The sequence below is a fragment of the Schistocerca serialis genome, chromosome 2 (assembly GCF_023864345.2).
Source record: "Schistocerca serialis cubense isolate TAMUIC-IGC-003099 chromosome 2, iqSchSeri2.2, whole genome shotgun sequence".
NCBI classification, from domain to species: Eukaryota; Metazoa; Arthropoda; class Insecta; order Orthoptera; family Acrididae; genus Schistocerca; species Schistocerca serialis.
In genome coordinates, this window is record NC_064639.1 from 590,099,022 (window position 1) to 590,243,200 (window position 144,179).

The 144,179-nt window shown below is 41.7% G+C and overlaps 1 protein-coding gene across 1 annotated transcript; it reads right to left on the bottom strand.

The window, feature by feature from the left end:
- Nucleotides 1-14,064: 14,064 nt before the first annotated feature.
- Nucleotides 14,065-95,979, bottom strand: LOC126456264 (ankyrin-1-like). The gene is made up of 2 exons (XM_050092016.1): nucleotides 95,033-95,979; nucleotides 14,065-15,295 (listed from the first exon to the last, which is right to left on the bottom strand). The coding sequence occupies exons 1-2, from the start codon at nucleotides 95,977-95,979 to the stop codon at nucleotides 14,065-14,067; spliced, it is 2,178 nt and encodes a 725-aa protein (XP_049947973.1).
- Nucleotides 95,980-144,179: the final 48,200 nt, after the last annotated feature.

Genomic DNA, 144,179 nt, shown 5'->3' on the forward strand with positions numbered 1-144,179 from the left:
ATGCTTTCCTCGGTATAAGTAATATGTGTATGCGCCAAGAATAATTCTTGGAAGATGACAGCCTCCTTGATTTTGTGTCAACAGGCAGTATGCAGATTGTGATGGTGGATAGCATGTCGCAAATTTTCAGTGGACCCACGATTATGTAGTGGCTGCTGACAGTTTTACATTCTTCGCCAGTATACACTTAATGAGATATATACTGTGGCATCAAGCTGCAAACGAAGTCACCATTGAAAACATTCATACTGGTAGGCCATGAAAGAAACCTATAACAATTTCTCTCTTCGATAAGCTTTCATATATTATATATCAATAAGATAGTTCTGTGTATTGTCTTGTTCGACAACAAAATCGGTCCCTGCATCAAAATTTCTTTCAAAACCGACACGTGTGCCTCAGTAAATGAATCTGAGGAAAATAATGTATTTAAGTGAATACCTTCAGCAGATCATCTCTCTTTCTCCTTTGTCAGGGTGTAACAAAGTTCTCCCTGGTGTCCGCCTCCTTAGCTGGGTAGTAACGTGCTTGCCTTCCATGAAAGCGGGAACGGGTTCGATTCCCGGCCGGGTTGGAGATTTTCTCCGTTCGTGAACTGGTTGTTGTGTTGTCTTCATCATCATTTCACCCTCATCACCGGCGCGCAAGTCGCCCAATGTGGCGTCGAATCAAATAAGACTTGCACCTGGCGTCCGAACTTCCCCGGATGGGGCCTCCCGGCCGACGATGCCATATGCTCATTTCCATTTCTTCCTGGCGTACATTTTATTGAGAATGGCCAGTTTCCTACTTCTAGTTCTGTCAACGAAACGTTTATTGCAAGCACCTTAAAACACGTTGCTCTCTATTGTAGAGAAAAGTTGTTACGAAATTCCTTGTGACGCGCCTAGCTGCAGTACAACATTTAAGGGTGACTTTTTCCCGTTCTGAAGCAATAGCTCGCTACACCATTCTTGTTATTTTGTGGAGAACACTAGATCCTATAGAAATTAAGTTTTATCAGTTTTTCTGAAGTGAGAAAGGACTCTAAGTAAGCACTGTAGCCTGCAAATGAGACGGAATAATTTGTTTTGTGGATCAGTTCCCCTTAACAGTTTGTAGCTCGCTTCTCCAGTCCTGGGCAGCCTTTCACTCAGGCATAGGCCGAATAGAAACTCACTTAGCAATATAACCGTCTTTATCTCTCTTTGGGGGCATCCCAGTCCACCGTGCTTACCAATTGCAACCGATGACCAGTGTCACAGGGAATAACAATACAACATATGCCTATAGTCGTATACAGCACTAGTCCATTCACTGACTCTTTTGTTATTCACTGTGTATGTCGTTATCCGTTGACAGTATTGGAGGAACACTACAAAATACTCAGCCCAACGAGCCTTTAATAAATTTTCACAACCGGAGTCACAATTTGTGCCATAGGTGCCTATCTAATTGGCGTCAGCAGGCGTTGTAAACCTCACTCCATTCTTCCTATTGAGGAAACTTGTAATAAGATGTATTGACTGCTGATACAATGATATGGGGCACATTTCTTACAAGTGCAGTAAGAAGCAGCAGTGGGATGATTCGGAATGTATTTCTCAAGGAGTATTCAAATATCACCAATAGGATTAAATACTATTTGGAACCACATAATGTTTTGAAGGAGAATTAATGCTCGATGTATTGAAAAGACTGCATGCCAAATATAATAATTGTGTACGTAATACAGTATTAATGCACGAAGAGTAACAGTAAGACAGCTGCAAGATAGATGTTGCCCTTGAGTTTTATTCTCCCTTTTTCTCTGCCTCTCTCTCTCTCTTCTTTTCTTTCAATAAGTGATGTTGAAATTTATCTTTCCTCATTTTGCGGACTCATTTTACTTAGGAAAGTGAATAAAATGTCTGCATAAAAGACTCTTGAAATTAAATGTTGCTGTTATGCTGCGGAAACTCTAACGCACAATAAAGAAGAGTGGTATTGTGTGTAGCAACAGCTTTATTGACCCAAGTGGTAACCATCAAGTTATTAAAAATCGGTAGAAGCGTTCTTTTCCTTTTTAATGTCAAGTGTCTTTGCTGTAGAGGGTTACGGCGTACCCTGCGAAGAAGCTGAGTCGCTGAAAGACTTGTTATTAGACGCCACAGGTAAGGGTACTGGCAATATTGTAATCTCCCTCGTCCAAAATCATGATCAGTGATAGAAGAGGGGTGTGAGAGTGAAACTGCTGGCATCTGCAATATATAAGGCCATAACAGAAAACTGAAATGACTGATGTAAATTTCTGCGTTACTACGACTACGTCTTACAGGCTGTGGCAACTGCTGGGAATAGCGCCAAATTTCAGCCTGAATGACAAATATGTACGATGTCTCAAGACAGGTTTTGCCAAGTATCTGACTATTTCGTCAGCGTGGCTGATCCTCACCGTAGCGATAAGCATTTTGGATTTTTACATTGTACTTCAGAACGTTTACCCTAACATTCCGAAAATTACAGTGTTTACAGACGTACTGATTAAACAAATGGTCAGTCTCAGACTTATTACTGGCCTCTTTACATGTTCGCTCAATAAGTTAAAATACTACACAGCTTTCTTGGACTCCCTGGACTATATTGACGTCATGATCACTCCAAACAGCAGTCGCGACTCCAGGAAATTTGCTATCATGATGTTGATAACAGATACATTAATTGTGATGACCCTTATCTTCAACTCAGTTCTCACCTTCAGAAACAGATTCGGTCTATTGGCCATGGCTCAAGTGCTCGTAGGCACATATTCGCTGTTCTGTGACTTCGTCCTGAAACAACAGTTCCTACTCTCTGTGCTGGAACTGTGGTCTCGATTCGGGACGCTGAATGGTGCGCTAGTGGAGTCGCTGTCTTCTCTAGGAGACCCCAGACTGTCTCAGCTGTTGCTGGGCTGGCGGCAGAAACCTCCGCACGTGGAGCTCAGTAGTAGACTACGCAGGCTGCAGCACGCCCACCTGGTGCTGCAACGCGCGGCTGAGCTGCTGCAGTTGCACGTGTCTCCCACCCTCACCTTCTACGTGATGTACAGCATGCTGGGCTGCATCTACAGCAGCTACGAGCTGCTCGTCATGCTGGTGGCGCCTAACGAAGCCGATAACCTACTGGTCGTAACATCTGTAAGTTACTCCGCATGCTGGCTCTTGAAACATGTGTTTGACCTGACGGCTCTGACGATGGCGTGCTCTGCGCTGCTACGGGAGGTTGAAGAGACGCCGGAGCTGTTGAACAGGGCTGCTGGACTCGCAGACACCCCACCTGAGGTTGAAGTCTTCCTGAGGCAATCGGAGCGTGCGCACCGACAACGTTTCACAGCATCTGGACTGCTTCCCATCGACAGGAGATTGCTGGTGTCTGCCGCATCCGCGACAGCAACGTACCTCGTCGTACTGGGCCAGATTGGTCTCCAGTCATCGATTCTTAGGTACGGTATTTAGGTCTCATTGAACGACTTTTTCACTCACTGGTGCATAAATGTTTATTCCAATTTTCTCTACTTTATATGATGAAATTACTTAGCTTTAGGTATCCAGGTATTTTTTGGCAATTTATTGATTCTTAGCACTGTTAGCCAAATAGTTAACTTCCGTATTCCATCTTCCACCAGTTCCTATTGTTATTAATGTCCAATCCATTTCCATATTAGGATCCTAAGAATCACTGTAACTTCTCATTCCCACCCATTCCCTTCGTGTTTGTTATTTCGTCTCGCCATTCCTACCTAATTAGCTCTTTTTGTCTGTTCCATTAAGCAACTAAATATTTCCTTGGATTCTTCATTTAAAGCTAGCCTTCACTCTCCCACGTCAGAGCTGGCAGGTAAGTCTTACTTGTTATATTATGCAAAAATGTATTTTTCGTGAAATGTGAGAAGTTGTGTGGAGGCTCGATGATCAGTGCAACGCCTGAACGTAAATAAGTATGACGTATTACGCTCAAGTAGCTGATGAAATCGATTACTAGTTGATTAGGCTGTTAGCGATAAAGCACTGCAAACAATAACAACCACTAAATGCCTCTGAGTAACTGTCCAGATATACCTAAAGTGGAACAGCCACATACAACAAACTGTAGTGAGAGCAGACGCAGGGTTGTCATTCATTCGAAGAATCTTAAGTAAGTGCAAGCCTGCCTCGAAAGAAGTCGCTTACAGAACTGTTGTAGAACCGATTTTTGAGCACTGATCATCAGCATGTTGGATGAATAGATAAAAAAGATCCAATGAAGAGCTGCAAGTTTAGTAAGGGCGTGAGCGTTACAGAAATGATAAGCGAGCTCTAACGGCGGAACGCTGAACGATAGGCGTTGTGTTTCAAGGAATAGAAGCATACAACGCTTCTTGAAATACCAGAAACTTCGGGTATATTTGTTACTGCTCTGCGACTAAAATGGATCTGAAGATGTTTAGAATATGAACGATACCGGAAATCATTGCAAACACAAATGCAAAAATAGACTGTAATAAAAAAATAGTAAAATTAATAATTCAGTTTTCGAGGAGTTATATCCAGTTAACATTCTGCCAACCTAGCGTATTTCCAATAGCCTGTTATATTTCATTCATTTAATACCATATTTGTTTTATGTCTACGTAATTGTTTAAGCTAATAGGTAAATAGAACAGAGATGCAGACGAATCTGTTGTGCAGCTTTCTGGTTTAAATAAATCGATGCAAGATCTCATTCTTATGAACTTTCCGTACCACCTTAAGCCATGTTATGATGCTTCCCGTAATTGAAGAGAGTTTCTCGTAAGAGCTTGGTCCTCGTGAACCACTGTGCATGATTAAGTGCCCACATATACATTGCACATTATAATGACAATCTGTAGCTTGAATACACACGTGCATCGTGTACGTGACTACTCGATATGTGGTTTAGTTGTAGTAGCAGTAGTAGTAAATAAGAAAGAAAAAATTAACAGGCAGTTTTCCATCACAGGGCTTGTGTCGAAGTGTTAGTGTTTGTACTGTAGTGCTTATCACGATAAACGATAAGTCTTAGTTCTTGAATATGTGTTAGTCTAGTGTATCTTGGTGCTGTGTCTTGTGACAGCATTTTCTGCACAGGACCACAAATGCGGTGTCCCCACGGACGCCTGAAATGCAGCAGAGGACAACGTCCCCCAGTGTTCAGAATCTGGCCCCGCGTGAGTTACCTTGGAAAGGAAGCTAAGGGTACAGAGAGAGAGAGAGACAGTGAGAGAGAGAGAAATGTTTGGAAGATCTTTATTTGATAGCAGTTTACATCAAATAAAAGCGCACAAAGAACTCATACACGCATTCTAGGTCTAACAGAATGTTTCCAGAGATATTCAAAGGAAAGTCAGTACGAATATGTCACTAATTAGAGATGTTTGTAAAGCGAAATAAATGAAGCTGAAACATTTGAAGCCCATGAGAAAATCATATTCATGAATACAAAAGTAAACTGCTTTTGACATGGCACATACAGTTATCGGCATATACGTCTCTAAACTCTGATAGCGTTGCCATTCTTTCTCCGCTGACTTTCATCTCTATAAATGAGCAGGGAGACGTTCCCTACTTCTAATATTCACATAATCGCTGCAATAACTTTACACCGATGCCTTGTAAACATTGCATTTCGCAGAGCAACTTCAGCTACTTAAATCATGATATAGTTTCTTTTTTGCACTCGTAGAATACAACATTTCTAGCACTGCCATTCTTTTAGAAATGGGAACCACACGTGAAACAGCAAGCTAGGAATTATGTCAAGGAGTAGCTTATTCACTTTCTGGACGGTCATTTAGCAAAGTGTGCCCAGAGCATGAACGCTGAAACCTGCGAAACATGATATTCTCCTGCTTATCACGAAATTTATAATACCTGGATGTTAGTAACTTTATTACCCCTTACTATCAACAGATATGTATTTCCTCAAACTATTTTTAGGGTATCCAAAACAGTAGATAAGTAGTTATAGAAACAGACTTTATCCAAATAGAATCATTGTTTTCTTTTGTGCTGATATGCCATGTTGTACTGATAAAATAAAATTCATCTTCAGGTAGATCATCTCCTGTTACAGATAAATGAACAACAATGCCATACATATTTCTGAAACTATTTAAAATCACTGCAGTGGTAAATAAGTCCACATCATTCCATAATCGTAACGAAAAATAATAGATATTGTGTGGTTCCTTGAAGCGAAAGTCTCCGACAAACTAAAATTCGCTTACCTGTTCAGATTCACAACTCTAGACTCTGATGTATCAACCAATGACATTGTGATCACCTGATGAAAGAGACATACGCCAAGTGATGTATGTTGTCAAAAGTCCTGTTCAACGTATGACAGAATTCTCAACTGTTCATGATACTTGGGTGAAAGTTTTCCAGTAAAGGAATGAGTGTGAAATCTGGGGACAAGGATTGATTTTTATTGACAAAAAAATAATTAAGCATTAAGTAAAAAGACTCCATTTGTATTTCAGTTTGTTTCAGCAACATATTAAGACATGAAGTTTTGCACAAAACAAAGGCTTCACTAACATGACCAGAAGCCTAAATGGAACCAAGCGTAAATTGTTAAATATCTTAAAATTCAGTTTTTTATGAAACCATTAATCAAACATACACCCTAGAAAAGAATGCAACACTTAAACGGCGTTCAAAGGCTCTGCACACTAATTACAACTTTTCCTAATAATAAATTTTTATCATGTACAATAAACAGTACATTTCTATTGGACTAGATCAGCAGGCCACCCACAAGGTCACTTCAGTGAGAATGCCCCATATACATGTTAATTCAATGGATAAATTCAGATCTATAATTAAATGTGTCACTGTTACTTATATATTAAAATCATATAACCCGACATAAAACTACTGATGATATTTTAGCTAATTTTGCATTTCTAGGTAGGAATCACTGTCTAGTGTTAAAGAATTTCAATTACTGGTATACAACACGAGAAACATATATGTAGGGAACTGTGCAGTACCACAATCAATTTACAACACAAGAAACACCAAATACTACGAAAATATATTTCTTATAGATTCGTTATTAATGCAGACCTGTAAGATTTCAATTGCAACACTCAATCCCAAGTTAAAATTAATATTTTTGTATATTTTTTAAAAAAATAATTTATTTATTTTATTAATCAGATATTCTGATTAGTAAGATGTTTGATCAAAATTGTGAATCAGACATGCCACACTAGTTTGTAAGTTTTATTCTAAATGTTAACAGAACACGTACTAATGATGGTGATACTGTTACAGTAACATTAAAATTATTGAAATGTTTTGCACTTATGAACAAACCATTCAGAATATTGAAGAATAAAAATGTTTCACATGGTTTCAAAGCTTTCTTGTATATTCACTAACTACAGCTATATTTAAATTCAACATTTACCCTATCTATATTACACACTCATGTCAAATTACATTATATTTGCTCATAATCAAAAAATTTGTGCATATAAATAAGACAATCATTCAAATTGTTGAACATAATTAGGCAACCTAGATAACATGAACTTGGACATCCAACTCATGGAAAAAAGTACATTTAGAACTTATTATTTCCTAACATTTTCTTTCAGAATTATTTTTATTTACAGAGGTTGCCTCACTGATAATTCTGTAAGGTATCTTGAAAGTGCTGATGGAATTTTTAATTGACTGTCATAAACTGTCTCTTTCTCTTGTTGTTGTAAATGTTGTATTTCTAATAATCTGTCTAACCAAATTTGCGTTTGAAGACTGGCATGAGGATATTTGGTGATTTCAGATGGAATTAGTTGCATGAAACTAAATTGTTGAACACAGTGTTCCATTACCAATCCCTGTGACTAATAAAATGCTGTTTCAGCAGAAAGCTGGAATGAAATTGCAATCCTGTAATCATTAAACATCTCAGATTTTAGTTTTTATATATGAGATATAATGGAAGTTATTTGAAAAAGTATTGAGCAGTACAGAAGTCTTAGAGATTCATAATCAAATTAAATCAAAAGGAACTTTTTCTTGCAGTTTGAACAAAATTCTACAAACTTTGGAATCTTCAACAGATTGAATTTTCCTGCACATATAGTCACACACTGTAATGCCTTTATTTCTGTTGTTTTAAGTTTGGTTTCAGCGTCCAGCAGAGCATTAATAAATAGCATATTGGTTCGCTTAATCCCTTGAATTATATTACACCACAATTATTCCTGTTTACAATATTTCAGTCAACAACACTGGGCTTTTATTTTCCAAAGTATTTGAAACGATTTACTCTTTTTGAAGACAGTGACATAATGAGCAGTATGTTGTATGAAGATACCTTAACAGCTAAATGACTCCCCAACCTATTAAGTCATTTTTACATTGTTACATAATATTACACTCTGACAGAGGTAGAACATGTTCTCATCTTTTTTAAATTGGTGTATATATATGTATATGTATATATATAAAGTACTAAGAACTGTGAAACAGAGATCACTTATAAGGCAATTATATTCATATGGCAATCACCTAACCATTCTAATAACAATAATACAAGCCTGAGTTGTTTATTTCAGGTAAATATATTTAATTAATGTATGTCAGTATCACTTTAATGTTGATATTTCAAGATAATACTCACTGATATACAACATTGTTAAAGAATTTTATGTTTGTTCAATCCTTGATTTGCAATGACAAGTGAAATGTTACTAGATAATCAAGTAAGAAGTATTTATTATTGAATTAACATACAGCAACATGGTTCCACTTATATTTAGAAGCCCACTTGCTTTCACATTTGTAAATGATGTCTAGATGTACATTGTACAGCATATCCTTTATATCTCTTCAGGCTCCTAAAATACTTATTTAAGGATGTAACAGAATTACAGTATCATAATATCACTTTAAGAGTAAACTATGTGTGTATGTCAGAAGTTGACAAGCATCACTGAATTCGTTGCAGAGTAACATATTGTTTGATAGAACCATTTTGATACTGTAAAGTTGTCTTAACATACAAATTCTCAAAGCTGAGGAGACAGTTTAATGAAGAGTTTAAGAGCACTATGGCATCAAATTTAATTTTTCATATTTTTCCACTTCAGTTTTTGTATCAAAATAAATTTTCAAGTTCGATCTTAAAATTCCAGGTAAAAAGTATATCTTAAAAGATAATTCCTGTGTACACATTTCATTGAAGCACATTCATTACACTAGTCGCAAAACAAAAAATGTTTTTCCAATATAGTAATCAGAGTGATGAATTGTATCTGTGTCCAATTACAATTGACTCAGACATTACCTGTTAATGAATATGTTTGGTAAAATGACGTCTGATGGTGAGAATGAAACTAGTGTAAAAAAAAAAAGGTAGTGCAGATATTCCTCTCGTCAAGATTATTACATCTACAGCAACAAAGTTGAAAGAACATTTTGACATGTATGTTTTATTATTATTAACTTTATATCAACTGAATGAATGCTGGCAAACACATTAACATTTTAGGTTAAATGAGCATTTAGAATTTTTGGAGTTTCCGCATTCTTTATTGTCAGCCAGAAAGAATATTTAAAGACACCTTCCTTAGTGATGTAAGTACTTTCATGTTCAAAATGTTCAAAATCATGTGAGATGCATTAGGCACTGTTTTACTTATTATGAGTGAGTGAATGAAATCTCTGCTTGTATTAGATTTATATAAAAGTGATGAAGAAATGATTATTGGCAAGATGAAGCTACTTAAAGACCATAAAATATCTAGCAATTACAAATTTATTGATCTGTACACAACACATCTGTGTATGAATCTGACACATCTGCCTTAGAATATAAAGTTTTTCTGATGCAAAACTGCTTCTCAAAAGCTGTTTGGTAGAAAAAACTTGAAATTATTTTTGTGATACTAATGGAACACTCGAATAATGGGCATGAAACTAATACCAGGTTATTTATGGGATATGTTCAAAGGCTACTTTCAAATCATGTGTGCAGCTGCTGAATAAACGGGGAAACAAATGAATAAATATTGCTACAAAGCTGAAGAACTAGTCCCATCCACCTCAAAATAAAATCTAAAACCAATGATTTGATTAGATCTTATTTCTTTCTTTCAAGTACCAGATGCCTATCACAATATAAAAATAGTTTACTTTTGAATACATTATGGGAGTGACAGTGATCAATGTGTTACAAATATTTACTATTAAAAACAGTCTTGATCACGATGTATTTATTAAGGTGGCCGTTTTCGACCACTACTGTGGTCATCTTCAGACCATTGAGGAGATACCTCTTTCTGCTGGAGAATCTCTAGCAGGAAGAGGTTCCCTCGCAATGGTCTGAAGATGACTAGAGTCACCTTAATAAATAAATCGTCATCAAGACTGTTTTTAATAGTAAGTAAATATTGTTGCTTTTTCAATTAAAAGAGAAATGGATAAGGAACTCATATCTCTTTGAAGAGGACTGTACTAATGCTGGTGTTTTAAATAACCAACAGTAGCATTACTTACACAGTAAGAACTACAGATGCTAGTAATACATATGATGTAAAAAAGTGTCTTGTACAAGTCGCTACAAAGTCATCTGCAAGTACGAAGCACAGTAGCTTATTGAAAATACTTCCTTTTGTGAATCATGAAAATCACCAATTTCATTTTCAGGTTTTGCCAGTGTTTAGCTGTATGTGCAATGGTGACATCTTTTAAGACTGCTGGGTTCATATGGTCAGAGGTAAGGACATCAGTTTATAGACAGTAAAAGAATAAAGCAGGTACCAGAGTCAAAGTGAAAATTGGTTTAACAATTTGAACACTAATTGCGGAATGTTCTCAACTGTGTATTTTGAGATGAGGAATCAACCATCGGAAATGTATATTTCACACACTTTTTACATGTATATAAAGTAAACAGGAAGAGAAAGAGATCCTTGTGCATCTTGTGTCACCAGGAATATCAGTAAGAAGGTGTAAAAGGACATTCTTGAGTCACTAGGCATGGAATCAATGTTAAGAATTGTTTTCTTCAACTGTTGCTTCTGCAGAACAAGTGATTCAGCTGCTCTCTGATTCCACATTCATAAAACTGTAGCTAAAAACCATATACGCGAAGTAGATGCTGCCTGAAACATATATGAAAAACTCAACTATGTTATAGTTAGATCACCAAAATGTCTTTTTATTTTGTAGTCAACTTCGGTGTCATTTTGCGCCAGTTTCTTTGTCGTTTTTAACTAATTTTGATGCAATTTTCTGTCACATGTTGTATTACTTTTTGCCAGTTTTACAACTATGTTTTGCTAGTTTTGGTAGTCGAATCTGATGGTTTATTTTTGAAGCACTATATGTTCCTATTTTTGTTTTACTTGTTTCTCAGTGTTATGCTCAAAATGAAAAATGTATCTATCAATTATGTTACATTTACTAGCATAAAAGGTCATATAAATTTACATTATTAAAAGAAACATTTATATTCAACTCACTAAATCAAATGAATTAAAGCAATAAAGAAAAAATAATTTTGCAACCATACACTGTTGAAGGTTTTTCAAGAGAAAGCATGTCATAGCTTCAACGTTCTCTTCTGAGAGTTCATATTACGAATCCATAAATACTTCATTGTTGTGTGGAAACACATGCTGTGAGTTTAAATTTTAACATGGAAGACAAACTTCCTTCAGCACAACACCAGACAACTGAGATTGGCCATATACTCCACTGGCATGAAAAGTTACGTTTCTACTAAATTTTGAAAGGATTTTTGTTCCTTCAAAAGATCTTACATGGCTGAGATCTGCAATTCTAGGTACACATAACATATTCTTTGTCATGTCAGCATTATTAGATTCAATTATCATCCCACGGTTGAAACAAGAACCTAGAACTGTGAACACAGACTTAATACATTGATCTTTAGCCATAAGGGTTGTAAGGGTAATTAGAATGGGCAGCCCAGAGCTTTTCAGATTTTCCTTTAACTCACACTGAAGTATTCGTACTTACATATTACTCAAAAGATTACTGGTTGAATCACCAAAAATGCATTTTCCCGAAGCAGTAATAAGGCACTCTTAATTTTTAACTATGAATACAGACAGGCAGCGTTAAATTTATCGATATTTTTACATAACAAATTGTATCAAAAACGACGCGGCTTTGAGATATTTTTATCATGGTGCATACACCAAACTGCATGTTTTTGTAGTATGAAATTGCACATACGAAAATCATCAAACACGGCACTTCAACTTCACACACACACACATATACACACACACACACACACACACACACACACACACACACACACATATATATATATATATATATATATATATATATATATAAAACACTGACTGTATTTATTCTAGGTAAGTTTTATTACTTTATGACTGAAATTTGTGATGGCAGCATGACCTGTCTCATAAGCCAGGGACTAGAGTAGATTGAAAGCAATCAGGCGTCAATTGGTTTACGCGTTTTCAAAACACAAAGTGCCGTATCTAGTGTTTTTGCTATTTATACTTGCGTGTTAAAGCTAGTTTAATTAATGGACTGCATTAAAGATCTCTTGAAGAGATACAGACTTTCTCTCATAACTACTGAGTACCACAAGCTGCTTACTACTACTGCATAACGTTGGCCGCTTCCGTTCTTTGTTCCATTCATTTCTCAATAGTCATTTATATCTTTGCAGGAAATCGTCTGCAAGTAACAGTACTTTAAGATGTTTTTCTTCGCTATCGTACCTTGGCTACTTCGCCATGCTGTCTTTGTTTCGTTTTATTCCAGTACGTTTTGCACCAGTACATCTTTACCCGGCATTTATTGTTCTGATTTTATTTCAGTGTGCCAATTATCCTACACACTTAGGGACATTTATTTTCCTGGCGAGTGTTGATTTGGAATCTGACAGAATGATGTTATTGTTGTTTACGGTATATACAATACAGAAAAGAACTTCCAGGATTGCTTGTTATCTTTTACGAGTTTAATTTTTTTACTATCTTTCCGTGTATCATCCCAATATACACCTCAGCCCCATCCTCATTCTTGAGCTCTGTCTGTATATATAAATGTAAGAAAGCAGGGAGAACATGCCGAGAAATATTGGTCAAAATAGAAGTAGGTTGTAAATTTTAGTTTGCCAAATTGTATTCGATAATTACATCTGTCTCATGTAGAATCTAGGCGGCGTATATCTTTTTATTACTTACATCGTATTTTTAACTACATTGTGTGTAGCTCAGAACACGTTTTTTCTGTATCTCTTTCCTTCTTTAAATCATTTAACTCACCTAACGTGTGACCGCATAATGTCTGATTCTGAGCTTTCTCTCTAACTCATACCACTCCGTGCTGTTAACCAAACGATGTCATATCAGACCCTCTTAAATCAATTAATAAATCTGCTAAGGATTTTTATGAGTTAAACAGGCCACTGAAGATAAAAAATTGTGTGTAGATCGCTATACGATAAAATCTTAAAGGCCACTAAAGAAAAAAAAATGCATCTTGGTATTCTTCTTAACAGTTTTAGGGAGAACAATAAAAGGCGGAGGGTACTGTACGATGAGAATACACTGAGTCATACTGTAGTAAGAATAGTAATCCTTAATCCACGGTACCGTTTAATGTGAGATAATTTGTCTGCAAGCACTTAGAGCCGGCTAGTGTCAAATAATGTAAAATTGATGGCAACAAACAAAGAAACTGCAGCAATTGTAGAAAGGCAAACGTTGGAATGTGTTGCAAGAGAGGCAAATTAAATGACTGTGGATGATTAGGAAGAAATGTTCTGAGCTGTCAGTTAGTTGTTTGAACAGTATGTGATTGACTCAATGGTAGGTGTAAGCAATTATAAAAGAAAGCGAAATTCCATAGACATCATTTCATATTGTACAAGACTGCCTAAAATTGACTTCTCATTCCTCTGGAAAACAGCCGTCGGACGTATTCACGATATCCCAGTCCTCCTGTCTAAGTGTCAGACATCACCTACGATTTTCCTTCCTGCTAACTGAAAATTCTCTATTACCATCAATGACAATGGCTTATCATCTTTTTAATCACGGGGTGGCCTACAGTATCTGCAACAAGCTGGGGTGCCCAAGCAGCTGTGGGGCGCCACCCGGGGTTTCTTCACGAGTGCCTGTTCCCTACCTGAGGGCGTAAGACGAAGCAGTCTCAGCAAGTCAGTGTAGCCGTACCTCCGCGCGAGATCGTAGGGCGTCTCTCCCTGAGCGTCTTTGGCATCCGTTCTGGCTCCAGCCTCCAGCAGCGCGCTTACAGTTTCCAGCGAGCCTCTGGAGACCGCGCGGTGCAGTGGGCTGTCTCCGTCGTTGTCCCTCAGGTCGTGCCGAGCCCCGGACTCCAGCAGCAGACGGACAGTGGGGATGTTCCCCGTGCGCACCGCGTAATGCAGCGCCGTGGAGCCGGTGGAGTCAGCGGCGTCGATGTCGGCGCCGGCGGCGATGAGGGCGGCGCTGAAGGCTGGCGGACGCCTGGCGGCTGCGATGTGCAGCGGAGTGTTCCCATGCCTGTCACTCACGTTCGGGTCCATCCCCGCAGCCAAGAAAGCGTTCAATAGAGTTGTGGTGCCCCTTATAGTCCCCCAGTGGAGATGCGTCCACTCCCCGGGGCCTGCCTGAGTGCTCAATGGCAAAAGCTCCCGCACCGTCTTCACATCTCCTGCCTGACCTGCCCTAATCAAGTCACGCATAATCTTGTTCACATTTCCTCCGTGGATTTCCATCGACTTAGCAATGTGCAAATGACCATTTTCCGTTGCTAGCTGCATGGCAGTCTTCCCATCTCGATCTGTCTCCCTCAAGTGGGCTCCATATTTTAACAAGATGAGCACAGTGTCTGCAGCACCCACCGATGCTGCGGCGTGCAGTGGTGTCCGACCGTTGCCGGTTTTGCAGTCGATATCTGCGCCTGCATCGACGAGTACACGCACCACTGCGACTCGTCTGTGGGCGGCGGCCACGTGCAGCGGCGTCGTACCTTCTGCGTCCAGTCTTACCTTTGCTAAAGAGGGATCAACTGAGAGGGCGTACTGCAGAAGATGTAACAGACCTGCGACACACGCTGTCCTCACTACATCTGTTGCCGAGTCCACATTCTGGAGCTTCCTCCTTGTTGCTTCCAAATATCTCAGAGGGACGCCTCTCTGGAGAAACTTCTCGACCCACGTCCAAGCGCATGTTTCCTCAGCAAAGCGTAGGGGCGTCCATTGTCTCACTTCTTCTATAGACAGCTGATCCTCTGATATCTCCATCTCCCTTGTGAATCTGAAAAATAGAATGCAAAATAATGACATCTTTTAGCATTTGCTGTTCCCTATTCACATTATTATATCATCTTTATGACTATGTTGAAGTCAATAGGTAATTTCTTTCATGCAGTACGTTTGTGTAAGCTGAGAAGTTATGGAATTAGCGAAAAGTCTTCACTTTGAAAACAGGAAAAGAAATTGTTTTCCTCCAGTGTCAATAAACAGAGTACAGACCATTCAAAGTGAAGATTGTGGAAGGGATTTGTTACAGGATCGATGGTTTTCTTGATGTACATCACTGACCTCCACCAAACGTGTCATTTTCTCTTTGGAGATGACAAAAGTGTTAAGTGTAATATAATGCAAATGATGAAACTAATGAGGTAGCAGATAACGTCAGCACGTCGCATACCGTGGCCAGATTAGTGCTTATCGACAACAAAAGACAGTGAATAGCCTTTCTAACATGGAAGTGCGAAAGCTGGTCAATAAGAGAAGGCGGCCACTCTAAATTCTTAACAGTGAGAGTAGACGAAAAGCTTTTTGTGCAGAAATTTAAAGCTGATATCCTCACTACAGGGATCATCTCCATTGTCTCTGATACCGAAATGTGGAGTCTAGTTATCTTCGCTTACCATTGCCCTATTACGTCCTTAACATAATATTTTGGGGTAACTCCATACTCTCGAAAAAATTTCTCAGTCTTGTAGGAAATGACCCAGGTATGTCGCAATTCTAACTCTTATGTCCCTGTACCTATACAACATTGACTGATCTAATTAAACTGCAAAATTCGTTTAGTGAACACCAGGATGAAAAACGATTTCCACTTCCGTCCGCCATGTATACAGAGAGGTCTGCACTATTTCGTCGGTTTCATTACCAACAAAAAATGGTTCAAATGGCTCTGAGCACTATGGGACTTAACTCCTGAGGTCATCAGTCCCATAGAACTTAGAACTACTTAAACCTAACTAACCCAAGAACATCAGACACATCCATGCCCGAGGCAGGATTCGAACCTGCGACCGTAGCGGTCGCGCGGCTCCGGACTGTAGCGCCTAGAACAGCTCGGCCACTCCGGCCGACCATTACTAACAGGCTTCTAGAAAAGCTGAAAAAAATTCAGTGTTGAACATCTAGTTCTCAAATCGAAGTTGGAACTTTTCTTTGTACTACACACCTACTCTGCAAAAGACACACTCTAAGAGGAAAAAAGACGTGCCACGAAGAACTGTCTGAAGGGGACGGAAATCCCTAGGTGTGAGGTACACGCAGAGACAAACACATGGATACAATTTCAGAAAAATTGTATGATTTGTTCAAGAGAAAGAGCTTCATAAATTGAGCAACTCAGCAACACGCTGGTGCGCCTCGGGTCTTTATCCAGGCAATCATTCATCTTGGAATCGATTGATGTGGGATGTCCTCCTGAGGAATACCGCACCACACTCTGTCCAATTGGCGCGTTACATCGTCAAGATCCCGAGATCGTTGGAGGGAACCGCTTGTAATGCCTCAAACATTCACAACTGGAGAGAGATCTGCTGGTCATCAGGATTCTGTTCGAAGCAGTACTCATTAATGAAGAAAGTTCTACTTCAATCAGTGGGATTCCAGGCCAAAGACGTATCAGGAGACGCCCTGGACAGCAGTGGGACAGCAATCTGACTGTCGATCGCCATACGGTCTGACAACCAGGAATGATGGTCTGGGGTGCCAATTCTTTTCATAGCAGAAACCTTTTGGTTGTCATTTGTGGCACCATTACAAGCACAGTTTGGTTGCCCTTCATGGCAAACTATCCTAGGTTTACATTTCAGCAATACAACGCCCGCCGACAAAGTTCGCTTTTACCGCTTGTCCTCGTGCATGACAAATCCTATTCTTGCCACCAAGGTAGCCGGATCTCATCTCAACTGCGAATTTTTGGAGCATTAAGGGCTAGGCACGTCAGGTATCTTGGGAATTTGATGTTCTAACACTGCAGTTGGACAGAATGGGGCACGCTAACCCTCACCAGGACATTCAAGTTTCTGTCAATCAATGCCAATTTAATATTTCTAAAATTTAAAGAACTTCCCTCACACCGGCCTGATTTAGCTTCACTGATCAGGATAGTAAAAAACATGCGTATATTAAGGGAATTTTCATTGACAAAGCAGGCTTATCACATTCACACAGTTCAATACTGTTCTATCCTGATTAAATTGAGCTTAACTTAAATTCCATAAGGCAGTGAAGCAATTTCGAAGTCTCGGTGCGACGAAAATTGTCAGTCGATCTCCTGGAAACATTTGTAATAATTATTAACTTTCGGTGATCACATGGGGAAGACCGGAGTTCTGCTGGTAAGACCGTGTTAGCCTATTTATTTGAAGTAACTGGATATCTTGAGCATACAAAACGGCAGGTTCGTCCAATGTAAATCAGACGTTCCCCACTGATCCCGTGCAACACAGCGTAGTAAGCAGACACTGTCAATAATAATAATCCGTTAAATAATACGCGAACACACTTACTTTAGTTTAGTTCATGTATTAAATTCCTTCTCATACAGAATCTCATCAAGATGGCGACTAGCTCAACAATACATTCATATACATCCTTCTTTCACGACCAATCGGCAAGAAGTCCCCTATTCTTTTTCCTAAAAGAAAACATAGATAGCAGAGAAGCTATTCCATGGAGTAAATGGACGCTCCAAGGAATAATTGGGCTTGAAACTACTTTGCATTGATAATCGGTAAGATAAGAAGAAATATTTCGAGATACGTACTTAGTTATATAATTTATAAAATTTCTGAAAATATCGTGGAGAGACCGCTGCAAGAGACATTACACCAAGTCGAATTATTGCTTTCATAAGGGCAAGAAGCGGATTAACGGTTTATTAACTTGCTCAATTTATGAAACTCTTTCTCTTGAATAAATGACGCAATTTTTCTGAAATTTTAATCATCTCTGCATATGTACACCACAATCTACAGATTTCCGTTCCATTCGGATAATTCCTCCGTGGTGCGTCACCTTTTTTCCCCTTGGAGTGTATATCGCTACCTGCCTCTATTACAAGTTGAAAGGTGCTACATTAATTCCTTCCCTTTCACAGCTACTGAACATGACTCCACTCATCATTCATTATTGTGACGTCAGTAGGATTTGCTTTCGTTGAATTTAAAGTCAGTTTTACAAGTGATGAACCCCTGAATTCACTCACGATACAGAGTGTAACAACTTAGCACGTAATTATATATTTTGCACCATACAACATGGCTCTCCATTCCACACTGAACCCTATCACTTTCTCTGACAGACTCGCACTGTATTGTACCGCAAGACGCTACTACTCTCTGGATAGCCGCTCACAACGTTGTCGACCCCCACTCCATTACTGTTAAACCGACAACACATGGGAGGTATGGCACAGCACTCACCAGCGATGCAAATAAATAAAAACGTAAAATAAATTATATCAAAACTACCCTAACTCAACGTTTGAGGATACTGAAACCTCACAAAGAGTTCCACGCACTAGTTGAGAACTTTCTACATCTACAGACGCATACATACTCGGCAAGCCACCGTACGGTGCGTGGTGGAGAGTACCCTGTACCACTACCTCTCATTTCCTATTCTGTTTCACTCGCAGATAGAGCGAGCGGAAACGACTGTCCTTATGCCTGCGCATGAGCCCTAATTTCTTGTATTCTGTTCTCGTATCTTATCTTTGTGGTCATTGCTCGAAATGTAGAATCGTTCTGCAGTCAGCTTCAAATATCCGTTCACTAAATTTTCTCAATAGTGTTTCTCGAAACGAATGTCGCATTCCCCCCTGGGATTCCCATTTGAGTTCCCAAAACATATCCTTGACACTTGTGTATTATTCGAATCTAACGGTAACAAATATAGCAGCCGCCTCTGGATTGCTTCGATGTCTTCTTTCATCCGACCTGGTACAGACAAGAAACATTAGTGCACAACTCAAGAATAGGTCGGACTAGCGTCTTAAGCGCTGTCTCCCTTTCGGATGAACAACTCTTTCCCAAAATTATCCCAATGAACTGAAGTCGACCAATCCCCTTCTCTACCACAGTCCTCACATGTTCTTTCCGTTTCACATCGCTTTTCAACGTTACACTCAGATATTTGAACGACGTGACGTGTCTAGCAGAACACTGCTAATGCTGTATTTGAGCATTACGGGTTTGTTTTTCCCACTCATCCACAATAACGCACATTTTTCTACATTTAGAACTAGCTGCGATTCATTGCACCAACTAGACACATTGTCTAAGTCATCTTGTTTCCTGCCGGCCAGTGTGGCCGAGCGGTTCAACACCCTTCGGTCTGGAACCGCGCGACCGCTACGGTCGCAGGTTCGAATCCTACCTCGGGCATGGATGTGTGTGATGTTCTTAGGTTAGTTAGGTTAAAGTAGTTCTACGTTCTAGGGAATTGATGACCTCAGATGTTAAGTTCCATAGTGCTCAGAGCCATTCGAACTACACTCCTGAAAATTGAAATAAGAACACCGTGAATTCATTGTCCCAGGAAGGGGAAACTTTATTGACACATTCCTGGGGTCACATGATCACACTGACAGAACCACAGGCACATAGACACAGGCAACAGAGCATGCACAATGTCGGCACTAGTACAGTGTATATCCACCTTTCGCAGCAATGCAGGCTGCTATTCTCCCATGGAGACTATCGTAGAGATGCTAGATGTAGTCCTGTGGAACGGCTTGCCATGCCATTTCCACCTGGCGCCTCAGTTGGACCAGCGTTCGTGCTGGACGTGCAGACCGCGTGAGACGACGCTTCATCCAGTCCCAAACATGCTGGCCAGGGTAGTTGACTTACACCTTCTAGAGCATTTTGGGTGGCACGGGATACATGCGGACGTGCATTGTCCTGTTGGAACAGCAAGTTCCCTTGCCGGTCTAGGAATGGTAGAACGATGGGTTCGATGACGGTTTGGATGTACCGTGCACTATTCAGTGTCCCCTCGACGATCACCAGTGGTGTACGGCCAGTGTAGGAGATCGCTCCCCACACCATGATGCCGGGTGTTGGCCCTGTGTGCCTCGGTCGTATGCAGTCCTGATTGTGGCGCTCACCTGCACGGCGCCAAACACGCATACGACCATCATTGGCACCAAGGCAGAAGCGACTCTCATCGCTGAAGACGACACGTCTCCATTCGTCTCTCCATTCACGCCTGTCGCGACACCACTGGAGGCGGGCTGCACGATGTTGGGGTGTGAGCGGAAGACGGCCTAACGGTGTGCGGGACCGAAGCCCAGCTTCGTGGAGACGGTTGCGAATGGTCCTCGCCGATACCCCAGGAGCAACAGTGTCCCTAATTTGCTGGGAAGTGGCGGTGCGGTCCCCTACGGCACTGCGTAGGATCCTACGGTCTTGGCGTGCATCCGTGCGTCGCTGCGGTCCGGTCCCAGGTCGACGGGCACGTGCACCTTCCGCCGACCACTGGCGACAACATCGATGTACTGTGGAGACCTCACGCCCCACGTGTTGAGCAATTCGGCGGTACGTCCACACGGCCTCCCGCATGCCCACTATACGCCCTCGCTCAAAGTCCGTCAACTGCACATACGGTTCACGTCCACGCTGTCGCGGCATGCTACCAGTGTTAAAGACTGCGATGGAGCTCCGTATGCCACGGCAAACTGGCTGACACTGACGGCGGCGGTGCACAAATGCTGCGCAGCTAGCGCCATTCGACGGCCAACACCGTGGTTCCTGGTGTGTCCGCTGTGCCGCGCGTGTGATCATTGCTTGTACAGCCCTCTCGCAGTGTCCGGAGCAAGTATGGTGGATCTGACACACCGGTGTCAATGTGTTCTATTTTCCATTTCCAGGAGTGTATTTTGAACCATCTTGTTCTCTCCTACAGCAATTCAGCTTCCACACATTACCGTACACTACAACATCATCAGCAAATAACCGCAGACTACTGCTCACCCTGTCCGCCAGATTATTTATATATATAGAAAACAGTAGCGTCCTACACACTTACCTGGCACACTCCTGATGGTATCCTTGTCTCTGATGAACACTCGCCATCGGGAACAACATACTGATTCTATTACTTAATTGGTCTTCGAGACACTAACATATCTGATAACCTATTCCGTATGCTCGTACCTCGGTTAAACGTCTCCACTGGGGAACAGTATCAAATTACTTCCAGAAATCTAGAAATATTGAATCTGCCAGTCTTCTTTTATCCAGAGTTTGCAGTATATCATGTGAGAAAAGAGCAAGCTGACTTTCGGACGAGCGGTGCTTTCTAAAGCCGTTCTGCTTCACGCCCGTAAGTTTCTCGGTCTCAATAAAACTTACTGAATTCGAACTGAGAATGTGTCCAAGGATTCTGCAGCTAATCGATGTAAGGGATATTGGTACGTAATATTGTGGGACCGTTATTTTCTGTTCTTAAATAAGGGAGTAACCTGCGATTTTAACCAGTCACTTGTGACTTTTCGTTGGGTGAGAGATCCGGGATAAATGCAAGCTAGGTAAGGAGCCAATTCCTTAGAGTACTCATTGTAAAACCGAATCGGAATTCCATCCGGACTTGACGACGTATTTGTTTACAACATTCTCTGTTATTTCTCTGTGCCAGGGATGCTTATTACTATGTCATCCGTGTAGGAGTCTGTCTGATAGACAAATAGCGGTAAGTTTGTACGATTGTTTGTACGATTCTTCTGTGTGAACGATTTCTTAAACCCGAAATTTAAAACTACAGATTTCACCTTGTTATCTTCAACTGCCAAACCAAACTGGTTAACGACCCACTGGACCGAAGCCTTAGACACTCTTAGCCATTTTACATAGAACCAAAAACCTTCTCAGTGGCAGTTGTATGTATCGCGCGTAGACTGTTCCATAGATGCACTTATCTCTAGTAAACTTTGGCAGTCGTTATATGAGCATTTTACGAATTTCGTTGTTAAACCATTTCGGGTCTTTTCAGTCCATAATTCACATACTAGGCACATTGTTCTCCAGACCACTATTTACAATCTTTTTAAACTTCGCCCATAATTGCTCTACGTCCATAGTACTGGCACTAAACGACGTCAGTTCACTAAGTGAAATGCTCTTTCTAGAACTTTGTTAACCGTAGTTGCTACAATGACTTCATGATCACTAATCCCCGTCTCTATACTGACGCTGTCGATAATGTGTAGCATGCTTGTAGTTATTTTCACTGAGCATGGGCTGTCGAACTAGCTTCTCAAGACAGTTCTCAGAAAACGTGTTCACAAGTAATTCGCAAGACTGTCAGTCTGTAACCCACGCAATGCATCCATTGACGCCCCAGTCTATACTCCTTAGGTTAAAGTCGCCTCCTACCAGCATTACATGATCTGGATATTTAGGCGCTACTGACAGTAGACTTTCTTTGAATAACTCTAGAACTGTTACAGCGTAATCCAGTAACCAGTGAAAACGTCTAACAATTAACTTGGTTTCGCCTAGTCCCGTTATAAGCGACCAGATAACTTCACTGTCACACTTAATTTCGACCAAAATGGAGACAATATTTTTGTCAACTGCGAGGAGCAGTCCACCTTCTATGGCCTCCAATCTGTCCTTCCCATATACGTTCAATGACTAGTAAAATACCTGAGAGCTTTCTACCTTGGGTTTCAGCTACCTCTCGATCCCAAGAATAATGTGAGCCCGAGCACTTTCCTGGAGGGCATTAAATTCAGGAACTTTGTTACGAATATTTCGACAAATAACTGACAAAATTTTGACAGTCGCAGTGTCTTTATTTTGTACAAGGTATGACTTTTCTTCCTGCACATCGACTGGCAAGTGTTCAGAACCTCAAAACTACCGCCTACCTAAACAACATCCATATGCACTCCACAACCACTCTTCTACTGGAGTAGTTGTGTAGTGCACCCATAATCTATGAAGGAAAGTACTACAAATGCCCACTCGATAACGCATGAGTATAAATCTGCAGCCAGACTGTCAGAGAGTCGACGATGCCTTTGGCTGACACCCTCTGCTCGACTCCAAACCAAAGGAGCCTGATCTACTTTGGAAACAATGCTGCAAATTGCGAGCCCTTCTCGCGCGAGGCCATCAGACTTCACGACTTACGCCAGCCGCCTGTATGAACTAAGGGAAAGCCCACTTCAAAGGCGTCGTTAATACCGACATGAGCCACAACTCGTAGACGACTACACCCCGCACGCTCGATTGCTGCAAGCGCTTAACGTTGGAGCTCCCGAAAACTCGCAAAACTCCGCCCACGTGTGCCTGCTCGGACCATGCTGAAGGAACGGCCGCCTGTTCACTCGGAGGGCGGATATGCGAGGCCAGACGGCCAGCCTTCACACTGTACCTCCGCCTCGAGCGACGCAAATGCGTTACCACGCACCACTCACCCTGCTGCGAGGATGGATTCACCGCGTAGAGTACATTTAAGTGGTGGCTCGGCAGCAGAGCCCGCGGGCGAAGCGAGCGGCACTTGGGACACAGAATAGAGAGGATACGGAATAGAATCTCGACTGCAATTCATGTACCAAACTTCATTGCACATGCGCTAAGTCTACCATACTGAAAAGGCCGAAGTGGCCGAGCAGTTCTAGGCGCTACAGTTTGGAACCGCGCGGCCGCTACGGTCATAGGTTCGAATCCTGCCTCGGGCATGGATGTGTGTGATGTTCTTAGGTTAGTTAGGTTCAAGTAGCTCTAAGTTCTAGGGGACTGATGACCTTAGAAGTTAAGTCCGATAGTGCTCAGAGCCATTTGAACCATTTTTTTAAGAAAGACTAAACAGCTTTGTTAGAAGCCAAAGGTGGACGTCAAATACGTTTCGTTTATTTTAGCTCCTGGGCTTACCTACGAATTAACGATTGTGTGAGGTACTGTTAGAGTCAGAAATATATAATGAGCAGTAGTAAGAGGAAAGACGACGCAGGTAAGTAATTAGCGGATCCACAAAGCGGCTGAAAGCAGTGCACGAAAAAAGTGAGTTTTCCGATATTCTTGCTGTAAACAACAAAAGCTAATTAAACTGTAAATAATATTGTACGTAAATCAAACAAAAAGACATCAACTGCAGTAGTTAGTTTTTCGGTAGAGGTTCTCCCTTTCCTTTAAACAATTAGAAACTACTGATTTCGCATCTACTCAGTGTCTTCACTTTTCTGTGTAATGCTTCTCATTCTATTCTGAGGAAACTAATTGTGGCACAAAACTGATCTCTTCCCTATCTTAGTTTCATATCATAGCTCGATGATGAAGTTTCTATTTTTTCGATACTGGTCACAGTTAATGATTAACTTAATTACCTATTACTCTGCAGCATAAAATTTCAAGTGTTTTCATTGAAAAATGTAGCTGCTGGCTACTTTACACTTGATTAATTTTAGGTGGTACTTTGCATGAAACTATCAAAGTTGTTTTTGAAGTTGGAAGGAAAGCCACATCTCGTCTCAGCGCAAGTAGACCGCAGCTCGGTAGTGAACAATCGTAGATACACGTTTATTCCAATTAGGGATCGCGACTTATTGTTGTACTTATTACTGGTAGAATATGATGATCAAGAAGAAGACATTCTACACCAAGAGTTACATGATGACAGATCTGAAACTCGCCTGCCATTTAGCAGAAAGCCTTACCAAAGATTTTTGCCACACTTATCAATCGTCAGTTATTAAAAAAAAATTATGCATATTACATAATACGTTACAGTAAACTTACAGGGTCGGGCCAGTTCGAGACATTTGTGTACGTTAAACTTAACGCAGCCTATTGTCTTCATGTAAAGTACACTGACGTGACATAAGTCATCGTATAGCAATATGCACATATACAGACAATGCACACAAAGCACGAAAAGGCTAGCAAATTGGTGGAGCTGTCATTTGTACTCAGGTGATTCATCTTAAAATGTTTCTGACGTGATTATGGCCGGAAGCCTGGAATTACCGGACTTCTAATGTGGAATAGTAGCTGGAGCTACACACATGGGATATTCCATTGCGGAAATCGTTACGGAATCTAATCTTCCGAAATCCACAGTGTCAAGATTGTGCCGAGAATACAACATTTCAGATGTTACCTCTCATCACGGACAATTAAGTGGCTGATGGTCTTTACTTATCAACAGAGAGCAGCGCCATTTGCACAGAGTTGTCAGTGCGGACAGACCAGCAACACTGCCTAAAATAATCGCAGAAATCAATGGGAGACGTGTGACGAATGTATCCATTGGGACACTGCGGCGAAATTTGGGTTAATGAACTATGACAGCACTGTCTTTGTTAACACCGCAACATCCACTGCAGCGCCTCTCCTGGGCTCGTGACATTTCGATTGGATCCTAGATGGATGAAAAATCAGTGGCCTTGTCAGATGAGTCCCGATTTCGTTGGGTAAGGGCTGATGATAGGGTTCGAGTGTGGCGCAGGTGCCACGAAATCATGGAACCAAGTTGTCAGTAAGGCACTGTGCAAGCTGATGGTGGATTCATAACTGTGTGGGCTATATTTACATGGAATGGTCCGTGTTCTGGGCCAACTGAACCGATCATTGACTGGAAATGGTTACATTCGGCTACTTGGAGGCCATCTGCAGACATTCGTGAACTTCATGTTCCCAAAAAACTATGGAATTTTTGGGGATGACAATGCGCCATGTCACGGGGCCACAATTGTTCGCGATTGGTTTGAAGAACATTCTGGACAATTAGAGCGAACGATTTGTCCACCCACATCGCGCGAAATGAATCCCATCGAACATTAATGGGGCATAATCGAGGGGTCTGTTCGTGCACAAAATCCTACACTGGCAGTACTTTAGCAATTATGGACCGCTACAGAGGCAGCATGACTCAATATTTCCGCAACGGACTTCCAACGACTTGTTGGGTCCGTGCCCCATCGAAATTCTACATTACTCAAGGCAGGAGGACGTCCGACACGATATTAGGTGACATTGGTCACCTCATTGTAATACTTTCGTCAATTCTAAATAAATTCACTAATTGGGAATATCTCGGCATCAGCTATGTTACGCATAGACGTGCTACCTATTACTGACATTTGGAAATTTGTGCTGGATTGGGACCCGAACCAGAATTTTCCGCTTCGCGAGAAGTCGCCTTAATCACTTCGGCTATCCATGCATGTCAACTTATTTCGAATTAATTCCGGATGGCTGTCAATCGTTGTCAATGACTGTTCATCCAGACATGCAAGTAAATAATACCTCAGGCTGAAGTCGTGAAAGAAAATTGCAGCACAAAAACTCCTACAGAGTGCCACATAACAGCTGTTTCTGTTGGAAGTGAAGGGTTTAACAGCTCAAAATCTCAGAACATAGAAATTAAGAAGAGAAATAAAATTGCTGAAAGGAAAAACCGATGTATACAAAACAAAGTAGCTTCATTGTCATCTAAAGCTAACAGCAGTGGCAGTTCACAGCTAAACGGTAATGAATTTAAAAGAATATGTGATAAATTTTTAATTAAAGACTTTCACAACTTGTTTCATTGGCATGTACTTTAGTAAAAGTTTTCATTTAGCCGGTTGGATTAGTTCCGTTTCGAAAGAATGACCATTTCGAGCCGTAGTAGTAAGCAACTTTTGTTTCGCATTGGCGGTCTCGATATGGCGTCGAGTGCAACGCTTCACTTCTGTAGCGGCCACATTCTGGTATCACACAACACTTCATAGAAAGCAAAGGAGCCGCCCTCTGCTTGCCGTTCTGTACACTCTCCATTTTGTTCCTGGGGTGTTCCATTCGACGCGGCAGATTCTCCCCACCGCTATATCCCGAAGCAGCAGCCTGAAAGCGGATGACCTCGTCCAATAGCTCGTTCAGATGTTTGCGAACTGTGGCCGGCTCCCACCGCGTCCGCTCAGAGCATGCACACATCTTACCGGTACTAGCAGACCAGCTGAAGAACTAAACCTAAAGTATAGAAGGCCGGGGTGGCCGAGCGGTTCTAGGCCCTACAGTCTGGAACCGAGCAACCGCTACGGTTGCAGGTTCGAATCCTGCCTCAGGCATGGACGTGTGTGACGTCCTTAGATTAGTTAGGTTTAAGTAGTTCTAAGTTCTAGGGGACTGATGATCTCAGAAGTCCCATAGTGCTCAGAGCCATCTGAAGTTTTAACTAAAGTACAAAAGCACACAGAGGTCTAGGTAAACCCAGGTACGCAACTTGCTACCCTCCTGATATGCCACAAATGGACGCTGATGCCTTAATGAGCTGGGTAGCTGGCTGTTCAGAAGAAATGAAAACTAAGCTACAGACTACCTGAATCTACACTTACAAAGCGCGAGAATAAACCTCTTAAACAGAAAAACACGCATGAATTTTAAGAAATATACTATTAGTAAAACACAGGAAAAACTAAGCACTTAACTTGATGCTCTGGAGATATGAACAGCAGGGGGGCTGACTGACTGGCTTACTACACGAACGGGTGCTTGTATTAAAAAACAAGAGAGCAACTACTGTGCTACGTGAAAGGCAAAGGTCCCGAGTTCGAGTCTCGGTCTGGCACACAGTTTTAATCTGCCAGGAATTTTCATATCAGCGCACACTCCGCTGCAGAGTGAAAATCTCATTCTGGAAACATCCCCCAGGCTGTGGCTAAGCCATGTTTCCACAATATCCTTTCTTTCAGGAGTTCTAGTTCTGCAAGGTTCGCAGGAGAGATTCTGTTAAGTTTGGAAGGTAGGAGACGAGGTACTGGCAGAAGTAAAGTTGTGAGGACGGGGCATGAGTCGTGCTTGGGTAGCTCAGTTCGTAGAGCACTTGCCCGCGAAAGGCAAAGGTCCCGAGCTCGAGTCTCGGTCCGGCACACAGTTTTAATCTGCCAGGCAGTTTCACTGTACGACTGGCTTGATGAATACACACGAACAAAATGCAAGATTAAATCTCTAATACAGAAAAAAGAAACTTATGAAATACGAGGTGCATTCAAGTTCTAGGGCCTCCGATTTTTTTTCTCCGGACTGGAAAGAGATAGAAACATGCGCATTGTTTTAAAATGACGCCGTGTTCATTGTCAATACGTCCCAGAGATGGCAGCACCGTACGGCAGATGGAATTTTACCGCCAGCGGCGAGAATGAGAACTGTTTTAAATACTTAAAATGGCGACGTTTTCTTTACTTGAACAGCGTGCAATCATTCGTTTTCTGAATGTGTGTGGTGTGAAACCAATTGAAATTCATCGACAGTTGAAGGAGACATGTGGTTAAGGATGTGTTGAAAGTGCGTTCGTCGGTGTGACAGTGTAATGAAGGCAGAACATTGTGTGACAACAAACCGAAACAACCTCGGGCTCGCACAAGCCGGTCTGACGACATGATCGAGAAAGTGGAGATAATTGTTTTGAGGGATCGCCGAATGACTGTTGAACAGATCGCCTCCAGAGTTGGCATTTCTGTGGGTTCCGTGCACACAATCCTGCATGACGACCTGAAAATTCGAAAAGTGTCATCCAGGTGGGTGCCACGAATGCTGACGGATGATCACATGGCTGCCCGTGTGGCATGTTGCCAAGCAATGTTGACGCGCAACGACAGCATGAATGGGACTTTCTTTTCGTCGGTTGTGACAATGGATGAGACGTGGATGCCATTTTTCAATCCAGAAACAAAGCGCCAGTCAGCTCAATGGAAGCACACAGATTCACCGCCACCAAAAAAATTTCGGGTAACCGCCAGTGCTGAAAAAATGATGGTGTCCATGTTCTGGGACAGCGAGGGCGTAATCCTTACCCATTGCGTTCCAAAGGGCACTACGGTAACAGGTGCATCCTACGAAAATGTTTTGAAGAACAAATTCCCTCCTGCACTGCAACAAAAACGTCCGGGAAGGGCTGCGCGTGTGCTGTTTCACCAAGACAACGCACCCGCACATCGAGCTAACGTTACGCAACAGTTTCTTCGTGATAACAACTTTGAAGTGATTCGTCATGCTCCCTACTCACCTGACCTGGCTCCTAGTGACTTTTGGCTTTTTCCAACAATGAAAGACACTCTCCGTGGCTGCACATTCACCAGCCGTGCTGCTATTGCCTCAGCAATTTTCCAGAGGTCAAAACAGACTCCTAAAGAAGCCTTCGCCGCTGCCATGGAATCATGGCGTCAGCGTTGTGAAAAATGTGTGCGTCTGCAGGGCGATTACGTCGAGAAGTAACGCCAGTTTCATCGATTTCGGGTGAGTAGTTAGTTGGAAAAAAAATCGGAGGCCTTAGAACTTGAATGCACCTCGTATGCTACTAATAAATCACAAGAAATGTGAAAGTACATGTCTTGTCATTCTGTAGTACTCGTATGTTATTCATTCATTCACTCCGTCACAATTATTTTGTTTTACTAATTTTTTAGTTTTCTCTGTTCACAGATTGTTAATCATCCTTCTGTAAACTAAGTACTATATTGTCCTCTGAAAAAGTACTTATGGTTCATATGGACGTACGCAACGTGGTAAGGACATAAATAAAAATAAATCAATTACTCTTTGTGAAAATGTGTAACATTTAACAGAGTTCTCTGAGCAAGGTTTTAACCGTTATTTCATATATATGGATAAACGTAGTTAGACACGGTGTCATGCAACATCCTATTTATGTTCTTGCGCACAATTAATGAAAATAAAAAGAAATTGCAAAGGGTTAATGCAGCTTCTTCAAACATACAGTGTACTTTCCTGGAGTGACGCTAAAGTAAGCATCCGTAACATCTTTATCAGCTGAACACATTATTATGAACTGCCGTATCATGCAGCCGACAATACTGGCGGGCATCCTTATGAACGGGATACCACTGCTACACACTTCTTTTTACTGACAGCGAATTTTTGTTTACAAATGCTACTTCCATTCGTACACTACTGGCCATTAAAATTGCTACACCACGAAGCTGACGTGCTACAGACGCGAAATTTATCCGACAGGAAGAAGATGCTGTGATACGCAAATGATTAGCTTTTCACACCACTCACACAAGGTTGGCACCGGTGGCGACACCTACAACGTCTTGACATGAGGAAAGTTCCAACGGATTTCTCATACACAAACAGCAGCTGACCGGCGTTGCATGGCGAAACGTTGTTGTGATGCCTCGTGTAAGGAGGAGAAACGCGTACCATCACGTTTCCGCCTTTGATAAAGGTCGGATTGTAGCCTATCGCGACTGCGGTTTATCGTATCGCGACATTGCTGTTCGCGTTGGTCGAGATCCAATGACTGTTAGCAGAATATGGAATCGGTGGGTTCAGGAGGGTAATACGGAACGCCGTACTGGATCCCAACGGCCTCGTATCACTAGCAGTCGAGATGACAGGTATCTTATTCGCATGGCTGTAATGGATCGTGCAGCTACGTCTCGATCACTGAGTGAACAGATGGGGACGTTTGCAAGACAACAACCATATGCACGAACAGTTCGATGACATTTGCAGCAGCTCGGAGACCATGGCTGCTGTTACGCTTGACGCTGCATCACAGACAGGAGCGCTTGCGATGGTTTACTCGACGACGAACCTGGGTGCACGAATGGCAAAACGTCATTTTTTCGGATGAATCCAGGTTCAGTTTACAGCATCATGATGGTCGCATCCGTGTTTGGCGACATCGCGGTGAACGCACATTGGAAACGTGTATTCGTCATCGCCGTACTGGCGTATCACCCGGCGTGATGGAATGGGGTGCCAATGGTTACACGTCTCGGTCACCTCTTGTTCGCATTGTCAACACTTTGAACAGTGGACGTTACATTTCACATGTGTTACGACCCGTGGCTCTACCCTTCATTTGATCCCTGCGAAACCCTACATTTCAGCGGTATAATGCACGACCGCATGTTGCATGTCCTGTACGGGCCTTTCTGGATACAGAAAATGTTCGACTGCTGCCCTGGTCATCACATTCTCCAGATCTCCCACCAATTGAAAACGTCTGGTCAATGGTGGCCGATAAACTGGCTCGTCACATTACGCCAGTCACTACTCTTGATGAACTGTGGTGTCGTGTTGAAGCGTCCTGTGCACGCCATCCAAGCTCTGTTTGACTCAATGCCCAGGCGTATCAAGGCCTTTATTACGGCCAGAGGTGGTTGTTCTGGGTACTAATTTCTCAGGATCTATTGGCGTAGCAATTTTAATGTCCAGTAGTGTAGTATTCTAATGAACTACGTCATGGACGAGTGAACCCAACATTACATAGAATGTGTAATAAAAGTATCTAGAAACCATTAAATAATGCGGAATTAACCGTTAGATATCACAAGAGGTGCATCCGACAGCATGAATGGAGGAGGGAGCATTGTGTTGTCGCTGAAGAAGCAGTAGCAGCAGAATGAGTTGGGAAGGAGCGATCATTGGCTTCGAATTTTGGCTAGCCGTTGGGTGTCACCTGGCTAACAGATCCGTTAGCGACATTTCAACATTTCTAAAATCGCCCATTTCGACTACTGGTGATGTGACTGTGAAGAAGAAACTCGAAAGAAAATCACATTTAAACCAAGAACTATGGACCGTCGGGCAATGCAGTGGATGGTTGTATATAACAAACGGAACCAGTTGAAGGCATCACTCGTTAGTTGCGAACAGTTCAGCTAGCACAATGCTTGTGCGAAGGTAGTTCAGAAGAATGGAGTACAACTGTCGAGCATCTCCTCGTAATCCACACATTTGTGTAGTGAATGCGCTGCAACGCTTCAGGTTGTGTAAAGAGCAGCGCCACTGGACATTGGATGACTAGAAGCGAGTGATATGATGTGATGAACCACGCTATAACCTGCAGCAGTCCGATGGGAGTGTTTAGGTTTGGCGAATGCCTAGGCTACGTCACTTGTCCTCATGCGTAATACCAGCAGTGAAGTAAGGAGCAGATAATTAGATCATGCTACACTATGGTGGTTTTTCTCGTGGTTATGATGTCGTCTCCTGACTGAGCTTTAGGAAACGTTGAATGCGGAAGTATATGGACATATACGCATATTACAGCTTTGTGTACTGGGGGGGGGGGGGGGAGGGAGAGGGGGAGAAGAAAAACTCAGAGACGATAACTGTCTGTAAGACCACGATACAGCAAGAAGCAGCATCTGTGAGGGAATGGTTTGTGGCCAATAACATTCCTGAAATGGACTGGCTTGTCCAGCATCCCAACCTGAAACCAACGCACCTCCTTTGGTATGAGAACTTTTCTCCAGAGCCCAGCGTCCGACGCCACTACCTTACTTTGGCTCTTGTGGAAGAATGGTCTGCCATTCCTCCACAGACATTCAGACACCTCATTGAAAGTGCCTTCAGCCGAGTTCAAGGCGTCATAATGCCGAAAGGTGGGCAAACTCCATGGTAATGTACGATAATTGATGTCCAGATAGTTTTGATCAGATAGTATGTATTAGTGACCTGGGATACGCTGGCAGTGATCCAGAGGGTAACCAATCACCTGAGAAGTCGATATCGCTAACGCATACAGGTGCAGTGCCACTCAACTCGGAGGTAGCTCGCTCGTGTCCCAATGGTACCTGCTTTATTTTGCTCGCAAGGGGAGGAAATGCGATTGCGTGAAGTTGCTGAAACCAGACTTGGCGCTCATGTCGTAATTCCAAACCTCTCCGCAGTGGAGTGAGGGCATATGACACTGTCAGATGGAACTCGGGGAGCATTTTGGTGCTAATCTAGAATATTGGTACACGTGGTGGCATCGCGTTTCACGATCTCCATTCTCTCATCGTCTTGCAACACAAATGTCACGGTACACTATGCACCTCAGAGCACAGTATCCTGGTTCTAGCTCCTATACAGAATGATCCAGGAGGGCAGAAAATAGTCATGATGAATGAAAAAAATTTCAACTGTGTTTGAAAGACAAAAGATATATTAAAAATATTTTAAGTAACAATTCAGTTGCAGATTTCTCCCGCGAGGAATACGTCGGCTAAGATTCATACACACTGTCAGGTCACATTAGTGTGACCGCCTGTTATAAGCAAGCAACGCGGACAACTGTGAGACGTGCGGTAAGAGAGTCAGTGAGGTTCTGAAAGGTACCTGCAGGGATGTGGAGCCATGCCGACTCCAGTGCCGCGACCAACTGGGCTAGATTTCTCAGTTGAGGACCCATGGCGCAATCAGCCCAGTCGAGGTGGTCCCACAGATTTAGGGAAATCACAGGAAACCTAAATCAGGTTAGCTTGATGCATGTTTGAAATACTATCTTCCTGAATGCGAGTCCAGTGCCCCACCTACTGCACCATCCCACTCGGTACACGTTCAATTGTCTTGCTGAAAAATACCTTCATGTTGAGGATCAACAAGCCGCATATAGGGTTGGACATGGTCCCGAATGACAGAGGCATACTTGCGTTCATCCGTTGTACCTACCAGAATGATGTCATCACCCGGCAAATGCCATAGGAACATTCTCTAAACCAGCAGTAAAGCAGCAGCAACCGGCCAAGACAGAAGCAGCCGCAGGGAAGTAACCGATTTTGTGACTTTTACGAATTTCTACCCAGGAAGGAATTGTATAATTTCATCTGTGGGCTTTGATAGTTTACTTTCTTGTGTTTCTGTGTGTTAACTTAATATTTAATAGACACAGTCCTCGTGTTTTCATTTGCGTCGGGATGTAAACCGATTTTGTGACATATTATAAGTTCCTAATCGTCACAGTTCTTGCATATTCGTCACGGTTTACAGCAGAGTTCCGCAGCACATATCTGAGTAGGGTAGTTTTCCACGGTCATTAGTATAGATAGGGACTGTGATTGTAGTGTGCGGATGCGAGCAAGGTTGGTGACATTCCGCTATTAGCTCCAGGCTGTGATGGCTTTGGTTACACAGCTTGAAGCTACAATGTACGGGCATCACTGTTCTGGGCCAGCTCTGAGGCTCCAACAGACGTCCAGCACGTCCGAGTCCTCCGATATGTCCTCACTGATAGCCATCCCAGTTGTAGCTCGCACTGAGGTTGACCACTCACCCATGATCGAATGGGGGATTTTTTTAGGTTAGAGGGTCTTGGGATAACATAAAAAGGGCTTCAGTTCCAAATGGTGCAGGACAAACACAGGAAGAACATAGATACACGAACCGTAGGTATGGTATAGCAGTCATAAATTGCCGTAGCTACGTTGGAGAAATATCAGAGCTCCAAACGCTAATAGAAAGCACTGACGCTGAAATCGGCATATGCATTAAAACTGGCTAAAGAAAGAGATGAGTTCAGGTGAAATTTTTGTAGAGACCTAGCAGTATTCCGAAAGGATAGGCTAAACACAGATGGCGGTGGCGCGTTTGTTGCTGTTATAAGTAGTTTATCTTGTAGTGAAATTGAAGTGGATAGTTATTGTGAATTATTTGGGCAATGGTTTATCTTGGGAACCGGAATAAAAAATAATTAGATCCTTTTACCGACCTTCTAATCCAGATGATACAATTGCTGAAAGGTTCAAAGGAAACCTGAGTTTAATTTCAAACACATACTCGACTCATACAAATATAGTTGGCAGTGACTTTAGTTTACCCTCGAGATGTTGATAAAAATACTTGTTTAAATCCGGAGACAGGCATAAAACATCATCCGAAATTGTGCTAAACGCATTCTCTGAAAATTATTTCGAGCAGTTAGCTCATGAGCCCACGCATATAGTAAATGGTCGTGAAAACACACTTGACCTCTTATCATCAAATAATGCTGAGTTAATAACGAGCATCAAAACGGATACAGGAATTGGTGAACACAGGTATTTGGTAGCGAGACTGAATATTACAACTCCCTAATCCTCCAAAAATAAAGTAAAAATGTACCTATTCAAAAAACCAGATAAAAATTCACTTCACACCTTCCTGAGAGACAATCTCTGCTCCTTCCAAATTAACAATGTAAATGTAGATCAAATTTGGCCTGAATTCAAAGAAATAGTATCGACAGCAATTGAGGTTTCTATCAAATAAATTAACAAATGACAGTGCTGATCTTCATTGGTGCCCAAAACGGGTCAGAACACTGTCGCAGAAACAACTAGAATATCGTGCCAAACTTAAACTGACGCAATATCTCAAAGATTGGCAATCTTTTACAGGAGCTCGAAATTTAGCGTTGATTTCAATGCGAGATGCTTATGATAGTTTCCACAAAGAAACTTTGTCTCGAAAGCCGGCAGAAAATCCAAAGACATTCTTGTCGAATTTGAAGTATGCTAGCGGCAAGACACGTTCAATGCCTTTTTCTGCACGATAGCAGTGGAAGTACTATCGACGACAGTGCTGCCAAAGCAACAGTGCTGCCAAACCTCCCCCACGAAAGCTGGCTGATTCCCCCTATTCCGCCTCAGCTACACTAAGTTCTCCACCTACGCGTACACCACCATTCCTCTACGACGCAAACATAGGGGTTACACTCGCCTGGTGTGAGACGTTCCCTGGGGGAGGGGGGTGGGGGTCCACCGGGAGCCGAACCTCTCAATAACCCTGAAAGATTGGTTCGGTGTGGGGCGGTGGAGTGGTGAAGTGGGCTGCGGTAGTCGTCGTGGGGCTGTGGACCACTGCGGCTGCGGCGGGGATGGAGCCTCTCCGTCGTTTTCAGGCATTCGACTAACATACAATACAATACAGTACCATTTCGGTTCCTTCCAGAGTATACTGATATAATAGCTCCATTGCATTGTATTGTATGTTAACTGGGGACCTAGAAACGATGGAGAGGCTACGTCCTCGCCGCAGCCGCAGTGGTCCACAACCCCACGACGACTACCGCAGTCCACTTCACCCCTCCGCCGCCCCACACCGAACCCAGGGTTATTGTGCGGTTCGGCCCCCGGTGGACCCCCCAGGAACGTCTCAGACCAGACGACTGTAACCCCTATGTTTGCGTGGTAGAGTAACGGTGGTGTACGCATACGTGGAGAACTTGTTTGCGCAGCAATCGCCGACATAGTGTAGCTGAGGCGGAATTAGGAGAACCATCCCGCATTCGCCGAGGCAGATGAAAAACCGCCTAAAAACCATCCACAGACTGGCCGGTTCACCGGACCTCGACACAAATCCGCCTGGCGGATTCGTGCCGGGGACAAGGCGCTCCTTCCTACCCAGAAAGCCGTGCTTTAGATCGCACGGGCAACCTAATAGCACCATAATTAACAATCATATACAACCGTTCGTTCAACGAAAGATCCAAACCCAAAGATTGGAAAATTCCACACGCCAGACCAATATTCTAGAAAGGTAGTAGCAGCAACCCACTAAATTATAGGCCAATATCATTAACGACGATATTCAGCGAGATTCTGGAACATATATTGTGTTCGAACATTGTGAATTACCTCGAAGAAAACGGTCTATTGAAACACAGTCAACACGGATTTAGATACATCGTTCTTGTGAAACACAGCTAGCTCATTACTCACACAGTGTTGAGTGCTATTGACAAGAGATTTCAAATTGATTCGGTATATCTAGATTTCCAGAAGTCATTTGACACTGTACCACACAAGCGGTTTGTGGTGAAATTGCGTGCTTGTGGAATATCGCCTCAGTTATGTGAGTGGATTCATAATTTCCTCCTGTCAGGGAGGTCACAGTTGGCAGTAACTGACAGAAAGTCTTCGAGTAAAACAGAAGTCATTTCTGGCGTTCACCAAGGTAGCGTTACAGACCCTTTGCTGTTCCTTATCTACACTCATGCTCCTAAATTATGGATAATGGTGATACATGGTGAAACAACGCTCTGATGGGCGGTTTACGGGTTTAAATCACCTTGGAGTATGACCATGCGGTGCATTTGACCTGCGGTCGTTGCACAGTGGCGCTGGGAGCAGTAAACATACGCAGAGGTGTGTTGGTGCATGTCAGAGTACGGTGCAGGGAGTAAGTGTGCAGACGTCTTCAGACGTGCTAATGGTGACTGTGTGTTGAAAATGGCTCAAAAAACACATATTGATGACGTTATGAGTGTTAGAATACTAGGGTGACTAGAGGCCGGTCAAACACAGCAGGTCGTAGCACGGGCCTTCCGTGTGCCACAAAGTGTGATCTCAAGATTATGGCAACGACGCCAGTAGACAGGAAACGTGTCCAGGCGCTGCAGTACGGGACGTCAACAGTGTAGAACACCACAAGAAGACCGATATCTCACCATCAGTTATCGCAGACGGCCATGGAGTACTGCAGGTAGCCTTGCTCGGGACCTTACTGCAGCCACTGGGACAGTTGTCTCCAGAGACACAGTCTACAGACGACTGAACAGACATGGTTTATTCGCCCGGAGACCTGCAAGGCGCATTCCACTGACCCCTGGTCACATGAGAGCCTGTAAAGCCTGGTGTCAAGAAAACAGTACATGGCCATTGGAACAGTGGTCCCAGGTTATGTTCGCAGACGAGTCCAGGTGTAGTCTGAACAGTGATTCTCGCCAGGTTTTCATCTGGCGTGAACCAAGAACCAGATACCAACCACTTAATGTCTTTGAAAGGGACCCGTATGGAGGTCGTGGTTTGATGGTTTGGGGTGGGATAGTGATTGGTGCACGTACAGCCTGCATGTCTTTGACAGAGGAACTGTAACAGGTCAGGTATATCGGGACGTCATTTTGCACCAGTATTCCGCCTTTTCAGGGGTGAAGTGGGTCCCATCTTCATCCTGATGGATGGTAACGCACGGCCCCACCGAGCTGCCATCGTGGAGGAGTACTTTGAAACAGAAGATAACAGGCGAATGCAGTGGCCTGCCTTTTCTCCAGACCTAAACCCCATTGAGGACGTCTGGGATGCTCTCAGTCGACGTATCGCTGCACTTCTTCAAACCCCTACGACACTTCAGGAGCTCCGATAGGCACTGGTGCAAGAATGGGAGGCTATACCCCAGCAGCTGCTCGACCACCAGATTCAGAGTATGCCAACCCATTGTGCAGACTATGTACGTGTGCATGGTGATCATATCCCATTAAGATGTGGGGTACATGCACAGGGAACAGTGGAGTTTTCTAGCACATGTGTTCCGGGACGGTTTTCTCAGCTTATCGCCAATATCGCGGACTTACAGATCTGTGTCGTGTGTGTTCTCTATGTGCCCATGCTATTAGCGCCGGTTTTGTGTAGTGCTACGTTGTGTGGCACCACATTCTGCAGTTATTCTTAATTTACAAGCATGAGTATATAAACGATTTGGGAGACAATCTGGGCAACCGTCTAAGGTTGTTTGCAGATGATGCTATCGTTTATCTACTGGTATAGTCATCAGAAGATCGAAACAAATTGCAAAACGATTTAGAAAAGATATTTGTATGGTGCAAAAATTGGCAATCGACCTTAAATAACGAAAAGTGTGAGGTTATCCACACGAGTTCTTAAAGAAATCGGTTAAACTTCTGTTACACGATAAATCAGTCGAATCTAAAAGCTGTAAATTCAACTAAATACCCAGGAATTACAATTACGAACAACTTAAATTGGAAGCAGGACATAGAAAACGTTCTGGTGAGGGCTAACCAAACGCTGCTTTTTATTGGCAGAAGACTTATAACACGTAACAGATCTACTAAAGAGACTGCCTAAACGACGATTGTCAGTCCTCCTTTAGAATACTGGTGCGCGGTGTGGGATCCTTAGCGGATAGAATTGTCGGAGTACATCGATAAAGTTTAAAGAAATGCAGCACGTTTTGTATTACCGCAAAATAGTGGAGAATTTGTCACTGAAATGATACAGAATGAGGGGTGGACATCATTGAAACAAAGGCGTTTCTCGTAGCGGAGGAATCTTCTCACGAAATTTCAATCACCAACTTTCCCCCCGAATCCGAAAATATTTTGTGGACGTCGACCTGCATAGGGAGAAACGGCCACATATTAAAATAAGGGAAATCAGAGATCGCACGGAAATATATAGGTGTTCGTTTTTTCCGCTGCCCACTTGAATGTGATTAGCGGAGTATCCATGTAGATACAGATAACACAACCTCCTCCGACCTGAACCCTTACGACGATTGTTGCGGGATGTTTACTTTCAGTCTGATGGAGGATAAAACGTGATTCATCTGGAATGACCACCTGTCGCCACTCTGTGGACGTCCAGTTTTGGTACTAGCGTGCAAACTCCAGCCTTCGTAGTCGAAGAACAGCAGTCACCATGGTTGCATGAACCATACGCCTGCTGCGCTAGCCCACACGCAGCAACTTCCGCTGAACGGCAGTTGAGGAGACATTGTGGCAGCCTCTTGGTTAATCTGGGCGGTCAATTGCTCAACAGTTGCACGTCAATTCGCCCGTACACATTTCTGAAGCTGTTGGTCACCCCTGTCATCTACTGCCCGTGGTGCACCATGGTTGCCTTCTCGCAGATTTTCGATAGCGTCATTCTGCCACGCATGGCATACTTTAACCATGGTAGCACACAAACAGTTTATCGACTTAGCCCAAAAGCCAGTGATCATGTCCTTTTGGACGTCAGATAAATCGCTCCGATTCCCCAAGATTACAACGACTGCACTGTTTTCCGCGTCCCCCGAATCGTTTTCACACCCTCCATTGCTAGTGCTGCCACCTGCCGTCTATAAATTATTGTTGCACGCTGGCGCCGAACATAGGCGGTGGCCGTTTCTATGTGACCAGCCGTGTTTGAAATATTTCACTGAATGTATGTATGGGGTATTTCTATACAAAACAACCGACATACTACAGTCGACTCATAGGTCTTATTTTATATTTCTCTCTTTGGAAAATTAATATGCATTAGCCTTAATAGAGAGACCAATATCAGCAGCTGCTCCCTATACAGCTCCAATGTAATCTACTGAAGGACCATCTACAGTTCTTTATGAGAAACTGCAATGTTTTCAGATTTTTCACTACATTTACGAAGCACGAAAGCGTGTAGGGCTCTGTCATAGCTGAAGGTCAGCGGCCATGTTTCTTGCCTGGGACTCCAATGATGACATCAAACTTCACTGACACCTCCCCCCTTCTGTTACGACTGTCCATCTGACAAAGGCACGATGCCTGCCACGGCGGCGGGCAGGATATTACTCAGAATAGTCACTGTTGCCTGCGATATTTCGATAACTGCTGCTTTATTGGGACACGAATGACTAAGCATTTCAGAAAAGTGCCTTCCAGGAACGAATGTCTCCTGTCGCTTTGGTTCCGAGGCCTAAGTTCATTATTTGTAGCATCGTACCCACTGTCGACCCTGATCCTCTGGTTTGGAGCAGAGTGGAAGGACTAAACCAGAGGTTAAGACGATTCTTCGTTGATATCAGATACAAATTTCTCGACCTCCGGTACAGGATGGAGAATTATAGGGCTCTCTTTAAAGTGGATACTTGGTTAGCGGGTTACGTGTAGTGTGCGGGTCAGAGGAAACCCCCTTGGGATCAGAGACGAACTGCCTGCCAATATCGATGATACATCAACCACAATGTCCCCAGAGAATGCTCGTCCTCGCAGATGGACTGTAGAAAAGATTGATATTAGTAAATTGCAGGAGCGTCCAAGGAAAGGTCCCAGAATTAGTATCCCTTATTGAAGGTTGTAGCAGCCACGTAGTATTAGGAGCAGAAATTTGGTTGAAACCGGAAGTGAACAGCAACGAAATTCTAAATTCGGATTAGAATATTTGTCATAAGGGTAAGTTAGTCGCCAATGGTGACGATGTATTTATTTCAGAAAATAATTCGATAATATTTAACGATGTTATCACGGATTCCGAGTATGAATTAATCTGGGTGAAGTTAAGCATCAAAGGTCGCTCCAAAATGGTAATCGAAGCTTTTATAGACCGCGTGCTTCAAGAGCTGCAGTTTTAGAGCTCTTCAGAGAAAACCTGCAGAATACCGTTAGCAACTTTCCTCCTCATGCCGTTGTAATAGGGGCAGACTTCAACGTGCTTAGGCGTAGACTGAGGGAATCATGCTATCAAAACTGGTACCAGAGACAGGGATTCGCGTGACATTGTTCTGAATGTCGTGTCCGAAAATTACTTCGAGAAGATAATTAGAGGACCAGCCTGAGAAGGTAACGTCTTAGATCTCCTAGCAAAAAACAGACCCGAACTTATCGAAAAAGTTATCATAGAAGAGGATATCAGTGATCATAAGGCTGCAACAGCAACAGTGACTACGGTGACTACGGGTATTACAAAGAATGTTAAGAAACGTAGCAAAATATTTTTGCTCAGCAAGAGTGACAGGACACAAATTATAGCGTATCTGAGTACTCAACGTCAAATAATCAGTGCTGAGGACAAAGATGTGAAGCTCAAATGGAAAAAAAACTTCAAAAGTATTTTTCAATATGACTTAGACTAGTACGTTCCGAGAAAGGTCTTAAGGAATATGGAAGACCCACCGTGGTTTAACAGCCATCTTAGAAAAGTACTAAGTAAACAAAGAGAGTGTAGTCATAGATTCAAGAGAAGTTAAAAACTAGCAAACAAACAAAAAACTGAACGAAGCGAAAATGAGTGAATGGAGAACAATGAGAGAAGCGTTCAATGACTTTGAAAGTAAAGTCTTGTCAACTGAACTAAAAACCCTAAGTAGTTTTGGTCTTCTGTAAAATTAGAAGTTGTTCGAAATCATCTGTTTAGTCAATCATCAATCATACAGGCACCGAAAAGAAAGATAATAGAGGGAAGACCGAAATACTGAATTCGGTCTTCGAAAACGTTTCACTGATGAAGGTAGTAATACGGTCCCTCCTTTCAATCATATTCCGATCGTCGAAGTGGCAGATATTGAGAAACCGATCGCCGAATAGAAAAGCAGCTACAATCGTTTAATAGCGGAAAAGCATCAGGATCAGATGAGACACCCGTAGGAATCTACAGAGATTATGCGAAAGAACTAGTCCACTTTCTAGCAGCAGGTTATCGTAGTTCCCTGGAGCAACGATAGGTACCTAATGACTGCAAAAAAGCGCAGGTAATTCCCTTTTCAAGAACGGGCATAGGACAGATACACATAATTATAGGCCTCTATGGCTGGCGTCAATCTGTTATAGAATTATGGGACATGTTTTACGCTCGAGAATTATGAAAATTTTTGGAGAACGAAAATCTCATCCATAAAAATCAACATAGATTCCGCGAAGAGAGATCTTACAAAACTCAGCTCGCTCTGTCCCTCCATGAGATCCATAGCGCAAACTCAGCTCGCTCTGTTCCTCACAGATGATGCGATTATCTATAAGAAAGTAGCAACGCCAGGATACACTATCGATTTGCAAAATAACTACTGGCGATTGATCAATGGTGCAGGCTCTGGCAGTTGACTCTGAACGTAAGTAACTGTAGCACACTGCACATACATATGAAGAGAAATTCACTAGTGCAAAGCTGCACTTGACAGAAAATTACTGGAAATAGTATCTACAGTAAAAATCTACGAGTAACAATGCAGAACGACCTTACGTGGAATGACCACATTAAACAAATAGTAGGAATAACAAATGCCACACAGATTCACAGGAAGCATCTTAAGGGAATGTGACTCACCCACGGAAAAAGTGGCTTAAAGAAGCTTGTTCGACCGATTCTTTAGTATTGTTCATCAATCTGTGACTCTTACGAGGTTGGACTACTATAAGAGACAGAGAAGATCGAGCGAAGAACGCGTGTTTGGAAACAGAATCGTTAGGGCGGCATAGGAGCGTTACAGAGATTCTCAACTGACTTCAGTGGCACACCATACAAGAGAGTCATTGTACATCACGGAACTAATGAAATGTCGATAGAGGACTTTCCGGGAAGAGTCGGAGAACATATTACTTCCTTCTCTCCGCACCCTCCACCCACCATGTACATCTCGCGAAATAACCACGTGGAGAAAGTTCGATAAATTAGAGCTAATACAGAGGCTTACCGACAATGTTCCATCCCATGCACCATTCTCGAGTCACACAGGGAAGAGGGAAACAGTTAGTGGCACCAGAAGTGCCCTCCGCCACACATCATCAGGTGGCTTGCAGAGTATTTACGTAGATGTTGATGTAAATGTAGCTGTTGGGGTACAACCCAAAACGTTATTCGAAAATTTTTATACGAACTGATCGAGACCGTTGCACTCTAACAATAGCACGAAAACACGACGCACCACGAAGGAATTATCTGAATGGGACGGAAATCGGTTGATGTGATGTACGTGTACAGACAAACAAATGATTACAATTTCACACAAATTTCATTATTTATTCAAGAGGAAGACCCGAGCTGGTTGATGGCCCTGTCCACAACGCTCCACACATTCACAGTCGGGAAGACATCCGGTCACCATGCTGACCAACGTAGGATTTGACAAGGACGAGGACAAGCTGGATGAATTCTCGGCGTGTGAGAGCGAGCATTATATTTCTGAAAAAAAAAAAAAAAAAAACAGGATAGCTGTCACGAGGGGCAACAAAATTGAGCGCAGAATATCGTCGACGTGCGGCTGCGCTGAAATGGTGCCGCGGATGACTGCCATGAAACAAAAAATTGGCTGTTGATTATTCCTGGATGTTGGGCCAAATGGTAGGCGACAGGCAGGATGGTTACCCGCCACTGTCTGGGGTTTCTCCAGACACGTATTTGTTGGTCACAGGGACACAATTCGAAGTGGGGCTTATCTCTGCAGACAATTTCATTCCAGTCAATGAGATTCCAGGCCGAAGACGTATCTGGAGATGTTCCACACAGCGATGGGATACCAACCTGAATGGCGCCCACCATACGGCCCGACAACCAAGAATGATGGTCTAGGGTGCCATTTCTTTCCATAGCATTGGTTGTCATCCGCAGCACCGTCATAGCACAGCGGTACGTCGACGGTATTCTACGCTCCGTTTCCTTGCCCTCTATGGGGTGCCATCTTGTACTTACATTTCAACAAGGTAATGCGATCCCACACAAAGCGAGAGTTACTACTGCTTGAGTTCGTGTTTGCCAAACCCTACCTTGGCCACCAACGTCACTCGATCTCTCCCCAACTGAGAATGTTTGGGGCATTAAGAGTAGGGCCCTCGAACCATTTCGGGATTTTGACGATCTAACATGTGAATTAGACAGAGTTTTGCTAGATATCCCTCAAGAGGACATCCAACAAATCTGTCAATCATTTCCGAGCCGAATAAGGATAAGGGCAAGAGGTGGACCAACACATTATTGACTTGATGAATTTGTGAAGCTCTTTCTCTTCAATAAATCATCAGATTTTTCTTAGATTGTAATCATTTGTTTATGTGTACCCGTTCATCTCATTTTCCGATTTCCGTCCCATATAGACTTTCATTGTCTTGAATCTACACATATCAAAAAACGTTTTGCATCACCTCAGTTCCTAGAGTTCCGGAACCTGTACAGAGAATTGGAATAGAGATCAACATAAACATCATTTCCGCCTTTTTTATTGCTCATGAAAACCAAACATTGCATGTTGTACAGCGAGACCTTCGGAGTTGGTGGTCTAGATTGCTGTACACGCCGGTACCTCTAATACCCAGTAGCACGTCTTCTTGCATTGGTGCACGCCTGTATTCGCCGTGGCATACTATCCACAAGTTCATCAACGCGCTGTTGGCCACATTGTCCTACTCCTCAACGGCGATTCGGTGTAGTTCTCTCAGACGGGTTGGTGGGTCATATCGTCCATAAACAGCGCTTTTCTGTCAATCCCAGGCATGTTCGATAAGGTACATATCTAGAAAACATGCTGGCCATTTTAGTCGAGCGTTGTCGTTATCCTGAACGAAGTCACTCACAAGATGTGCACGATGGGTACGCGAATTGTGGTCCACGAATATGAATGCCCCGCCAGTATGCTGCCGATATGGTTGCACTATCGGTCGGAGGATGACACTCACGTATCGTACAGCCGTTAAGGCGCCTTCCATGACCACCAGCAGCGTACGTCGGCCGCACATAACGCCAGCCCAAAACAGCAGGGAACCTCCACCTTGCTGCACTCTCTGGACAGTGTGTCTAAAGCGATCAGGCTGACTGGGTTGCCTTCAAACACGTCTCCGACGATTGTGTAGTTGAAGGCATATGCGACACTCATCGGTGAAGAGAACGTGATGCCAATCCTGAGCGGTCCACTCGGAATGTTGTTGGGCCCATCTGTATCGCGCTGAATGAATGGTTCGTGGTTTCAAAGATGGGCCTCGCCATGGACGTCGGGAGTGAGGTTGCGCATCATGCAGTCTATTGCGCACAGTTTGAGTTATAACACGACGTCCTGAATATGCACGAAAAGCATTATTCAATATGGTGGCGTTGCTGTCAGGGTTCCTCCGAGCCAGAATTCGTAGGTAGCGGTCATCCACTGCACGGCCTGAGCGAGGCATATCAGCGACAGTTCCTGTCTCTCTGTATCTCCTTCATGTCCGAACAACAAGGCTTTGGTTCACTCCGAGACGCCTGGACACTTCCCTTGTTGAGAGCCCTTCCTGGCACAAAGTAACAATACGGACGCGATCGAACCGCGGTATTGACCGTCTAGGCATGGTTGAACTACGGACAACACGAGCCGTGTTCCTCCTTCCTGGTGAAATGACTGGAACTGATCGGCTGTCGGGCGCCCTCCGTCTAATAGGCGTTGCTCATGCATGGTTGTTACATCTTTGGGCGGGTTTAGTGACGTCTCTGAACAGTCAATGTGACTGCGTCTGTGATACAGTACTCACGGTCAACGTCTATCTTTAGAAGTTCTGGGAACCGGGGTGATGCAAAACTTTTTTTGATGTGTGTGTATTCTGCATTAAACGGCAAGACATTTTTCCTCTTTTATTGGCATCTCGTGAGAGTAAGCAATTTTGAATGGACTAGAATGAAGCGTGTTTCATTTGACTTTGCCTGAAAAGGAAATTACGTATTTTAGATAAATTAAACCGTCAATAAACATTTTTAAAATGTTGAAATGTTTATTACCCTTCTAGTATAGAAAGAAGTGCTGCAATCATGTATTTGAAACATAAGGGGATTGCATGATTGCACGCTACTTGCATCCGGTCAAATGTCAGATTATAATATAGTGGGTCCTATCTGTCTGTCTGCAGTATTACTGACTGATCCGCATTTTATATTGTTCTAACCGTCTTTGCCGTCACTTTACTGTGACTCTTTGTCTTTAGTCTGCATTACCCAAATACTTAGCTGCTACTTAAATCGCTTCCATGTCCTTATTGATGTCTTTAATATTATGGTTGTGAAAAAATATACCTGTCGTTGCGCAGTTTTTTTAACTGCATACTTATATTGACTGCGTAGTTTTTGGGACTTTTTGCATAGGCTTCTTGATGTTAACAGAATGAAAGTTACAATTTATCTTCCTGACAAGTAACTTTCTATAGCATCATTATAGAGTATGGACATTGAATTTCTTAAACAATTTCGCTTTTACAGCTATTATTGTACATGATGGTCTCTATTAAACCTAAAAAGTTTCTTGCTCATGGGCTCGCACCGCGTGAGAAATGAAGAACGACGTATTACACAAATTCTCCCAAGTTTTTGCTGCTTTTTTATTGACACTTCGTTATTTGTGTGTCACGAGCTCGCTTATGCATTTCTGATATTTTCAGGTGATTCTGCAATGAAGATATAATTTTTCGTAAATATGTACAGTAAAAGTATTTTCCTTATGTCTATAGCCAAATATGTTATATGGTTTACTTGGTTCACACGATGTGATATTATTACGTATTGCACCCTGCAGCGTCTTTTGCAGTCCTACTGGTCACCTTTATAATAGAATTTACGTAGCACTTACGTATGTTTGAGAGTTTTCTCCGGTGATGTTTCTATGTTTACAATGAATTTTACTTGCGTAAAATCAGCGCTAATAAGTACATTACAAAGATAGTAGAGCTATAATTTTTGGTTTCATGTACAACGATATTTGTGTTGAGCATTCTATTGTCTTTTAACTGTCGTGAAGTGTTGAAAAATTGTATTTTTCCATTACGGATGTCAATAAAGTTTCCTACATTTTCTTCATGCTTTATTTCTGTGCGCTAATTAAGAATTTGGTTTTTGTACATGCCTGTGTGACTGTGCATTTCCAGCTCTTCCGGGATATTCACTGTATGTCGTTTGGATACCCTACTTAGAACCTTTATTGCATTCTCCATTTCATCTGCTTTGTGTTTTTGGTTTCGTAGGTGCTTTTAAAATGTAGACTAATTGCCCTCACAGTTACATGTGTATTCCTTGAACCTTGTTCTGACATTTCTACCTGTTTATCCGACGCAGAATTTGCTGCAATCGTCTCAAGAGATTTTGTACATTTCTGGATTTGAGAAGTGAAGATTATTATATTTTCCTGATTTTATTTTATTATTTTTTCAAATTATAATTGGTACAGAATAATAGCTTTATTTTCGTCTTTTTAAATGGACTGTTTAGTTTCCTTGAATTATTGCCAACGTATGGCACTGCGACGCGGATTGGTTTGTTAACGGCTCCTTCTTGTCTTTTTAGCGTTATTTCTCTATGTATTTTGGGTGTGTATACTCCTCATATAGTCGGCGCACCATTGTGGGTTTGAACGAATTCCGCTGTGCTTTGTATTGAATGTTTTTATTTCCTTTTGTAGAACAAATGGATCAAGAGGTAAAAAAATAAAATAATCTCTTTCAACGATTGCAGCATATATATATATATATATATATATATATATATATATATATATATATACATATATATGCCAGAATAATGTTCAAGTAACATATCCAGGACTGTGAGAACAATTACTCTATATTTTACACGCACCAAAGCAACCAACAACAGAGAGAAGAAATCGAATAATCCAAGAAAAACTCCATATATGGTACCCAGAGGACAAACGATGAATATCGTGGAAGATCTAGAAATTTACAGTCACACAGGCTTGTATGCAAACGAAATTCAAAATGAGCAAACAGAACTAAAGCATAAAAACAGTCTAGAAAACTTTGTTGACATCCTAAAAGAAAAAGGATTTATTTTTACCACTTCACGCCATATAAAATATACTCAACACAATTTTATTTATACAAGAAACATAAAATTGCAGCTTGAAACACGTATGTTGTGTGGCGGCGATGGCGAGGCATTGCAGAGTCTCTGACCAGAGAGCCATTTATCGTGGCTAGTATGCGCTTGACCGCGCGCGAGTTGCGAGCGGTACTCAGTCAGTAGTAGTCGTGCAGTGCAGTTGCGAGCAGTGCAGTCTGTCGGTAGTAGCAGCCCAGTGCAGTTGTGTGATGTAGTCGATCCGCAGTAGTAGTCGAGTACAGTTGTGTGTGAGGAGTCGGCGGGCGTCGACATGGCACTCTGGTCAAGATTCAGGATGAGGTATATTATTTTTAAATGCGCTCAGCTAATAATGTAAATTAACTGTAACTAATTTGTGCAATAATCGCCCCAATAATAATTATGATTTTCAAAGCAATATTTTTAACAAAAGAACTATTTAATTGAACGAACGATTCCCTTCCATTTCCTTTAAAGAAAAGCTTCAATTGAATTTCAAAGAAAAAAATATGAAAAAAAATAATACTTGCAATGCATTTCCTCCAAGCCGTGGCCAACAATAAGAGCAGAACTTTGACATGCTGTTTCGAATGAGGTAATTATGATTTTTTTTTGCACAGGGCCAAAGACTGATATTTCGGTTTAATTGAGTTTACATCGTCACTGAAGTCTCATTAGCATTGAATTGTTTTTCATTATTTTCGTGACAGCTTACACCTTGAGTCAGATTGCGATTCTCATTTTTATTGTCATTAAATTTATTTGCTGGGAGCTTACGTTAGGTTGTATTCTTGTAAACATTCAACTATTGTGTTTCAAAATTTCTCTGGGGAGCTTACACTTAGCTCAATGTCCATTAGCACTTAAAATAATATCATTCATAAATTTCGGTGGGGAGGTTACACTTGGCGACACCCAGACCAGGATCGTATTTCGTTGAGAGTCTTTTGAAAAACAGTCAGATATCTGCTCTTATTTGCTTAGATATAATTAGGATTTGGCGCAACGCTTTTACTAATCTTGTGACTTTCTTTCTACAGGTCAACGGCAATTCGTTGCTCTGTTGTATTTGTGTGTTGCGTTTGCATTGTGCTTATTTGTTTTGTGAATAACTGACTATGGTAAAAATGCCGCGAAAGACTGTGAATAGTGTATCGCGAGGTATTATGAATGAAATCACCAACTCAAACAGCTTTACTGATAGTACTTGTGACACGCAGTGTAATGATGACAATCCTGCGTCCACTGACAATCAGTGCATTCCAACCACTAATGATGACTTTTGTCTTAATAATGAACAAACGAACTCGATTGTGTCTTCTGTTGATTTGACGACAATTGATGACGCGGGGCGCCCTATTGTAATGAGCACTGCCCAGCTTAACTCACCCGGTTTGGAAAACTCAAATAACGTACAGACAAATGTTTGTAATGAGAATGGACAGTGTACGAAAAGTACGACGGATTTATTTAATCCCGAAATAGTGACTGACAGTGTACATCCGACTGGCAAACCCTCTGGTAGATTACAGAATGTCCAAATGGATACACAAGTTGTGACAATTGCAGACACTCCATCACACAGTAAAGAGAATAGAGATATTCATTTTAGATTTGATCAAATTATGGCAATATTGCTACAAATTGATGAACAGTACAAACAGCGGAAGGAAATGATGGGTGATTGTTTCAAACAACTTAATGAAATTAGTAAAAGACAAGACGACTTTCACAAACAACTTGATGAAAGTTTCGACAACAATTTCAAACAACTTAGCGAAACAATTGATAAAAGTTTCGAACTCACAAACGAAAAACAAGACGACCTTAAAGAACAGAACAAACAAGTTAGTGAGCAGATTACAGCTGTTACCGTGCAATGTCAGGACAGTAAAGAACAATTACGTGAGGATACTAAGGCTTGTGCTAATAACAGTAATGAAGAAGTTGGCACTGTTGCACAAGAATTAAGTAGTACACGTGTAGGCACAACAGAATCACATAAAGATGACATTAATGCAGTCACTGAACAATGTTCAGCAAACGCAACACTGATACATGAAATTAATGCAGTCACTGAACAATGCCCTAAAAACGCAGTACAGATACACGACGAGTTTAATTTCGAGTCACTGGAAGTTTCACACACTCTGAATACGGAAGTCAATAATGAAAGTGAACGTCAGAACAACCAAACTGACGAAAGTATTAAAGTAACAAAATTAACAATTATTTCAGTCACCAATACGTCACAGAACCCGCCACGTTGCGAGCATTTGTCAGAGTCACGCAGCGCGTATAATTTGAGCAATTTACAGAGACTACGCGACTTAAAATCTAATAAGCTACGCAACTTGAAATCCGAAATGACACAGACGAACAGATTCACACACAAACCTGAACGTGTTATCAAATTCAGTGACGAGAACATTGATTATAAGCAATTTGCATTTGTAAGAAAATGTAAGGAATTTAATAATGGCAGAACACAGATACACGATTTGCACTGTATAAGACAATTTATTTTTGTACTTTCACCGCTATTACCTGTAATGCAGAAGCTAGCTTTGAACCTGAGGCGACAATTTGCTATTGTATTTTCATCAGCATTACCTATTATGCAGAAACTGGAATTAGCAAGAATACAGCGATTTACTTTTGGAATTTTACCGCTATTGCTTGCAACGCAAAAGCTAAAATTTATTTGCAGTGCGTAAATGACCTCAGGGGATTCATTACGCTTTAATGAATATGTGCCGTAGCGTGCATAGGGCCCCGAGCTGTAGTAGTGCTATTTCATCTTTAGTTTTCTGCACTGCTGCCTTCTCTTCTACTATCCTTTATATCTATCAAAACAGCTCTTTAACTATTGCTCTATCTAGAACTAAGAATAAGTAATGAAAACCCGATATGACATATCTTTTACGGAATGTGACAATTTTCAGTAGGCACTCGAGAAATGACAACTACGAGAACTTTAATAACAGATAAAATCGTAATCATCAGTATGTACAAAATTTTCGGCAGTCGCAACCACATTTTTGTAACAATAGATGTTTTTCACTACAATAGGATGAAAGTCAGCCGCTTAGCATACCTAACCAACAATGCAGTCTACAAGGTCAACCAAACTTTAATGTTTCGCCGCGTGCACGTATAGTCCCAGATCCAACAAATAGTAACGCACGGCAGCAAAGGAAACAACTACGTATAGAAAACACAGTATTTCAATTCCTATCGCAATGCACCGTATAGGAATGACTATTACGACAGACGTAAAAATAATGAGCACAATTATCAGCGTACATTTAATAACAGTCTATCTTATCAGCAGCAAGAACATTAGCAACAACAAATAATCATCAATGAACCAGGCAATAGGTGTCATCTATAGCGTAACACGTCAGTAAGAAATAACAGAGCAGTTCAAATAGTCGAAATGCCACAGCATCCTCCCGTAAATAATAGCACGTACGACAGAATTTGACCAGACACAGTACAGGTTGCACATTCCAGTAACGTAAGCAATAATTTAGACACGCAGAATCTTGTTCACGAAAATGTTATTAATTTTGACGCCATCCGACACACGTTTGCATTAAAGACAGAATTACGACATACGTAGACGATATTCTTATTGCAGAAGCTAACTGGTCTGAACACAATGTGATTTTAGAACGTCTGTTACAAACTTTCCATGCACAGGGACTCACAGCTGATCTTAGTAAATCGCACTTTGGCAAAACTTCTATAAAATTTCTTGGGCACGTAATTTCAGCAGAAGGCATTGCGCCTGATCCGGAAAAACTTCAAGATCTACGTGACATTACTATTCCTACGACAAAAAAGCAATTACGCAGTTTTTTGGGCTTAATTAACTTTTTTCGTAAATTTATTCATCACTCTGCTTTATACACACCCAGATTATGCCAATTAACAGGTAAAAACAGTATTTGGTCTTGGGATAAGCAAGCACATTCTGAATTCATGAACCTGAAACATGCTTTGTTGAATGCTCCACTTTTGTCGCACCCAGATCTTACTAGAAATTTTTCCATTGCCACCGACAGTTCCAACACCGCTTTAGGCGTACATATTTTTCAGGAAATAGAAGAAGATGGTTCAACAGTAATTAAAAACATCGCATTTGCAAGTCGCATTTTGTCACCTGCTGAACGAAATTATTCTGTTACAGAACTTGAAACATTATGTGTTGTATGGGCTTTTATGAGATTTAGACACTTTCTTTATGGCAGACATACCACCGTTTATACAGACCACAGAGCGATACAATTCTTACTTTCAGCTAAATTCACACGCGATAGATTAAGTAGATGGAAACCTTATTTACAGGAATTTAATTTTACGATTGTCCACATTCCCGGCACACAAAATGTTATAGCAGACGCACTATCGCGTTCTCTGAGCAACAATCAGCAAGACGTAGCAACCCACTTCTGCAAAGCAAATTTCAGTGTCATGTACATTCAACAAGTAGCATTTGAAAACTTTATTTCATCGTCATTACAGGACATAGCAAAAGAACAAAATAAAGACAACGTGTGGAAAGAAATTAAACACCTTTGGCAAGATAGGAATAATGTTACGATTAGAAACCACTACACTGTACGCAATGACATTCTGTTTCGCCGCTCTCATCCTGACAGCAACAATTGGTTATTATGCATTCCTGACGAACTGGTTAACAAATTAATCTGGTACACTCATTTAAGTTACGCACATTACGGACCCAGAAAATGTTTTCTTATACTGAGACAGAACTGTTATTTTACCAACATGGAGAAACGTATACGACGAGTTTTAGCGTCTTGTAAAATTTGCCAGAAAGCTAAGTCAGACACCACTTCACATATTCCTCCATTATATCCCATTATACCTGTTAAATTAAGACATATGGTCGCAGTAGACATTTTTGGTCCAATTCCGAGAACTAACAGAGGTTTTTGCTACATCTTTGTCGCTGTTGAACTCACTTCAAAATTTGTTACTTTCACTCCGTTACGCAAAGCTACTGCTAAAACTGTTTCGAAAGCATTTGTAAAACATTTTCTATTTCATGTAGGGCATGTGATGAAAGTAATTTCCGATAATGGATCACAATTTCGTTCTGCTACATGGACACGTATGTTACGAGCTAGAAACATTTCTCCGTTTTATATATCCAAGTACCATGCTTCTTCGAACCCCTGTGAACGATTAATGAAAGAAATTGGTAAACTGTGTAGAATATATTGCCACAAAAGACACATTGATTGGGACACACACATATTCTCATTCCAAGATGTAATTAATTCCATTCCAAATGAATCCACTATGCTAACTCCGTCTGTTACACTGAAAAACATTGAACCACCAAACAAAATTAAAGAATTAGTAAACTTCCCTAAATGTCGTCGCCTACGACACCATGAAATAATTGACATTGCGCTGAACAACATCAAACGTGCCGCAGAGCGCCGGAGAAGACAGCAAAAACAGGTTTGTACACGCCGCGACTTTCACGTTGGACAGAAGATATTAGTGCGTACACACTATTTATCCAGCAGAATAAAAGGTAAGTGCAGTAAATTTGAACTTCTATACGCAGGACCATATCGGATTCGCAGCATTCCTCATCCCAATGTGGTACACGTCGAAACTTTGAGAACCAGAAAATCGAAAGGCAACCACCATTGGTCAAATATTAAACCGTTTATTGAATGAATCCACTTTATGATGTAACATGCCATGATGCCATTTACTAATCTTTATGACCACTTATGCAATTATATTCACATGACTAATTACTGATGATTATCGTATTTTTTCTTGGCAAGTGCCCAGCAAGGTAAGGTTAGCAGGTCGCTCTTCTTGTCGTTACACATCAGACCGTGCACATTTTTCTTTTTTTTTGTGTGTATGATTGTATTCCAGTTTTGTTTATATGCACTGTGAAATAGTTAAGGTATAACACACCAGTTGATTTTGACATTCTTTTTGCCCTATGACATCTCAAGATCGTGACTGTTATACGTCTTTTGCTGCTGCATTGTATTATTCTGTGTACATTTTTGCATCTGAACACTGTCAATGTCTTTGACATATTACGTTTTCTGTCATGTTATGATGTATGCTTAATTATGTCACCATAAACCAGTCATTATTTAGTGGGTATATGATTTAAATGCAAGACATTAATCTTTGTTCATCAATTTCAGAAAGAAATGATGCGTGTAAGAAATACGAGGGCGGTTCAGAAAGTAACCTCCGATTGGTCACAGTGCGGGTTGTGGGGGGAGTAGCGACGCCATCTGTGCGTTCACGCACTCAACAGGTCAGTCGGCATCAAGCCGTGGTCGAGTGAACGTCGTACCTGCGCTAGTTTAGTTTTTGTGGCAGTTTGAAATGTGTGCTGCAATAGAAAACCCCGCCAAATGTGAAGTGCGTGCTGTCATAAGGTTTTTTACAGCCAAAGGATATTCTGCAGCAGCTATTCATCGTGAGCTTTGTGCCGTGTACGGACCAAGAGTTATGAGTGAAGGAGTTGTCCGTGAATGGGTACGTTTATTTAAAAGTGGACGAGAAAACGTTCATGATGAAGAGAGAAGTGGTAGACCATCATTGGTGACTGACGAACTCGTTCAGACAGTTGATGCAAAAGTTCGTGAAAATCGACGTTTCTCAAAGTCGGAGTTGTCTACTGGTTTTCCACAGATTTCTAAGACTCTCTTGTACGAGATAGTGACAGCAAGATTGGGTTACCGTAATTTCTGTGCACGATGGGTGCCCAAAATTCTTACCGACCACCACAAAACTCAAAGAATGTCCTCTGCATTAGACTTTCTGTCACGTTATGAGGACGAAGGAGAACCATTGTTAAACAGAATCGTGACCGGTGACGAAACCTGGATTAAGTACGTGAACCCTGAGACAAAAGAACAATCAAAGATGTGGGCACATTCAAATTCGCCTACCAAACCAAGAAAAGCCTCGCAAGATTTTTCTGCCAGAAAACTGATGGCAACGGTGTTTTGGGATGCCAAAGGGGTGTTGTTGGTTGTATTCATGGAACGTGGTATGACCATTAATCAAGACGTGTACTGTGAAACAATAAAAAAGTTACGACGGGCTATACAGAACAAACGCCGTGGTATGCTGACTTCCGGTATCGTTTTTTTGCACGATAACGCCCGTCCTCACTCTTCTCGCAGAACAACGGCCCTTCTTGAGTCCTTCAAGTGGGACGTTATCAACCATCCACCTTACAGCCCAGACCTGGCGCCAAGTGATTATCACCTCTTCATGCATTTGAAGAAATGGCTCGGGTCACAGCGGTTTGATGACGACGAAGAGCTCAAAGATGCGGTCACAGGCTGGCTCCAGGCACAAGCGGGTGATTTTTAAGCAAAAGGAATTTCAAAGCTTGTGAAGAGATACGATAAGTGCCTCAATCGCTATGGAGACTATGTAGAAAAATAGTGCACAGATGAAATTGTAAGATGTATATATTAAAATATTTTTATTTAACTTGGTGTATTTTTTTAAATCAACCGGAGGTTACTTTCTGAACGGCCCTCGTAAATTCAACAGAAATGGGAATTTCACTTACGGAATAAACGAAAGAAGATGCAATAACTTTATGAGGAAGAGTAAATGGATCAGGATTAACAAGCATTAACAAGAATATACTATACTCATCGTAGAATAGCAGTCTTAACTAATTTTTTCTTTCAGAATACAAGGTGATTGATGCAGGCTGTCAGACAGAACTACACATCTTAGTTTTAGTGATGAAATATGCTAGAGATAAGGAATAGTTGTGTAATGAGTAATGAAGTGATTTTTTGCAGATGATAATGGATGCTGATGAATAATGATGAAGAATATGCTGCTATGAATAATGAAGTTTTTCTTTACAGGTGATGATGATAATGGTGTTATGATGAGATGTATAATGAAATTTTCTTTGCAGATGAGGATAATGTTGAAGTTATATTTAGGCTATGTAGTTATTTAAGTATTTGTTGCAGTTCGTTTTGACAGCAGGTGTTATATTGCACAGTATAATGACTGAAGGTTTTGGAAAGGACAGCTATGGAACACATTTTTATACACATTTCACTACCTGTTAATTCGAAGTTCACTATTTTTCAGCATAAAATGCATTTCTCTTTTCAGCTTTATAATCCATTTTTATATATTTTTGCAGGAGAAATTATTTATGAGATTAATGTGCTATAAGCAGTTGTTCATTAAATCTATGAATGTGATTACATATACTCTACTTGTTTCATAATCTTGCCACAGCTGACTTATGATGGATGACGTTACACATTTTCATTTATACCAACAAACCAGAAACAAATTTTTTTCTCTCTTGCTTTCCCCTATAATTACCCTAAGCAATGCATTGCTAACAAAAAAATGTATTACCAGTCCCAAATAATGTTACTAGTTTAAGAGAATTCTGAATAATACTGATCAGCTCTGAATAGTATGTCACTTCAGTAATGACTTCTTAATGATACAAAAAAATATATATAAAATAATGCTTTGTAATGGGCAAATAACTGCCACTGTTTATTGTAATGAGACTACTTATAATGCCCATGATTATTAATGCTATGACTGTAATTAACTGATTTTTAATCATGACTTCTTAATGGTGTGTATCACCAGTTTCAAATAATGCTACTCATTTAAGAAAGTTCTGAATAATACTGAATGATGAACGATGTTTTATACTATTCAATACTTACTGGAAACTGAGTGCCAATAATTAATCTAATTAAATGAATTATGACCTTTCGTGTTTTGGTAACTGGCCAATGAGTGCCAATAATTAATGTCACTAAATGCATTTTGTTATTAATTATGCCATTAATTAGCTCTTGTTTTCAATGTTGACTTTTCATGTTTTGGTAAATGGCCAACGAGTGCCAATAATTTGTATCACTCAATGTATTATGTTAATGCTAGGCCAATAATTGACTCTCCTTTTCAATTAAGACTTCTGATGAACATTATTCTGTCATACTAAATATGCTTTGTAACTGGCCAAGGACTGCCACTATTTATTGTAATACGATTACCCATGATGCCAATAATTTAATTTTATGGACATTATTCTGTAATACTACATACTTGGTACAGAAATGTTCAATAACTGGGCTATGAATGCCGCAAACTACTACCGTAATTCTCAATGAAGCCTATTATGTGACTTAATGTCCTTCACCTTATGAGCTAACTACCCTGAATTACTGCAATATCCATTAGTCCTGTCCATCCTAGTGATCATGGAGCACTATATTTGGTTTTTGCACTAATTCTACGTTGGTGTGCCTTGTAAGAGTGTGGTGTTGACACGACATGCTGTCCACCACCATGAGCGATGAAGACGTTATTATGGTCCCACTGTTTGGTGTACCTGATGTACTGCTAAAATGATAACAGGAAATATTACTACGACAGTTCAGTGTCTTGGCTACGCTGATAAATTCTGATGGGAAAAGAACTTCAAATTGTGTCACTTGGTGTTGTACTTTTGTGGAAAGATATGAACTTTCAGAACAGCTGTGTGCAATCTAAAGTGCTACAACCATGATGCAATCCTTCCCTTTCCTATCCCAATAGTGAAAATCATTTTTTTTGCTAACATCATTTATGTTCATGGGCTATACATTTTTTTTTTCGATTTGCTGGACTCCAGTGCGAGTACACTTATGTCACTTGTCGACATGATTTTTTTGCCATTATGTTTATTTGTTGTGAAAATACTAAAGACATTTTTTCGATTTGTTCTGAAGTACAGTATATGTGCACTCTTGTCTTTTATATTGCATATACATTTTTATTTTGATGATATATTCCGAACTACAGTGCATGGGCACTTATGTTATGTGTTAATATGTTTTCTACTGAACTTCAGTGCCTGTGCACTTTTCTCATTTTTCAATATGATTTGTACTCATTCTGTATGTTCAATACTTCAGTCATTTGTTACTCATTGTATGTACATTTCGTCATTTGCTGATATATGCTGAACTCCAGTGAGAGTACACTCATGTCACTTGTCAACATGATTTTTTGCCATTCTGTTTATTTGTTCTGAAAATGCTAAAGAATTTTTTCAGTGCGTGTGCACTTTGTTATCTGTCAAATAATTTGTACATACAGTTTTCTGATTTGCTACTATGTTTTGTACTCACATTTTATCTTTGTCTGAAATGTTTTGTACTCGGTGCATGTGCACAACATTTAATTCATGTATCTAAATATTCTGTAAATTCTAGAAGTTGATTAATTAAAGAAAAATTTTGCCGTGCTTGGCAAATCCAAATGACTCACCATCGCTGCCAAATTTTTGCCCCCCAGTGGAGGGTTATGAAACACGTATGTTGTGTGGCGGCGATGGCGAGGCATTGCAGAGTCTCTGACCAGAGAGCCATTTATCGTGGCTAGTATGCGCTTGACCGCGCGAGAGTTGCGAGCGGTACTCAGTCAGTAGTAGTCGTGCAGTGCAGTTGCGAGCAGTGCAGTCTGTCGGTAGTAGCAGCCCAGTGCATTTGTGTGATGTAGTCGGTCCGCAGTAGTAGTCGAGTACAGTTGTGTGTGAGGAGTCTGCGGGCGTCGACATGGCACTCCGGTCAAGATTCAGGATGAGGTATATTATTTTTAAATGCGCTCAGCTAATAATGTAAATTAACTGTAACTAATTTGTGCAATAATCGCCCCAATAATAATTATGGTTTTCAAAGCAATATTTTTAACAAAAGAACTATTTAATTGAACGAACGATTCCCTTCCATTTCCTTTAAAGAAAAGCTTCAATTGAATTTCAAAGAAAAAAATATGAAAAAAAAATAATACTTGCAATGCATTTCCTCCAAGCCGTGGCCAACAATAAGAGCAGAACTTTGACATGCTGTTTCGAATGAGGTAAAAAATTAATTATGAGTTTTTTTGCACAGGGCCAAAGACCGATATTTCGGTTTAATTGAGTTTACATTGTCACTGAAGTCTCATTAGCATTGAATTGTTTTTCATTATTTTCGTGAGGAACCTATACTTGGGTCAGATTGCTAATTTTTGTTTAATTGTCTTTGTCAGTAGATTTCATTGCGGGAGGTTACCTTGGCTCCCATTTATTATTTTTTTTTATTTAAATATTTCTGTGGAGACGATATTGCTTCGTGGCTCCATTTTTATTTAACTTTGTCATACTTAAAATTTCGGTGGGGAGGTTACACTTAGCACAATATGCATTAGCATTCTTAAAATAATATCCTTTTAAAATTTCGGTGGGGAGGTTACAAGCTATACTGTATTATTTCCAATGTACATACTATTGCTGGTTTTCCGCGAATAAAATTCATTGGAAACATATAAGCATCACCGGAGAAAACTGCCAAACATACGGAAGTGTTATCTGAGAGATAATGAAAAAGACGCTCCAGGGTGCAGTATGTAGTATTACATCACACGTCTCAGGCGTAAAACAAGAAAGTACTAAGATACACGTAAGCCATATAATTCTATATTGTACCTTAGACGTAAGCAGCTTACTTTTACAGTATATTTTTACAAAAAAATGTACCTTCATTGCACAATCACTTGAAAATGGCAAAAATGCCGAAACGCGGAGGGGGAGATTAGTGTTTAACGTCCCGTCGACAAAGAAGTCATTAGAGATGGAGCACAAACTCGGATTATCGAGGGATGGGGAAGGAAATCGGCCGTGCAGTCTGTCAAAGGAACTATCCCGATATTTGCCTGGAGCGATTTAGGCAAATCAGGGAAAACTTAAAACAGGATGGCCGTATGAACCGTCGTCCTTCCGAATCTTCCGAATGCGAGTCTTGTGTACTAACCACTGCGCCACCTAATGCCGAAAGGAGCTCATCGTATTAGGCATATAACGAATTAATAAAGTGTCGATAAAAAGCAGTACAAATTTGGAAGAATTTATGAACAAAAATAGATAATTTCGTCTGTTTCTGCAGGATACAAACGTGGAACACAAGAACTTTTCTAAGATGGCGTAAACTGTTTCTCGGTATTTGTAACTGAGGCAGTAATTTCTTTTTTTACTGCTTTCAGCTTTTCTTGCTACAGCTGAAAGCATAGCGCAGTGGCTCCCAAGGGAATCATCGAGCCTTAAAAAGCTATATACTGCAACATCTTCCTCGAAATTTTGTCATTAAGACGCTTTAGCAAGTATTATTACAGTGAGAAACTGTGTGTTTGTCTTGAGCCAGCGTAAGTGACGAGGCGCTAATACTACTAATTCTATTCGCAAAACAATTAGTAGATAGTATCCACATACACCACTGAATGTGTCTGAAAAATTATGTGACAGTACGACATATATATTTCAGGTGAAAGCACGTTACAAGTATTGAGATCCGTGAGAAACTTACTTTTGACTAAAATGGAACGCAATTTACCGATACGACATTCATCCAGTGTTTCATAACTACAGACTTTCAGGAAACCTTAAGTATAATTTCAACTCATATCTAAAATTTTTCTCGCTTAGATGTTTAAAGTCAAATATTGAACTAATTAACTTATCTGTGAAGTAATCAGATATCTGAGGCTGTTTTACATATGAGAGTTAGATTCTTTAAACAAATGGAGTTTACAGTTGCTACTAATGAACATAAACGCTTTGGACTTGTCTTTATCTCAGAGGAGTAATGTGAGGTGCAAGTTTGTTGTAACAAGTCACTGTTTCTTTAATTCCACCGTCAGGTAGATGGTAGACTTATATAGATCAATATGGGATTTATGTGTTGTGTCACGAATTCGGAACCTCCACCCCCCGTGAACCGTGGACCTTGCAATTGGTGAGCAGACTTGCGTGCCTCAGCGATGCAGATAGCCGTACCGTAGGTGCAACCCAACCGGAGGGATATCTCTTGAGGGGCCAGACAAATGTGTGGTTCCAGGAGAGGGGCAGCAGCCTTTTCAGTAGTTGCAGGGGCAACAATCTGGATGACCGGGATGACTGACTGAACTGGCCCTGTGATATCAACCAAAAAAGGATTGCTGTGCTGGCACTGCGAACGGCTGAAAGCAAGAGGAAATTACAGCCGTAATTTTTCCAGATATTTTCGAGCTTTACTGAATGGTTAAATGATGAGGGCGTCCTCTTGGGTGAAATATTCCGGACGTACAATGGTCCCCAATTCGGATCTCCGGGTGGGGACTACTCTAAAAACGGTTCAAATGGCTCTGAGCACTATGGGACTTAACATCTGAGGTCATCGGTCCCCTATAACTTATAACTACTTAAACCTAACTAACCTAAGGACATCACACACATCCATACCCGAGGCAAGATTCGAACCTACGACCGTAGCTGTCGCGCGGTTCCGGACTGAAGCGCCTAGAACCGCTCGGCCACAACGGCCGGCGGGGGGACTCAGGAGGACGTCGTTGTAGGACGCTCGAAGCAGAGAGAATACAAAGTGTCAGGAAGTCTGTTCTGAAAATACATCGTTTGTATGGAGTGTAGCCATGTATGGATGTGCAACATGGACGATGAACAGTTCAGACAAGAAGAAAATAGAAAGTTTTGAAGTGTGGTGCTCCAGAAGAAGGCTGAAGATTAGATCGGTAGATGGCTTAGCAAATGAGGTGGTACTGAATAGAACTGAGGACAAGAGGAATTTGTGGCACAGCTTGACTAGAAGAAGGGATCGGTTGATAGGACACGTTGTGAGGCATCAAGGGATCACAAATTTAGTACTGGAGGGAAGCATGGAGGGTAAAAATCATTGATGGAGAGCAAGAGATGAATACAAAAATCAGATTCAGTGTGATGTAGGATGCAGTAGTTACTAGGAGATGAAGAGGCTTGCACAGGATAGAGTAGCATGGAAAGCTGCATCAAACCAGTCATTAGACTGAAGACCATAACAACGACGACTTCGGAGTAATCTGTCGCATTGTACCATCATATTTTGTTAACTTGATGACGGACGTTTAACTCCGAAATTTGTTACGTAATGAAGTAAACAGTGACAGGTAAGATTAAACGCGTTGTTATATTCGTTATTAATAGCCACGGTAAAGCATAAGCAAAAATTTTCGCATTTCAAATGAAGTCCGTAAGCATGGAGCTGTTTGGCTGATACCAAGTAGTGATATTATTTTGAGTAAACTGACCAATGAATTTCATTACGAAATCGTTGCTGAAGACTGAGACAACTGCTTTTTACTGACGCACACGATACGCATCAGTGTTACTGCAGGTTGCAAGTTTTTTTCTGTGATAATGGCTTGTTTAGCTATTTTAATGCTCCCTGGATCATGTTACGTGACATCTCACTATGCTGTACTCGTATTAAGTTCAACGGGTTTACTGCTTTCAGTTGGAAAGAATACACACTGTATGCTCATATACGAAGTATATCATTTTGTACCTATGTAATGATTACTGTTAGTAATAACGAATGTTCAGAAACATACAAGTACGTTGGTGGGAACTGTATGATTACACTTACGGCTACGGCCATGGTTTGAAAACGACGTGATGGTCCCAAACTAATCACCACGAAGAAATGACTTACAGCAACAGTGACGGATATTAAAGGAACGAAAAGGAAATATCTCACATGATGTTTTCAAATAGACACATTTTATTAGTGATAATTGGTCTACACGCTGACAATTTACTCGATGTCCTTTCGGCAACGAATAGTTTGAGATAGGAAACCAACGGAAGGAGAAACTGTATGTTACATGATTTGAACTGAGAACAAGATAGGCAGGACAGTCACTATGGCATATCCTGAGTCTCGAAAAAAAAATATCGTCACCGACATAGCTGAGAAAAATATACCCGTTATTTGCTACTTTTACATGGTACAGAAGATGTGTATTATTTCTTATCACCTGAACACAAATTCACACTGGCATGAAGCCATGTGAGTAGCGTTGGACGTCACAGATACCAGCAATAATTCTCTGACTCAAAATTACCAGATATTCTGAACGAAGAAGTAGTAGCAGCGACTACTAGTCTGCAGTGTGGTTCTGTAAGAGACACTGAACTCAGATTGCATACCTCCTAACTGCTTCGAATTTTTACGAAGAATTAGTGTACTCACATCGTTGCAGTCGTGTTGCTGTTCTGAAACTAATGTCGTACCGTAAATCGTGCATCTTCGTGGAAGATATTTTGCGATAAGATACCACAGCTTAAGATAGGAGTCAATGAGCTGTTTTATCACTACCTGAAAGTAAACTACTGTGGCAGCTAAATGTTTTGCTCTACTTTAAAGAAGATTATAACCAATGCAATCCCTCTTTACAAAGCAATAAGTCATAACGCTTTTCTTTTAAATTATATGCAGCATGACAACCAGATTCACAGTTTAGCGGAACTTCTTACGATTGTCTCCAAGCTTTCACACCACTCAGGCAGTTGCATATCATTTCAGTGCCGGTTCACCCAGCCTCCTATGTTGCACAAAGGTAGGATGAGGGCAGAAGCAAAATCAGAATCCGATGGAGCTCTTGAGCGACGGGTCACCACACCTATGAGACTGAACTCGTATTAGGAAATGTCGGAGATCAGATATCCGTATAGCCATCAAAGCTTAGATTCAGTGGCTTTTTAATGAGCGCCACACACACGTTAAGTCATCACTGAATGCTTCAACTTCACAAGCTGTTGTTATCTCTTCAGTCAACCCAATAAATTAGCCATGACTGCTCTGTGCATACCACACTCTCGGAAGTCAGCATCGGAAGATTCTGCTACTACCGGGGATATTTTTAGCTGTAATATTAACTCTGCTCTCTGTACTGGAATGCGAGGGTAGTTTGAAAAGTGTGAGAAATGCGATAGAAAGTAACGACTTACCACAGTCCAACATTTATTTTTCAGTGCAGCTCTCTAAACACTAGTGCACTTGGTCCAGCGATGTTACAATGCCTCAATTCCATCTCACAAATTAGATTCGACCAGACCTGCAAAATATCTGTCAACTTCGGCTATCAGTTCGTCGTTTGAAGAAACTCTCTATTCACCGATCAAAATTCTGAGACTGGGGAAGGGATGGAAGTCTAATACAAACAAATCATGAAAATAAGCAGGTGTGGCAATAAATCATATTTTAGTTCATGTACTTTTGCGATGGCAACGACGTTTGTGTATGGACTCGCGTTGTCTTGATGACAGATGACTTTCCTCCTTATCAAACCTTGCCTGTTTTGCATTTATTTTGCTGTCGTTGATCCATGAAATTAGCATGGAATTGCCCCATAGCTTTGTGACCAATGGGAAGACAATCTATCAGCAGAATCCCTTTCGCATTCCATAAAACTGACGCCAAGACATTTCCGGCCGACCATACTGCCTTTGCTTTCTTTGGCGGTGGTGAATCAACAGTTTTCCACAGCTTTGGTTGTTGATTTGGCTCTGTAGTAAAGCAGTGGGCTCCAGCTTTCATCTGTGGTCACAAATCACCACAAAAAAAAATCATGTTGGTTGCTCTGAAAACGGATCAACAATTTCCATTCTGATGCGTTTCTGATCCTGCGTTAAAGGTCTGGGGCCCCAGGCTAGTAGATAATTTTCTCATATCCGGTTCCACTGTCCAAATACGATGTGCCCGTTCAGATGACATCCGTACAGATTCAGTAATTTCTCGTACATTCTAGCAGCAATCCTCCATAACCGTTCTATGCGCTTTTGCAATAATTTCTGGGGTAGTGGCACAACTTGACCGACCACTACGCTGATCATCATCTAAAGCCTCCCTACCAAATTTAAACTCGCTTCTCCACTCGGCTACAATTGAATATGTAGGAGCAGGTCCTCCCCCTACCCACTCCCCACCCCACCCCCCAGTGTGTTCTGAAAATCGGTATGAATTTCTTAATCACTGCTCGAATCCTGTTTCTCTATCTTCACAAATCGCTAAACGGGAACAACAACAGAGAAAGGTCAGCGCCAGAGTTCTCTACCCAGAACACTGACTTTTCAACTGTATATTCATAAAGCATAACCTATAATAATAGGTAATAACGCGGGAATCTCGTTGCAATAGCACTGACATCTGGTGATGATCCCATGAACTTTTAAAACTACTCTTGTTAGTTATAAGTTGTTCATAAGTATGGTGAGTAGCTGTACAGAGAGAGGCAACAAACCATTGAATAGTGGAGTGAGATTACTTGTGTAGAAAACAACTACGTCACTGGAACACCAGACTTACTACCGCAATGAGTCGAACAAAAGTATTTGTAACAGTGCTGTCTCCTGTGGCTGCATAAAAATCATTAAACAGTTGGAGGCTCTGCAGCTCATTAGCAGTTAGACGAACGTGAGACGCTAATTTCCTTTTCTCTGGATACTTACACGCTACTTCGTCCCTCTACGCATCGTAATAAGATCTTGTTGGACAAGAATGAGGAATAAAATACCCGGTGGCCTTTTCCAAGCGACCATCCCGGCATTTGCCTTCAGCAATTTTATGATACGGTAGGACCTCTCTATCCGATCGGCAGGAGGTTGGTTTCAATCACGCTCCACACTAAATGCGAGTCTACTGTCATTACGACAGCCACCTCGCGGTGATTCATCCGAACTGCCAAGATGGCGGTCGATGCTGTTACTGTGACGAGTCACTCTTTCATATTTTCAATAAGCACACGCTCACAGAATTGAGTGACAAAACCTTATCACGTCGTACAACACTTCGTCACGATTAGAATCAGAGATACGCTGCGTATTTCTTATAGTTTTTCCCTTGTTTGTGTTTTTCTTCAAGATATCTTGTAGTTTAATTACATCAACATGTGGCATAGTGTAACACTCATGTCAGCACATTTGAGCTATTGATGATGAATGAATCACTCATTCCTTTTCTGACCTAGCCAACCGATATTTTGCCGAAAAGTTTAGAAAAATTGTGGTGAAGTTATATCTGAATTCAGCAAGCAAATTTATAATGATGTATGCCATTGTTCTCTTAAGTAAACAGACCCCACCATGGCTTTATATCAGGGAATGGAAGTAGGAGAAACGTATTGACGAGGTACAGAAACTACCGTCGAAGGGTCAGGGAACGGAAAGGAGAACTATAAAGCTGACAACAATCAGTCGCCGAGAGGGCTATCAGTGTCTCTAACAACACATATGATGAGAAACGTCAGAATGCACCTATGGACTTGCAAGAACATGTGGAGATGGCAGCAAGTGTTAACGAAACAAAGAAAAATTGAAAAACAGAGATACTAGATAATCTAAAAATGAAAATTAATGCGTTGACTGATACTGAACCGACGAAGGCACCATCCTGGAAAAAATCGCAGAAGATAGATGCAGTACAAAACCACTTCTACACTTCGTCGCTCTTCAAAATTATCAATGCCAAAGTACAAAACGACAAAAGTGTCTTCTTAGAAACCAAAAAGGACAAGCAGCAATGAAGCTGAGGATTGAAATCCAAAAGCCTGTTTCGAAAATATACAAATCGTACCAAACCTGTGTTGCATGTCAAAGAATCTCATGAGCTGCAGAAAAACAGCTGGATAGCAAAACATTAAATCCTGGGCAGACGACCCACATGATCCATCGATCTAGGCTTAATTTGGATTGTACAGTTATAATTTGATGTAGAATGATACAGACGATGAAGAAACCTGTGTAACAGAAAGAAATGCTAAACGGCCGTTGATACAAACTGGAATTAAGATCTAGAAATTTAGATCCTGATTGACAAATCGTTTTCTTATACGAACGTCGATGGAGTTATTACCAACCGAACACTCAATATTTTTTTTATTATCACGTCTTCCAAATTGGAAGTTTGCGGAAATTCTCAAAAACTAATGGCGTCGCTGTTGCAGTTCTGGAGGAAGTACACTGGTGTGCAAAACTTAAGGACGAAAGTAACTTTCTCATGACATATCCATGCCAAGTAACAGAGTTCAATGAAAGTTGGACCAAACACAGAAGAAGGCCTGAGATGGGAACACGTAATGCGTACAGGAACATTGCCGAACATGATTGTTTTGGTGATCCAGGTGTTACGATGAGGGGGGCGTAACGACTTCCCTATTAATCCCATTTATAAAGGCAAACAGATACTTAAAAGGAAAAGCAGTGACAGTACACAATAGACTTTTCCCTTTTTGGAAAATATTCCGGAGACTTTTGCCGATGGAAGCACAACTAGAAAGTGAAGGGGAAGCCTAGAAGTGGTGGCATGGAGCCCCGAAAGAAAATAAAAAATAGCTCAACATGTAGCACAGTAGCTTTCAAAACAGTGGTATGGCTCTGACCTGGATCTAATCTACGTCATGAAAGCTGACCTAGTACACTGGTTAGCGTGCGTCTTTTCTAGGCAGTTATCTAAGCTCACTTTGACAGATACTAGATTCTTTCCCGATTTGGCAAGGGAAATAAGACACGGAAATAGTTGAAATACGATAACGCGCAGAACAAAGTGTAAAAGATTGGCAGACGGATGGTGCACACGACTTCTATATTTTAGTTTAATTGATGACTCTGACGACAAGGAGATATCCCCTCAAAAACAGAAAACAGAAATTCGTCACGTCATAAAAACTGCAGTTCCAGTGCAAAGCATAAACGCAAGGAAAGAAAGGCAATCGTAGCGTTGTGGGATTAACCTGTAACAAGGTTGATATGAGAGTAATAGTAACATCTTCCCATTCTGTCTCGTGGTGGTGGTGGTATGCATAGGGCGCTCAACAGTGAAGTCTTCATCCCCCGTATTTAACTGATGGGAGACGAGTGTGGTTTTATTTATGAAAACTATGCAAGTCATGTTAAAAAAGGAAAACTAATCCTCAGCCACCCTGGTACAATCACACCCACGCACACTCACACTTTTACGCAAAACAACAAAATATGTACGCTTCAAGGCACTTTGTGATCGAAATACGCAGACCATAACTACACAGCATCTAAAGTTGTGTATCAAGGAATGGTGCCTGCTCGAGCAATTGGAATATACAAGATGAAGAAACCACTCTGGAAACTCTTTACACTCTCCTGCCTAAGACTGCACTAAGAATACCAGACGCTACACAGAATCTTAAAATACGGACCACATTCGATTCATCGTCTACTCTACTTAAACAGGGGGCGGATCAGCTGGTAAGCTGGTTGCAGCTCTCACCGCTTGGTAATAGAACACAGTCTGTTAAACTGGGGTGTACACATACCTGTATACGCCAAGCATTGCATACTGCCAGAGGAGGAATCCGCGCGACAGAGGACAGTGCCCTATCTGGAGGCGCGTTAAGAGTACTTCCTTCAGCCGCAGCGAAATGAAGGTGGAACGCCACGGTCGTGTCGCTGGTTTGACCGACCGTACCTCCTCCCACAGACGAATGATCGTCTCCCTCAACACTGAGGAAACTGCATGTTTGGGGGCAGCACATTCAACAATCGTATTTTCCAAACAGGCCCTGTTAGCTGCCTCATCTGCTACTTCTCTCCACTGGACGCCCACGTGCCCTGTCGCCCAGAAAATGACAACTCTTTGCCATGTCTCTGTAAGTAGAGAAGGGTGTCGTGCATCGGCTGCAGATACCTTTCTGCTTGATACAAGTGAAGGATAGTCTGAAGGGCAGTCGCTGCCAACGAGGAATTGGGTAGTAGAAAAACACCACATCTGTTCCAGTTCCCTCAAGATCGCATGTATTTCAGAGTTATATATTGTCAGTGTACCAGATAGGCGAATGTTGGGAACCCATTCGGGAAATAACACAGCACAGCCAATGAAATTAGCCTGTATAGGCGCATCAATGTAAAAAATAACACAGAGTGCCCAAATGAAATTCTGTAAAACATCGATTTACAAAATTGCCTGCAGTGAAATAGATTTTTTACACTGATAAACCTAAAAAATGTATGGGTCTTCTTATTAACCAGGGCAGCGAACAAATTCAGCCCCGATGAAGCACAGAAGTATGGTCTGCATTGAGAGGTAATAAGTCCTGCCGCACACGAATCCCGAAAAGCTTCATTGCTTGCGGCTTATTTCTGAAGAGTCCCTCCACTGGAAGGCGAGAAACGGTATGGAATGTCGGGAAACGTAAAGTGGAGATTAGGCTGCATACGTACCCTAATTTTTAGCATAGGCCAGTTAAAGTGCGACAAAAACGACTAAAATTAACACAAATACATTTCTCCGAGGAAAATTTGAATTCTGTACTACCAGCCCACTCCTCCAGCCGTCGTATCGTTAGGTGCAACTGTCGAGTGGTCTTTACAAGGCTGGAGGAGGTGCAGAGTGTATCAAGGTCGTCCACAAACAATGAAGTAGAACTGGAGGCTTAACCGTGGACTCAGTTATGGCAATTTCAAATAACTTCAAACACATCTCTGAGAGATGGCATCACCGACTCGATATAGAAAAAATGCCCGGTAAGGAAGGACCGAATGAATATTGGTAGCAGTCCCCGAAAGCCCCACTTGTGAAACTGTCCAAGAATATGATGCTTCCATATAGTGTCGTAGGTCTTCTCAGGATCGAGAAAGGTAATAGTCAGGTGTTGACTGTGTAGGAAAGATTGTTGTGTTTCGGCCTCCGGCATGGTAAGGTGAGGGTCGAATGATACCTCCGAAACCCACACTACGAGCGACAAAGTAGGTCCCGCTAATACGACGGTTGACCATGTATTCTAGCGTCTTTCCTATGTGGCTACTGAGAGCCAAGCTACAGTAACTGAGCTAAGCGCGACCCTTCCCTGGTTTCAGGAGCACTAAAATCGCCTCCTTCCGGGAATCGGAAAAGTCTCCACTCAACCAAATTGTATTAAAAAGCAATAGGATATTTCCTTTACATCCTGTCTGAATCACTGTAACGCGCTTCCGGGATTCAATCGGTAACTGGTGCAGTCTTATTGACTCGAGACAATGCACTCTCAAGCTCCCACAAAGAACAGCTGTAATTATATTCCTCGGTGTTGGTGGAATAGAAATTCCACCACCCCTCTCCATCAGTGACCGATAGCGGTAGAAAGCTGGATCTAGATTATCAGTGGCAGTAACCGAAGTAGAGTATTCTGCCATTGCCTGTGTGGTGTCCCCAGACATAGACTAGAGACACCTCAGCCTCAGTACAGCAGTGCTCTGACACATTTGCTGCAAATTCTCCTTATGGCTTCCCATTCATTTAAAGAGCTAGTGCGTCGATTTATCGAGTCCAGAAACATTTGCGAAGACCTCTTCTTCGTCCTTTTTATTGTTTTCGAGCCTTTGTCGGTGCACTCTGAAAAGCTGCGAGGCTCGTAGCAGATGGTTGGCATTTGAACCGTCGCAATGCCATGCGTGTAACCTTAATTCCGGAGCGACACTCATCATTCCACCATGGCACATGTCACCTCCGAAGTCGGCCTGAGGACTTTTGGGAAAGATGCATCAGCAGCACAGAGGATCACGCTAGGATGCACACTATTTCGGTGTTCAAAAACAGCTTACCATTCACGTCTTTCAGGAATATATAAGGATGGACTCAATCTGAAGGCTGATTTGCACATCGCAATACTTTCCTTTGCATCTCATCTACATCTATCCTCAGGAAAACCATGTGAAGCGCCTGGCAGAGTGTACGTCTCATTTTACTACCTATTAGGCTTCGTTACATGCAGTCGCACATGGAGTGTGGAAGAATGATTGTTTAAATGTCTCCTGACCGCTGCAGTTAGTTTTACCTTCTCTTGGTGATCCCTACCGGGCGGTTATAGTATATGCTGAAATTCGTCAGTTAGTACTGTCTGTTGAAACTATGTAAGTAGGCTTTAGTAGGTGGGCACTTATAGGTGACCTACTGCCTAACGTAGTCTCCGAAGAATGGTACACGCGCTACTTTTCAGGTTTTCATAGCAGAGCCACAGGTTAATAAAGACAATAACCACAGGACCGATTCAGGATTGTACCCCGTTCCTTAGTGTCTACGGTCTGACACTTACCCATTTAATCATCACATTATAACGACAATATTTCGAAAAAAATCCCGTACAGGACGATATTTAATAAAGAAGCAAAAGAGTTTAGCTTCACTACGAATTCGTTAGGTACAGAAATTTAGTTCGGATTCATCGAGGAAATCGGTCGTGCCCTTATTCAGAACAATACCTGCACCTATCTGAAATTATTTAGGGACCTTGAGAGAAATGAACTCGTCTTTCAAAATCAGGTGAAAAACGTAGCTGCGTGATAAATCACGCGAAATGAAAAACTGACGGTTTCTTTTTTCGTTATTAATGGCAATGCATGTTTCAAAAACTAACCCCAGAAACAAATGTCTTCATACACTCTACACAAGGAGGAGGAGGAGGAGGAGATTAATGTTTAACGTCCCGGCGACAACGAGGTCATTAGAGACGGAGCACAAGCTCGGATCACGGAAGTATGAGGAAGGAAATCGGCCGTGCCCTTTCAGAGGAACCATCCCGACATTTGTCTGAAACGATTTAGGAAACCTAAATCAGAATGGCCGGACGCGTGTTTGAACCGTCGTCCTCCCGAATGCAAATACAGTGCGCTATCCACTGCGCCACCCCACTCGCTCACTCTACAGAAGAACGTTGTTACAGCAATGAAGTTTAATTTTTTGTCAGAAGAAACCCAAAACCATGTTCCGAAACAGTGTCTGGTTTCTCCACTAGACAGGGCCACAAGTTCCTCCTAAAAGTAACACAACACACACACAAATGTCATACTAACTAATGTAAATCCACTCGATGATGGAGGTTTAAACCTTTGAAACACGTCGTGGAAATAAATAAAACGGTGACTGGTAATAGTAAACTTGTTGTTTCATTTAATGTCAATAACAGTCACGGTAAAGCCCAACCTAAAATATTCGCATTTAAAGCAATGAAGTAGGACAAATCAACATCTGCACTGCCTGATAAAAAAAGTGAAGGACCCAGAAGACAGACATGGAGGTCAATGTAACTTCGTACACGTACACATTATCGGCGCGTATGTAAGTAATTAGAGTTGTACTTCTCTGTGTCGGGCAGAACGGCCTGTAGTGTGCATTAGTGTTCGTGTTTAGTGGTATTACCAGGCCTGGTATGGTATATAACGGACGTTAGCAGCATCAGATGTCGAGTGATCACTGAAAGGGCAGGGAAATGCCGCATACTAGTGTGAGAAAGCATCATCAGCAGCTGACAGTGTTTGAAAGAGTCCTCACTACGGATCTCCATTTGGCCGGCTATTCAAATAGTGCAACATCCAGACTAGTGCGGCATTCGATTGCGACAGTGGCCTGATGCTGGAATGCATGGGGTGTTTAGAGGCAGGATCACCGTGTTGTAGAACAAGCACGTCGCATCCCCTTCGCATCTGTGTCTGCTGTCCGAGAACAAGTAATTGTCTCCCTGTAACAATCTATGTCATTCCGCAACAGTGTTCGGAGGCTAGCAGCACCGGGACTATGAATTTGCCGCCCCATACGTTGGCTGTTGTTTGCAGTGCAATGTGAACGGCTGCGTATGGAGTGGGTGCCGCGACCGTGAAGCATGGACTGCTAAATGAATGGCATCGCATTGTGTTCAGAGGTAAATCGTGGTTCTGCACTACCTCGGACGACTGTCGGCGAATATGGCGACGGCCTGGGTAGAGGCCCCATTCTTCCAGTGTTTTGGAGAGGCCAACGGCGTTACTCCGGCCAGCTTGGTGTGGGAAGCCTCAGGGATGATTTCAGGTCACGGCTGGTAGTGGTTGAGGGAACTCTGACGGCACAATAGTACGCCTCCGAGATGTCTTGCCACGAAGGGCAACAAAACAGGGCGTAAATACCGTTAACGTATCGCTGTGCTCTAAGGGTCCCGCGGATGACAACTAAAGGGATCCCGCTTTGAAAGGGAGTGGCACACCTGACCGTCGGCCCTGGTTGTTGGCTATATGGCGTGCGGCAGTCACGTTGGTATCCCACCGCTGTGCGGGCAACTCCAAACACGTCTTGGGCCTGAAATTTCATTTACTGGAGTAGAAGGTCTTCATTGATGAGTCCCGCTTCCAACTGAGCCCCGATGTCCAGCGAAGACGTATCTGAAATCTCCCAGTCAGAGGTGTACAAATTAGTAATATCGAACTGTATTATTTTCGTCTCTTGGTGACATTCCAAACTTTTAATTGTAAAAACACCAAAATCTGACTCTTAGCAACTGAATAATTATTTTTATGATTTTTTTCGTCTTTCCATAAAGAAACCTAGCTAATTCATGGAGCCCACTGTTCACATCGGACTAATTGGATGATTAATTTTATGGACCTTGAACGGAGAATGTAGCCTGGGAACTTGTGTATTCATGTTAATCAACTGTTTCCTATGAAAAGGCCTTAACAGGTGTTTGACGTCGCCTACATACTTTTTTTTTTTTTTTTTTTGATGAAGTAGAAGTCGAATTCGTAAACTTTGTTTCAAGAAATTTTAAAGTTTTAGAAACGGATTGAACCTTGTTGGCAATAACTACAGCATTACATTTATTAGATTTTGCTACAAAGTCTTCATTTTGCTTTAATTTAGCATTAATATTTTTTAATCCTTATCTTGTGGACACTAACCATAAAAATTCAATTTTACTAAAAACATTACGAACATTATGGGATATTCTAACCTGCTACAAATTTTCCATTTTTACACAATCAAGACCATTTTTAAGATCTACCGTAAGGTTTACTACTATATTTGGGTTTGTAACATTTGCCGTTACGTTATACAGGATGTACATAAAGTTCGGGAACAAACGGTTCAAATGGCTCTGAGCACTATGGGACTTAACATCTGAGGTCATCAGTCCCCTAGAACTTAGAACTACTTAAACTTAACTAACCTAAGGACATCACACACATCCATGCCCGAGGCAGGATTCGAACCTGCGACCGTAGCGTTGCGCGGTTCCAGACTGAAGCGCCTAGAACCGCTCGGCCACCTGCGGCCGGCCATCCGGAAACACTTTCAATTATTTATTGCACAAAAACCAAACGTTGTACAGATATCATACATATGTCATTTTGAAGAGAAAGCCTGAAAGTTTTTTTGCATGTATACCACCACAGTGTAGTTTTTTAATTTGCCGATAGTTAGCACTAGTCGCAAACATGGCGGCCAGGCTACAGAAGGGGACAGCTGTTTCATGAAACAGATCTCACTCCGTGGGGCTTTTTTCTGTGGGGACACATTAAAGATCTGCTGTGCGTACCGCCTCTACCGCGTGATGTAGCACAGCTCCGGGAGAGAACACAGGAAGCAACAGCCACAGTCGACGATGCCACGCTGGGACGGTTATGGCAAGAATTCGATTACCGTACTGACGTCTGCCGGGTCACTCATAGTTCGCATATCGAATAATTGTAAAAACCTTTCACAGTTTCTCTTCAAAATGCAATATGTATGACATCTGTGCAATGTTTAGTTCTGGTGTAATAAATAATTGAAAGAGCTCCCGATCCTTAGGTACACCATGTATTTGAGCCCTTCTTCAAGAGATTATTTTCCTCTTCCGTAAATTTTATTTGAGTCTTACTTAACATTCGACTGAAATATTTGTGATTAGATTTTTGAAATCCAACGTCATTACAATACCTTGCTACGGGAATAACTCTTTTGAGTTTAGCTAATTTCTTTTCATGCCTTTATTCCACGTATTACATTTCAACGTTGTAAAATGTTCAGTATTTGTGTTATAATACGTTTGAAACATTAGAAATGATTTTCCTTCTGAGTAAGATACCTTGGTCAAGGTTTTTACAGGAAAGTTAAGCAAAAAGTAAATAGTTTTCACTGTTTCCCTCAGAATTCTGTGATAAATCATTGCCAACTAACACATTTTAAGCTCCTTCGGTATGAAACCACTTGATTATATAATCATTTACACTAAATTTAAATCTAGCGCCCTTTAGTGTTATACTCTACATCAAATACATCTTTTATCATCTGGCAACAGTGAGATGGCGTATTTCAGGTTCTGTTAGTTGGGACGCAATAGCTGTACTTGGTCTAGGCTGCATGCTTGTCACAAAAGAATGTTTTCTTCCTGTATAAACAACGTACGGTGTTCTTCCCTTAACAGTACGCCTGCATGTTCTTTCCATATAGTATCATTCAGATCTGACGCTGATAAAATCATACCACTTCAGACCATGTAAATACAATCTCACCCAAAGCTACACGGTATATAAGTCAACATGTGCTCATGGAAAACTGTTGCTGACTCGTGTTGAAGAGCAGATGTACCAGGACCGATCCTCACCTCTGTCCATTTCCGGACTGAGCGTGGAATGACAAGCATCAGCTCTTCTCTGTATTCATTGCAGTCATTCCTTAAGGTATACGATGAAGCATGAAATATTCGGTTTTTAATTTACATATCCAGCTGTTCAGCGCAAGCCACTTTATGGTGTGTGGAGGAGAGTACTTCTGGAACGGGTATTATACCCCCTTCGTACGTCCCTACTGCATGCGCGGGAAGAACGACTAGCGGTAATCCTCCGCGTGACCTGTACTTCCTCTGACTCTTTTGTCGTACTGGGTACGTATGTGGGAGGCAGTAATATGTTTTCTAGCTTCTGCGGTGTCTACAACTTATAGTATAATAAAATAATGGAATAGATGATAATAAAATGCGTGGATTTTTAAAATGTATTGAATTAATGAGATTAATTTTTCGGCGTGAATGACAAGCACAATAAGCTGAGCTATGCCTGGAAATAAGTCCGTATTAGTTCATATTATTTTGCAGGACGGAGTAGTTTCTTTCTCCGCTGTAGATTTGTGCTTACCATTCTTTATAATACTACGTTTGGTCGCCGCGTTCACCTTTGAAGTCTTGACCGTGTTCCTATTAAGCTTATCGGATCTTCGTAATTTTCCAAAGTACACAGGTGGGCTTCAGTTATTGTAATTATTGTACTATTTGAAATAACAACTCACACGACCTTTCTGTTAATAAAACAATACTGTATTTTTCTAAACGGTGCACATATGAAATCCACACTCCTCACTTATTCATAGCGACCCCAAAATGGCGGTCTACAATTACTCGCTAAAAATTGACGTGCTTCTCACTCTTTCACTAGCTGAGCGCGAATCCCTCCTTCCTCCTACCGGTACCAGAAAAAATCCTCTATTTATTAACAACTGAAAGTCAAAAAATACATGACGGTAGGCATAGGCTCTATGATGGGCTACCGCTTCATCTTGTCTCTTTGCCTTTAAGGAAGACGAAAACATAAAGGAAATGCAAAAGGTTTATCACAAATGCCCCCCTACTGTATACTGTCGGAAATAAGTCTCTTTATTTAGGGAGACAGTATACAGTAGTCTTATTAACCTTGGGGCTCATAGTTCAGTCACTTGGCGCACGTAAATGGAGTTTTAATACCCTTATGTTACTACAAATATATCTAAAAAGCTCATTTTCTTGGCCATTACAAATTCATACATATAAATACATTCACATATACTTATATCACGTAATTACATTCACATATATTCATATTACATATCGCACGTCCATGGCGTGCTAACGTCGTAGTCTCTTATTTCTCCTTACATTTATTAAGCAGTATTATCAGGAGGAAAATGTTACATTTCTTACATTGTCCTTTCACCATATTTTAATAATTGTTTTTCTCCTTGGTGTTTGGTTCATTAGCCATTCTGATAAGCTGCCCTTTCGACACACGTTATCTCATTGTTCGCTGCACTTACGGCCAGCAGCAGCTCATTGTTTAACGCGCCCTACTCAGTGACGCAAACGCCACGTGAGCAGCAGCACTGCCCGCGCCCACACTGTAATGTCGCTCCAGGCTCGTGAAATCGGTGTTGTATTTGCCCTCCAGTACGGAGACTGGATACGACGGATTCAGCTCCAACGCTCAACCGAAGAACACCAATACCTCATCTCGCGCCTGGGCGAGGATTTCGGCCAGTGACATTGAAGGTAAGAGCCGCACTGCAGGATACGGCATTATCTTCCGTCGTGCATTATAGTTAGCGGTTCTCACACCTCAACTCGTGGTCATACTGATTTCCTCTGATATCTCCGTCGCACACGCATCACACTCTCTGTATTCACTTTGCTAGACTGCAGCGTTTACTCATATTACGGCTGAGCCGTTATTTTCAATATTATTACGCCTTAATATTTTTATATCACTTCACACGTGCGAGTATTTTACTCGTCCGTCGCGTTGCATTTCACATACATACATAAGTTGTTCTTCTTCAAGTATAAAATCTCACATAAAATTGATAATAGTACATACATAGACATAAACATTGACAATAATAGAGTTGACACATAAATTTACAATTCACATCCACATTTCATATACGGACTCCATGACATGCACCCTCTTACACACTAATACGTAAATCAGGAAGTATCTTTCATTTATTCTGAACATTCGCATTTTCTATTCTTGTCTTGCAGGACCGGCCTCCTGCGCGTTTTTACGTCCACAAATACACATAGAAAAGAAGAAAAGAGTACATACATACATTTTATATGGACATCGACATTAACAATTATATAGTTGGCAAATAAATGTCCAATTCACATTCACATTTCGTATATGGACTCTATGTTAAGCAGCATCTGACACAGCAATAAGTATATTAGAAGGAATCTTGCATTTGTTCTGAATGTTTGCTCTTTCTTGTTATTGTCTTGCAGGACCGACCTCCTGCGCGTTTTTACATCCACAACTACAATAGAAAATACTACATACATATTTTCATAGACATCGACATTGGCAATAGTAAAGTTGACACATAAATGTACAAGTCACATTCATATTTCCTACATGGGTTCCATGTTAGGCGTCATCCATCTTACACACTAATAAGTAAATTAGAAGGAATCTCTCATTTGTTCTGAATTTTTGTTTTTCTCTTGACTTGCAGGTCCAACCTCCTGCGTCTTTTTAGCATCAAAAATACACACAGAAAATACGTTCCAGCACTACTCACTACATGGAAAACAGGATTTGCTAAGGTCTGCTTCAGAGATCAAGCTGCTTCTAGGATTGCTATTTGTAGTGCGTCGTTAGTGTACTTATTCTATCCTTGGCATTTGATAAATCTTCATACTATGTATAATATTTACAAATGCTCGTTTGTGAGCGAGTGTGGGGAATGTTTTATCCCTTGACAAACCTGACTTCATCACTGCTTGTTAATCGTCGTAATATTCCACATTCGTGAATATATATATTTCAAGCCATATTTCTGCCTTATTGATTCGACGACATGTACATATTTACCTTTGTGACGTGTGACCGATAATTTTACCGTATTTTTTTCATGTGTTGCTCCACTCATAATTCATTACCGATAGATAAGAACGCGCAAGTGCTAAAATGATGCTTTCGCTTCTGCGTGCAAGAACTCAGTGTAGAAAATATTGTTTCACTGCATTTTGTGTTCATTCCTCATACGAATCGTGTATAATATTTTCATATATATTAACCTTATACTTTCTCGAGCTGTAACAGTTAGTCGCTAAGGAAATATTTTTCATACTAGGTTGTTTTACATTCTGATGTCTGTAGCAAATCACTGTGCTGTGGTGTGTTTTAAATGTTTATCATGTACCATTGTTACTATCGACTTCACTGTTTCTCCTATACTACTCACTGCTTCTTCGTGATGTTCGTTTTCATAATTACTTACCGTACATGCATCATCATACTTTGCTTTCCCCACTCATACAACCATTCATTCTAAGACTTAAAACTATATAGTGTATTCTTTCTTACGTCAGCTTCGTGGCCCTTTCCTAGGTACCCTTGTAACATTAATCTTCATATTCATCGCCGTATACCCATATAATTATTCATTAAAAATATTCCACATAAATCGCCATTTATACTCATGTACTACCTACCGGGTTCTCACACTAGAACCACCGCACTATTTATTTCTTCCCACAAATATAAATAAACTCGTATTACTCTAATACACTTTCATTCTCTTCCTAGATTCACTCCATGCACGGTAAGTCACCACAAACGTAGATTAACTAATTAATACCTTCAATCGAATCTAATAAAACCTTTGACTCTCTCTACTTCAAAATATTATCCAGCAGTGAAATTTCATTTATTTCTCCATATCGCTTTTGTAAACATACAGTACTTACCTCAGTTCTTTTGTTTTAAGTTCATGCAATTACGTTGTGTGCGTATTGGTTGGTGTTTGTATTTACTTAGCTTATCTCCCGCGTGTTGTTCAATTCATGTTTACAGCTTTATTTTGCTGCTTATACTATAAGGTATCGTGTAATTAATAGCAACTAACATAGGTGAGCTCTGTAATAACAAATTTGTGGATATGTATTCTCCCTGTACATTAAGCTCACTACTTCTAATGTTGTCTGTAAAGAAGTGTAGTTCTACGATATGTTATTTTATAGTTTATGTCTCAGTCACACGCACGTCTCAGTCACACGCATTTTTCTATGTTTATGTGTCATTCTACCTTTCACATCGTCGCTCGCGTATGTGTTGTATGTAAGTCGCTTAGTTCTTAAGTTATGTGCTAATCGCGTTCTTTCAAGTGTACATGTTGTTACTTCCTTTTTCAACTTGTCTTAGTCCTGTTGTATATAGTCGGATAGGTCATTTCCTGTATATATTCTCTTCTACTTCGAATAGTTATACTTATTCCTAGCTATGTGCTTTCAATAGAATATGTTGAGTTCACAAATTTAGCGTATTCTACTCTCCTTATAGCTTACTTGCGTCCATGTGCTCATTTTCTTAAAGCTGCATATGCTTAAACTAATGATTTACTCTTAACATTAATGCTCTTTACAGTATAGTCACCGACTTAGGAATAAATGTCTCTGTTCGTTTAGTTTGTGTTGCTCATCTACGTCAGAGTAACTAGCTGATAGGTACTCTATTTCCTATTGCTCCTATTTTGTCCAGCTGGTTAGGCGGTGTGGATGCCGATTCGCTTAAATTCTAGAATGGTTTCCGTCGCGGTGCGCAGTGTGTCTTTGCGCATCGTACAGGGGACACTGAACTCAACCTTGCTTTTTGCCTACTTGGCCCCTACGATCAGCTGTTAAGCCGCTCCGTTTATAATTGTTGAAGTACGCTCTGCTTTAAGCGCGGCAGCACGGCTCAGTATACCCCATCGCTCTTGCCTCTCGCTTAAAGGTCGCGCGCTGTGAATTAAGTCTTAAGAAAGTACAATATCAAAATACAAGAAAAGTTTATTTTCACTAGGCTGAATCTCACTCTCTGCATGTTAGATAGTAAAAGAAGATTGAACATTCCTTATTGATTAAGCAGGATAGTAGAAGAGGGAGAGGGCACCGGAAATATAAATATTGTACCCCCTAGCTGGAGAGGAACCGAGCGCCAGTCGGTTTATTCGTAAAAGAGCGACAAACCTCCTACCTTCTTGCGTTTTACTGATGCAACAGATAAGGACAGAATGAGATTTGAATTTTCATTTAATAAATTTCCGCAAATCTTTATGTGGATACATGCCTTTTATTTTACCATTTTTTATATTTCCTATCAAGTAGCACCCCGGATGTGGCTTGTCAACAATGATATACGGACCAACATATAACAATTGCCATTTTCTATTCAATGCCTTTAATTTCGATGATTTCGGATGCGTTCTTAGTAGTACCTCCTGTCCAATCTGGAATTCTGTTACGTTTTTCAATTTCCTGTCGTAAATTCCTTTCCTTATCTGAGCTTGCTCTTCCAATGTTATTAGCGCTCGCCGTACTTTCTCTTCTAAGATTACGTCTTTGTGCCTTAATTTAGGTATCGGTTTTGCCCATTCATCTAGCTCCATCTTTTCAAACATTAGTTCGGCCGGTGTGTGCCCTGTGGATGTGTGTGGTAGGTGATTTACTATGTGCTGAAACGGACCCAGGTATTCTATCCATTTCCTTTGGTTCTGTGGTATATATGTGCGGATAAACCTATTAAATTCACGGAAGCACCGTTCGACGGGACTTGCTTCCGGGTGGAACTTGGATACTAAAACATGACGTCTGTTTTGTGATTTTAAAAATGATTTCCATTGGTCACATGTAAAATCTGAGGCGTTATCAGTTAGGACTGCCTGTGGTTTCCCGATGCGTGGTATGTAGTCTTCCAGAATTCGCCTTATAATTGGCCCTGACCTAACTGTTTTGACTGCGTACAGCTGGAGATACTTACTAAAAACATCATACAGGGCTACGATGTATTTAACTCCGCCGCGGGCTTGGGGATAAGGACCTGCGGCGTCAATAGATACAAGATCTCTTGGTTGCTTTGGTATTATTGGGTTTAGTGCGTTAAGACAGGTCCTATTCTGATGTTTGACCTTTTGACACACCGCACAGCGTCTGATTACTTGCTCTATACGTCGCCTCATATTAGGGAAATAACAATACGTAGAAATTTTGGCGGCACACTTCAGCACTCCATAGTGCCCCCATGTGCGGTGCGTGTGTTGAATTAAGTTTTTCACGTATTCCTGAGGTATGCACACACACCACTTATCCATTCGTCGATCTCTTCTGTGAAAGAGGACGCCATTATGTATAATGTAATACTGCTCTAAACGTTCGTGTGTTCTAGCTTGCAATTTTTTCCTTACCTTGCTCCATCTCGGGTCTTCTTCCTGTAAACGTTGCATGTTTTTGCACATTTTAATATAATATGGTTTAAAAGTTCCATCCTCTATTAAAAGGACCTTGAAGTCTGATGTTTGTTCCTCTAACTCGTGGAAATCGGTAAGACCTTGAGGTAACCGTGATAGTGCATCTGCCAAAACATTCTGTTCCCCTTTTATGTACACTATCTCAAAATCAAACTCCTGGACATACAGGCACCACCTCGCTATTCTCTTATGTAACAACTTGCACGTCAGAAGAAAAGACAAGGCTTGATGATCACAGTAAACTTTGGTATGTCTTCCCCAAACGTAATATTGAAATTTACGAAACGCCCAAACTACTGCTAATGCTTCTAGCTCAGTTACGGAATAAGATCTTTCACATTCTGTGAGGGTTCTACTGGCAAAACTGATTACATTGACTTCTTCCTTACCATCCTTTGCTATTATTTGAAACAGGCACGCACCGAGCCCCTGATAACTAGCATCGGTGCTTAAACAAAAATCCAATTCCATATTTGGGTGTTTCAGGATAGGCGCGTTAATCAGCGCCTGCTTAATCTGCTGAAAATCATTTTCACATTCTTTAGTCCACAACCAACTGTGGTTTTTACGCAGTAAGTTTAATAGTGAACTACTGTTCAACAATTGTTGTGGCAGGAACTTCCTGAAAAACGAGGCCATACCTAGAAAACCTTTTAATTGTTTCTTAGTATAGGGTGTTGGGAAATTCCGTATCGCATCTAGTTTACTGGGGTCAGGTAGAATTCCTACTGGTGAAATAATATGCCCTAAGAATTTTATTTTTTCCTTTCCGAATTCAGACTTTTTAAAGTTAACTGTGACATTGTATTCATCAAATTTTTGCAAAATCCTTTCCAAAATACTTACATGTTCATCCCATGTTTGAGTTGCAATTAATAAATCATCAACGTAGAGTGTAACCTGGATAAGCAGTTCCGGTCCAAGAACCCTGTCTAATGCTTCAATAAATACACCAGCGCTCACATTTAATCCGAAAGGCAGCACCCTAAATTGGTTGCTCCTCCCGACATTTATGAAAGCTGTATACTTTCTACTCTCTTCATGTAATAAAATTTGCCAGTACGAAGCTTTCAAATCAAGAGATGTTAAATACTTAACGCCATGGAACTTTAATAACTGCTCTTCTAGATTCTCTGGCCTTGTTCTTAGAGGAACGATGATTTTGTTTATTTCCCTCGCGTCTAACACCAACCGCACCGTTCCGTCAGTTTTACCAACTGCGAGACTCGGACTGCAGTAAGGTGAGTGCGATGTTTCAATAACCCTCCAACTAATCATACGCTCTATTTCCTTTCTTACTGCCTCTTTCTTTGCCCAAGGGGTGCCATAAGACGTTCTACAATAAGTTTCATGCGGGTATACTTCCATTTTATATTCATATCCCTTAATAACACTAGGTTGTTTACGAAAAATGTTATGATATTTGAAGAGTAATTTTGTCAGTTCACTTCGCTGTTCATTGTTAAGACAAGTGGATTTATTTATTTTACTGTCTACTATTTGCTCATCGAGGATCTCCCTACCAGAGTCATCAAGTTCCATCTCCTTTACCATTATGGGTTGAGGGTAGACAAATTTAACATTAATGTCTGGTATCGGCCTAACCTGATTTGTCATTGTAGTTCTTATTAAGTCCATAGTCAGCGTGCGCTCCCCTACATGAAACTGGCATTCCCCTCTGCCAATATCTATTTTTATCCCATATCTTCTGAACACCTCCATACCAAGCATACAGTTCACTATAAGTTTGTCTACCAACAAGAAAGTACACGGCAAAATTACGCCACATATGCTAATGGGTATGCTGGCCTGTAATTTTATAACTTTAGATTTACTTCCCGTCGCCGTTACGATCTTACAGTTCTCTACAGGTAGTGTGGGAACATTTACTTCCCTCGCTATCTCTTTGAACAAGCTAGTAGACATCAGGCTTGTCGACGCGCCAGTATCCAAAACAACTAGTACATCTATGTTTCCCACCTTTACCTTTATTATTGCTTGAATAATTTCACTTACCTTGCGTGTTGTTTCTTTCTCTTCGATAAACAAGTCTTCTTTCATTTCTGCGCCCTTATCATACCTTAAAAATAGATTCCGGATATGCTGTATGTGTAGGTTTGTTTCAGTGTCTGCTTCCTCCTTTCCGTTCCTGTTCGCTTTAGTGTTTAAGTCGCTCATATTAGTACTGTGGCACACTGACAGTTCATTACCTTCTTCCTCTAGTCACGCTCGATTATTATTTCCTGGGGCCGGTAAAGGTATTGTTTCATTTTCTGCCGTCACTTCTACTATGTTTACTGTATGTTCGCGTGCTCGCCAGTTCGTGTCCCGGTTGTTTCGATTTGACTGTACGGGCTGCCTGTTATCTCTCGGATCCCTGTGTTGCATATTCCGTTCCTGGTAATTTGCATTTCCTTGTCGCCCATTGTCGAAGTTTTCCCTCGAGTTTCTATTGTCTCTGCCATTACCGTACCTATAGGGCTGATATTTAGTTTCGTACGACCCTCGGCCACTCTGTGGCTGGTAGGTAGACCGATTGTACGGATTTCCGTTGTGGCGCGGCGGTACATACGGATGCCATTCATTCATACGCACACGACCGTTATAATTTCCAAAGCCGTTGCCGTTACCGTAGTTCTTCCCGTTTGGGTTGTGCCCATTACCGTTACGATAACTAGGTGTGGCTTGCCCATCCTCATGAATCAGATCTATTGAGTCGAGCACTGAAAGAAAATACTCGAGATCATATTCGGGAACAGTTATTAATTTTTCCCTAACATTTGCAGGTAACTTGTTCTTTAAGATTTTCAGTACATCGACATGAGATATCGGATTATTCCAGTAACGGGTCTTGTTTAGGTATTTTTCAAAATAGCTTCTTAGCCCCCCGAATTTTGAATGATATGGTACTGGGTTAAATACCTCTCGTCTTAACCTCTCCTGGATAGCTGTTGACCAGTATTTATCTAAAAATGCATTCTCAAACTGCTCATATGTCTCGCAAAGTTCTGACATCTCCGTAGCCCACAAAAGGGCATCACCCTCGGTGTGTCCTACTACATATTTAATTTTTTGAGCTTCTGTCCAAGTCCTGGGCAGTACGTTTCTAAAGGCTCGGGCAAACACTACTGGGTGCGTTCGCTTTTTCTCATTTGAGAATACGGGAAACTGTCGATGTTTTATTAAGCTCTCATCCATTAACAACGCTGTCCAGCACGGCGGAACAGCATTTCCCTGCGGTGATGGTATATTTGTTTCAGCAAAGTTTTGCCCGCTGCTCGCGTCGCGCGTCGACATGCGGTCGCGCGGCGTGGGTTGGGCATTGTTGTCCGCGCCACTGATTCCTCCCACTGGCGGATGGCTGTTTATCGCTCCGCTTACCGCCCCAGGCGATGATATTACCGTACTTTGTTTGTTAACTATTTCGTCTCTTAACCGTTGTTCTTACTGCCTGATATCATGTTCTACGCGATTTAAGATTTCTTCTTCCCTGTCCCCCATTACTTCCTTTACCGCTTCCACATAGGTACGCTGTTCACGTACGCATTTTTCTGCGAACGTTGTATTGTCGTCCTTTGCATTGCTCTTTACCGATTCATAAAGGTGCACAATGTCTGAGTTGATCCTCTTGTGTTCTAACTTGAGTAATCCTACCTCCAATGTGATTTTTCCTACATTTTCTGGCAAGTCGTTACAGAAAGAATGTAGTTTCGCTACATCTGATTGTACATTGTCTAAGTTGACCTGCGTATTCTTTTGCATTGCCTGTAAATTCTCTTGGGTTTCTCTAATTCCGGATAGCTCCTGTCGATACGTGTGTGTTAGTGTTTCAAATTTTTCGCCCACTATGCCTTTTAATTTCTCACCCATATCGTGAACCGAAATTTGTACTTGTTCATTAATTTTACTATCCACCTCCGTGGAGATTTGTGAAATCTGCTGTGTGAACTTCGTGTCCAGACTATTGAGTTCTGTGCGCAAATTTTTTACGTCATCTGAAATGTGTGTCATGTTTGTATTAACCTTCTCGATCTCGGACTTTACTGTGGTCATGTCTGCTTGTATCGTTTGTAAACTTGACATTTTAGTCTCTAAGCCCGACATTTTTGAATTTATGTCTGCTTTCATTGCATTCATGCTTGTTTGTATGGATTCTGTTAAGGCTCGAAATAAGGCTTGCATATCTTCCGTATTCACTTCCGGCCTACGCCTGTCAGTATCTGTGTCCGTACTACGCGTACTGCTCTCATATAAAATATTCTCTGGCCTCGAGGTGCCATTAGTTACGTCTACTGTAATTAACGTATTGCTTGTAATTAAATGTTCTGTATTCACGGGCGTCGAATGCAACAATGGCATGTCGCGCCCAGCATCCAAATAATCACCGTTAGACAGTTCCAAACCACTCATTGTTGCATTTTGCAAATGAACATCCACTACATTCGCATTATGATTTTCGAATGACATTTCCTTATTGTTTTGACCCTCCATTATAGAAATCCTTATACCACTGCAGTTATCAAAATAAAAATTTTCTTTTTTAAGATTTTACTTCCGCGCTACTTCTCACGCGAAAAAAAATGCATATACAGTTGTATGTAATTATAGTCTCAGCTATTCTTTAGTCAATATACTTTCTATACTAATAAAGAAATGTCATTATCTCCACTTGACTACAATAGCGTTAATATCTGAAGCTTTAGGTTCTGGAATTTAGGAAATAGGTGGATGGATTTTCTAATAGGTCTACTGGGAACGCATTCTCTATATGCATTGCGCAGTCCTACCTGATTGTTGTCTTGTAAATAGTACTTCCTCTATTGTGCTTTGTTGTGTGCACTTGGTATTGTGGCCTTTTTTCCTTCTAATTTATTTATTATTTCCTTTTTATAGCATTTCTTCAGTACCACATCATCGTCTCCGTCACATCATCAGCGTACATGGAACATAAAGAAATCGTTAACATACATGTATATTCATTTTCCTAACAATACTAGTACTCACAGTTTTGCCCACTGCGTATCGTGCCTGTCACCTGTCGCCACTTTATAGTATAATAAAATAATGGAATAGATGATAATAAAATGCGTGGATTTTTAAAATGTATTGAATTAATGAGATTAATTTTTCGGCGTGAATGACAAGCACAATAAGCTGAGCTGTGCCTGGAAATAAGTCCGTATTAGTTCATATTATTTTGCAGGGCGGAGTAGTTTCTTTCTCCGCTGTAGATTTGTGCTTACCATTCTTTATAATACTACGTTTGGTCGCCGCGTTCACCTTTGAAGTCTTGACCGTGTTCTTATTAAGCTTATCGGATCTTCGTAATTTTCCAAAGTACACAGGTGGGCTTCAGTTATTGTAATTATTGTACTATTTGAAATAACAACTCACACGACCTTTCTGTTAATAAAACAATACTGTATTTTTCTAAACGGTGCACATATGAAATCCACACTCCTCACTTATTCATAGCGACCCCAAAATGGCGGTCTACAATTACTCGCTAAAAAATTGACGTGCTTCTCACTCTTTCACTAGCTGAGCGCGTATCCCTCCTTCCTCCTACCGGTACCAGAAAAAATCCTCTGTTTATTAACAACTGAAAGTCAAAAAATACATGACGGTAGGCATAGGCTCTATGATGGGCTACCGCTTCATCTTGTCTCTTTGCCTTTAAGGAAGACGAAAACATAAAGGAAATGCAAAAGGTTTATCACAAACTGCAGTTTTTTAAGTATTTCTGTACTCTTCTCGCGCTTACAATAACATAAGCGACGAAATGTGACGTTCTGCGTTGAATCTTAACTATCTCTTCTATTAATACAACCTGGCACTTATTGTTAACACCCGGAAAGAATGTTCGTTTCATTAGCTGACTTTACTTTCGGTTTTAGACAAATCTACAAGTAATATTTTGCTTTCGAATCTATAATACGTTTCTCGGATAGCTATTCTTACGCTTGTATTGAATTTGATTTCCTTACTACGACTGGAGCCATTTTCTCATATTTTAGCGAGCAGAAACGGCGGTCATCAGCTGCTGGTCGCAGCAAAACTGCGACGATACTGAAAAGAGCAGCAGAAAGCTTACAAGTAATATTTTGCTTTCGAATCTCTAATACGTTTCTCGGATAGCTATTCTTACGCTTGTATTGAATTTGATTTCCTTACTACGACTGGAGCCATTTTCTCATATTTTAGCGAGTAAAAACGGCGGTCATCAGCTGCTGGTCGCAGCAAAACTGCGACGATACTGAAAAGAGCAGCAGAAAGCTTACCAACTTCTTCCCACTTCAAGTGTGCCCACTCACACTTCAGCCTTCAGAGTACCGAGCCATCGTTGTTTACTTATTCCTTACACCTATACAGAAGTTCTGGTCCTTCGACCCTGTGTTAATCGCTTTCAGCCTGCCGCTGTGACCGAGCAGTTCTAGGCGCTTCAGTCCGGAACCGCGCTTCTGCTACTGTCGCAGGTTCGAATCCTGCATCGGGCATGGATGTGTGTGATGTTCTTAGGTTAGTTAGGTTTAAGTAGTTCTAAGTCTAGGGGACTGATGACCTCAAATGTTAAGTCCCATACTACTTAGAGCCATTTGAACCATTTAATCGCTTTCATAATACGAACTTACCATTTAACTTTACAACCTGTTGTATCAATGAAAGAAACCGTAATGTTATAAGTAGCGATCAAAATGTTTCCGTTTAAGGACATTGCTGCAACATATATACACTCCTGGAAATTGAAATAAGAACACCGTGAATTCATTGTCCCAGGAAGGGGAAACTTTATTGACACATTCCTGGGGTCAGATACATCACATGATCACACTGACAGAACCACAGGCACGTAGACACAGGCAACAGAGCATGCACAATGTCGGCACTAGTACAGTGTATATCCACCTTTCGCAGCAATTCAGGCTGCTATTCTCCCATGGAGACGATCGTAGAGATGCTGGATGTAGTCCTGTGGAACGGCTTGCCATGCCATTTCCACCTGGCGCCTCAGTTGGACCAGCGTTCGTGCTGGACGTGCAGACCGCGTGAGACGACGCTTCATCCAGTCCCAAACATGCTCAATGGGGGACAGATCCGGAGATCTTGCTGGCCAGGGTAATTGACTTACACCTACTAGAGCACGTTGGGTGGCACGGGATGCATGCGGACGTGCATTGTCCTGTTGGAACAGCAAGTTCCCTTGCCGGTCTAAGAATGGTAGAACGATGGGTTCGATGACGGTTTGGATGTACCGTGCACTATTCAGTGTCCCCTCGACGATCACCAGTGATGTACGGCCAGTGTAGGAGATCGCTCCCCACACCACGATGCCGGGTGTTGGCCCTGTGTGCCTCGGTCGTATGCAGTCCTGATTGTGGCGCTCACCTGCACGGCGCCAAACACGCATACGACCATCATTGGCACCAAGGCAGAAGCGACTCTCATCGCTGAAGACGACACGTCTCCATTCGTCCCTCCATTCACGCCTGTCGCGACACCACTGGAGGCGGGCTGCACGATGTTGGAGCGTGAGCGGAAGACGGCCTAACGGTGTGCGGGACCGTAGCCCAGCTTCATGGAGACGGTTCCGAATGGTCCTCGCCGATACCCCAGGAGCAACAGTGTCCCTAATTTGCTGGGAAGTGGCGGTGCGGTCCCCTACGGCACTGCGTAGGATCCTACGGTCTTGGCGTGCATCCGTGCGTCGCTGCGGTCCGGTCCCAGGTCGACGGGCACGTGCACCTTCCGCCGACCACTGGCGACAACATCGATGTACTGTGGAGACCTCATGCCCCACGTGTTGAGCAATTGGGCGGTACGTCCACCCGGCCTCCCGCATGCCCACTATACGCCCTCGCTCAAAGTCCGTCAACTGCACATACGGTTCACGTCCACGCTGTCGCGGCATGCTACCAGTGTTAAAGACTGCGATGGAGCTCCGTATGCCACGGCAAACTGACTGACACTGACGGCGGCGGTGCACAAATGCTGCGCAGCTAGCGCCATTCGACGGCCAACACCGCGGTTCCTGGTGTGTCCGCTGTGCCGTGCGTGTGATCATTGCTTGTACAGCCCTCTCGCAGTGTCCGGAACAAGTATGGTGGGTCTGACACACCGGTGTCAATGTGTTCTTTTTTCCATTTCCAGGAGTGTACAATATACCGCGACCCCAATGCGGGTATATAAGCACCGACGTGTGCAGTAGGCAAGAGATGAGTACGGCATTCGTGTCTTTCTAATGTGGAAGCGGTAAATGTGGAAACGTGAACTACTACCAAATACAGCCCAACAAGACTACCACGCTGTTATTTTTGTCTTAGCTGCGAAGGACAAACACCAGTATACATCCGCCGGAAAATCAAGAATGTGTATGATGCAGCATATCTGTAGAAAACCACCGTTGCGCAACGATGCCCCAAATTCCGTAGTGCTAGAGATTCGGCACAAGACGACGGTCGATCTGGGAGGCCAGTCTCATGCGTTATGGGCAATAACAATTAATCCTAAGTGAGAGCCCTATTGCCCTAATCTCTCCCCATGCGATTATGAATGATTACCTCAATACTTACGGCAATTTTGCCTTATTGGCATACCGATTCGGCATTGTATGTCTTTCGAACGGAAATTTTTTGATCACCCATTATAAGTCTCATACACGATTTTTATGTTCTTTTCTTCTTTTGATCTTTACGCTCTTATTTATCGCTAACTTCATCTTTAATGCTCGAACTGTGATTTATCGTTTTGGTCTCTACGAAGTAATTTCAATAAAACGTATGTTTAGCACAAAAAAGTATTACGAACCATAGCAGTGGAGGGAAAGGGGCTACTCGGAAGCGAAAGAAGAACAGATGTAAGTTAAATTTAAATCTTCCGTGTACTGCAATGTCACTGGTTCGGTGAGTGTTGTTTGAGATCTCCCATAATGTGCTAAAAGCTTATTTCTTGCAGAGTGATGTATGATCACTGATAAGTTATTGCCTCTTGTTGATGCATTTGTAACGTAAATAAAGTTTTGCCTGTGTTCAAAATTTGAACGCATGTATTTATGTTTATAGACCATGGGCGGAGATTGAGGAAGAGGGAGTGTGGTTCCAGTTTTGAGATGTTCAGCAAATGTGCTCTGCATGCTTACATTTCCTACAATTCTGCGACGACCTGAGTGCTTTATTCTGAACTTTTTGCGTATTTTCCCCACGCATACCGACTCGATCTCTTTATAAGTGAGTTATCGTACTGCTGCTACAAGAAAAAAGGAAAGGGATCTTTCCGGAGACTGTTCTGAAATGTAGTACAAGAAATAATCAACATTTCACCAATAGATTTTATTTATTGCTGTTTCATCCTTCTTTGCCCCTTGTGGTTCGTCATGGGAGCAATTATACAACTGTTATTCGGCCAAGTTTTTTTTTAACTAATTACAACATATGTTAAACATTTGAAACATTGGTATTAATCCCATACATTGGATTGGTTCAAATGGCTCTGAGCACTATGGGACTTAACATCTGTGGTCATCAGTCCCCTAGAACTTAGAACTACTTAAACCTAACTAACCTAAGGACAGCGCACAACACCCAGCCATCACGAGGCAGAGAAAATCCCTGACCCCGCCAGGAATCGAACCCGGGAACCCGGGCGTGGGAAGCGAGAACGCTACCGCACGACCACGAGATGCGGGCCCATACATTGGAGTAAAAGTAATTCTTATTTTGTGATTTACATGTAATATGTGGTGATTTTTTTCATGTATGCATTACATAATATGATTCAAATGCAGGATGAGAACAATGTTGATTTGTGTGTCAACGTAGGGTTGAGGACTTGCACCAAAGGCATAGCGAGTCGGAAGAAAAGAAGTTTGCGTCTAGGATTTGACAGAGAAAGAGAGGGGGGGGGGGGGTGAGATATTAAGTTAACGTCTAAACATACGCTTTATGAACAGAAGGGATTGAAACAAGACCAGGTGCGGAGAAAGAAACACACTGCGTTTTATGTGATACGATGTGTTGATGCCAAGACGAATTTAATGGTCCTGAAGCAGCTGTTAGTTGGATTCAACTGCGGTAGGGCATGGATTGTGGAGGTGTAGAATTACCGGCATATCTTGTTAAGTGTTAAATTATTTTTCTTGATTATTATTAAGTTGTAAGCGGCTCAAATGTTCCATTCATAGCCAGAGAGAAGCTTCAAATCGGAAAAAATTGCAGTAAAAGTCTGAAATGAGACATTTATTTACTTCACAAAGTGGACAATAACATATAATATGTATCACATGTTAACCTATTGTCATCAGAATTCTCACTATCGACATTTACAAGTGATGAAGTGAGTGGTATTGCTCAAATGATAATGTAGCGACGTAATTTCACCAAGAAAGTGTAGATGTATTGCACAGACAGGGAGGATGCTATGCTGCGGTTAAGTGTATCTGAAGGAATAGTCAATAATCTAGGATATGACAGGGGCGCTCATTTAAAGCACATAAGTTCATATGGGCATATGCCCTATTCCGGGTCGTTTCTGAGATAGGACACATTTAATGTACACTTATATTTGGGTCAGTGGCGCGCACATTTGTGTCTTACTCCCCGAACAACACACTTAATAATCATTGATGGTCGCGGGAAAACCCATGCGCTACAGTGGTAACCTAATTCCAAGTGCGTTTTTGGATCAATGTTAGGTGCGACATGATCAGCAACATATTCATAGATCCGGTCATTCTGGAGGAGCGAATGACTGGACAGAATTACTTGCATTTCTTTTTTTTTTTTCAATTCGTTTGTTATACACCTCGAGAGGTATCTTTGGGTACGCGGACTGCGATGTACTTTCAGCATGACGAAGTCTCTCCACATTTTACCAGATGTTTGCGGGAACATCTACACCAACAGGTGGATTGGTCGTGGTAGTACAGTTAACTGGCCACCAAGATCGCCAGATCTCATGCCATTAGATTTTTGTTCATGGGGCTGGATAAGGTATATAGTGTACAAACGACACATGAATGTGCCAGATAAGTGCTTGGTCGGATCACGGACGCCACCGGCCTAGTTAGGCGAAGTACATATGCACTCAGACAAACAAAACAACACGTTCTTTCAAAAGTGCACAAATTCATTTGAGATACTTGAATATTTATTGTGAATTGTACAATACGGTATGTACGATAATCCTTGAAGGTGAATTAGTTAAAATACGTGTTTTTCAATTATTGCTTTGTAAAACACATGTTTTATATTTACTGATTCTTGTACGTGTGTAAACCTGACAACGTACTGAACAGTATAGGAAATAAATAACGACGTACATTAAATGGGTTATACCTCTCGGAAACAAGTTGGAATAGAGCATATGTCAATATGAATTTCTTTTTTTTTCTTTTCTTTCTTTTTTTTGCGCTTGAAATGATTGCTTCTGTCACATCCCTGAATGCTGACCATTCCTCCTGGGACACCCTATACACGGGAAGAGGATAAGTTACACGGGGTAAGATGCCATTGACATAAACGAGATCCGAGTTGAGAAAGACTATTTTAATACGGCCTGGAGTGGGTAATGATTTGAGGAGAGAGGGTACGAAAAGATGAGATGAGATACAAAGTGGCACGTACGAGAATGTAGGAGGCCAACAAGAACAAGAGGAAACTAATATCATAAGATGGGTATATCTCATGAAGTTTCGAAGTGTGAGCCGAAGTTGCTTTGTGACTGGATGCGAAGTGTTTGTACGTCATGGGTTGAGAGGATTTACTGGTTTTGGTGCTGCAACATACCAGGAATGCTATTTAATTTGAAGCGGTGGGATTGATGGATAATATTTAGGTAGGAGGAAAATTTTCGAAGAGGGAAAGGTTGGATTTCTAATGATCAGTGTGATAATGGTTTCGTAGAGCTAAGAGGAGCGTTCAGTAAGTAGTGCAGTACATTTTTTCTCGGTCAATTTCTGTTGACAAACTGCGGTATTTGTTGCGGGACATCGTGGAATTTTCCCGCTTCAGCCTCTATAGTTTCATGAATCTCCAGTAGGTGATGGCACAACACGTAGCCATCAAAATAGTGTTGGTACAGGAGGTGCGTTCCGAGCACAAAACCGTCATTGAGTCCCTCTTGGCAAAAAACCACAGAACCATAGATATTCATAGGCGCTTGAAACATGTCTACGGAGACATCGAAATGAACAAAAGCATGGTGAGTCGTTGGGCGAGACGTCTGTCATGTCACAATAAGATCGCGCAAACCAGTCCCTCATGCCGCCCTGCTGCACACAGCTGTGACTCCTGCAATGTTGGTCTTCAGTGAGTCCGTCACCACAAAAAGGCAAAAAACTCCTTCTTCTCCACAAGACCGCAAGTCCTCACACAAGTCTACACACCTGAGAGGAGCACACAAAAGTTCATTGGACTGTTCTTCGTCATCTATCCCACAGCCCAGATCTCCCACCTTCTGACCTGAGCCAATAAGGGATGGACTCCGCAGGAAGCAGTGCGTGGATGACAGGGAAGTTCTTGATGCAGCAAGACGTTGGCTGCGACGACGTCGACCTGTAGAATGGTACCTCGCTGGCGTACAGTCCATTCCAGTATGGTGGCGTGGGGCGTCGCACTGATCGGAGGTTATGTTGAAAAATAGGGTTTTGTGGCCAAAGGAGTGGGGAATAATATGGTGTATGGAATCCTGAATAAAGCCAACCTGCTTTCAGAAAAAGAATGTACTGCCTTACTTGCTGAACGCCCCTCGTACATAACAATTGCGAGAAGGTGCCATTCAATCACCAACTCTGTTTTAAGACACATCTACAAGTCCCTCCGTACGCAGGATCACATCGGCAGCGTTCGGCGCTTTATCGACGGCGTAAGGAATGCGGTTGTCAGCGCGGTCCAGCAGGGCGCTGATGAGCCCGTTGTAGCCGACCAGTCTGGCCACCTGTGCGGCGGTCCTGCCGGCGGCGTCAGTGGCGTCGGTCCTGGCACCGGCGGCGACGAGCGCGGCCACGGCGTCGGCGCAGCCCCTGGCGGCGGCGCGCAGCAGCGGCGTGTCGCCCTCGGCGTCGCGCGCCTCCACGTTGGCGCCCGCGGCCAGCAGCACGCGCGCCACCCCCAGGTTACCCACGCGCACCGCGTAATGCAGCGGCGTCGAGCCGCTCGAGTCGGCCGCGTCCACGTCTGCGCCGGCCTCCACCAGGGCCTCCGCCGCCCCCGGGCAGCCCGCGGCCGCCACGGCGTGCAGCGGGGTGTCGCCGTTGGCGTCGCGGGCGTTCGGGTCGACGCCGGCAGTCAGCATCGTCCTCACAGCCGTGCCACTGCCCTTGATCGCCACGCAGTGCAAGTCACTCCATGCGCCGCCCCAGCTGGAAGTCTGCTTCAGAGCGAGGCGCACGCCCTCCACGTTGCAACTCTCCGCTGACAAGAGCAGCTGCAACTTGACTAGACAACGCGACACGCCCCTGCCGTACAGCGCCTTCAGGATACCTGTGTGGCCAGCTTCGCTAGCGAAGTGCACCGCCGTGTTTCCTTCAGAGTCCCGAACCTCTGGGTCAACCCCGGCATCCAACAGCAGCCGGAAGGCATGGATGCTGCCACTGGCGGCGGCGACGTGGAGCGGCGTGCGCCCGAGGCCGTCTCTCTCCTCCCAGTCGGCGCCCGCGTCCAGCAGCAGCCGCACTGCAGCGTCTCTCCTGTTCGCGGCTGCCACGTGCAGCGGCGTCGATCCCTTCCCGTCTAGACTCGTCGATGACAATCTCGGGTCCACTGACAGTGCCAGCCGCAGCAGCCGCAGGTAACCGCCCGTGCAGAAGACGTGCATTAAGGCGACTGCCGTCTCCAAATCGGACAGCTTTCTCTTCGTGGTTATGAGCTCCTTTGCTGACAACCCGTTTTCCAACATTCTCTCTATCCATTCCCACGCATTTGTCTCCTCTGCAAAACGTATAGGAGACCACTTGAAGACATCTTCCAGTCTCCACTTTTGTGCTGAGGTCATTTTCACGATTCTATCCTGAAACAGCAACAAAAGAAAGTGGGCTAGAGGTAAATAAAATCATTTGTTTATATTTCAGCAGCTATTAAGGTTTATAACTGTATTTGTCCAACATTGTACACAGGAGCTCAAACATATTTATGCATGATTTTACAGTTCAATGACGGCACAATTTGTAGCTCGACAGATACTGTAACAGTACTCCACTTCTCGCCACATGCTTATAAGCATGACAGGTGTTATGACCTCTACTGCGGCGTAGATTCGCTGTCTCAAATCTACCATACGATACCTCAAACCCTTGGTGTGTTAACAATGTCCCCTTGCACTAAAATCCAGAAATCCAGTGGAGTGACATTGGGAGACCGAGGGGGCCAGGTAATGGGACCCACCACTTCCAACTCAATGCTCAGGAAAGGCCTCATGGTGAAATGTGACAATGTCCCCATGATAGTGAGGTGGGGCATCATCCTGCTGAAAAATTGTGACTGGAGGCATCTGTGGACCTGTGGGGTTCGGCAACATAAAAAAGTAAAGTTTCTGATCAAAATACTGACACGAATTGTTTACAGAATAATGGCAAAACTAGTAAAAATTTACCTCGGAAAACATCAGTATTGGTTCTGGAGATATTTAGTGACTCGCTAGGTTCACTAACCCTACTACTTGCCTTAGAAGGTACACTAAAGAACGGCCTATATACGTTTATAGCATTTACAGATCCTAAACTCCTTTCTCAAGCTAACATTCCAAGTACCAGCAAAGTTAGGCATCGTTATCGTCACTCACCCATGAAAACCGGAAGAATGTTAGATGGGAACGGCTTTAATATGGATCACTGCTAGAGACACACTTGGCAGATCAATGTTGTGATGCGAACAACTTAAGATACCTTGCGTACCAAAGCACCTGACTGAACTGCCAGATCTGGTCGGTTCTTAACCAAATAACAACCAGCACTGGAAGGTAGGCCGATTCTTTGTACAAGTGGACGAAAATAACTTCTGCAAGTTGTGGTTGTGCCACTGAGCCGTCCGGAGTGGCCGAGCGGTTCTAGGCGCTACAGTCTGGAACCGTGCGACCGCTACGGTCGCAGGTTCGAATCCTGCCTCGGGCATGGTTGTGTGTGATGTCCTTAGGTTTGTTAGGTTTAAGTAGTTCTAAGTTCTAGGGGACTGATGACCTCACAAGTTAAGCCCATAGTGATCTGAGCCATTTGAACCATTTTTGTGCCGCTGAAAAGCAGACTGTTAGCCACGTAATCCAAGAATGTCCTAGGAGAGCTTTCGCTGGCGATTCCACAAAGTTGCTAGGGATGGCTAAAGGATCAAAAAACTATATTCGTGGCACGCATATGAGTTTGCAGTGTGAGACAATTGTAATATAATTTCTATTGTGAAGTACCCATACCCTACATAAATATAAATTTGCTTTTACAGTTTAGTGGAAGCTTTACCCAATGTTCACTGAAATACACTGATTGAAATTCTGACGGCAGCAGGGATAAAATACCCAGAGCGATAAAATACAAAGAATGAAAGGTTATCTCCAACTTGTATAGAAACCAAACTGCAGTTATAAGTCGAAGGACATGAAACGGGAGCAGCAGTTAAGAAGGGAGTGAGACAGAGCTGTAGTGTACCATCGTTATGCAGTCTATACATTCATCAAGCAGTGAGAGAAAATCCAAGATAAATTTGGAAAGCGAGACGAGATAATACGTTTATGTTTGCCAATGACATCGTAAGTCTGTCGGAGATGGCGAAATACTTGAACGGGTCAAATAGCTTGAAAAGAAAATAAAACAAGGATGACGCATTGTCGCCGATTTGCCCATGATGATGCAAAGGGAATCATATAAGTAAATGAGGCACTAAATTTAGTAGATGATTAGTATCTGGGCAGGAAGGTACACACTAAGACAAAAAAAGGCACACTACGAAGGAATTATCCGAATGGGACGGAAATCAGCAGATGTGATGTACATGTACAGACCACAATTTCAGAAATAATCAATGAATTATTCAAGAGGGAGAACTTGAGCAACTCAATAACGAGAGGGTCCACCTCTGGTACTTATGGAATCAGTTATTAGGCTTGGCATTGATCGACATGGTTATTTGATGGCCTCCTGAGAAATATTGCACCAAATTCTGTTAGATTGTCAAAATCCCAAGATGGCTGGAGGGCCCTGCCCAGAATGCTCCAACCGTTCACAACTGGGATGAGATCCGGTGACCTTTCTGACCAATGCAGCATTTGGCAAGCAAGAAGACAAGCAGTAGAAACTCCTCTGGGCAAGAACGTCGCTGGATCTCTCCTCAAGTGAGAGCGTTTGGCGCATTATGGACAGAGTCCTCCAACCATCTTGAAATTTTGAAGATCTAACGCCTCAATTGGATACAATTTGGGGCGATATCCCTCAGGACGACACCCAACAACTCTAGCAATCAATGCCAAGTCTAACAACTTATAGAGTAAGGGCCAGAGACGGGCCAAAGTGTTATTGGCTTGCTCAGTTTATGAAGCTCTTTCTCTTGAACAATTCACTCATTGTTTCTGAAATTCTAATCACATGTTCGTCTGTTCATGTAAATCATATGTACCGCTTTCCGTCCTATGCGGATAATTCCTACGTAATGTGTCTCTTCTTTTTTCCATTTTTTTCTCCTTCGAGTCTAGTTGACGATGGCTGAAGCAGGGAGGGTGTTAAATGCAGATTAGTATTAACAACAGAAGCGTTTCTGAAAAAGAGAAATTTGTTAACATCGAATACAAACATAAGTTAGTGGAAGTCTTTTCTGAAGGTATTTGTCTAAAATGTAGCCTTCTACAGAGTTCCAACAAGAAGAGAATAGAAGCTCTGTACGTACAGAGGAATGCTGCGAATTAGATGCGTAGATCGGATAACTTCTGAGAAAATACTAAATGGAACTAGGAAAAAAATAAATGGACGGCACATCTTGGCTAAAATAAGGGATAAAATGATAAGACATATTTTAATGCATTAGGGACTAGTTAATTTAGTGATGGGGGATGTGTAAGTGACTGAAATTGAAGAGGGAGGCCAAGATGTAAGCAGGTTGAAGTGGATGTAAACTGCTGTAGTAATACAGAGATTAACAGGGTTCCGCAGGACAGAGCAGCATGGAGAAGCGCATGACACCACTGTATTGACTGAAGATCACACAAACAGAATCAGCAACACCAATAATAGCTGCTTACAGTGTATACCACATGGAGGTAAGCGTTGAAAAGCACCTGAGAAAGTTGGAAATAAATAAGTCACTAGGTCAGGTTGGAATCCCAGTTCTGTTTTACAGAGCATACTCTTCGGCTTTGGCTTCATACTTAGCACGCATTTATCGATTCTCTTGTGTTGTGGAAAGAGATGAAGAGTCTAGAAAAACGGCAGCTGACTACCTTACATAGGATAAGTAAAAGAAAGCATCCGCAAAATTACAGACAAATATCTTTAATGTAAGTATCTTGCAGAATTCCTAACCAAATTCTGAGTTCGAATACAAATAAATATCACTGAGAGAGAAAAGTTTCTATTCGCAAATCAGCACGGATTTAGAAAGCAACACTCGTGCGAAATTCAACTTATCCTTTTATGCACGATATCTTTCGAACTACGGATGAAGGAAAACAAGCGATTCCAAAACCCCAGATTTATACAAAGCGTTTCTCACAATGCTACGCTGCAGACGAAGGTCTAAGAGTACGGAAAACCTTCCCAGATATTTGAGTGGCTCGAAGGCTTTAAGAAATAGACCCCTTATGTTGCTGTAGATGGCCAGCGTTCATCACAGAGAAAGGAGTTAACAGGAGTGCTCCAGGGAAGTGTGATGGGACCGCTCTTGTTCTCGATATGTGTCGGATAGGGTGAGCAGCAATCTGCATTGTTTCCTTATAACGCAGCGGTGTACAGGAAAGTATGGTCTTTTAGCAAATCAAATGGTTCAAATGGCTCTGAGCACTATGGGACTTAACATCTTAGGCCATCAGTCCCCTAGAACTTAGAACTACTTAAACCTAACTAACCTAAGGACATCACACAACACCCAGCCATCACGAGGCAGAGAAAATCCCTGACCCCGCCGGGAATCGAACCCGGGAACCCGGGCGTGGGAAGCGAGAACGCTACCGCACGACCACGAGATGCAGGCGGTCTTTTAGCGACTGCAGGAAAATACAGGACGGCTTGGACAGGATTTCTAATTGGTGTGATAAACTCAGCTTGCAATAAATGTGGAAATACGTGAATTAATGCATTGGAGTGGGAAAAGCAATATTATAATGTTCGAACACGGCATCAGGTGAGTGCTGCTTCACACAGGTCCGTCGATGAAATGCCTACATGTAACGTTGAAAAGTAACATAAAATGGAACGAGCAAGTAACGTCGATTGTAGGGAGACGAGTAGTCAACTTCGGTATACTGAAAGAATTTTAGGGAAGTGTAAGTCATCTATTCTTGAGTACAGCTCGAGTGTTTGGTTCAAAAAAATGGCTCTGAGCACTATGGGACTTAACTTCTGAGGTCATCAGTCCCCTAGAACTTAGAACTACTTAAACCTAACTAACCTAAGGACATCACACACATCCATGCCCGAGGCAGGATTCGAACCTGCGACCGTAGCGGTCGCGCGGCTCCAGACTGTAGCGCCTAGAACCGCTCGGCCCCTCCGGCCGGCTCGAGTGTTTGGGATGCAAGATCGGAATGAAAGGGAAATTTTTTAGAGCTTGTAGCTACAAACTGGCCTGACCTTGTCAACGGTGTCATTACAGAGACAGGGAAACCATGTCGTCATCGTAGCAAAAATGGTTACTGGAGTTAATAAATCAGTCAAGAAGGCTTGGAGAGTATTTTTGCTAGAAAGAACAGATAAGCGGTTGGTAGCATCCCACGTACTGTTAGACAACGAATGGAGACCATGTAGTTTCAGTATACTGCAAAGTGCAGACGGAGTCTAAATCGCGCTCTGGAAAAGTATGTGCCCATTAAGTGGATTAAGGACGGAAAAAATTCACCATTGTTTAATAACAAAGTTCATAAAATACCGAGGAAGCAAAAACAGTTGCACTGTCGCTTGAAAACAAAGAACGCAAATGACGACAGCCCAAAGTTATAGGAGATTCAGGCGTTTGTAAAAAGATCGAAGCGCTAAGCATAAAACAACTACCATCATCATTTCTTAGCAAAGGATCTAGCCGAGAACCCGAGAAAATTCTCAGCCTACGTAAGATCGCTAAGCGGCTCGAAGGCTTCTATCCATTCACTCGTTGTCAAATACTGAGTGGTAATAAACGATAACAAAGGGAAAAATGAAGTTTTTAATTTCGCATTTAGGTAACCTTTCACGCAGAAGCATCGTACTATCATACCATCCTTTGACCATCTCACAGGTTCCCTTTTGGAGGACGTATTAATAGACATCTCTGGCGCAGAGTAGCAACTGAATGAAAACAAATACGCCACCAGGTTCGGACAGAATTCCAGTTCAGTTTACAAAGAGCATTCTACGGCTTTGGCTCCTTACTTAGATAGAACTTATCGCGAATATATCGTCCAGCGCAAAGTGCCAAACGACCGGAAAAAGGTGAAGGTGACTCCTGTATAGTACGGGTCCGCAAAATTACAAACCAATTTCCTTAATATCGATTTGCCGCTGAATCCTTGAACATATTCTCAGTTCGAATATAATAACGTTTTCTGTGCCGGAAAAGCTTCTGTCCACGGATCACCACGGATTTAGAAAGCATCGCTCGTGGGAAACTCAGTTTGCCTTTTTCTCACATGACATCCCGCGAACTAAGGATGGAGGGCAATACGAAGATTCCACATTTATAGATTTCCGAAATCTAAGGAATAGGTTCCCAGGTATGTGAGTGGCTCGAATATAGGACCGCTGTTATAGTCTACTCAAGGTGAACGAACTAAACCTTGCACTGCAAATACTGCGGACATGGAAAGTGCCATTCATGTGCGGTTTCCACAGAATGGATTGGTAGTCAGGGGCTCGTACTGTTAGCCATTCAACAGATTGCAATAATACTTTTTAAATGAAACAATACCTACCGATAATAACAGACTAAAAATTGGATAATGTAGAATATCATAGATGTTTGTTGCACGATTCTAGTCCGAGTCGCATACAAGATATCGTGTTTTAAAAAGTGCCAAAATTGACACACTGCTATATATCATATAGCTAGAAGGTATAATGATCCAGAATCAGAGAAACGTTATAAAAACTACTGCACTGTATTAAGGAAAGTTATTAAAAATTTCAGAAATATGCGTATTGTGTCTCACATTAGCACCTCTGATAACAAAATTAAAACAATTTGGAATAGTGTTAAAAGGGAAACAGGGCAACCAATGGCAGAGGAAGACTGTATTTCTATCAAACTCAATGATGTAAAGTTGGTTAACAAAAAGTAAGAAGTAGAAAACATTTTTACTAATCATTTTTAAGTGTTGTACAGAAAATTGGATCAAGATATTCATTACAAAATCAAAGCAGTATACGGAAGAGGCAATAACTATGCACTCTGATTAAATTGAAATTCAACCCACCTTTCACATTGAAATTAGGAAAATATAAATGCACTCAAACGTAAAAGCTCACGTGGAACTGATGGCGTCTCCAACAAATGGTTTCTGGAGTTAATAAATCAGTCAAGAAGGCTTGGAGAGTATTTTTGCTAGAAAGAACAGATAAGCGGTTGTAGACAATGAATGTTCCCAACAGACAAGTAGAATCCTCAGCCATTTGTGTAGTAGATCACTGAAATGGGGCATTTTTCCAGACAGACTGAAATATCCTATTGTTAAACCATTGCATAAAAAAGGGCATAGGTCTGATGTTGACAACTGTGTCCCAGTCTCACTTCTGACAGCTTTATCCAAAATTCTTGAAAAAGTAATTTATTCAAGAATATCATCACATATTTGTAAAAATGAAGTACTAACAAAATGTCAGTTTGGTTTTCAGAAAGGTTTTTCAACAGAAAATGCTACATACACTTTCACTAATTAAATATTAAATGCTCTGAGTGACCGAACAACACCCACTGGGATATCTTGTGATCTCTCAAATGCTTTTGACTGTGTGAATCGTGAAATTCTTCTACATTAGTTTAAGTATTGTGGTATGAGCGGGACATTGCACAAATGGTTTATTTCATATTTAACTGTAAGAATGCAGAAAGTTGAAATTAACTGTACAGATAGTCTGCAAAAATTAGCAGAGTCCTCTAACTGGGAGGTATCAAGAATGGTGTCCCACAGGGTTCCATCTTGGGTCCCTTATTGTTCTTAATATGTATTAATGACTTGCCACTTTAAATTCATGAAGATGCAAAGCTAGTTCTTTTTGCTGATGATACAAGTATAGTAATCACACCCAACAAACACGAATAAGCTTAGGATATTTTAAATTGTGCCTTTCAGAAAATTATTAAGTGGGTCTCTGCAATGGACTTTCACAAAATTTGAGAAAACACATTACATTCAATTCTATACTGTAAATGGCATAACATAATTGACAAATATAGACTTTGAATAGAAGTCTGTTGCTAAGGCAGAATATTCAAAAGTTCTGGGTGTGTGCACTGATGAGAAACTGAATTGGAAGAAACATGTTGATGATCTACTGAAATGGTTAGGTTCAGCTACTTATGCTATTATGGTTATTGCAAATTTTGGTGATAAACACGTCAGTTAATCAGCCTATTATCCCTATTTTCATTCACTGCTTTCATATGGTATAATATTTTGGGGTAACTCATCATGAAGAGAAAAAATATTCATTGCACAATAGAGTGTAATCAGAATAATACTTGGATCCCACCCAAGATCACCCTGCAAACATTTATTGAAAGAACTCAGGATATTCACAGTACACTAGCAATAATATATTTGTTTATGAAATTTGTTATTAATAGTCCATCTCTGTTCAATAATAATAGTGAAGTGTAGAGCTACAACACTGCAAGAATGGATGATCTTCACTATTCTGGGTTAAATTTGACTTTGGCACAAAAGGGGTCAATTATGCTGCCACAAAAATCTTTGATTATATGCTAAGTAGCATTGAAAGTCTGACAAAGAGCCAATCAACATTTGAAAACAAATTAAAAGAATTTCTGAATGATAACTGCTTCTACTCAATAGCTGAATTTTTAGATATAAAGTAGTAACTGTAAAACAATATGAAATTAAAAAATAAAATGAAGTGTACTGTGTAAAGAAAACTTATGTTAAACTGACATGTTCCACATCATTACGAAATGTCATATTCATGTTCTATGGGGCAAGTATTGACAGAATGTTATTCAACCTAGATAGTTGGAGAGTAAGATATTGTTATGTTTACTGACAGTGTTCTTGTGTGTTCATTGAGTGCATTGCGACTTACCAGTCAGTTAATGTGTGACGGTCCCAGCAGTAGGTTGTTAGTGGACGGTGGAATTTACAAATACAGAAAAAGTCGATATGCTCATGGTGTATAGTGAGTGCAAGAAGAATGCACTTCGTTCTAGATGTCTATCCCAATAGACATCAACCATCTCGGAAATTATTTTGTAACACCTAGACAACGTAATAGAAGGAAACAAATGGCGACAGAACAGCAGTTGTTCACCACGTTAACTACTGCGCAATTGGACGAGAAAGTGGCGTGAGTCAGGCAAGTGTCCTACAAATTCTTCATCGACATGGATTCCACCCCTATCACATCTCTCTCCCTCAAGAGCTGCATGGAAACCATTATGAGAATCGTGTTAACTTCTTCACATGGTCATTACAGCGGAATACTCCAGATGTGTCACGTATCTTGTTTAGCGATGAAGCCACATTTACCAATCATGGCCAGGTAAACCGCCGAAACAGGCACTAGTAGTCTGTTGACAATCCTCGTTGTATTCCTCAGGTGGGATGTCAGCGCCCACGGAAAGTAAAAGTGAGAGTTGCGGGAGAGTGAACCATCACCTCCCAGACCCATTTTTCACAGACGGGATATTGAACGCGCACAAGTATCGGAGCCTCCTAATAGACCATTTTCCATGGATGCTAGGAAACGTTCCTCTGCAGACTAGGAAGAACTTGTGCTACCAACATGATGGCTATCCAGCCCATAGTGCACGAAGCACTACACCATATAGTCACGAACTGTTTCCAAATCGTTGAATTGGATACAACGGATCTGCACCTTGGCCAACCCGTTCCCCAGATTTGATGCTGTAGACTTATTTTCTGTGAGGAAAGCTGAAAGACGCTGTCTACAAGGACATACCAACTACACCCGACGATATGCAACGATGCAGCCTTTTCGAACACCGCTGACATGCTAGCATGTGTGCAGAAGTCGTTCCATACTAGACTGGAAGCGTGTGTTGCTGCTGCCAGTAGACATTTTGAATTTAACCTATGATGGTCAACTGTCTCGTTACTGATCAGAATCCACGTAACTATTGTGTGCTCTTGCTTTGTTCTTTAGTATATGCGATCACAGGTCTTGTACAATTGTCGGTATGGAAATTTTTTCAAATACGATATCTCGCAATTGACTCGCACTTGAACCCCGCAACAAACACCACGGATATTCTAATTTATCCTATTTTTAGTTGTTACTATCTTAAATTGCATGTTTTCAGAAAAAATATTCTTTCTAAATATTACTTTAATCTGTTGACTTGGTAACATTACGAGCCCCTGACTACCATCCCATTTTTTGAAAACCACACAGCAATAGCAATTACCATTTCCGCAATATTTGCGATGCTAGTTTTAGGTTATTCACTCGGTATGCATAAATGATCTGACGGATATGCTGAGCAGCAATCTGTGGCTGTTTGCTGATGGTGCTGTAGTCTATGGGCAGATATCGTCGTTGAATGACTGTAGTTCGATACAAGACGACGTAGACAAAAATTCTACTTGGTGTGATAAAAGGCAGCTGGCTGTAAATGTAGAAATATATAAGGTTATGGAAAACATTCCCATAATGTTCTAATACAGTATCATTAGTGTACTACTTGACACAGAAAGGTCAAGGCATACCGTTGCACAGCGATATAAATGGAACGAGCATGGAAGGATTGCAGTGGGACAGGCGAACGGTCGACTTCGTTTTATTGGGACAGGTTTAGAAAAGTGTTGTTCATCTGCAAAGGAGACCGGTTATAGAACACTAGTGCGACCCATTTGTAAATACTGCTCGAGCGTTTGGGATTCCCACCAGGTCGAATTAAAGGTGAGGCATCGAAGCAATTCAGAGTCGTGCTGGCATACCTGTTACCGGTAAGTTCGGTCAACACGCGAGTACTTTAATTTCAAATGGGAGTCCTTGAAGGAAAGACGAAGTTCTTTTCGCGAAACACTATTGATATAGAATAAAGAACCGGCATTTGCGACAGACTGCCCAATGATTCTATTGCCACTACCGTACTTCACACGTAAGAACCATGAAGACAATATAAGAGAAATCAGGGCTCATACGGGAGCATATAGACAGTCGTATTTCGCCAGCTCCATTTTCGAGTGGTACGGAAAGTGAATGACTAGCAGTGGTACATAATGCCCTCCGCCATACACCGTGTGGTTGCTTGCGTAGTATGTAGATGCAGAAGTACCTTCTGCGCTGGGTCTCATTTCCTGGATATAAGTAAAATGTGCATTTTCGATAACTACTTTGCCAATCATTATTTTAATTCGTCATTTTTTGATGCGCTGGAAAGGAAGGGAACATTCACTTCCGTAACGTGACCACACATACCACACTGTTGCCCCAACAAACTAGTGAATATTCGGCAATATAATGTCTATTGGTAGTTTTCAGCAGCTGTACAGTACACAATTTTATCTCGTAGTCGTAGAACAACTAAAATAATTATGAGGTGTACACATTTCGTTTCACTGAGGAAAACTCGCGCGAGACCTAGTTGCATTAAGGGAGCCACTAGACACCAGACTGGGCAAGGTCTGTTAGAAGTCGTTGTTATTACTGATATCCAAGTCATACAAGTTGTGTACTTTGGCGGGAAATAACCAGAAACTTTAGCAGTAATAACGAAAACCAAACATTTACGTGCTGATGCACACCATTCATATTTTACGCCTCAATATAGATATGTTCATAAAGACGTCAAATAATTACAGACCATACTAGTTAGCATGATTATGACGTCAAACGAATCCTTAACCAGCATTTGGCAGGTCAGACGCTACAGACTGCTCACAATAGGTAAACTTTTCTCATCAATGTAAATTGACTGAGTTACAACCCGATAAACGTAGTAACATGTAACTAAGTTTGCACTACACATGGTTATTGTTGTTGTGGTCTTCTGTCCGACTTGTGTGATGCACCTCTCCGTGCTATTTAATCCTGTGCAAGACTCTTCATCTCCGAAAAATTATTGCAGCCTATATCCTTGCGATCTCTTGATCTCCCTCTCCAATTTTTGACCCTCACACATCCCTCCAGTATTACACTGGTGATCCAGTGATGCCTCAGAACATGCCATACCCACCAATACTTTCTTTTAGTCAAGTTGTGCCACAAATTTATTTTCTTTCTAATTCTATTTAGTACCTTCTCAGTAGCTACATTATCTACCAATCTAATCTTCAGTATTCTCCTGTAGCACCACATTTCAAAAGCTTCTATTCTCTCCTTGTCTAAACTATTTATCGTCCATGTTTCACTTCCATACATGGCTACACTCCAGAGAAGTGTCTTCACAAAAGAGTTCCTAACACTTAAATCTATACTCCATGTTAAGGAATTTCTCTTCTTCAGAAACGCTTTTCTTGGAATTGCCCGTCTACATTTTATATCCTATACACTTCACCATCATCATATTTTACTGTCCAAATACTAAAACTCATAAGCTACTTTTAATCCCACATTTCCTAATCTAGTTCCCTCGGTATAACATGATTTAATTCGACTGCATTCCATTATCCTTGTTTGCTTTTGCTGATACTCATTTTATATCCTGCATTCAAGACAATGTCCGTTCCGTACAACTGCCCTTCCAAGTCCTTTGCTGCCTTTGACAGACTTACAATGTCATGAGCAAACCTCAGTGTTCTCGTCTCTTCTCCCTGAGCTTTAGTTTCGTTCTCCTATATATATATATATATATATATATATATATATATATATACACTCCTTACCCAACGTATAGCGTGAATAACGTCTGAACATGATTTATGAGCCCAGAAAAAGTCAAGCCATTAAGTACACACAATCAACAAAGTAACGTAAGAATCCGCTTAATTTTACAAGAAATTCCTCAACAGAAAAGAAAGAGTGACCCATGACGAAACTCTTCAGTTTCCATTTGAAAGCTCGTGGATTACTGCTAAGATTTTTGAATTCATGTGGTAGCTTATTGAAAATGGATGCAGCAGTATACTGCACACCTTTCTGCACGAGAGTTAAGGAAGTCCGATCCGAATGAAGATTGGATTTCTGCAGAGTATTAACTGAGTGAAAGCTGCTTATTATTGGGAATAAGCTAATATTGTTAACAAGAAATGACAGTAAAAAATATATATATATTGAGAGGTCAGTGTCAAAAAACCCAGACTAGTAGACAGTGGTCGACAAGAGGTTCGCGAACGTACACCACTTATTTCCCGAACCGTCAGTTTCTGAGCCAAAAGTATCCTTTTACAATGGGAAGAGTTATCCCAAAATATAATACCATAAACATAAGCGAATGAAAATAAGCAAAGTAGACTAATTTTCGTGTCGAACGATCACTTACTTCAGATACCGTTCGAATAGTAAAGAACTGCAGCACTAAGTCTTTGAACGAGATCATGAACGTGGGCTTTCCACGACAGTTTACTATCTATCTGAACACCTAGAAATCTGAACTGTCCAGCTTCACTAATCACATGCCCATTCTGGGTTTTGTTGAAATGTGTTAGAAACTGTAAAAACTGAGTCTTACTGTACTTTAGCGTTAGTTTATTTTCTACAAGCCATGAACTTGGATCATGAACTGCACTATTTGAAACCGAGCCAATGTTGCACACAACATGCTTTACTCCCAAGCCAGTGTCATCAGCAGAAATAGATATTTTAAAGTTACGCACAATACTAGAGGGCATATAATTTATACACACACAAAAAAATGTTTCGCATCACCTCGGTTCCGAGAGTTCCGGATCCTGTACAGAAAATTGGAATAGAGATCGACATGAACATCATTTCCGCCCTTTTTATTGCTCATGAAAACCACAAATTGCATGTTTTACCGCCATATAGCGAGACCTTCAGAGGTGGTGGTCCAGGCTGCTGTACACACCGGTACCTCTGACACCCAGTAGCACGTCCTCTTGCACTGATGCATGCCTGTATTCGTCGTGGCATACTATCCACAAGTCCATTAACGCACTGTTGGTCCTGATTGTCCCACTCCTCAACGGCGATTCGGCGTAGATCCCTCAGAGTGGTTGGTGGGTCACGTCGTAGATAAACTGCCCTTTTCAATCTATCCCAGGCATGTACGATAGGGTTCATGTCTGGAGAACATGCTGGCCACACTAGTCGAGCGATGTCGTTATGCTGAAAAAAGTCATTCATAAGATGTGCACGATGGGGGCGCGAATTGTTGTCCATGAAGACGAATGCCTCGCCAATATGCTGCCGATATGGTTGCGCTATCGGTCAGAGGATGGCATTCACGAATCGTACAGCAGTGCCGGCGCCTTCCTTGACTGCCAGCGGCGTACGTCAGCCCCACATAATGCCACCCCAAAACAGCTGGGAACCGACCTTGCTGCACGCGCTGGACAGTGTGCTTCTTACCCGCCCATGTATCAAAGGCTGTCTCAAAGTACAAAGACATCAGAAAGAAGATCCTAAACATAGGTAATTACCTTACCTTCTGATGAAGTCACCCTTAGAGGTGACGAAACCTGGTCAAGGTATATAGAAAACCTATGCAACCGGTTGGCAGAGTTTTACATATTTTTCGAATTTGTGTATACGGTTGCTGCAAACGTCAGCCATGTTCAAAGTGGTTACCAAATTTTTTATTTAATTCACCAGCAAAGCTCAGAAAATGATTGTTAAATACTGTACATATATCTGATTTATCAGTAACAGAATTATTTTTACTACGAACTAACTTTATATCGTCGACCTAGGGCTGCTGACCAAACTCTTCCTGCACTACTGACCATATGGTTTTAATTTTATCCTATGAATTAGCTATTCTATTTACGTACCACATACTCCTTGCATTCCTAACAACGTTTCTAAGCACCTTACAAAATTGTCCGTAATGCGCTACTGTAGCTTGATTGTGACTACTTCTAACGCTTTGATATAATTCCCACTTTGTTCTACATAATATCCTTATCCCACTAGTAAGCCACCCAGGCTGCCTTTTACTGCCAGCACCCCGCATAGAAAGTTCTAATGGAATAAAACTCTCAAAGAGCTTAAGAAATGTGTTAAGGAAGGCACTATATTTATCATCTATGTTACCGGCACCATAAACGTCCTGCCAGTCTTGTTCCTCGATGAGGTTTAAAAAGCTCTCTACTGCCGTTGGATTAACTTTATTACATAGTTTGGAATTATATGTGACATCTGTTTTGAGTACAAAAGTCTTTCAGTATTAAAATTTGTGCATCATGGTCTGAAAGGCCGTTCACCCTTTTACTAACAGAATGCCGAACTAGTACTGAAGAGTGAATAAAAGTATCGTCTATAGCTGTCCTACTGTTCTCCTGGACCCTAGTTGGGAAAAATACAGTCTGCACAAGATCATATGAATTTAAGAGATCTATAAACATCGTTTTTCTTGGACAATCATATGCAAAATTAATATTGAAGTCACCACATATAATTAATTTCCGGTGCTTCCTATAAATTGAATCAAGAGCCCTCTCTATCTTGAGCAGTAATGCTCTGATGTCAGAGTTAGGGGCCCTATAAGCAACAACAATTAGAAGTTTAGTTTCACTAAATTCAACTGCCCCTGCACAACATTCAAATATATGTTCATTGCAGTGCCGTGATACGTCTATGGACTCAAATGGAATACTGTTATTTACGTAATGGCCACTCCCCCACCCTGCAAGTAACTCCTTGAAAAATACCCAGCTAATCTGTATCCTGGTAAAGAAAGCCTCTGAATTGTCAAATTATTTGAGTGGTGTTCTGATATAGCAGTAATTTCACAGTCAAACTCTATAAGCAGTTCACCATCTTTATCTCTAATACCTCTTACATTTGATTAAATACGCTAATTCCTCCTCTACTTGGAAACACGACGTCCTCGGAAGGTGAGCCCTTAGAGGGACTTCCTTTAAGCAGGTATACCTATCAGGTGACCTCAATCTAAAAAAGGTGCAGCTCTAACACCAACTACTACAGGAATTTTTCCATGAGTTATACCACCACCGCCACCCACTAAACTGTCACCTATAAGCTTTGTCAGCCTCCCATTCCTATACCAACTGAGTTGCGGTTCATGCCTAGTGAAATCTGATGTACTGATAGACTCAACTGGCACCACTGCAATGTGACCCGTGCTTTATACCATCAGTGCCTTTTCCAGCCCCATGTTAACGCATCTAACAGCGGCCTTAAGATGAGGCCGATCATGAAGCTGAAACAGTTGCACGAAACGCACATTAGCGCCACCAGTTTGAGTAGCCATCTTTACCAGGTCACCACCTACATCATATTTCCCGTCCCTATCAAGACTGTTCCCTGTTTCACCCACTATCACTACCTGATCCTCCTCCGTAAAATTCCTACATAGCTCCCTCATGCTATCAGTCACCTGAGCCAACCCTGCACTAGGCTTCACAGTGCTGGTAACCTGGTGCTCACTTCCCAACACTTCTTGCAACTGCTGGCCCACACGACTACCGTGGGAACTACCTAGCAGCAGAACCTTCTTCTTTCTGTTTCACTTTGCAACTGACTTACGTCTCCTAACTGCTGAGGACTGCTGCATGTTTCCTACACCTACAACTACAAGTGGCTCCTCTCCACTCATCTCTGACAGTTGGTCAAATCTATTGCATATACGCAAAGTACGACTATCTGAATACCTTCTCCTCCTAGCCGCCTTCTTCCCAAAATTTTACAGTTACTGAAAAAAAAAAACTAAACGTTTACGTTACGTAAGTTCAGTTACACCAATAGAGCTATTTATAGAACTAGCAATAGCATCTCGAAATTCTGTCTCTCCTACTAAGAGAGCAACAACTTTTATTAATACTACTAAACCACAACTAACACCATTACCAACAAAACTTCACAAAAATTTACTAACTAAAACAAAAACTTCGAATGGAGACTGGAACACTCAACGAAGTTAAAACAGTGGATGAAAATTTTACTGAAATATTTCACTAAAAACAACAGGAAACGTAAGCTGAAAACTAAAGCACGAATTTTCTAAGCGACTTCAACGCACAGAGCGAACGTTTCCAGAAGTTTATTAAATCGTTATTTCGCCACAAACAGCACGAAACACCGTTGAAAACTATTACACTTAATAACGGTATAACAGTGTACAAACAACTTTGTCAGTACTTAGATTTATAACCGCTACAGCTGCAACCGCACGCCGCGAAGTATAAACACACTGCCTGACGTAAGCACCCTCGCAATTTATGATTGACACGTGGCAGTGGCGTGGAGCATCTCAACCACTGCTTCCCTTTCACACCGCTCAACTCTCGTAACTGTCGTCCGGTTTCTGTACGAGATGTAAATAACCTACCTCAGATGTCTTGTATCTTATATGTTTCCTTATTTCTTTTCTATGTTTAACTAACTCATAATTTTCCCTCTTTTGCCCTTAATTTTTTTGTGCACTTTGCCATAACTATTAGATATTCACCACCCCCATCCCCCAACAAATAATGGTTAGCATTGGGCTTTATAACCTATCACAGCACTAGGAGTTGTGCTTTTAAGTGCACACCTCTGAAACACATATTCACACACTTCTTACGTTGTTTTTACCCCGCGAAAACGGGGCAAATTATATTTCACTACCCACTGCCACGTTTCAGTTTAGGCCATTCGTGTTTCTGTCATTTAGCGTTTTCATTTATTTGTGAAATTAAAACTCGGTATTCTACGCCACCACCGGAAAAACTTTTAAAAAATTTGTTGTGGCGGCTTCTGTTTCTTTTTATATTCGCGTTATAATAATCACTGACATTACTTGTCTTTATGAACACATTACCAGCTCAAGAGCACAAGTGTCTCTGTAGCTCATATAGCCCATTATTAGCGACTATTGGTCGAATACTGTATAGTGAAAAAATATTAATACACGTCTTGGTCGGAGGTCTTTCCTAAACTTTTGTCGGCAGACCAGTTCTGGATCTTCCGCTACGAGTTAGGTACATTTTGTAACTCCAAGTAATAACTGTAAGACAGTTGCTGCTCTTATTGGCTTCTTTCGTCATTTATGGTTTTTGGGACTTCCTGTCATAGTTCTTAACATTATTTTCTGCCTAACGTTTCGTTTCATGTTACGGTAGACACCGTCGGATGCTACAGAGATAACTGTTCAAATCCTATGATGCTTAACAGTTAATGGTTACTTGCAAGATTTTACCGCAGTGCACCTTATGTAAATGGTTCTAATGGCTCTGAGCACTATGGGACTTAACTTCTGAGGTCATCAGTCCCCTAGAACTTAGAACTACTTAAACCTAACTAACCTAAGGACATCACACACATCCATGCCCGAGGCAGGATTCGAACCTGCGACTGTAGCAGTCGCGCGGTTCCGGACCGCGCGCCTAGAACCGCTAGACCACCGCGGCCGGCGCACCTTATGTACTTCTATTTATTTATATACTTCTGTTTATTTAAATAAAGGATTCTAGAATTCGATAACTAGAATAATAGTGAACTACTTGTTAAGTTGTTAGTTTAAAAATCTAAGGAATTTAAACAAATAAATGTATGTTTCAATGTCATTTATGATAGCATTCGGAGTCGATTTAAAACTGAACTATTTTTATATTTCAGCAATATTGACAAAGTCAAGTCACTCTTAAACCCTATATTCCTTAGCAAAATTATCTTTTCATGCTATTGATAACGAATTTGCAGTCTCTATTTCGCCAGTTACAGTTGTACATGTAGACATACTCTTGCGTCAAAATATATATATATAGATGTTTGACTTAACCTGCATTAGTTGGCCGAATTTTTAAAGTTGTCCCGCAGAGCACTGCAGAGGTACAAATTTGTCTGATTATTGTAGTATCACTACCTAGGCAGAAAGACATATTAGCCCTCCGGACGAAGTAAGGAACAGATTATACTTACTGTGTGCAAACGTAATTCTCTTCTAATACGCCTCTGCGATCCCGCAACCAACACGCACAACTCTTTCTTTAAACCACCAGCAATAACTGAAAACTAAATACGTAATTAATTCGGCGGTCTCGTAAGTAGACTGCGGAGATTTGCTGCGACCGTCAGCTTAAATAGAAGTGTTTGATAAGATAAGTGATAGCAGATAGCGTTTTGTTTGCTACACGTAATCTTTATTGCCACTGCATCGCTGTTTTTTTTTATTTACAGTTACTATTTCCCCTTGCTTATTCGTAATGGGCTGTCATAAATAGCGTTAAACGGCCTGTTTCATATTAAGACAGTACATCTCATTAAATAAATCATAATAGCTTCGTTGTGGGACACAATCATATTTTACTGCTTGAGCAACATGCAGAAATTAATAAAGAGCGTTATGTCGATTCGGAATGCCTAAAGGATATCTACAAAATAACACTAAATTTCCCGCTTAACGTCAGTATTTTTAACAACAAAACCAACAAACACTTCAAAATAACTCTTAGTGATTACCCACATTAACATTTAGATATCCTGTTTCATATATGAATCGGAAGAATCTGTAGAAACAGACTTCATGCAGTAATCGAAAGAAACTGTAGAAAAAAAGTCTCAATACAATGTTCCTTCAAACAACAATATGGTTCGAACAGATGTGGTGACCTGGAGCCTGATATGAAAAATATTAAAAATGGGATTAATATTTGAAGATATTTTACGAAAAGTCACGGAGTGGACAAAGAATTCACTTCCAGCAAAACTATTCGCCTTTCCTGTTAAATAGCTGATGATTTGAATGGAAGCTGCGACAACTGCTTTGCAAAGTTTATAGAATTATTCATTTGCTAATAGTGTCCAATTACAATGTTTTAAAAGCTGTAAAGCACCAGGTTGCACTTTCCATGCACATCATTCGTTTTTTAATATCAGTCGCAGTGCTCAGCATCCAGAAGACAAACTTTAACTTCTATATGATTAATGGTTTCAATTGAAACCATCGTTTCTGTGTCCATGTATGGAATATACGCAAATTCGTACTAATCGAACGGCTGTTCAAGGCACAGCAGGCATACAGTCTTAAGCTGCATAACTATTGATTGAATGTAAGACAAGAAGTGTATCATGGTATGAAAACTAATAAAAGCGGATATCTGGTGCGTAAAAGGGAGTACTTATCCTTCGATATTGCTTAGCGTCCTATTGGTATTGCTATTACCAAAACTATTTTGAGAACTGTTGAAAATTATCTCTTCATCATGTATTTACCCTCCCATCATAGTGGCGTTTTGTACTTAATGTAAGTACATTCTGTGTTCAAACCATTTAATTAGCTTGACACCATCACAGAATTTAAAATATAACCTAAAGCACAAATTTGATAAAAATGATCTGTCTTAGCTGATACTCTTGATTTTACCGCCTCGACTTTTATGAAGCTGTTGCAACCACTCCAGAACAAAATATTTTTGTTGTAAGCATATTTTGCCTCTGAAAACGTCTTCATAAATATATTATCAATGAGGTAAATTCGGGACTGTGTGGAGCCAGAGAAAATAGTTTACACTGCCGCTCAACTTGTAGCTGAATAGTTTATTTTATCCTAAACGGTTTGTTTCAGGCCATTAAAATTAATGATTCCATTAGCATTAAAGGCGAAATCCAATAAAACGGCATCACGCTCATTGGTGGAGATAATAATTTAGCTAACTGTTAGAATATTAACAGAATCTTCCGTCGGTTCTTGGTAGAACAACATTATAATAATAAATGAAAAGCACCAGTTTGCTTTTGTTCTACAATATTATTTTTATTGCTAACCGGTTTTCGGCTTACAAGGCCATCTTCAGACATGTCTGACTAAATGTCAGACATTTAGTAAATGTCTGAAGATGGCCTTGTAAGCCGAAAACCTGTTAGCAATAAAAATAATATTGTAGAACAAAAGCAAACTGGTGCTTTTCATTTATTATTAACTGTTAGAACTTTCTAGGTCTACGGATTACGTACTTCCACACAAAGAATGTGCGTCGTTTCTTCTAGTCAATGTACCTTGCACACATTGTAGTTTTCATTATACAGAGTGAATATTAATAAAACATAGGAACTGCATCTCGAAAGGAGGCAAAAATGTCCTACAAAAATGTGTACGAAAATGGACAGTGTACTTGCGACAACAAATCATCCCGGAACACTTACAGAGCCGCATTTCAGCCGCGTTACATCATGTATTCAAACTACCCTCCATGGGATTACAGGTGATAAGGATAGTAGCAGTTGTAATGCTGGATACACGTAATCATACTTTCTCTTACACCAAGTGGCTTGTACCAGGGTTCGCCCCAATATCCTGTAGAACACGGTCCTCCAAATCTGGTGGACGCATAGTCCGCCAATTCCCTGCATGTTCGTCTGTCTAAAAGGACCCATGATCACACAAACGCCCAAAACACGGCTTGAAATGTTGTGTGATGTGTCTGGTGTCTGTGGATGTACTTGTTTTGGTACAGCCGTACTGCCTCTCGACTGTTTCCACCAGCTTCGTCGTACACAAACACAATCCCGGCTTGTTTCTGACATGAACACTGGACCATTCTGTTGCTTACAGTACTCTTCGTCAATCAAACAGCATGCAACACACAAGGAATACAAGGCATGTGGTCAGAGGAACTGCCATTCATCAGCATCATCTAAAGTGGCAACGACGCATTTTCCTCCATTTCTAGCCAGGAATCCGTCCCTGCAGTTTGTTGGTTTTATTAATGTTCACCCTGTATCGTATACGTGTAGGCATTCTACAATCTCTTTTCATGAAAACTTCATGACAGTGCATTCTTCTTTCTTCAGTGAACCAATACCTGTTATTTAGACTGTTTCAGTTTCAGTTTCGAAAGCTACAGATATTATGCAGTAATAATATTAATTACAAATTCAGCATGTGTTGTCAGATTTGATTAACAATGGAACTGCATTTGACGTATTCTATTGTTACTTAAAAATAAGAAGTACTTCTTTTGTTATAGTTCTGCTCCTGTAACTATGTAATTTCAATTTTCTCTAAAGAGCAAGGTAGCAGATGCAAAATAAGGTATTACATAGTAACGGTATGTAAACAGTTCAGTATACGGTGTTCCAATCCGCCGACTTCAGGGGTCGTAATCCGACAGGTGGTTTGAGAGAGAGGGGTGAATCACGCCGTGGAGTGCAGAGATATAGAGACAGGTTTTGCATTGACTTTTATTCCGCCGAAGAATAGACAGTGCCTTTGCTGATCCAGACAAAGGCGGCGCGGCATCTGTAAGTGTGTCAGTACGAACACCAATGCTGAAATCTTCTATTACGGCACCCAGCTGCTCCGTCCTTGTGACGTAATAGTTCCTGACCCCGCCCGGGCGGTGTGGCCGGCAACGTGTGTCGGCAGAGCTGAAAACCCCGCGGTTGTCCGGATCGCAGCTGGCTATTCCCAAGTGCTTCTCTTGGTCACTATGCAGAGCGCAGAAGGGTAATAGCCAGCAGCCGTCGTTGTAGTAGAGCCTCAGCAGCTCCAGCTGCCCGCCCATGGAGGCTTAGTCGGTGACTGAGGACACCCTCAGACCCGGGAGGCGGCGAGATCGCGGTCTGCCTCCGCCCTTGCAGACGGCAGCTAGCAGTCCGTTGGGCGAAGTCACTCGGAGAGCGGAGGCTGGTCGGCCCTGTGCTCCCCGCATCCGTGTTGTACCACGCTGTGCACCTGTCTCGCCACGCCTTACAGCAGGGCTGGACGGCTGATTTAGTGGGCCGCTTCGCCGCCGAAATTCATCACTAGATGGCTGACGTTGTTGGCCTACAACTTAAATAATCGTCACTCCCTCCAGTTCCAGACGCGGATAGTATGGCGATACAACTGCCTGCCTTGGGTCTCTGGGCTCCCTTACTTATATTCCGTTTCTTACGCCTCTGATTTAATACCCACGGAGGGGTCTAGAGTCGAGTCAGCAACACGTCCTTATATTTAGAAATACGTAGACCACATTCAGGAATTTCTTCTTCGCCAGAAGATGATGGGTACGAAACTTATCGAAACGTTGCGACAAGACGACGGCACCACTCGACTGATAACCCGAGAAGAATTCATCACTCATCAGTAGAATACGCCGTGAAAGACTGCAGCCGCATACACATTCAGGGAGTGTCACGGCATGATGCTGTGTAGTATCCGTAACTTGGAATTTTGAGGGCTTATCAGTTGATCAACAACAAAGCCCTGCACAGGAGTTATTTTCATTAATACTTTCTTGTCACACAGTTCCATATCATGTGCTCCAAACCAACTAAGTAGTTCTAAGTTCTAGGGGACTGATGACCATAGATGTTAAGTCCCATAGTGCTCAGAGCCATTTGAACCATTTTGAACCTCCAAACCAAATATTTAAGAGGAAAGCGATTAACACGCTACAGAGAGCGATTCTAAGCTAAAACGAGAGCGTATCAGGCCACGACAACAGTTGGTGGAAATTCACATAGGAGAACTCCAATAGAAGGGTAGCTGGCGTGCAACGCCCGTTGCCTAACGTACACTCTTGCAGTTTTAATACAGCAGCAGTTACATCCTATATTTTTGGTAAAAATTAATGTGCTCTGGGTCTATGGCGATTAAGCTACATATCTTACAAACTCTATAGCACAGTGTTGTGCAGCTTGACCCTTGCGCTACACGTTTAGTGTGCTTGGTTGCTGCGCGAAGTGGCCGCGTGGTTTGAGGCATCATGTCACGGACTGCGTGACCCCTTCCACCAGAGGTTCGAGTCCTCTCTCAAGCGCGCGCGTGTGTGTGTGTGTGTGTGTGTGTGTGTGTGTGTGTGTGTGTGTGTGTGTGTGTGTGTGTGTGTGTGTGTATGTGTGTGTATGTGTGTGTGTGTGTTGTTCTTAGCATAAGTTAGTTTAAGTAGTGTGTAAGTCTAGGGACCGATGAGCTCAGCAAGTTCGGTCCCTTAGGAATTTACACAGATTTGAACATTTGTGCTTGGTTGTAACTATTCATTTAATACTTCATTTCCAGTTGGCAGTATCAAACCTTCACAGGTGCCAATTTATTTACTTTTATACTTAGATAAAAAAAAATATTGGTAATGCTGACACCATGCAGAACAATGTATGACGATATTATGGGAAGTCCAATAAAAATGGCAAAATGATTTGTGCGACGGAAAGTTATTATCTTGAAAGTGAGATGTCATCTTGGCTCACGTAGTCACGTTGTTCTTGTGCAAATCCTTTAAGTGATCATCCAGTTCCGAAAGTTGTTACCCACGTTGTCACGAAAAACTGCAGCATTTTAGGACGCTACGTCTTTATGCCACGGTTTAGTTTGTAAAGTCGCTCTAGTACACCAAGTACTGTGCAGTTACTGTTTCCGTTATTACATGACAATTGATAAGAAAAGGCTACTTGCAGCTAAAACAGAACAGAGTGACAATTTTCCCTGGACTACGGTACATGGGCCTCATTCTTGGAAAGACAGAATATTTTTCTTCCATTTCACGCAACAGCTAATCCTCTTTTTCTTCGCGGAATTCGGAGATCCAGTGGTTTACTCGAGCATGTAACTCTTCTGCCAGCGACGAGAGATAGTTCAGACACTTGTGTACGGATTCCAGATTTATAACCAGTGTTCACCATCATCAACCAATCGACATTCATGTCAGATAAAGGAATTCGTATGACTTCTCTACGCATTACGGTGTGCACCTAAGCATATATCCATGTTGCACCTGTAAATTTTGTAATGTAATCTGCCAACCTTCTATTGTGTCCTTTTCACAATTTTTTCCTATCTGTTAGAAACCAGAAAAACGCTTGAAATATCTAACATTCATTTGCCCGACAACATGTTTGTCCACATCCATTTCATTTTCACTACAGTCAGAGCTATGCATTTCATTCCATCCCGTTTTCTGATCCTCTTATTATTTTCGTTTCTCTCCTGCTGCTAGAGTCATCAGTCTACTGACCTATTTCATGCGGTTCACCACGAGTTTCTCTCTAGCGCCAACCTGTTCATCTCAAGAGTAGCACCTGCTCCTAATGTTCTCAATTATTTGTTGGACTTATTCCAATCTCTGCCTTCCCCTGAATTTTTTACTCTCTACTGCTCCCTTTAGTTCAGGAATTCTCTCTTATGCTTGTGATAGTTCGCTTTGTATGTTCTGTTTGCTTCGTTCATCATGTTATTTTACTTCCAAGATAGTAGTATTTCTTCGTATATTTCGTGGTCACCAATTGTGATGTTAAGTTTAGCGCTAGTTTCCTTTCGGCTACTTCCCATTACTTTCATCTTTTTACGATTTATTCTCAGTCCGTATTTCGTACGTACTAGACAGTTCGTTCCATTCAATAGACCCTCTAATTCTTTTTCACTTTCGCTGACAATAACAATGTTATCTGCAATTCCTATCGTAGACAACCTTTCATCCTGAATTTTAATCCCATTTTTGAAACTGTCTCATTTTTTCATTGTTTCTTCGATCTATAAATTGTGGGGTAGCGGTGAAAGACTGCATCCCTACTTTACACAATTTTTAACTCTAACAATTTTTTTCGTGGTTCTTCTACAAATTGTGTATCACCCGTCTTTCCTTATAGCTTTTCCGTATTTTTCTCAGAATTTCAAACATGTTGCATTATTTTACATTGTCGAACGCTTTACCCAGGTCGACAGATACTCTGAAGAAGCCTTGATTTTTCTTAAATATTGCATTGGACAGGCAGAAGTGGAAGAGGCTCATAGACTGGCGTATGGTCGGTAAGGCCCTTGCCACATGTAAAGTAAAGTAAAAGTAAATTGCTTCCACTATCAGTAGCAATGTCAGAACTGTCTATAGAGTGCCGTTATCTCCCGAAAGCCAAACTGATGGCCACCTAACAAATCCTCAATTCAGTTTTCTACTATTCTGTACGTTATTATGGTCAGATACTTGATTACATAAGCTGTTAAAATTACTGTGCAATTATTCCCGCATTTTCGATTTTCAGGATTTGAGGATGATATTTTTCCGAAGTCTGACGATATGTCTCCACATTCATACATTCTCCAATCCAAGATGAATATAGTTTGGTTGCCACTGCTCCTACTGATTTTAGAAATTCCAAAGAAATGTCATATATCCCTTCTGCCTTATTTGATCCCAGGTCTTCCAAAGCTCTGTTAAACTCTGATTCTAATCTCCTTTATATCTTCCATGTCTACGCCAGTTCCTTTCCCTGTCACCTCATCAGACAACTCCTGCCCCGCGCAGAGGCCTTCAGTGTGGAGAAGAGGGTCATACCTAGGAACACGAATGTTTTTCGATCGGTACTTCGTTCCAGTTACTGATTTTAGAGCCATACGAAAGAATGCGCACGAGAGACCACCATAAGCAGTTTTCGTCATTTCGTACGATTTCTATAAAACGTAGACAGGTAAGCCATACTTCATCGGTCGTGAACCACCTTGTACCTTGAAACAGATGTAGGTCTGTTACCACGGAACAAGTGATAATTTCAAACGGACTCGGATTCCTTTATGCCTTAACAATTTTACCTGTCTTGAAAATGGAAATTTGTGTTATGTTTCCAATAACCTTAGCTTCAAAATGTATTTAACTTTTAACTGTGGTTATGATAATACTTCACTTTAATTTACTAACTGCTTATTGGTTTGTTGTAACAGGTACACGATTAAATATAGTGCTGAGAAGATTTCCTCTATTGCAACGCTTTTAAATTTGAATAGAATATTTCTCCCCAGGTACCTGACAACGTTGTACCTTGAAGTGTTTTTTCACATTTGGAAAAATCTTAAGTTTTCGGAGCAATTTTTGTAATTTCAGAAAACCAATATCAAGCAAAACGAAGGTTGCTGAAGTAACTTATGTTCAACTGACGAGTCCTGCTTCATAATTTCCTGTGCTTAAGGATCAAGAGACTTTGTCTAGGACCGTTGAGAATCGTTTTGTTGCGTAGAAGCTCCGTGACTGATTGATTTCAGTTCTCAGTTTCTAACTACCCCAATGGAATTTATCTATAAAGTATACATTCTTCGATACACTACCACGACATGAATGGATGCCTTTTTTCTAGAGGGTTGGTCGTACAGATTTTACTGAAACAGACATGTTATTTTTCGATATCCACAAATCCCCAATTACTGCTTCTTCCTATAATTTCGTTCACGACTCGTAAATAATCCGTCACGCAATAGCCTTTTCCACAGCCTTCTTCATCATTCGTCCGGTTGCAATCCTAAGTTACTTTCTTCACATGCTTGATGATAATTTATAATAAGGTTTTCTACGTTAGTCACTTTTTTTTACGAACAACTCAAATACACCACCTATCTCGTTGGCGAACGAGATGTAACGAACTACAGAACTTTCCTGAGAGCGGATAGAGTAGCAGCAGCACGTATGAGTTGCGGAATCGTTCAAGAAATGCCAACGCAATTGGACTTAACACGCAGTGTTTACCGGAGACAGGTTTCTCGTTTTGTCATAGATCAATAGTGAGCCAAACCGACTATTTCACATTATTCGTTTTCATTTCTGTGGTTTAGCTGGCACGTTTACTAAGTGATGTAACATCAATCATCATAGGAGTGCACGCAGGCGTATGGTGATTCTGTTGTTCTCCTACACACGTCAGAAGTAAAGTAATTGCCAGGTTTATCAGATAACGGCCTACTTCGCTTGTCCACAAGGTGACCTTTCCTCCATCGACGCTTTCCAGCGATAGTAACTATGGGGGAAGCAAATGTGTGTGTGTGTGTGTGTGTGTGTGTGTGTGTGAGGGGGGGGGGGGGGGGAGAGTGAATCGATAAACGCAGCCCGGAAGCCTGGCTTAGTCATTACTGATCGATAGATATTTCTGTAAATGGACCTGATAGCACACAATCCCTACTTCAGAAGATTACTGTGCAAATTTAACATAAGAACGAAATCTTTGCTGACTGCACAGTTCTATAGAACATTTACGGACTTCTTTGCCCTGTCAGTTCAGGGTAAGACCTCGAGCTTTCGACACGACGATTATCTCTATCGTCCTCGTCAGGAGCAACTGACTGTCGTAACAGCATCTTTGGTGGCCATATACAAGTATTGCCCAAAGACGGCGTCTGAGTGGTGGGTACTTACGTAATGCTGTAACAGATGGTGTCAACGTCTGAACCGGTGGCGCACAGCTTTCATAATAGCGTAAACATTGAGACGATAATCTCTGCCTATTCTCTGCATCGATGATGATGATGTTTGGTTTGTGGGGCGCTCAACTGAGTCCATACAAAATCCCAATTTTTACACAATTCATTTTTATTTCACAGTCCAATCTAGCTACTGTCACGAATGATAATGATGGTGAAATGATGAGGACAACACAAACACCCAGTCCCTGGGCACAGAAAATCTCCAACCCGGCCGGGAGTCGAAACCGGGATCCCGTGATCCCGAGTCAGCAACGCTAGCCACGAACACGAGCTGCTGACCTCTGCACCGAGAACTCGCTTCCACGCACCGCTAAGATTATATCTGCTGTCGTCGTCGAAGTTCTTCTCGCACCTCTGCAGAATTCTCCAATTCTCGATTTTTAATATGCCGTTAATGTTCTGCACAGCGATCGGAAACGGTACGGATGGACTGAATGACATAATTGCTTGCTCATTCACAAAGGATGTTATAAATCCCTGAGATCCAGAGGATGAGATTGTGCTTAACAGGGCGTAGCATTACCTTTATCTTCTTAGGAAATCGTTTCCGTCTTTACAGATTTCTGTCTATTTTGCTGGATCTATCGTCGCATAAAGGAAGGAATACAGTCAGTGGCTAATAACGATGATGTTCAACATTTTCACGTTTCCATTTCTTGGAGAATGCTGACTATGTACCACGTGAACCGTAGACGATACTCCTGAACGCGTAATTCAGACTATTAATTTGGGTGTCTTAGTGTCCTCGTCGGAGACAGCTTTTTGTTCTTCGCACCAATACCCCCGAAGGGAGGCGGGCTGGCAGCAGCTTAGTACGCCGCTCTTCAGCCTACAGAATTTGTTTTAAAAAGATGAAGATAATAAATAACAAAAGCAGCGATAAAATCGGTGACTTAAATGGTAAAATGGCGGAAAATCGTGGAACTTAAAACATAGAACAAAGGGTTGATGATGCTAATAAAATACATATGAAGCAGAAAGGTTAAAGAATAGACAGACAATTAAAAAACACGGCGACAGTCTGGTTTCTGTTCGCAAGAGATATAAAATTTACACCCAGCGACAGCATAGTTTCTGTTCGCAACACTTTGGAAAGACGAACAACACTGAACATTCTCTTGAACACTGCACTAAAAAATTGGCACAAATATGATATACCACAGCCGAGGGCAGATGGGGGGAACCTGGACAGATGACGGGAAAAGAAAGGGGGGGGGGGGAAGGAGAGGAAAAAAACGAAGTGGGGGGAGGGGGGAAAGGAGCCAATGGAGGACGAGGACCCATAGAGGGGGGCGGGTGCTGGGCAGACGCAACAGGGAGTGGGGAAAGACAGAGGAAGGGTATACAAAAGGACTCGGGGGGGGGGGGGGGTGGAGGGAGGGGAGGCAGAGAGAGGTTATATGAGGAGAAAACAGGATGGAAGGGGGGGGGGGATGCAGAACATCAAGACCCTTTAAAAATCGAGAACTGGAGAAATCTGCCGCTGTTGAGCACAACCTCACAAACAGATACAAAATACTGTTTGACGAAATGAAAGTTTTGTCCTACATACTGGGATTCTGTAAGTGAATAGGCTGTAGAAATGTGCGAGACGAACTTCAACCGTGACAGCTGATATAATCTTAGCAGTGCATGGAAGCGCTCTCTCGATCCAGAGAAGGAGCAGAGATATTCGTAGCAACGTTTACTCTGGTTAGGGAGGGGTGGCGCCATCAGCGCAGGCGTTGACACCATCTTGGGCAGCATTACGTAATTACCGATCAATCAGAAACCGTGTATGAGCTACATAACGCCACTTTAGCAGCAGGCCCGACAATTAATTGCTGCTGACGACGACGATAAGGTAATCCTCGAAATATGAATGAACGTAGAAGTGATGCAAAATAAATAAATAAAAGTTTTGTTGTAAGTTATTTATCTTCGTTATTTACATTACATACCTTGAACAATGTTTTAACAACGGGTGCATAATATGCTCACGGAACAAAATGTTAGTCACCTTCTTATGAGAACACACTGGTTATTTTAGAGCACTGTAGATGGTACCTGGAAGTCACCTGACCGTCCATCGCTGCGATACCATGTTGGTCTGTAATATTTGCCAGTATGATAATCGGTATCAGAGCAATAAGACTGGCCGACATGGAGACGTGATAGAATGGTAGATGGAAACTATCGAGTTTGCGCGTGCCTATGACCACAACCTGAATAAAGTTGCCCGATTAGTTGCTTTAGCAATTTGGAGTGTCCAACGTCTCTACAAGGTATGCTGTAGAACTCACAGCCACTTAAAACAGCGTAAAACAGTGATCGTAAGAAGGTCTTAACCGCCCGGAAACGAGACTTACGCTTCGTCAACGGCAAATGGTTTCAATCTCATAGGAGGTGCTGCTTTCCTTAAGTGTATGTCTATCTCAACCACTTCCCGAGCGAACATTTAGAAAAGAAGTGTATTCAGTGAATACTTGGAGTCTGTACACCGTATAGGGAGCTCCACTTCTTCATTGCGACAAACAATACAGAAATCTGACAATAGCTGTATGAAAACGTGTAGTGTGGTGCGACGAGTCGAGATTTAGCCTCTTTTCAAATTATGCAAACCTCAAGCGCACCGATGGTATGATGACGAGCTTAATTCGTGGTGCGTGAAGAGTGCAGTTAACATCAGAGGTACTTCTGTGAGGTTTTGGAACTTTTCTCGTAACGTGGCTTGTATCCACTCATTCATCTCACAGTAACATGAACCACGATGTTTATTTCAACCTTGTCGGTGACCAAATGATGCCGTTTCTTCTCTCCGATGGGCACTCTCTTCTTACAAGAGAATAACAGCTTTGTCAGGGCTGCAGACATGCATTCCTGGACTGACGAGCGCTCGAGCATCCCGTCACTCATCGACGACACCTCTAAATCAGCCGATCTTGATACCATAGAAAATGCGGGTAAATACAGCAGTCGAGATTCCCCCAATTTGTTAGCTCGGCAGGATCAAATCGTCAATGAGTGATTTACGCTAGACATGGAAGATGAGAAAAGGTATAAGCGTGAAGTTTCTTGGGGGTACCAAATTTTTTGGGCGAACGCATAAATGACCTCTTTGTTTTCCCGGCGAGTTGAAGTAAGATAACGTTCTCAGATTACCATCTACGTGAGTTTGTGGAAATTTTCTGATGTTTTGGGAGTGGCAGGAGGGTCACGTTGGCATAATCGATCAGGATCCACCTAGCTTGCAGTTTGGATGTCTCTGAGGACATCCTTTGAAAAGAAATACGTCAGGTTTGTTGATATCCTGAGCTCACTTTTTGGCACTTTACAAGGTACTCAAAAGTTATTTGAAGTTTCATTGACTTCTCTCTTTAGCATTAAAGGTAATTGTACTTCGTTGACGTACGGCGTATTTGCGTTCATAATGATGCTGATGAAACAGCGTGAATGCTGGAGAGAGTAAGAAAGAGGGAACTTCTTTGGAGAGGTAAAAATTGCTTTTTTTAGGGAAATGTTAGGGATATATTGCTGTGTTTTTTGGTGTCTACGTAATAAGGCGTATGATTCTATTCATTACTAGGCGTACAGTATGTTAAAAAAATATAACATCCTTACCATCACGACATAAATAACGATTTAACTGGCGCTGTATTTAATACTGAAATCAGAAAAGTTGCCTTTCAAAATATATTGCAAGGGCGCTCAGTAAGTAATGAAACACTATTTTTCTCGGCCAGTTTCGGTTGAGGAAATGCGGAATTTATTGTGGGACCCTTGCCATCGGTGGGATGGTTTGAAATCATAGTGATACAGATAACCGTACTATAGGTTCAGCCAAAACAGAGGGGTATCCGTTGTCTGTTGAGAGACCAGACGAACGAGTGGTTCCTGAAAAGGGGCAGCAGCCTCTTCAATAGTTGCAACGGCAACAGTATGGTTGACCAACTGATCTAGCCTTGTAATATCAACCAATACGGCCTTGCTGTGCCGGTACTGTGAACGGCTGAAAGCAAGGGGACACTACAGAAGTAGTTTTTCCCGAGTGAATGCAGCTCTACTGGATGGTTAAACGGTGACTGCATTATACTGAGCAAAATATTGTGGTGGTAAAACAGTCTCCAATTCAGCTCGCGGAGTGGCGACTACCCAGGAGGATATCGGGATCAGGAGAAACAAAGCTGGCGTTCTACGGATCAGTTGGTGGAGTGTTAGAGCCTTTAATCGCACAGGTAGTTAGAAAATTTAAGAAGGGAAATGGATGGATTCACGTTAGAAACATTAGGAATTAATAAAGTTCGGGGGCAGGAGGAGAAGGGCTTCTGATCAGGTGAATACAGGCTTTTAACTACAAAATCAAATTGGGGTAATGCAAGAGTAGGTTTAATAAGACAAAAATCTAATCATGATCGGGGAATGGAATTCGATAGTAGGAAAAGGAAGAGAAGGAAAAATAGTAGGTGAATGTGGACTGGGAGAAAGGAATGAAAGAGGAAGCTTCCTGGGCGAATTTGCACACAGCATAATTTAATCATCGTAAACACTTGGTTTAAGAATCATGAAAGAAGGCTGTATACCTCGCAGAGACCTAGAGACACCGGAAGGTTTCAATTTCATTATATAATAGTAAGACAGAGATTTCGCAACAAGATTTAAATTATAAGGCAAGATGTGGACTGTGACCGCAGTGTATTGGTTATGAACTGTAATCGAAAAACTGGTTTGATGCTACTCCCCATGTTACCCTATCCTCTGCAAGCCTCATCATCCTTGTATAACTTCTTCATCCTGCATGTTTCTCAATCTGCTTACTGTATTCAAATATTAGTCCCCCTCTACGATTTTTATCCCCCCACACTTCTCTCCAAAACTCATCCTGTATTAAATTCGTGATTCTGTGATGTCTCAGAATGTGTCCTACCAACCGACCTGATCTTCTGGTCAGATTGTGCAACATTTTTCTTTTCTCATCAATTCCATTTAGCATCTCCTCTTTAGTTACGTGATCTACCAATCTAATCCTCAGAATTCTTTTGTAGCAACACATTTCAAAAGCTTCTGTATACTTCTTATCTATACTGTTTATGGATCATGTTTCCATACATGGCTACACTACAGACAAATACTTTCTGAAAAGACTCACTAGCATTTAAATCTACGTTCGACGTTAACAAATTTCTCTTTTTCAGAAAGACCTTCTTTTGCCGTTGCCAGTCTACATTTTATATCCTCTCTACTTCGGCCATCATCAGTTATTTTTGCTGCCCAAATACCAAACCTCATCCACCACTTTGTCTCATTTCCTAATCTGCTTACCTCAGCATCACTTGATTTCATTCGACTACATTACATTATAGCTGTCTTGCTTTTGTTGATGTTCATCTCATATCCTCCTTTCAAGACACTGTCCATTCCGTTTAATTGCTCTTCCAAGTCCGTTGCTGCCTCTGGCAGAATTACAATGTCATCGGCCCAATACAAATTTTTTTTTTCTTATCCCTGAGCTTTAATTCTACTCCAGTTTTTTTCCTTTACTGCTTGCTGAGTATATACATTGAATAGCACTGGAGATAGGCTATAACCCAGTCTCTCTCTCATCTCAACTACTGGTTCCCTTCCATGCCCCTCGTCCTTACAACTGCCATATGGTTTCTGTGCAAGTTGTAAACAGTCCTTCGCTTCCTGTATTTTACCCTGATACCTTTAGAATTTCAAAGGCAGTATCACAGTCAGCCTTGTCAAAAGTTTTCTCTAAGTTTACAAATGCTATAAACGTAGGTTTGCCTTTCCTTAACCTATCCTCTACTGTAAGTCGTAGCGTCAGTATCGCTTCGCATGTTCCTTCATTTCTTCGAGGTCCAAATTGATCTTCCCCGAGATTGGCTTCTACTAGTTTTTCCACTATTCTGTGAAGAACTCGTATTACTATTTTGCAATCATAACTTACTGTACTGACTTACTGTACTTCGGTAATTTTCACACCTGTCAGTACCTACTTTCTTTGGAATTAGAATTATTCCATTCTTCTTAAAGTCTGACAATATTTCGATTGTCTCATATCCCGTGCACGCCAAATAGAATAATTTTGTCATAGCTGGATCTCCCAACGCTATCAGTAGTCCTAACGGAATGTTGTCTACTCCTGAGGCCTTGTTTCGACTTAGGTCTTTCAATGCTCTGTCAAATTATTTTCCAAGTATCACATCTCTCATCTCATACTCATTGAAGCCCTCTCCCCTTTCTGTAATATTACTTTCAAGTTCTTCTCCCTAGTATGGAGGACACTAGATTCGCATTCGGGAGGACGACAATTCAAACCCGCGTCCTTCCATCATGATTTAGGTTTTCCGCGATTTTCCTTAAACTGCTTCACGCAACTACCGGGCTCGTTCCTTTGAAAGGGTTACGGCCGATTTCCTTTGCCATCCTTCCCTAATCCAATCTTGTGTTCCGTCACTAATGACATCGTTGTCGACGGGACGTTAAACACTAATCTTCTCCTCTTCCCGCTCCTTGCACGGAGCTTCTATGTGCTCCTTTCATCTTTCAGCTTTCCCTTCTCTCGCTGGGACTGGTTTAGCATCTGGGCTCGTGATTTCGTACAGCTGTTTCTTTTTTCTCCAAACGCCTTTCATTTTCCTGTAGGCGGGATCTGTTTTTCCCCTAGTGAAATCTGCTTCTAAGTCCTTACATTTGTCGTCCAGCCATTCCTCCTTAGCCACTTTGCACTTCCTGTCAATCTAATTTTTCAGACCTTTGTATTCTCTTTCACTTGCATCATATGATGCATTTTTAAATTTTCTCCTTTCATCAATTAAATTCACTATCTTTTGTGTTACCAATGATTTCTGCTAGGCCTGGTCATTTTACCTGCTGCATTCACTGTTTCCTCTCTTAAAGCTACCCATTCTTTTTCTACTGAGTTCGTTTCCGCTATTCCGGCTGTCCGTTGCGTAATGAAACTTTCATCAATTTATCGATGTTCCAGCTCCTTAATTTCCTACCTTTTTGCAATTTCTTCAGATACACCACAGCTGCAATAACAACATTGTAGGACATCGGGGAATATATCCAGCTCAGCACCTATAGTTTTATGGAGTTCCGATATATGACGGATATATACGTAGCCTTCTAAACGCTATCTGTAACGGATGTGCGTTCCAAGCACAGAGCTGTCACTGAGTTTCTTTTCGCCGAAAAGGCGTTTGCAGAATGCCTACTGAGGCCTGTCAGTGAACACGCGAGTCGTTGGGCAAGGCGTCTGTCATCATCGCAACAAAGCGCACAGATCTATCCGATCTCCAACGTTCCAGCCGGCAGCACACAGCTGAGACTCCTGCAATGTTCGAACGTGCGGACACTCTCGTTGAGGTGTTCGATGGATCACAATCAAACACCTCGCTGCTCAACTGGACGTCTCATTTGGTAGTGGTGACACATTCGACCACCAGTTCGGATACTCAAAGGTGTGTGCCCGTTGGGTTCCTCACTGCCTAACTGATAACCACTAGGGCAGCAAAGAACCATTTGTGCGGCACTGCTTGCGCGGTACGAGGCTGATTGTGACAATTTTTTCTCGAACATCGTCACAGGCGATGAAACTTGGGTTCACCATTTCGAACCGAAAACAAAACGGTAATCCGTGCTGTAGCGCCACACCACGTCTCCTCCGAAGAAAAACTTCAAAGCTGCACCCTCACGCAGTAAAGTCAACGATCTTCTGGGAGAATGAACGGATTATTCTGTATGATGTCCTCCCTCATGTTCCAACGATCAACTCTACTTACCTTCAGGAAACTGAAGGAACGACTTCAGCGTGTTCGTCATTACAAGAATGCAAACGAACTTCTTGTTTCGTATGACAACGCAAGGCTTCACACAAGTCTGCGAACCCGAGAGCAGCTCATGAAACTTCATTCGAATGTTCTTCCTACAGCCCTTGTCTCGAACCTGCCGACTTCCATCTGTTTGGCCCAGTCAAGAATGCTCTCCGTGGGAAGCAGTACGTGGATGCACCAAGACGTTGGCTCTGTCTTCGCCGAGTAGAGTGATACCATGCGGGCCTAAAGGTCCTCCCCGCATGATGGCGTAAGGCCGTCCCACTGAATGGAGGTTATGTTGAAGCAATAGTGTTTTGTAGCCGAAAGAGTGGGTAGTGATATTCTGTATTGGAATCCTGAATAAAACGAACCTGCATTCAGAAAAAATGTGTTATATTATTTATTAAACGCCCCTCGTACCTTAAAGAAACTTGCTACTAAAGTCGCGACACTAGTTTATCGCATGTGTTTCAAACGCATTTGTCCATCCAAGGACTACCATCTTTATCGTTCCGATCATAAAATCAATTATCTTCAGTTTACAGTTATCTAACTTTCAGTAAAATTAAAACAGTGTACTTGAAACATTATCTTACAACTTGAGGCAACTGATATAGGACAACCACGAAAGTAAAAATCGTACGGATCGGTAAAGAATCGTTGCGAAATGTGTTGCAAGTATACGACAAACAGATGTATTCTTTTTAACAAAGTTAAACAATGCTATTAGTCTTACAAAAATCTTGACTGAGAGGAAATCTTGTAATGATATTCGAGAATCATTTATAAGAACTTTAAGTAGGAAAACACCGAGTAACTATGGAATGTAGAATGCTTAATTCCCTACTCGGTTTCCACCATTAATTAAATAAATTTCCTGAACATTTTCGAACATTCTTGCCTCGCCCTGTGCTTACAATTTTCAATGTAATCCAATTGAATGTTGCACAAATACTGATTTCAAAAACATTATTAATAAGGGAATGCTATCTCAGATAATATAAGGGAAGTGACTTTCAGTTTTCACCCTGCTAAGACTCAACTGAACATTGAAACTTGAAGGTGTCATTTTAGCGTTTGATGGATAACCAGTTGTCCGTCTGATGATAGGCGCTTGCTATTCGTGCGGCTTCCATGGATAGCATTTTTCCTTCAGTATGGCCCCGACGATACCGTCTGTGTGTGTGTGCGTGCGTGTATGTATGTGTGTGTGTGTGTGTGTGTGTGTGTGTGTGTGTGTGTGTGTGTGTGTGCGTGTGTGTCACATCGTAATTGTGTAATTCACAAGTGTAATGGTCTTCGGCGGCGCGACAGATATGCTGCTGCAGGCTTTTGTATAGCTGCCAAAGTTTTGTACAAATAATCCCATAATATTTCTCAACTGTTCAACTGAATGGCACCCTTACCAGAGTAGAACTAACAGAGGATACTGAACCTACACAAATAAGGACATCGTGAGTGGCCACAGTTTTTTTTTCTTTTTTCCCTACAGGAAAGCGACGGGGAAAAACCTGATCTAGCAAACGCTTGAAGGTAAATGCCAAACGTCTCACGATAACCTACTTACAAAGTTTCCAGAAGCTGTAAAAAGTGAGGAATCTGGGAACATATTACAGCAAACTACTATCGCTCCTACAAGAGTCGCGAAGACAATATTACGCATATTACAGAGCGCGCAGAGACATTTAAACAGTAATTCCTCACGAACTCAGTACGCAGATACAATCGTACAATCGGAAGAAATACTAATATATGATATAATAAGAAGAACTCTCTGTCATCTACAATGATGTGGAAATTATTACACTCACGAAGAGTTTTTGCTGAATGAACACTTCTGTGTCACACACGATAATCATTCATTTAAATCGTAAATGTTAGATCGATATTATTTGTGCAAGCCTTTCATCTTTATTAACAACGTAGTTCTTCTCGGTATGATTTGTAACACAACAGTGAAAATATTTTCAATGTTTTCACCAGAATCCCATATTTCAGTTATTTCTCGATGAGTTGCTTTAAGACATTTTCCTGGCTGAGATTGGCGTAAAACTGACGAACTACTGCTCGCTTATCTCTCTTTATTTCTCACTCCACCTTTCTCGAACAATTAGAGTTGCTTTCGCAAAGTAAGTATTATCTTTACGAAGGTGGAGCATATCTGACAAACAAAGGGTGGTGTGGATCACGCCAGCTTTGGGAGTAAAGATCTTAGTTTTAGTATGTCACATGATATAACGTCACGCGGCTTTTCTCTCAGTTTTCGGTGCTGTTGACGGAGTGACACACTGATGTGAGCGGTTAAACGGACGGGACGCCGTCAGCATCGAGTGGGGTCGGCGGCATGCAGCAGGAGTTATCAGTGTCCGTAAAGTTTCAGCAATGTAATTCGCTGTGTGTATGTATAATTGTACTTTCACAATTTCGTCCGAGATATTGCTCCAAGTTCCACTTCTGCTTTTCAGACCATGTGTGGGAGGAAAAGATTTAAATGTTATTGATTCATATCGGTCTTTTCTTCAAGGTCAGTCCGAGTTACATGGTCACCATTGTAGAATAAATTGAAGCACACTCGTCCGAAAAAACACTACATTTTTCTTCCTGCACACCAGCGGCATTGTTCAAGTGCTTATTGCAGTCTGAGATGTTCGCGCTTTCTGTACAAAAGGAAGCCGACAAATGACGCACATGCCGTTAGCCTAGCTGTCGAACCAACAATGAAAGAACATTCACACCTGATACAGTTATCTAATGCTGGGCCAGAGCGGGACGAAGCTGCACAGCCCATTACGTTCATGGGAACAAAAAGGCAGCTATCCTGTGATGTGGACACATTCTTTGATCCTATAATCGCTTGTTGCTGTAAACGACTTTCTACCATGCACTGGTTCCGCAAAGGTCACACAGCTGCGTTTGCTAACAGTGTGTATAGTGTGGCGGTATGGCAGACCCTGTGCTGAATACAGACTATTCTACGTTTTTCAATCTAACTCTCACGCTATAGGTCTATTGAGCTCCGCAAAGTATTTAATTCAAAACTCATATCAGTTGAATACCAAAACTTTCAACCACTGTCTGACAGCTATTACATTCAACTTTCTAGAACTGACTAATCACACGCAATCATGTGTAATCCAAGGGTCTGTGTTGTACCTTTTTCCCATTTACACCCTGTCATGCCTTCACTAATACCTCTCTTAAAGGTACCTCTTCCTCTGTCAGTCGTTATCTTATGATTCCTTTAGGATTATTGACAAACTCTTGGTCTTAAATCATTTAGATCCCTTCTCCTTAATTTGATACTTTTTACTATCTCTTTAGTTGTAAACTGCAGTCCATAATCAGTAAATTATCGTCAGTCTGTATCTGCAAATATCTTAAAATTTATTATCTAGTTTCAAATGGTTCAAATGGCTCTAAGCACTATGTGACTTAACATCTGAGGTCATCAGTCCCCTAGACTTAGAACTACTTAAACCTAACTAACCTAAGGACATCACACACATCCATGTCCGAGGCAGGATTCGAACCTGCAACCGTAGCAGCAGCGCGGTTTCGGACTGAAGCGCCTAGCACCGCTCGGCAACAGCGGCCGGCGATCTGGTTTAGAAAACTATTCCACATATGCATCTTTCTTCCGTGATTCTTAAGCAAAATGCTGGCAATGATTAATTTGTGCTCTGTGCAAAGTTCTACCAGGTGGCTTCCCGTTTCAACCCCTCCCTTGAGCCCATGTTCAAATGGTTCAAATGGCTCTGAGCACTATGGGACTTAACTGCTAAGGTCATCAGTCCCATAGAGCTTAGAACTACTTAAACCTAACTAACCTAAGGACATCACAAACATCCATGCCCGAGGCAGGATTCGAACCTACGACCGTAGCGGTCGCCCGGTTCCAGACCGTAGCGCCTAGAACCGCTCGGCCACCCCGGCCGGCGGGCCCATGTTCTCCTATTTCCTATTGCTACCTAATTCCAGTCTCTCATCACATTTTAAATTTTTGTCTCTCTTATCTACCTACATGATTTAGCTTATTGTACATTCCTTTGATCTGTTTATTATCTGTGGTGTTCCAGAATGAGATTTTCACTCTGCAGCGGAGTGTGCGCTGATATGAAACTTCCTGGCAGATTAAAACTGTGTGCCCGACCGAGACTCGAACTCGGGACCTTTGCCTTTCGCGGGCAAGTGCTCTACCAAGAGCACTTGCCCGCGAAAGGCAAAGGTCCCGAGTTCGAGTCTCGGTCGGGCACACAGTTTTAATCTGCCAGGAAGTTTCATCTGTGGTGTTGTTAGGCATGTTAACATGTACCACTGTGATGGGTGTTGGATTTTTGCCTATCTTGGTTATGATAATGTTTGGCAGTTTAGTGATGGAATTGAGTATTGTGATACTATTTCGTTGATTGTTTCAATACCTAACACTTACAGTGTGGTAAAAACACATGATCTCAATATATAGCAAATGCTGAGGATCAACTGTCAGACATATTCAGTTACAAATAAAGAAAGGCCACCACATAAAAAGTAATGTACTACCATTATAGAAAACTGTATTTAGGTGCTGCAAACTGCAGTACTAGATGCTGTTGTAAGTCACAGCAAGATTTTGTTCTGGGCGATCGGTTTTCTAAATGTTATACACTACATAACGAAATAGGGAGCAATTATCAACAGTAATTCATCAAATTTGATATAAGAAAACATGAGTAATAAAATATGTGAAAGAGTACATCGTGAAGAAAATAAAAAAAATGGAATGACTTCACCCAGCTTCGTGTTTATTTCAGACAGGTTCACGGTACAGTTAATCAAATGCACCGCACCTGTCAACTGGTCCCGCCCCATACCTCGGCAGCGATCCGTCAACTGGCTACCGCTAACGTCTGCCATTTCCAGATCATCATCATCATCATCATCATTTAAGACTGATTATGCCTTTCAGCGTTCAGTCTGGAGCATAGTCCCCCTTATGAAATTCCTCCATGATCCCCTATTCAGTGCTAACATTGGTGCCTCTTCTGATGTTAAGCCTATTACTTCAAAATCATTCTTAAGCGAATCCAGGTACCTTCTCCTTGGTCTGCCCCGACTCCTCCTACCCTCTACTGCTAAACCCATGAGTCTCTTGGGTAACCTCGCTTCTCCCATGCGTGTAACATGACCCCACCATCTAAGCCTGTTCGCCCTGACTGCTACATCTATAGAGTTCATTCCCAGTTTTTCTTTGATTTCCTCATTGTGGACACCCTCCTGCCATTGTTCCCATCTACTAGTACCTGCAATCATCCTAGCTACTTTCATATCCGTAACCTCAACCTTGATAAGGTAACCTGAATCCACCCAGCTTTCGCTCCCATACAACAAAGTTGGTCGAAAGATTGAACGGTGCACAGATAACTTAGTCTTGGTACTGACTTCCTTCTTGCAGAAAAGAGTAGATCGTAGCTGAGCGCTCACTGCATTAGCTTTGCTACACCTCGCTTCCAGTTCTTTCACTATGTTGCCATCCTAAGTACTTGAAACCGTCCACCTGTTCTAACTTTGTTCCTCCTATTTGGCACTCAATCCGTTTATATCTCTTTCCCACTGACATTACTTTCGTTTCGGAGATGCTAATCTTCATACCATAGTCTTTACATTTCTGATCTAGCTCTGAAATATTACTTTGCAAACTTTCAATCGAATCTGCCATCACAACTAAGTCATCCGCATATGCAAGACTGCTTATTTTGTGTTCACATATCTTAATCTCACCCAGCCAGTCTATTGTTTTCAACATATGATCCATAAATAATATGAACAACAGTGGAGACAGGTTGCAGCCTTGTCTTACCCCTGAAACTACTCTGAACCATGAACTCAATTTACCGTCAACTCTAACTGCTGCCTGACTATCCACGTAAAGACCTTTAATTGCTTGCAAATGTTTGCGTCCTATTCCATAATCTCGTAGAACAGACAATAACTTCCTCCTAGGAACCCGGTCATATGTCTTTTCTAGATCTATAAAGCATAGATACAATTCCTTGTTCCACTCATAACACTTCTCCATTATTTGCCGTAAGCTAAAGATCTGATCCTGACAACCTCTAGGAGGCCTAAACCCACACTGATTTTCATCCAATTGGTCCTCAACTAATACTCGAACTTTCCTTTGACCAATACCTGAGAAGATTTTACCCACAACGCTGATTAAAGAGATACGTCTGTAGTTGTTACAATCTTTTCTGTTTCCATGTTTAAAGATTGGTGTGATTACTGCTTTTGTCCAGTCTGATGGAACCTGTCCCGACTCCCAGGCCATTTCAATTATCCTGTGTAGCCATTTAAGACTTGACATTCCACTGTATTTGATGAGTTCCGACTTAATTTCATCCACCCCAGCTGCTTTGTTGCACTGCAATCTATTGACCATTTTCTCCACTTCCTCAAATGTGATCCTATTTCCATCATCATTCCTATCACATTGTACCTCGAAATCTGAAACAGTACTGATCGTATTTTCACCTACATTGAGCAGCTCTTCAAAATATTCCCTCCATCTGCCCAAGGAATCCACAGGATTCACCAGCAATTTTCCTGACCTGTCCAAAATACTTGTCATTTCCTTCTTACTTCCCTTTCGAAGACTGCTAATTACACTCCAGAATGGTTTTCCAGCAGTTTGACCCAAAGTCCCCAACCTGTTTCCAAAGTCTTCCCAAGATTTCTTCTTGGATGCTGCAATTATCTGTTTGGCTTTGTTTTTTCTTCAACATAACTTTCTCTGTCTACCTGAGTTCTAGTATGCAGCCATTTTTGATACACATTCTTTTTCCTTTTACAGGCTGCCTTGACTGTGTCATTCCACCAAGCTGTTTGCTTCATCATACCTTTACACACTACTGTTCCAAGACATTCTTTAGCCACTTCTAGTACTGTGTCCCTGTACCTTGTCCATTCCTTTTCCAATGACTGTAATTGCCTACATTCAACTAACTGGTACCTTTCTGAGATCACTGTTATGTACTTGTGCCTGATTTCCTTATCCTGAAGTTTCTCCACTACATATGGACCTGACCTTCTGCACTTTCGGCCTCACAATCCCAATTTCACTGCAGATTAAATAATGATCAGTGTCATCAAAGAATCCCCTGAATACACGTATGTCCCTCACAGCCTTCCTGAATTCCTGATCTGTTATTATATAGTCAATGACAGATCTGGTTCCCTTGCCTTCCCAAGTATACCGGTGAATGTTCTTATGTTTAAAAAAGGAGTTTGTGATTACTAAGCCCATACTGGCACAGAAATCCAAGAGTTGTTTCCCGTTCCTGTTGGCCTCCATATCCTCTCCAAATTTACCCATAACCTTTTCATACCCTTCTGTTCGATTTCCAATCCTGGCATTAAAATCACCCATGAGCAGAACACTGTCCTTGTCCTTTACTCTAACAACTACATTACTGAGTGCCTCATAAAAACTATCCATCTTATCTTGATATGTCCCTTCACAATGCAAATATACTGACACAATCCTAATTTTCTCGCTAGACACTGTCAAATCTATCCACATCAGTCGTTCGTTTACATATCTTACTGCAACTACGCTGGGTTCTATTTCTTTCCTGATGTAAATCCCTACACCCCATTGTGCTATTCCTGCTTTGACTCCTGACAGGTAGACCTTGTATGCTCCCACTTCCTCTTCTTTCTCACCCCTTACCCGAATGTCACTAACAGCTAAAACGTCCAGCCCCATCTTACTTGCAGCCTCTGCCAGCTCTACCTTCTTCCCAGAGTAGCCCCCTTTGATATTAATAGCTCCCCATCTCATTACCATTTGTTTGCCAAGTCGTGTCTTAGGAGTCCCTGGTTTGTCAGTTAGAGGTGGGATTACGTCACCTCCAAAGGTCCGAGGCATTTTGCTCTGATTGTTGCCAGCATCATATTTAAAGTACCAGGGAAGCAGGTTGCTAGCCTTACTTGCCCCGAGTCCCATTGAGTTTTACCCCTAACGGTTGAGAGACTAACCGGTGGATTTGGTAGTCTTTGCCGTATGAGCACAAAGGTGACCATGACTCACAATATGTCCGAGATGCCCAACCTTACTCCAAAGTAACTGGTATCCCGACTGTCGGGACCACTTACTTGGCCACTCATACGTTGCCCGTGGTTCATGAACTAGGACATGACTACAGGAACCCACGCCACGAACCACGCAATTTCCAGATGGGAACGTCAAATCCGAGAGCCAGCGCTTCACCGCGGGAAACGCTTGCCACTGGCGTTGCCGCGTTCCACGCCGCCACGCTGCAATGGGAACCGGGCTTAATGGTAATGCGACCGTTCGCAATAAGCGGGATATCCGGGTTTGAGTTCCGGTCGGGCATAAATTTCCACTATCGTTATTCCACTATACGCCTGATGGTTGTCCATATTAGCAGCTGCAAATACAGTTCATGTATTTTAGAATGTCACATTTTACCTTCAATGTACAAAGCCTGGAGAAGAAGCGTTGCTGCTGTCAGTATTGAACTGTGAGCTATAGTGTGGTCTACAGGGAAAGCTGTGCATGTGCAATGTGGCAGACAAGGAGTAATAAGGTACTCAGACTTAAATGTTGGGGGTTGGCTGCACATTTTTGAAACCAAACTACAATAATCAGAAGCACTACGTTCTGTTTGAGTCGCTTGCGTCAAAATTACTGTTACAATTTCGAAACATTTTCAGATACTATTGCCGCACGGGATTAGCCGAGCGGTCTAGGGCGCTGCAGTCACGGGCTGTGCGGCTGGTCCCGGCGGAGGTTCGAGTCCTCCCTCGGTCATGGGTGTGTGTGTTTGTCCTTAGGATAATTTAGGTTAAGTAATGTGTAAGCTTAGGGACTGATGACCTTACCAGTTTCGTCCCATAAGATTTCACAAACATTTGAACATTTCTTTCAGATACTATCAAAGATCCTATAGGGCATTAATACCCAATGTCATGCCCTTAAAATTAATAATTATTTAAACACATAATTTTTTCAAAAAGATATTTACACTGATAAAATTTTTCCAATTTGGTAAGAAAGGAGGGATATCATTCAAGTATTAATGCCCTATATATTAAATTTAGTAGGAGCTGGAAATGTTACGAAATTAAGTAAATGACAAGTAATTTTGACATAAGCGGCTCAGAAAACGAATGTATTGGTTTTGATTATTACAGTCTGTTTATAAAAATGTACGGCAAACCCCCAATCATGCGCAACTTTCCCAGTGGGTCCCGCTGCGGCTTAGTGTTAGTTTAATTGCTGCCACAGCAACGCTTTCTACCCAGACTGACTACACATTAGAGGTAAAATGTGACATTATTCTAAAACTTTTCTTCTCTACCACTTCTCATAAGCGGTTTTTCCGCAGAACGTCTTTACAAATTATTAATTCAATACCCATTACGTTCCTGCTTCTGACGTTTTCACCGGGTTCTTTTCTAGGTGTCGGGATGGCCATAGCCAAATTTTTTATTTATGAGCGTTGGCACATTTTCGAGTTAGAAGTTTTAAATTCTTTGATGAGAATGTTGGGGAATGTGGTTTTTCCGGCTTTTAAACAGATGTCTTTTATGGATTGACTGTAAGTACACACAAACCTAATCGCTTTTATTTTCCATTGCCTGCCGCGGCCAGAATTCTAATAAGTTGTTTTACACATTTGTATATAGATAAACACCTTACAATGCAAATATAGTTTGCGAAATCGGTTGCGTCTTTGAATAAATATTGTAACAGTCGCAGTGGTCTTCCTTATTCAAAATGGTCGCAGGTTTGTTTAACGCGTGGAAGAGTGTCACGGAGATGCTGAAAGAAGTAAACTGATAAAAGCCTGAAGATAGACGCAGACTAGCCGGTACATAAAGGTGATTATGATTTCTTGTGGTTGGACGGCCTGTTGCAAGTCTTTCAATTAGACGCCACTTCAGCGATTCGCGCGTCCCTAACCTGTCCCAGCGAAAACCTATGTAGTAAGTTCCAAGAAAAAACTTCGAGGGATGAATGTAGGACTAAACTCCAGTCACCTACGTATTGCTCACTTACGCTCTCTTACGGACTTTGAAGGAAACACTAGAGTAATTGCGGCACGCACGAAGCGTTTATGGAATCATTCTTTCCGGGCTCCATAAATGATCAGAATGGAAAAAAAGCCTAAGAATTGTACAGTGGCAAGTACCTCTGCATGGGCTTCACAGTGGTTTGTAGAGTACGAATGCAAATGAAGATGTAGGTATAAATGTCTCCACATAGCACGGAATGCCTATTATATTTTAGAGAAATAAGTGGCTTTAATTGCACACGTAGTGATGTTATAGGTTACTGTGACAGTTATTTAAAGATAGATTCGATCACTAAAAAGCTGATTTCTGCACGTGTTGCTCCTGCATAGGTACTTGGAATCTATTTCCAATACTGAACTGAGCGTCAGCATTCCAGAAACAAACATACATTCAATGTAAGATGAGGAAGATGGTATCCAACAATCGAGAAAGGCTAGTACCAGAGCCAAGCATTACAATCATCTTTCTAAACACTGAAGGTTTATCAATGTGTTAAAAAGGAGCTGTCACACAACCTTTGTTGTACACACAAATGCGATCTATTATGCGTCCAAGAAACACATAAAGACATTCATCAAAGACGCCCTAAGATTCCAGGAATGGAACTGGTGGCTGAAAAACCTCATGGCCAAAATGGGAGTGCCATCTTTGCCAAATTCGATCTCCAGATTCTCACGAATACCATCATAGAGCAAAATAGCATTGAAATCATTACTGTAGAAATTAGTAACCTTGATATTTCCTCTGTCTACAAGCCTCCTCATGAAGCATTCTTATTTAATACTCCTGCCAATTTCAACAGACTGAAGCGATCTGTAATTATCGGTGACTTCAACAGCCATAGCACTGTTTGGGGCTACTCACATGATGATCCAAATGGAGATGCAATAGTAGAATGGACAGAAAAACCATCTTTCATACACGATAATAAACTTCTTCCGTCTTTCAATAGTGGTAGATAGCAACGCGGATATAATTCTGATCTTATTTTTGTGAGTGAGAAATTGGCTGAACATAGTATCAAATCTGTTTTTACACCGATTCCTCACACACAACACCGTCCAATTATGTGTCAGTTGGTACCTGCAGTCCGCCCACACACCGTGCCCTTCAGGTGAAGGTACAATTTCAAAAAGGCAAACTGGCAAACATTCCCCACAATGCTTGATGAAAGGATTACAACAATTCATCCCGTTCCTGAGGCATATGAAGAGTTTCTGGAAGTAATCCAGTATAGCTCAAGAAAAACTATTCCTAGAGGCTGCAGGACCAGTTACATTCAAGGCCTTACCTCCGAAACATACACTTTATTGAAAGAATATCAAGACCTATTCAAAAACGACCCTTTCAGTGATGAAACTATCTCTAACGGGCAGAGTGTTATTTCCCCCATTTCTGAATCTAAACGCAACCAATGGAATAAATTAATGGAAGAACTGGATATGGGAAGAAACAGTTACAATGCCTGGAGGTTACTTAAATGGTTCAAATGGCTCTGAGCGCTATGGAACCTAACCTAACCTAACCTAACCTAACCTATCCTAGCATCTGAGGTCATCAGTCCCCAGAACTTAGAATTACTTAAACCTAACTAACCTAAGGACATCACACACATCCATTCCCGAGGCAGGGTTCGAACCTGCGACCGTAGCGGTCACGCGGTTCCAGACTGAAGCGCCTAGAACCGCTCGGCCACAACGGCCGGCGGAGGTTACTTACGACACCTCAGTAATGATACAACAAAGTCCTCACTACGTAGTAACATTTCTGCAAATCAAATTGCAAGTCAGCTCGTGGAGAACGGCAAACCAAGGAAAGCTAGAATTGGACCCAAACAAAACGCCGAAAAACTGATGTGTCAGGAAAACTGCATAGTCTCTTACCTTATTACAATGGAAGATCTGAATAGAGCACTGAATAAATGCAAAACTGGTAAGGCGGCAGGTATGGATGACATCTGCATTGAACAACGTAAAAGATTTGGTCCTGCCAGTAAGCAATGGCTCTTGGAGTTATTCAACAACTGCATCAACTACTGCAAAATCCCTAAATTGTGGAGAAAAGCCAGAGTTATTGCAATACTAAAGCCTGGAAACAACGCAAGGGATCCCAACAACTACCGACCAATCTCCTTACTGTGTCATTTACATAAAATCTTGGAAAGAATGATTTTGGACAGACTGTCTGATGTGTAGAACAAGCCAGATTTCGACCAGGGAGAAGCTGTACTTTACAAGTACCGCACCTAACACAGTATACAGAAAGCAAAGCTGTTCTTTACAAGTACTGCACCTAACACAGTATACAGAAAGCAGCTATGAAAACAACAAAGTCACTGGTGTAGCTTTTATTGACTTCACATCAGCCTACGATACTGTTAACCACCGTACATTGTTAAATAAAGAGCTTAACATAACTGGGGATTACAAATTCATCCAAATGATTGAGTGCTTTCTTCAGAACAGAAGGTTTTTTGTTGCATTTCAAGGTCAGCGGAGCAGATGGAGGAATGTAAAGAACGGCCTTGCACAAGGTAGTGTGCTAGCTCCTATACTTTTTAACGTCTACACAAATGATCAGCCCTGGAAGCAAGAGACAAAGAGATTTATTTACGCTGATGATGTCGTTCCAGCAGTTCAAGGAACATCTTTTGAACATGTTGAAGAGGAGCTCTCCCATACTCTAAAAATTCTAAGTGGCTATTACCAAGGCAACCAGCTGAAGCCAAATCCAC

Bases quoted from the DNA above. Each gene is read 5' to 3' on its own strand.
- LOC126456264 (XM_050092016.1), bottom strand. From the start codon at position 95,979: ATGACCTCAGCACAAAAGTGGAGACTGGAAGATGTCTTCAAGTGGTCT. The intron at 15,296-95,032 runs GCCGCTGCTGCG...TCTATTTTTCAG, and splicing joins CGCGACGCCGAGGGCGACAC to ATTCACAAGGGAGATGGAGA.